This window comes from Carassius auratus, chromosome 8 (assembly GCF_003368295.1).
Source record: "Carassius auratus strain Wakin chromosome 8, ASM336829v1, whole genome shotgun sequence".
Taxonomy (NCBI): domain Eukaryota; kingdom Metazoa; phylum Chordata; class Actinopteri; order Cypriniformes; family Cyprinidae; genus Carassius; species Carassius auratus.
This window is the reverse complement of record NC_039250.1, coordinates 18,244,437-18,388,615: the sequence shown is the minus strand read 5'-3', so window position 1 is coordinate 18,388,615 and position 144,179 is coordinate 18,244,437. Positions and strand designations below refer to the sequence as shown.

Here is a 144,179-nt window from a genome sequence, read left to right as displayed (position 1 = left end):
TTAAGTTGTCCTTGTTACACATTACACAATAAATGATACATATTTACATGCAAGTAATCCTAAGCCAAACCCAAATCTAACCCTAACCATATACAGTAGTAAGTACATTTAGTTAATTAATATTACATAGTACTTAAATGTATAATTTAAGTATTTAAATTATATTATATTAAATTTATCACTGTAACAAAGACACCTTAAAATAAAGTGTACCCTTGTATTACATAACAACAATTACATTTAAATAAATTACATTAGAAATTAAGTAGGCGTATTTAGAAACATTTATCCAATTTATGTTTTAAAAGAAGTAACAGTACAACAATAAAATAATAATGTTTTACATTGTAATTATTATTATTTTTGTTGTCACATTTATAATTGACAAATGAATGGACAGTATTGTTGTATATTATTATAGTTGCAGTTTTTGTTAATAAATAGATGAATAAAATAATAGATGAATAACTCATTATCAAGTCTAAAGATTTAATTACATTTATTTAACAAAGAATTTATTTTACTTATTTTTTATTTTATTTTTATTGTGAGTGCCACATGTAATCATTTATCAAGTATCAGTGATCAGTTAATTAATAAAAAAGAATTAAAAAAAAGTAAAAGTGCATTAAAATAAATTCTCAATTAACATTTTTTTTAATAAAAAATAGGCATATTTTTATAGTGTTTATTAAGGTTTGTTAAGGTTTAGGTAGTATTTTTATTATTATGATTATTATTATTATTATTATTATTATCATCATCATCACATTTTAAATGTCCATTTATTTGTTTGTTTAATCATCATCACCATCATCATTACTATTATTATTATTAGTATTATTACTATTGTTATCATAATCATCATCATCATCATCATCATCACATTTTAAATTGAGATTTGTTTGATTTTAAAGCATTGGCCAAATAGTTTTCTTTATGCCTTTAAAACACTGCTGCATTTAGGTAATTAAAGAAAAAGGTAAAACAGACCTTGAGAAAATTTTGAACGACACTGCAGATCGGTCAACAGAAGTGTCAGCTTCACCTTTGCTACTGTATCTGCAGAACTGCTCCAGTATTTGAAAGCAGGGAAGAGGGAAGCTTTGCTACAGCAGCATAAGAAGGCTGACCGTATAACACCCCCTAATTTGGATTGATATGAATGATTGTATATTTTCCCTCTATATATTCCCTCTAAACAACAGAATAACAACCTTTTGTGAATCTGCATTAAGACTGCAGTCGTATTGCTGATGTTTCTGACAAAACTAACCTGCCCCCGTTATATTCTTGAACCTAATTCTCTGTTGCCTTGTCACCAGGCTCACACTTCACTACCTCGGCTGACCGCGCTGACTGCTGCAGCCTAATAATATCTCAAAATACAGATGGCATTCATTTGATAAACACAGTAAGGCCAAATGAAGTCTGTATGTCAGCAGCCTTTGACTCACTGTCTCCTTTGAACCAAAATCTCTCTGTCTTTCATCTGTTAGATACCGCACACTCGCACTGAATTACAGCTGAACCTACTTTGGTAAATGCCAGGCATGCCAGGGCTGAAATGTCAGAGTAATAGGTAGGTTCGCAAGCACAATGTGTTCAGAGCGTGAGTGAGCATATGTGAGGGAGGGTTCAAATGTAGAGTACTCAAGGTGTGAAAATGCCTTAAAGGTTATGCTACTCAAAGGTTAGGCCACAAAACTGCATCTGTGATGTGAAAAATTGAGAAATGTAAATTTTAGCCAGCAGGGAAATAATTTTGTGAAAAAAAAACGTCATTATGGGGAGAGTATCACACCACATGCCCTTGCTTTCGCATCATATAAATGATGCATGTGCGTGTTACATAATCAGCTGCACTATAGACGGTTTCATCGGCCGCACGCGCCTGGACCTAAGTTAACTTCCGGTCTGTGTTGTGTATATTGGTCTGGCTGCGGTGCCATCTACAAACGCAGTTAAAGTCAAGGTGATGAGTAGACTGAAGTTGGGCTCAGGTGGTTGTGCTGCGGGATGTGTTTCCCATACATTTATTTATTTTTGGAGACTCGCCACATTTTTAAAACTGATCGATTTTCAAAAAGGCTTCGTTGAATAAACATGAGTAACGTAACGTTACGTACTGCACGTTTATTAATAATAATTCCTTACATTTATATGTTTAAATATCAAAGCCAGGCACAGGTGTTTTTATATCGCTGTATTTCTGAAGGAGGACTTATGTTATATGCCTGATAAAGCAGCGTGTGAGCGTACCAGCTCTGCTTTGTTTACAGCTGTTACTGGGGAAACCTCTATTTCTCGCGCTTTATGTCTATGCTTTAAAACATCTCCTGTTGGCAAATAATGAATTTGCATTTTCATTAAGTCCGCCTGATCCACGCAGCAAACATATTTTGTTTGTTATCAAAAAAAATCTACTCTAGAGGGACTTGGCTGTTGTAATTGATTCTATTTGGAGTCTACCGGAAGTTAAGTTAGGTCCACAAAAGCGCGCATGCGCAGTAACGTTTGTTTATGTTGATGCCGTTGCAACTGTCTATATGTAGCAATATATATATATATATATATATATATATATATATATATATATATATATATATATATATATATATATATATATATATATATATGTATACACACATATATATATACATATATACTGTATATATATACACAAATATATATACACATATATATATATATATAGCAAATCTAAAAAGCTTGAATTGCTTGTATCATTGCAAAATCATTATTTTTACAGTTTATTGTATTTCAGTTTATTGTAAAATCATATTTCATTGATGTAATTGTCAATATTTTGTTGAATCTTATTAAAAATAATAATAAATTAATGTACTTTAATATACTTTATTTAGGCTGTTTAGTGTAGATTTTTAAATCTGAAAGGTTTTTAAGTTTAATTCATCATTCATTCAATATAGAAAATATAGCTATGACCCTTTTTCCTAGTAAGTAAAATAATAATCAATCTGGCAGGTCAGGAGAGTAATGCGTGCATCAGCTGACTTTCAGCTGATCCACGTTTACCTATAGGAATAAGACACCTTTCATAGCATTCAAGCAGTATATAAGGTCCTTCAGTATTATAAGTAGCTTTCGCTTTGCTCAATAGCTAATTACCCTCCTCCATCCCCAGCTCCTCCTCTTATCCAATCAGGATTTGGCCTTCTTATTCTCTTTTGAATCAGACTAATTTCTCAAATGTATACATTAAATGATTGAACATTAATGATATCTGCAAAACATTTATGTTGCTTCTGTTCTGTTTACCATAAAGGGGTTATCAATGCTCTCCCTGCTCTTATCCATGCAAGGCGGCATGGATTCGCAGGGAGTTCTTGCTCAGAACAGAACCATACTTCCAATCCAAACTGTATGCTAATTGTTAATCATCTTTGACAATAGTGGTCATGACAGGAACAGTCTTTATGCTGATAAAATAGACATTAACTGAGAAGTGCAAAAAACATGGGTGTAAAAAATATTGATTATTAATGAAGTAACTGAAGTAAAATGTATTCTGTGCTATTTTAGCTCAAATATCTCACTTTATATTTACACTGTATAATTGGTTGCTATGTGTATGAAGCTCTGCAGTTTTGCACTTGGTTTCTTTGAAGAGCTTATCATTTAAATCTTCATTTCAGACTGCAAGAATGAGTCATTACTGTGCTTTTTGTTTTGTTTTGTTATAAATTCACTGCTACATATGTAGGAAGAATACAGTCAGATTATACACATTTTAGGGAAACCAATTTTTTTTGCTTAAATGAAGGGAAATGCTTAGGCAACCTAGTGCCAGCATGATGCATGAAAGTCTTCAACTCTATTGTGTGGATATGTGATAAAGCAGTGAATATTCAGGAGAAGAAGAAGAAAAAAATCACAACAAAGCTCCAGTTCCTTCGTTGGATTAAAACACTGCAATCCCCACACAGTCAAATCCACCAGTTTACCACTCTTCATTATTTCATCACAACTTTACATAAGAAAGCCTTAGAAGCCACCCTAAGGGTTTGCAGTACTTGGGAATCAAAGAAGACCCTTCGAGCAGTGTAATTAGACATTTCTCAAAGGTACACCTCTGAGGAAGTCTTCCCTTGGTCTGTGTGGGAGTCATAGCAGACAGTGCACACACCTTCAAATGTGCATCTTTAAATAAATATGGCAGGGTAATGGGGGGTAACTCCAGGTAATGTGCTGCTTTAATACCAAACAACTCAGCAGAGATGGGTTTAGATGAAAGCTGTTAAACACTTGATTAACCTTTCTTAAAAAATAAAAATGTCTATGCCAATTTGATCTTTGCTTGATACTGTAAGTAACATTAAAGACTTTCATTAATATACTGTACTGTATGAATTCAGGTTGAATGATTTCAGTGAATTGGCATATCTATCTATCTGTCTGTCTGTCTGTCTGTCTGTCTGTTTGTCTATATGTTTTCATTTACAGTAGTTTAACTTGATACTAAAATGGTTTTAACTAAAACTAAAATTAAACTTAAAAACTATGTAGATTGAAAACAGAAAATATACAATAAATAACTAATACAAATCTGAATATTAATGAAAAAAAAACTACAATAGTATCTCAGTCAAATGGAAATAACGTGTAATTTAATAAATGTACCTTTCAGAGGAATCTATTTTACTGCAATTCAACAAAACTTGATTAAGTATTTTACATTAATGACACTCGTGAAAATATAAACATTAATATAAATTGTATAAGCGTTTGTTTCATAGTTTTTAAAGTGCAGCTGTATATCGGTTTCTTTGTGTTCTTAGCAACTTCTTTAACTCCCTCCCTTGACTACAAAGCGCTTGCAAACAACTGTCAGCTAACGCAGCCTTCCCTACCCACATTTGCATGTCAGATTATTCATTCTCAAGACTAAGTTGCTTGTTGTCTTAGACAGGGCAGGGTCTCTTGTGGGGTAATGCAACGTGGCTGGGAGCAGTTGTTTCACCATACAAATTGCAAACAAAACAGAGGATGACTAAGAAGGATGAGGTCTGGTCTATCATGGGATGAATTATTCTGTTTGTGTTGACTCTTTAAGCAGATGAGCAGAAACTATGACTGATGCTAATATGTACCTGCATGTGTTGCTGCAGAAGATGAACAGCATCATAGCATAGAGGAATCATAACAATGCTTTTGGGTTTTTGCTTATTTATTTAGAAATATTTTATAGCAAAGCATTTTAGCAGTTATTATAACCATGTTAACGGAATTTACATTGATGATATCCACACAGTAACATGTAAAATATTACAGAAAATGATAAAATTATGTGAATTATTTTTTTTTGTGTGTGAATATAACAATGGTAGTCAGTACTAATGATCATACAGTACACATCATAATCTTAATTCCATTGGTGACATCAGACTATATGTTAACACAGCAAGCCCCCCCACCCCCCCCCCCCCAAAAAAAAAAAAAAAAAAAAAGGCATATTTACACAGTTTAAACTTCTGTAAACTGCAAAGATACATTTGCACTTAAATGGCTAAATGTTTTTACTGATTATACAGAATTATTGCAATTATCTCTGTTCTATGGAAGCCTATTTCTGCCGAGGAATGGTATTTTTTTTTTTTTTTTTTTTTTTTAATGCAATTCTGAATTTAGATCTCTGAATTTGCCACAACTTAAAGAATATTAGCAATTTTTTTTCTTCTCATAAACATGTCTTTTTGCATTTCTGATAAAAATAAATAATAAAGGTCTATAATTTTTTAGGTGTACACCTTTATTATTTATTTTTATCAGAAATGCAAAAAGACATGTTTATGTTGTGGCATAAAGAATTCAGATGAAAAAATGTGAGATCTAAATTCAGAATTGCATAAAAAAAAAAAAATACAAAATGCTTTTATAATGCACTGTATACTGTATAAAGGCTTTAAGTATTCAGGCTTCAAGTGTTACTTAAGTAAAGTGTTATAAAGTTTATTTGCTGTTAATTAAAGTGTGCAGCACTGGATTCGATGAATGGAAATGTAACTCTATTTCACCCAGTGTGGATTTAAAAACATTCAGCAGAGAAGCATTTGAAATCATTTGAAATTCATTCTAGTATGTCATTCTCATGTGAGCTTTCAAGGACATTCATTCCTGCTTTTTGGAATCAATATTTTATGTCTTTTCTTCTTTCACTTTTTGAAACTGTAAATTATGGCATACATTTTTCACAATGCTAATTGATATGTTGTCCAAATTACATAAATTTTGGCAAAGCCAGGCAGTTACAGTTTTTATCAGTCACTTTGGTGCATTTTTCAAATCAGAAATGAAATTCTCAAAACTACTCGTACAACCTCCAAATCATCTAGTCATTTATACTGTACACATCACAAAACCAGTTTCTCATTATTTTGAACAAGTTGCGATTGCTTTTGTACATTCATGCAATTGATTACACACATTTATCTGCGGTTTCCTACATTATCAGTTGCTAATGTCATGTTACTCAAAATGTATTATATAGATTTCTGTGCAATAGTCTTACCCCTCAAAACATCTAGTCTTTAGTTCATCATATAAGTCATTAAATGCAAAATGGTTAATCCACTTGTCATAAACTGCCAAGCACACTTTTTATTTTTATTTTTACAAATTATTATTAGACTTTTTGTAAATTTGGCATGAATTGTGTAAGTGAATCTTGACTAATGAAGAGAATGTAGATGGTAAACCAATGATAAACCATTTCTCTGAAATAGCTCAAAGGTTCATCTCATGAATCTTCAGTTGGAAAGCTTATACTGTATAGACAGAGGACAACACATCCTTTTCTATATCACAATGGCATTGTAAAGGTTTTTTTTTTTTTTTTTTTTTTGTCAAACCACTAGAAAACGTGTAGCTTGGAATTCTATCCAGTCTATTTCAATCAATAAAGTAATGTGTAAATTTGTACTTTTGAAAACGATTTATGGCATACATAAGCATATGGCATATTGTTCAATACAGTAATTGTCATCCAAAATGTTGCCATGGTTTACATCAGAACATCCCTCCAGATTACACTGTTAGTGAAGTGAAAGTGACATTCAGCCAAGTATGGTGACCCATATTCAGAATTCGTGCTCTGCATTTAACCCATCCGAAGTGCACACACACAGAGCAGTGAACACACACACACATACACACACTGTGAACACACACCCGGAGCAGTGGGCAGCCATTTATGCTGCGGCACCTGAGGAGCAGTTGGGGGTTCAATGCCTTGCTCAAGGGCACCTAAGTCGTGGTATTAAAGGTGGAGAGAGAACTGTGCATGCACTCCTCCCACCCACAATTCCTGCTGGCCCGGGACTCGAACTCACAACCCTTTGATTGGGAGTCCGACTCTCTAACCATTAGGCCGCAACTTCCGTAAACTATGACACAAGGACTAGTCATTCTGATGGCACTGACATGTTCATTGACACAGATATTTATTTTTGAGAGATAAACTAAAGAGTTTGAGCAAGAGACTGGCTTTTGCAGGTAATGCATTGTGTTTTGCTATTTGTATGAGCTGTTTTGAGAAATGCACTTACTGTTTTGCAAATCTCAAGGATGATTCAAGAAATGTACCAAAGCAACTGAGAAAAACTGTAAAAGTGCCACAGAGAAAAGTAATTATAAGTAATTAAGTAAAAGGTTCTTTATTGGCTCCATGAATAACATTTAACATCCATAAAATCTTTTAAATCCATGAAATCTTCTATAAAGTGGGGGGAAAAGTTAGATTACTCATATATTCTTCACACCAAGAAAAAAAAAAAAGTTATTTTAACAACGGTTCAGTTAAAATTATTCGGGAACTGAAAAGTGACTTTTGGATGCTTTATTTTTAAGAGTGTAGACTGAAAAATCCAGATTTATAATCGTAGGATGCTGTGCACTTCTCTTTCATGCAGATTAAAAGAAAATATTTACCATTTAGACCGTGTGGCTAAACTACATCTTGGCTTGTTCCAGTTTTGTTTGATTTCCCCTGAACACATTCGTTTTAATCCACTCATTTGAATCCAGTCCATGGATCTGGCATTTTCAATCAGTAATATTCAAATGAGCCATTCAAAATACATTTCCCTTTCTGTTAGAGTGAAATCACCATAGTTCACTCATGCTGTTTCTAATAGATTTACATATGTTTCCTCATTAGCAAAAATGGATGTTTTTATACTGTATGCTCTGATGGCTCGCAATGAAGGGAAAAAACCTACTCGGATATTACTGATGCAAGTATTAAGACCTCTCTGAGATGGAAGATGACGAAAATAAAATTTTAAGGTTTAGCTGGATTTTAAGGTTTAGCTGTATGAACACATTTCTTCAAAACATGTACTGTGCATATGAATAGCTGTGCTTAACATCCATAATGGCTGGGCTTTGATAAAAATGTTGATGCCTTGCTGGAAGATGTTTAAAGTCTCATACATTGCTGGCTTTTCTTTGCATTATATAATTACTGCTAAAATGTAAGTTTAGAAAGGTGTTAAGTTCCTAATGAACTTTGAAGCGTTAATTTTAAATAAATTCATCTTGAAAATGTACTTTTACTTGAACACATAATGTGTGGATAATAGATCTTTATTATTACGTATTCTGGTTGTCCCTGCCAGCATATTGTTGACCTGACTTTTTTTTTTCCTAACTAAAAAGCCATTAAGGTGCTTTTGAATTACATATATTACCAAGTTATGGAGACCCAGAGAGCTGTACTCTATGCAGAGTTGTTTTAGTACAATTGAAATGCTATTATATTTTTTCTTAATACTTTGATTTAGTTTTTATTTTTGTTTTTTGTTTTCACGTTAACTTGTGTTTCAAAGATGTTCATTCTTTTATTTTAGTTAAAGAAATTGTTCCCCAATAAATGAACTTTTATGTACTCACCTTTTGGCCATCCAAGATGTGGATGTGTTTGTTTCTTCATTCGAACAGATTTGGAGAAATTTAGCATTAGATCACTTGCTCATCAATTAATTATTTGCGGCGAATGGGTGCTGTCAGACTGAGAGTCTAAACAGCTGATAAAAGCATTATTATGAACCAGATTGTCCAGAAGCGACAGTTTAAAGTAAAAATTCCTTGATGGATTTGATTGTTATGAACATACAGCTTTTCTCTTCAAAATACATTTATTAATTAATACATATATTGGACTAGATTCATGTGGATTACTTGTGGATTATTATGATGTTCTTATCAGCTGTTTGGACTCTCATTCTGACAGCACCCATTCACTGCAGAGGAACCCCTGATGAGCAAGTGATGTAATGCTACATTTCTCCAAATCTGTTCAATTGATTAAACAAACTCATCTACATAGATGACCTGTACATTTATTTTTGCACATTTTAATTAATGGGTGAACCATTCCTTAAATGTAAAAGTAACAAAAAGTTTTATGTTATATGCTTACATCATGGTCAGCTACATTCAGTTCTAGGATTGTTCACAGTTGTTTTCAGCTTTGTGTAAGATCAGGCACCAGAATAATGAGTCTTTTTTTTTTTCTTTCTACAATTTCATGACATATGAATGGATTGTTATGAAAGAAATCTGACATTATTTTGCTCTTATTTTCGACCAAACTGTTCTTTATAATGCTTCATCCTTTCATTTGCCACTTTGGTTTGTGTTGAGGATAGAGATGGACAGCTGAAAGGGGGCAGTATTGTTTGCTGGGATCAAATAAATGATATAAAACAAGCAGCATCAGTGATTTGCATGGCATAGCTGTCAGTACTCGGGCACAAATTGCCTGTGGCCGTCCCTACTTTCAGCTGGGTTCACGATTTCACAGCTGCTGTTAAAGCTCTTTGCCATTTATTGAAGTGTCAGAATGTGCCATTGTGGCGGGTATTTATCACTGTTAAAATGCCAGAGATGGTAAGGACACGTCTCATTTTACCTGTCACTTCCACAGAGGAGAGCCAACATAGTCCATATATAACCATTGTACTTTTTCTCCTTCTTGCTTGTTGTTTATTCACTCTTTCTCTCCATTTGAAAGGCCTAACCAAACAACCTGATGTTCTGGATGCTCTATTTCCCTTTAGTATGTTGGGCCAGCCTGAGAAATATTGCAGTGGAATAAATCCCTTTCCATGTGACATTTGCATCAGGAGGGAAGAATCAGAGACAGTGGAGAGAATATGGTGCTTTCTGCAAACCTGAACATCTCAAAATCAACATGAAAAATGATTGTATTTACATTCTTAATGTTTTTGGCTGTTATGCCAAAAAGATTTTAAAAATATATCTTTAATGTGTATTTTTGTATTAGTCAGTCTCTCCGGAAAAACGATCGCCTGATTTAATGCATAATCAGCCAAAGGCCGCATATTTATGCGGGGTCGCATTTTTTTCAAATACGCCGCTCCTTTGCCGCATAAATTGCCGATTTCAGAAAGCAAAATATGCGGGGCTAGCATGATTTCATAATCCCTGTATTTTCGTTGCAAAAAATTCACAAATATATTAGCAGAATGTTGAAAAATTTTGTGTTTACTTCACATGTGTAAAGCGCCATTTTCCCCCTTTTGCCATGGGAACCTTATGAAGTGACGTAATTACGTGACGTGAACATCATCTGCAAACCCAGCGGTGAAACCAGGGTGAAACTTGAAGCGCGCAAATCATTCTTATTTGCCAACAAAAATAAGCCCAAAAAAACTTGCGAAACAGTTTCCCGATTTGTTACATGACAATGGAGCCAAATTATACTGCGAGAACTTGCCAAAACTGCGGTTTGATGAAATAGAGAAAAAAGGGTGATTCTCCCAACACCCCCTTCTCACTAGGCTACTAACACTTATAGTTTCATTCAGAAGTTGATGCAACTTTACAGTTGTAAGATTGCATTTTTTTGTTACAGAACAGTACCAAAAACTTACAGTTGTAATTATATTAGTAGTATGTAAAATACTTCATGTTGCAGTAAGAGATTGCAACTTAAATATTCTGTGATTTTGTATGCTCATTTATCATAGGAAGTAACAAGAAATTACTCTTTACATTTAAGGTAGTAGCCTAGTGAGAAAACGGTGTTGGGGGAATCACCTTTTTTTCTCTTTTTCATCAAACTGCAGTTTTTGCATGTTCACGCAATTTAATCGCATAAAATTGCAAAAATATCCTGCATATTCCATCGCATTTTTTAAGGAAACTTGCCGCAAAATCAAGGATTTTTGCCCGCAACAATCACAAAAAAAAATCTGCGTTTTTCTGGAGGGACTGGTGTACATACTATGTACTTATTATATTAATTACAATAACTATGTAATAACTAGGTACTAACCCTGAACCTACCCCTAAACCTAACCCTAACCCATGTAGTTACCTTGTATTACCAGAACTTTCTTAGATAAATACACTGTAAGTACACTATAAGTACATGTTAGTACACATACTTGTAAAATAAAGTGCAACCGTATTTTAAATATGTATTTTGAAACATGCTGCAAACATTATAACAAAAAATATCAATCTCTTCATGTTCTTTCATACGGAGCCCCTAAAAAGACATGGTGGTGAAAAAATAAAAATAAAATTGTTTTGGGACGAAAAAATATCTAGAATTTTTTTTTCGTTCTCTTGCAAAACGTTTGTGTTCCTTCGAGAAACTTTGCTTTGCCTCGCAAAACTTTTGCATTCCCTTACAAAACTTTCGCGGTCTCTCACAAAACCAGCTGAGTCCGGACAAACACTTCCTGTTTACTTCATAGCTCTCTCTTTTCACAATGGAGCGATTCATTGAGTTTTACTTTGAACTTGGAATCCAGGAAAATGAAAAACATTCAGAGCTTAGTTCAAGATATGGTTTTGGGACATTCTAAAATGCTTAATGTGGCTTTTTGTTTTAAAACAGTGACATTGAAAGACCAAATTCGATAATAAAAACTAATAACATTATAAGGGAATAATTAATAACTTTATTAATAATATTACTATTAATAAAGCAGAATAGCCCAGAATATGAACTCAACGTATTGCATGGTAAGCATTTTCTCCCCAATAGAACACGCTTAAGGTAGGCTAATGAACAAAGACGGTGATTGAAAAATACCAAATCTGTTTACAGTTTATTTTATGCACATAAAAGCATATGAGCCCAGAATGGAATGTGCAGTTATTAGCACGTTGCTTTTCTGTACATAGTTTATATTTTTTTATTAAATACTAAATTTGGGCTGTTTATCACTGTTTTTCATATTAAGCCACGTTAAATGCACTTTCTTATGGGGGAGGAAACACTTATTGTGCAATTTAGCTCATTTTTGGGCTTATCTGCTTGCATGTACATAGTACACATTTTTAATATATAACATAGCATATCTGGTCTTTTTTATCATCTTTATTAAGCCACATTGAGCATTTTATGAACCACTGCAAGCTATATAATAAACAGGAAGTGTTTGTCCAAACTCAACTGATTTTTGGGAGAGAGCACAAAGGTTTTGCAAGTTAACGCAAAATATTTGTTAGAGAATACTAAATACAACATATTTGTATATATGTATAACATATAAATGTCCCTTTAGGGGCTCCATGCTTTCTATCTATACTTACCCCAAACTTTTCAATGTTAGTGTATTGCGGTTTTCATAAATGAAGCAGCAAAACTTGTTTTCAACATTGATAATAAGAACATTTTCTTGAGCAGCAAATCATCGGGATAATAGATAAAGTGACTGAAGTTCTTTCTTTTTTCCTATTCTTTCCACTCTCATGTCATATGATGTGGGCCAAATCAGAGATCATAACAGGCCAACTTTTGTCCGTGCTCTCTTCTTTGGGAATGCATGTTTAAATAAATTCCAGATGGCTAAAATGCGGTCCTACCCTAGACCCTAGACCCCCACCCCCCACCCGCCCTTCAGTGTTCTCAGTCATTCGGTTATTCTCAAAAATTTCTCATATTGAGAAATTTTTACATTTTATAAATAAAATATACATTTTAACAATGTGTTTCAGTACATGCTGTATGTGGTATTATTTAGATGAACAGTTTGCATAAACTTATATGATGATTAATTTGTCTATTTGAGTGGTAACATCCTGTAGTCCTTCTCCAGTAGATAAACAGACACAAAATGGAAATATCTATTTGAATGTAACTAATGAAGCCTTCATTCTTTGATAATTAGAGACAACTGGTGTCAATTTATTTTTCCTTAGAGTGTAATTAACTGGCCATCCACTTTTTTTTTTTTTTTTCAGAGAATAAAAAGATTCTGCCAGAGTGTTGCTATGAACATGACTGAAAAACTGAAGTTGAGCTAACTTTGTGTTCATCTCTATGAAACTTTTGCTCCTGTTCTGTATAACAGAAATGGTGGTGAAGGAAGCGGAAGCCCTGGGTCAGTCTAAGTTTTATTCTGATGCAACAAAAGTAAGATGAAAAAGGCATTTAAATCTCCCGGGAATCCCATGCTCACCAACACACACTTCTGAAAGCCTTTATGTCTAACATGTCAACATAGGAGTGGTGAAATTTTAATCCAGGATGACATTCCAGATAACGTTTGTTCCTAATCTCACCCTTATCTGCTAGCAACAGTATGTTCTCCCAGGTTTAGCCCATCTGAACTGTATAGTTAAAATATTTATAGCTCTGAAAAAAAAAAAAAAGAAAAAAAAAATCATTCAACTGAGGGAAGAACAGTATAAATCTCACACCACACAGTTTCTGGTCCATATTGCCTGGCCCATATTTTTTTATGTGCTTTCACACAATAAAGGTGATCTGGATTGCATTGAGACACTCAGTTTGTAGTTTGTAAACCTGAAAGAATTTTTTTCATTTTTTTTAGGATTCTTGAGTAGAAGGACTACAACAACAATAATCTATTGAATTTACATGCTTGACAAACCAGTTATGGTCCTTACATAGTGACTCTCCAGAAAATTTAAGCAGTATTGTTTGAGGTTTAACTGTGAGTAATTTATGTCTGGGAGAATCTCTCAAATGTTTAAAGCAGACATTATTTAACTCAAAATCTCTTTTAAAAACTCCTTAAGGGAACCCCTGGCACAACCTGATCTCATTAGTATTTGAGTGTAGCACATTCAGTTTGTTACGTTTAGATACACTGTACAGTATACTTTTATGTGCTTTGATTTGAAAGAATTTACATATGTACAGCTTCAGAAAGTTACTTTGAAAATCTTTATGAATGTTACGTTACATTTATAAAAAACAAAACAAACCAAAAAACAACAACATTTGTATAAGTTACTTTAACTAGGCATTTTTCAGCCCCTAAGCAAACCATGGGAACTCTTAACAGTAAAGTAGGTTTAATTTATTGACTACATTAGCTAAGGGGTTAGTTCATCGAAAAATTATAATTATGTTATTAATAACTCACCCTCATGTTGTCCCAAACCTGTGAGACCTCCTTTTATCTTTGGAACACAGTTTAAGATATTTTAGATTTAGTCCGAGAGCTCTCAGTCCCTCCACTGAAACTGTGTGTACGGTATACTGTCCAGAAAGGTAAGAAAAACATCATCAAAGTAGTCCATGTGACATCAGAGGGTCAGCTAGAATTTTTTGAAGCATCGAAAATACATTTTGGTCCAAAAATAGCAAAAACTATGACTTTATTCAGCATTGTCTTCTCTTCCGTGTCTGTGTGAGAGAGAGTTCAAAACAAAGCAGTTTGTGATATCCGGTTCGCGAACGAATCATTCAATGTAACCGGATCTTTTTGAACCAGTCCACCAAATGTATTTTCGATGCTTCAAAAAATTCTAGCTGACCCTCTGATGTCACATGGACTACTTTGATGAAGTTTTTCTTACCTTTCTGGACAGTATACCGTATACACAGTTTCAGTGGAGGGACTGAGAGCTCTCGGACTAAATCTAAAATATCTTAAACTGTGTTCCAAAGATAAAAGGAGGTCTCACAGGTTTGGGACAACATGAGGGTGAGTTATTAATAACATAATTATGATTTTCGATGAAAAAACCCTTTTTTGTTCTTTACGATGAATTCTAAAGCATTAATTCATCTCAGTTAATGTTAATTTCACCATTTACTAATATATTGATAAAATCATTATTATTATTTAATGTACAGTACCTGAGCTAACAATGAATACTGTTATTTGTTAGTTAATGGGATAGCTAATGTTAACTAATGGGACCTTATTCTAAAGTTTTACCCCCCCACCCAAAAAAAAATAAAGATAAAATATTAATAAATAAATAAATAAATAGATATACATTACAGTATAGTTATAATAGACAGAACAGTACATAACATGATAGACAGAACAGTATAATAATTTAAATTACAATATACTGCGTACATGTAAAGTACATGGCACAAAACAAGTTGATTATGGCACCAAAAATATATGCAATAGGATTAAATATAGTTCATTAATCTTAATGATTAAATACAATTAAATCAACTAATTAATTTAATTAAATGTTTTGAACTTTAAAGAGTAATTGCACATCTCTAAATACTTATATTTCAGCTATTGTCAGTTCTTAAATAATGAATGTTTTCAGGGTTTAGGAGAGAAAACTGTTGGTGACGGCTAGAGCCACACAAATTGCACACTTCTCTTAAAATCAGCAGCTGATATGACTGAATGTCAATCCAAATTAATAAGAGTTCAGTTGTTCCAGCGCAAGCTTCTTCCCTTCTGATTTCTCTTTGTATTATGTACTCATTAGCAACACAACAAAAAGGTCAAAGCAAGTGAAAGGAAAATTACCCGAGAGGTTAGGGGTAGATAGAGCAAAGGAAATTACAATTGTAAATTAGCTTTGATATCCCCCGTCAAAAACAACCTTTTTTATCTGCTATTTGGCAGTGATGTTTCAACAAATAAGAGGATTCTTAGTCACCCAGAGGACGTGGGCAGATTGCATTTTTCATTTATTTGTTTAAATCCCATCACCATAAAGGTTTGTCCCTCAGAAACCCCTCGTTTTATCTCTAGTTCTTCATGGTTTTTATCTCAGTATGCTGTATTACCATGCGTGATGGTGCAAACCAGTGACTGTTACTGTTCTGCCCTCCTTGCATTCGGCAAAGATGCATGAAAACTCAAGAGGAGGCTTGACTCACACCTGAGGCCTAGTGCTCCTCATCACCAATACCATAAATTTCTATCAAGGCATCAGAAAAGGGCTTCTTGTGTCATCACAAGCCCACATTCCCACATCAGAAAACCTCTCATGCATACACTTTCCTCATTCACATAGCGCGCCTTCCTCTTGACTCCATCAATCCTTATTTTTATGATTAAATAATTCCTCTCTAGGGCTCTTCAAAACCACTCTGTCATTGTACACCACATAATGTTGTAACGTTGATTGCAGCTTACTTTTAACCCCAGCTCACGGCATCTAATGAACAATACCGACAGGAATGTTCACGGTTTACAGAGATGTTTAAGGTCCACTATTCACTCATTTAACTTTTTGTTGCTGTAATGGATTTTCACAATACCATGAAGTTGATTTATACTTAAATCTTTGGCAACTGCTTTTTTTTACAGGTGGGTGCTGAAAACTCATGACTAAGGCTGGACACAAGTGTCATTTTTCATTTTTAACTGTGCTAACATTAAAGGATGGCCTGGGATTTATTATCTCATTTTGCTTTCCGTTTTCTAACACTTCTTTCCACTTGTGCGTCTCATTTTCTCATGCTCCATTATTCATAAAGATATTAGTGCCATGTAAAAGATGATTTTTATAAGCTGTCAGGAATCCAGTCGAGGAAGTGCAAGCGCTGAGGAGCGACGCTGTTGCATCTGTCAAAACGTAAGCCAGACGAACATCGAGAAAAGATTCATTGCACCCCCCCCCCTCACTTCACTATCGTTCAGAAGACTTGCAATCTGATTATTTGAAACAACATCACTGTTGTCAAAAAACACAAAAGCATAACTGTCTCAGCGACCCGTCTCTGTAATAGGAATGAATTTGGAAATGCATCGCTCAGGCCCAGTGGAAATAAGAGGCCATTTAGCCTCAGCTTTCCCTCACACTGCCCGAATTCATCCCCATTTAGAGAAGCCTTTAACAGGAGTCCAACAGCATATTAATGCAGTATTTATGACTGGCCCATTTAGGCTTCACAGAGTCCAAAGTGCCCTCATTAGACTCTCATTAACACAGGACAAAGAGCAGAGATGTTAATAAATCTTTAATTGAATTACATTCCTCCCTATGGAGAAAAATGATGAGAGAAAAATGGGAAGGTTTGGTGCCAAAATGATTAACATAATTTTAATGACCATAATTCAGAGGCATTTTCTGACAATTTTTCATATAGTAAGAAAATTTGCCTTTGGATATAAATAATACATAATTAGTGTAATTATAATGAAAAAAAAATGCATTGGGGAAATTTAATTGGGCAAACAAAGTAAAGGCAAGTTTTTTTTTTTTTTTTTTTTACGTATTAGAGGCTAATGCTGTCACATGCATCTAATATCTTAAAAATGGTCTCTGATATTCACCAACGTTGCATTCATTTGATCAAAAGTACAGTATTATTACAAAACTCTTATGCATTGCAGTGCAATTTAAAATGTAATGTATTCCTTTGATGACAATATGTTAATATGCTGATAGATAAAATGCCTTTTTAACATTGTAATTATCTTTACTGTCACTTAATGTGACCTTGCTGAATAAAAGGATTTTTGTTTTGTTTTTGTTTCCGTTTTTTTTTTTTTTATTATTAAACTTTTTAAATGATAGCTGCAAATCAGCATATTATAATAATTTCTGAAGAATCATGTGACACTGAAGACTGGATTAATGAAAAAAAAAAAAAAAATCTTTCTGGTTATTATATTTAAATGTTGCCCAGTCGACTGATATTATTCAGCTCATGTGGGCTACCAAATAGTGTTAACCAATTGTGAAATAGCTATTTACACATTATTTTAGGTCTTCCATTTAGTGTAGAACGTATCACACTCTTGTCACAATCCATTGGATTTCTGAATCAAGCACCGCTCTATATGTCTCCTAGTTGTTTTACTCAGACATATCCCAAGTAAAATGGAGCTGCAAACTCCATTATGCGGTCATGACCTTATTTTGAGAATTTCCTCAGTTGAAAAAGTGGTAAAATTGCTTTTGACACATGAGTCTGTAATAAAGTGAATTGCTTTGGGTTTTCAGAGGGTAAGGTTGTGTTATGGCCAAAATAAAATTTGATATTGCAACAGTAAGTAATATTAAAACATGTACCAGACTTTCTGCTGTTCTTTGGGTCAATGTGGAGGTTCTTTTGATCTCGTTGGTAATTGGTAATAAAAAATCTAAATCTTCCTAGACCATCTTTCATCTTACTAAGTTCAACCCATTTCAATAAAGGTTTGTCTAAATTAAAATTACATTACAATAGTTAGTATGGTAGTTTTTATCTTTAGGTACTGGGTAGGATTAGGGATGTAGAATATGCTCATGCAGAATTATTATGTGCTTTAATAAACAACCAATATGTTAATCATAAGCATGCTAATAAGCAAGGTACATGCTAATAAGCATTGGTCCCTGCTGAAGTGTTAGTGATTTCTTTTGTTGGATTATACTGCCTCTTTACCTTTTAACATTTTTTTTTTTTTTTTGGTCACTAAATCTGCATGTTATAGATTTAAAAATCCAGATATGATTTCTCGAATAGCATCTTGTGCAAAGGTGACTGCACCTCATTTGTGTTTGCCACCTTGCTGGTCGCCTACAGCTGGATTTTAATGAAAGTGTCCACTGACGCTTTCAGAAAGACAGATGTGGGACTCTGTAGCCTACCTAATCTTTTTTTCTGCTGTAATCACACTAGTCTGGCATATTTATTGAGGAAATACAGTCTTCTCCTCTCGACTGAGTGCTATATCATTATGGGACAGATGTAAACGTAGAATGCAGCTTGGCTCTCGCTGGATGCCTTCAGTTTCAAGTTGCTAGAAAAGGAGTTTTGTAATGAGGCAGGAGAACATGCATGTCTCTTGATCTAATGGAGGAAGTCAGGTACTGTATGAGCCAGTATAAACAGTTTAGTGGGATGGAGCAGAGAATGGAGGTAAGGAGTGGGTGGGGGGTTACAACACGAAATGGCAGGTTGGCGTTTACACTAGATTAATGAGCTAGAGGAATGATGTTCCTTATCACTGCACTGCACATGTTTCTAAATTAATGCAAAAGAAGCAGCTCCTTCTCTTTTTTTCTTGTTCACTTCATTTCTTCTGGTACTGTATGCATCAAGCGGTGCATTTGCATCTCCCCCAACTTAGTTCTCACCATAACAAGGCCTGAAAAATGGACCAATGGGAATCCGCTTGAAGAGGGCTTGTTTGCTTAGTGCTTGCGAGGCAGATTTGTTGATACGCCTCTAGCATTCTGGACTGGGGTTTGTTCTAATCCTCTAAAGTGATTTCTGCAGTGTTTTAACATTAAATCATCCTTTAAACATCATTTAGACTCTGATTTGTAGATAATTATGCAATTTCTTAAATCTTTTTTTGTAGTCTATATATTTTTTTCATGAATTTGATATAAAAGGTTGGAATTATCCCTTTGAATTACTCTATGAAATGTGCAGCTTTCAAAACAAACAACAGTACAGTTCTTGCAATGTCTACACACACACACACACACACACACTTTTTAAAAATGTTCTTACTTCAAAATACTGTTGTGCAAAAGTCTCTTGTGCTTACAAAGGCTTTTATTTAATAAAATAAATCAATTACTAAAGAAAGAAAGAATGAAAAAAGACACTACAGACTGCAATACTGTCTTAATATATTTTAAAATATAATTTATTCCTGTGATTTCAAAGTTAAATTTTTCTTTTCATGCCATTACAGCAGTCTTCAGTGTCAGAAAAAAGAGAAAGAATGAAAAAAGACACTACAGACTGCAATACTGTCTTAATATATTTTAAAATATAATTTATTCCTGTGATTTCAAAGTTCCATTTTTCTTTTCATGCCATTACAGCAGTCTTCAGTGTCACATGATCCTTCAGAAATCATTCTAACATGCTGATATTCTGCTCAAGAAACGTTTTAATTATTGTTATTATTATTATTATTATTATTATTTTTTTTTTCATGGTTAAAACATTGGTGCTGCTTAGTATTTCTGTGTGTGTGTCTGAGAGAGCGAGAGAAAGAGAGAGAAACAATTGTTTTGATTAAAAGAAAGAAAAAAAGAACAAAAAAAAAAAAAAAAAAAAAAAAGAAGACGAGCTTTTATTTTGAAAAGAAACCATTAAGAACAGTATGCTTTGCTCTTTGGAGTTTTATTAAATGCTAAAAGTATTCATTTATTTTCAAAATGTACTGACCCTAAACTATAAATATAAAATCTGTTGTGCAGAATGCCTATTAAAGATTTTGGTTTACTGAAATAGTGAAAAGCATGAACAGGTCAAGCAGCACTGGACTCTGTTTCTGTCACGGTGGCACTGAGGCCTTCAGCCAAAAGAAAGTGAAATGTGGCTGGTGCTCTGCATTGTGTAATTCTCTGCTCCACTGAAGACAGACTGGACATTGGATTTGAAGAATGAAAGCTCACTGCACTGAAACAATAATACAGATGGCTTCTCTTTTTTTCATCCTTCAGCAGTGGATATATGTCCACTCCTGTGTCTTACTTTGTTGGCTTCCCTGCTCAAATGATTATTGATAAAGCAATTGCTTTCAGAGGACTAAAAACGGGAGTCAGAACCAATCTCTTTTATTCACCACTGTGATTGGATTTGTAGGGCCTACGCGGCTGTTGAGGATTTATCGAGCAGAGCACATGGCAGATATAAGAGATTCTCTTTCAAGAACCCCTGATTGTAGCATCGTTCAAGTCTGTTCAAGACTTACTATAAAGAATTGTAAACAAAATATGAGGGAAAGAGTTCCCAGTACTGCATTTAAATGGAAAAGGGTTCAAACGGTCAGCTAGCTGTTCAGGTCCAGTTGTCAGTCGCAGGCTGAATGAATGAGAGTTTAACATCTGGTATTCTCACAACATCTAACTTAGTCAATCCACAATGGTGAATCAATTATGGCTGTTTCAGATAGAGAAGAGAAGGCTTTTAAGAGCTTGATTAAATGTCAACTCTGATTAGTTCACAGCTGACGTATCTATTCCTGTCAAGAGTGGACATCTGATGCTGTTCTGCAGAACAATGGTCTGGTGCCTCACTGCTCTTTATTTTTAACTGGAGGGATATTGTGTTTGGTTGGGTAACAGCTGTCGCTCAATGATGTTCCTCTTGACATGTTCAGCAACAGCATTTAGTCTTCAGATCATCTTGAAAATGGAAAAGGTGCATTTGAGTTTGTTCTGCATTTGTATGGTTTTGACTATAGTAATAAGTTTGGGGGGTATATAATTGCATAATTGTCAGTTTAATGGAATATACTGGGTTCAATACATACAAAAAAAAAAAAAATGCTGGGCTATTTTTTATCTTTTTTTTTTTTTTTTACCCAATTGCTGGGTTCAGATCGTTGGAACATAATATTGGTTTGGTTTAAAAAAAAAAAAAAAAAAAAGTTACCCAGGTGAAGATTTTTTTTTTTTTTTTTTTTTGTTAAGTAATTTATTGGATTATATATATATATATATATATATAATGTTGATTGTCATTAAATAAATAAAGTACAGAAAGAAAGAAAGAAAGAAATAATGAATGAACAAATAAATAAAATATTACTAACAAGAAATTCTTAAAAGAAAAAAACAAAAAAGGATATAATAAGGCACCTCCAATAAAATAAGAAAGGTCCAAATGTAAAACACAAAACAATAAATAAACTGTGTTTGACTTTATATTTAATGTGATATGAAATGGGTCAAAAACCACTCTTAAGTACATCTTTATAAGTAATTTCATAATTACTTATGTTGTTTTTGAAATATGGTTGGACTGCTGAATGTGCCGACAAGCATTTATGATACTATAAAATATAATTTAATGTAATTTCTGTTGAAATTGGTCTGCCAACTATTTAAATATTTACATTAGATATAATTAATGAAGTTAATATAATGTTAACGAAGTTGCAGTTAACATTATACATCAAATTTGGACGATTTAAAAGCTGAAATGTTGTTTATAATTTCATAACCACACTTTTGTTAAAATGTGTTTGATTGGAAGTGTAAAGCTGTTTAATTTATCTTTACTGTCGTTTTAGGTTTGTCATTGCAATGCAGTTCTACAATTAGGTGTTTTTTCTCTCACTAAAATCATGTTAACAAGCATGCTGTTTATTACGGCTATACTACTGAATTTTAATAGTACAATAGTATTGGAGTACAGTCACAATTATTGATACATTGAGATTTATTTATTTATTTTTTATTTTTTTTTTTTAAAGGAGGCACTAGCCAAAATACAGGTTTGTGATAGTTTGCACTAAGCAAAAAATAATGGGTGACGAAAAAAAGGTGTGATTTGTAAAAGGTGTGAACTGTTACTGTGCAACTTGACCACTTAACTATCCCCTGAAGCATTCAAAAACGACTCAAAATCTGAGGGGGCGTGATACTTTTGACATAATATAATTCTCATTAAAATAAGCATCAGCATCGCCATAACTGTCATTTTCCATCAAACACATTAAAGTGTAACTGAATGCTTAAAATCTCATTTTGCAATGCAGTGCACACACCAGCCACACACACAAACAAAATTGCACCGGTTGAACATGCATCATTTTGATCAAGGTTACATTTCATTCCTCCCTCTCTCAGCTGCTCATCTGAAGTGTTTGTGGGAGATGAAAAGAGGCTGAGCTCTTTGAAGCTGATTTTCTACTCCTGCAGCTCCCGTTATCTCTGCAGCTCAGCATTCTCTGGAGTTAAGAAAAAGAAGGAGACAGAGAGAGAGAGAGAGAGACAGTGTGCCTGAGAGAGGATCTGATCTGTAATTGTAATCTACTCACTGAACTTTTCCCCTCACTTTCTTGAACCATCATCTGACCATTAAAGGTGTGATCTTAAATGAATAGTTCACCTAAAAATCAATAGCAATTATTAAACAAATATTCTGGAAATATTTACTCAACCTCACTCTTGTCCAAAACCACATATTATTATTGTTTCAGTGGAACAGAAAAGGTTTCTTGATGAATTTTGATGAATTTCGACACAGTTCTTTATAAAAAAAAAAAAAAAAAAAAAAAAAAACTTAGCATACTTTTTAAGTTAAAAATAGTGCTTATTACAAAAATAATACAATTGCATGTAGAATAATTTTTTACTCTTAATTGCATTTCAGTTGCATTTGTATTACAGTAAATGCATTTGGCTAAACAGTTAGAGTGCATTGATCCATGTATGTAGAACTTAAAGTCATATTAAAATCTGTTGTCTTTGACATACAGTTAAAGTACTGTAATTTCTATTGAAAATTTGATGTTATGCATTTAAATATATCTTTAAATATATGTCTGTCATTATTCTGTAATATATTTTAACTTTAATATGAAGTTAAATCATGTAAAATTCAGCAATATCAAACTGTTTGTGTATTTGTCCCCCAACAAAACTATTCATGACTAGAAAAGATTCCTTTTTTTTTTTTTTTTTTAAGCTTGACAGACTTTTATGGAAAATGTCTGTGTGAAGATTAAAGAAATATCTGCAAAATCTGCAGTAAAAACATTGCAATAAACGTTTTATTTAAAGGAGAAATTATTAATTCCACTGTACAATAACAAAGTAACCCAGTGGTTGTTTGTTTCCCTTTAATCTGTCTGTTTTAATTCTGTGGTAATGCTTGGATATCTCTGCAGAATGGATGGATTGATAGATGAATTAGAGCACTGGGATATAATATTGATTGCAGTTTGTCCAAGGTTAAAATGTTTTGAACTATGCGTCTACTTCCTTTGTGGAAAGGTCTCATGTTTCATGAGCTATTCTCCATTAGGACCCCATTAGGTGAGTAGGTGTTGGTCATACTGTAACTGACCTTCATATGTGATTGATTCGGGCACTGAGTGTTTGTGTGCGTGATGAGAAGTGAGAGACTGAGTGATGAACTCATGTACAGATGTGTCGTTTAGCCTTGGATGTATTTTAAAGAGTTGGCAACTTTTAAATGACTCTTAAAGGGATAGTTCAACCAATCGATGGGGTTTATAGCTTTCATTCCATTTGCACATGTGTGTGTTTTTTCATAGAAGAAAGAAAGACAGTAACTATCATTTTTGGGTGAACTATCCCATTTAAGATTGACCTCTAAAACACTGCCCACCATGAGTAAAGCTTATAAAGTTGATTACAATTTCACTCAAGAAAGCACTAAACATTGGATTGGAGGACGTCACATGTCTGTCTAAGAAAAATGATCTCAATTCATAATGACATCAGCTTCTCACACTCATTCCTCCTGTGAGTGCGAGGCTCAAATTGAAGAGCAGCTATATAAAGACATTCACTCACCTTCAATCTGAGTCCTTCATGCAGTCAGCTCTCCACTTTCCACCGCTGGTATCCATCACCTCTGACAGACTCAAACTGGCTTTCTCCTTTGAAAGACACGCCATGCTCTGCTATCCAGCAATGCTGGATCAAAAAAGGTCACTGCAAGGTCGAGCGCAATAAGATAGTTTTGAATAAACATAAAAGGAATATTCTCTTTTTGTAAACATAGGAATATTCATTAAAAGTAGAAATTAAAAGAAGCTTCAATGTTACAGGAAAAATTTGTTTTACTATTCAGCAGTCCATGATTATTGATCTAAATATCATAAATTAGCTACAGTTATGTACAATAGTTGGTAAATAATTTACTCTGTTGAACATTTAAAATTTCTATTATAAATTCAGGGTCGCAAAATGCCAAAGCAGGGTTTGTGGTCCAGTAGCAATGGCCTAGTTTACCCATCATAAGCCTTAATTCACTTAATTCAAAAAATAAATAAATAAATGAAAAAACTGTTTGTGTAACTTTCATGAGTTGTTGTCTTCTAATTCTGCAAAGTTCCTTGGTTTGAAACATTGCAATACTTTTAGAACATTTTCACAAAGTATTATTCTGAGAGCAAAGGTTAACAAAAACCTAACTAAACCATTCAAAAGTTTAACGTCAGCGTTATATTAAGCAATAAATTAAGTAAGAAGTGTCAATATAAACAGTTGTATTTTTGTAACTGTCAAACTTTTGAACCAACATGCGGCAGCACTGTGAATAATGTCAATAGTCCAGGTGTAATATTTTGCTTCCGATCCAGCTCATAAGTACATAAAACCAGCTGTGTGACCATGAGAAACAACAAGACATAGATTGTCATGCAGATGGCGAGGACTTTGGCATTTCTAATACAAACAACTAACTTAACTTATACTAATTTCTCTTGTTCTTATCTCACAAATGCATAAGGTTCCCAGTGATCCCCTGATTAACACAATTAATGTGGAAATAAAATAGTGCAGCTTGGAGATGAATCCAAACTGAAGGATACGATATTTTAAGATTGTCTTAGTCAACTGACCAGTTCTTAAAGGCCTTGAAAGCCATCATTGTTTTGAATCAGCTTGATATGATTGACCTTACTGTGGTGTAAAACTCTTATAATCACCAATATGCTGCTTGGTTATATTAACTATTAATATCAATGTAACTAATTGGGTCATTGCTGATGTTGTGAAACACATTACATTTTTGTGGAATGTGGGTAGGCTGACCATAAAAAACATACGTTCAGCTGGGATTTCTGAATGCCAGAATGTCCAGGATTCATCTTTCGGTTTCTACAAATGCCATTCTTCGTCTGCATTTTTGTATTAGCCTGGAAGTGAATGTTTCTTTAATCCCACTCCCACTGAATTTCTGACAATTTTCGCCCGCTCCAGCGACATGTATGTAATGCTCCCCCTCGATTTTTTTTTTGTGTCCAGTCCCGCCCACTCCCTCAAACATTCTAATATTGCATATTATGATTTCCATGCATCAGGCAGCTGCCATCAATATTCAAGTATTTATTTCTCTCTTGAATGATCACTCGCTGTTCACTTTCCCTTTTCAATCATGTGTGCTCTGTGTAAAGGAAAGATCAGATACTGTATTTGTCAATGAGCTCAGGATCTGCTGAGCAGCAAATCCTCCAGTATGGTCTGTCAGCCCTCATCTCTCCTCTCAACCTGTGATCATTTCAATCTGACTCCTGCAGATTGTCAAGTCTCCGCATTTATATTTATTTATTTTTATGGAATTAGGATACTTTTAAACTGTTGTCATATATTGATTCCCCCCCCGGGTTAAAACAGGGGTGGGGAACGTTGATCCTGGAGGGCCTGTGTCCCTGCAGAGTTTAGCTCCAACCCTAATCAAACACACCCGAACAAGCTAATCAAGTTCTTCAGGATACAGGTAGTTTTTTTTTTTCAGTGTTGGAGCTAAACTTTGCAGGGACACAGGCCCTCCAGGATCATCGTTCCCCACCCCTGGGTTAAAGGTTTGTTGTTGTATGAGTCACAATTGACTGAAAAGCTTGTTTTAAAACATTTTGCATTCTATCTATGATAAAACTGTGCTAGATGTTATGTTTTGTTAAGGAGGGCCACTGGTAGAAATCTTTTTAGCTTTGTTTATGATCAATATGCACAAAAGTGATTTTAATATCCATGTTGATAATGAAAAAGATGCATTGGGATCAGCATTTATAGACATTGTGAACTCTATTGGGGTTAGACAACACGTTTCAGGACCTACTCATTGTTGAAATCATACTCTACATTTAATACTGTCACATGGAATTGATGTTGATAGTGTTAACATTATGCAGCCAAGTGATGATATCTCAGATCATTATTTAGTTTTGTGCAAACTTCATATAGCCAAAATTGTAAATTCTACTTCTTGTTACAAGTATGGTAGAACCATCACTTCTAACACAAAAGACTGCTTTTTAAGTTAACTTCCTGATTTATCCAAATTCCTTAGCATATCCAAAACCTCAGAACAACTTGATGATGTAACAGAAACTATGGACTCTCTCTTTTCTAGCACTTTAAATACAGTTGCTCCTATACGCCTAACGAAGGTTAAGGTAAACAGTTTGACACCATGGTATAATGAGCGTACTCGCACCCTAAAGAGAGCAGCCCGAAAAATGGAGCGCAGCTGGAGGAAAACAAAACTAGAGGTATTTCGTATTGCTTGGCGGGAAAGTAACCTATCCTACAGAAAAGCATTAAAAACTGCTAGATTCGATTACTTTCCTTCTCTTTTAGAAGAAAACAAACATAACCCCAGGTATTTATTCAATACAGTAGCTAAATTAACAAAAAATAAAGCCTCAACAAGTGTTGACATTTCCCAACACCACAGCAGTAATGACTTTATGAACTACTTTACTTCTAAAATCGATACTATTAGAGATAAAATTGCAACCATTCAGCCGTCAGCTACAGTATCGCATCAGACAGTGCACTATAGACCCCCTGAGGAACAGTTCCATTAATTCTCTACTATAGGAGAGGAAGAACCGTGTAAACTTGTTAAATCATCTAAACCAACAACATGTATGTTAGACCCTATACCGTCTAATCTCCTGAAAGAGGTGCTTCCAGAAGTCATAGATCCTCTTCTGACTATTATTAATTCATCATTGTCATTAGGATATGTACCCAAAACCTTCAAATTGTCTGTTATTAAGCCTGTCATCAAAAAACCACAACTTGACCCCAAAGAACTAGTTAATTATAGACCAATCTCGAATCTCCCTTTTCTGTCCAAGATACTAGAAAAGGTGGTGTCCTCACAATTATGTTCCTTCTTAGAGAAAAATGGTATATGTGAGGATTTCATAGTTTCTATACAGAGGTGTTAATTATAGGACCTAAAAAGTCTGCTTGTAATAACCTATGACACTATCTTAGACTTGGCTGCTCTGTCGATTCTTCGTCATCAGTTAGAAACCTAAGTGTGCTATTTGATCACAATCTTTCCTTAGAAAGCCACGTTTCTAGCATTTGTAAAACTGCATTTTTTTATCTCAAAAATATATCTAAATTACGGCCTATGCTCTCAATGTCAAATGCAGAAAAGCTAATCCATGCATTTATGACCTCAAGGTTAGATTATTGTAATGCTTTATTGGGTGGTTGTTCTGCACGCTTAGTAAACAAACTACAGCTAGTCCAAAATGCAGCAGCAAGAGTTCTTACTAGAACCAGGAAATATGACCATATTAGCCCGGTCCTGTCAACACAGCACTGGCTCCCTATCAAACATCGTATAGATTTTAAAATATTGCTTATTACTTATAAAGCCCTGAATGGTTTAACACCTCAGTATTTGAATGAGCTCCTTTTACATTATAATCCTCTATGTCCGCTACGTTCTCAAAACTCAATTTGATAATACCTAGAATATAAAAATCAACTGCGGGCGGCAGATCCTTTTCCTATTTGGCGCCTAAACTCTGGAATAACCTACCTAACATTGTTTGTGAGGCAGACACACTCTTGCAGTTTAAATCTAGATTAAAGACCCATCTCTTTAACCTGGCTTACACATAACATACTAATATGCTTTTAATATCCAAATCCGTTGAAGGATTTTTAGGCTGCATTAATTAGGTAAACCGGAACCGGAAACACTTCCCATAACACCCTTTGTACTTGCTACATCGTTAGAAGAATGGCATCTACACTAATATTTGTCTGCTTCTCTCTTATTCCAAGGTCACCGTAGCCACCAGATCCAGTCTGTATCCAGATCAGAGGGTCACTGCAGTCACCCGGATCCAGTACGTATCCAGACATGATGTTGGATCAGCACCTAGAAAGGATCTCTACAGCCCTGAAAGACAGTGGAGTCCAGGACAAGACCACAGGAAACAGTCGATTCTTCTGCACAATCTGACTTTGCTGCAGCCTGGAATTGAACTACTGGTTTCGTCTGGTCAGAGGAGAACTGGCCCCCCAACTGAGCCTGGTTTCTCCCAAGGTTTTTTTCTCCATTCTGTCACCGATGGAGTTTCGGTTCCTTGCCGCTGTCGCCTCTGGCTTGCTTAGTTGGGGTCACTTCATCTACAGCCATCATTGACTTGATTGCAAATAACTGCACAGACACTGTTTAACTGAACAGAGATGACATCACTGAATTCAACAATGAACTGCCTTTAACTATTATTTTGCATTATTGACACACTGTTTTCCTAATGAATGTTGTTCAGTTGCTTTGATGCAATGTATTTTGTTTAAAGCGCTATATAAATAAAGGTGACTTGACTTGACTTGAAAAGTGATTGTAAAATATGTATTTTAAGAATGGAAATGACCTATTACGAATCTTATGAGGGGCCGTACAAGCCATGATTCATTCTGGCACTCTCACACACATACATTCTCCATTCACATACATATATTCTTGCTTTCACACACATACATTATCTATTCACATACATATATTCTTGGTTTCACACACTTACATTCTCTATTCACAAACATATATTCTTGCTTTCACACACTTACATTCTTCTTACACATGCATACATTTCTACTCTCTCTCACGCACATACATTCTCCTTTCACATACATATATTTCTACTCTCACACACATACATTTTCCTTACACATACATACATTTCTACTCTCTCTCACGCACATACATTCTCCTTTCACATACATATAGTTCTACTCCCACACACATACATTTTCCTTTCACATACATACATTTCTACTCTTTCTCACACACATACATTCTCCTTACACATACATTTACTTCTATCTTTTTTGGTATCCATTACTTCCTGTTTAAGCAGGAAGTCATTTTTAGACCAGGAAATACATGTGCAAGACCTGATCAGCTCTTCCTCACAATTTTACAGTTATGCTATTCAAAGTCATCCTTTTTTCTTTTCAAGTTCTTTTAAGTTTTTAACTTGAGCATATCATTATGCAACCTATGTGTTTTACAGATCTGTGTACAAGTGTTAAGACACTGATTTTGATTGTATTAACAGGGCTTAATGCTAAATAAGTTTTCTACTGGTCCGGTTTGGCCAGTGGTTAATTTTTTTTTTTACTTGCCCTGGAAAAATTTTCACAGGACTTGCCACAATCAATCAATCAATCGATAAGACTTATTATGCTATTCAAAGTCATCCTTTTTTCTTTTCAAGTTCTTTTAAGTTTTTAACTTGAGCATATCATTATGCAACCTATGTGTTTTACAGATCTGTGTACAAGTGTTAAGACACTGATTTTGATTGTATTAACAGGGCTTAATGCTAAATAAGTTTTCTACTGGTCCGGTTTGGCCAGTGGTTAATTTTTTTTTTTACTTGCCCTGGAAAAATTTTCACAGGACTTGCCACAATCAATCAATCAATCGATAAGACTTATTATGCTATTCAAAGTCATCCTTTTTTCTTTTCAAGTTCTTTTAAGTTTTTAACTTGAGCATATCATTATGCAACCTATGTGTTTTACAGATCTGTGTACAAGTGTTAAGACACTGATTTTGATTGTATTAACAGGGCTTAATGCTAAATAAGTTTTCTACTGGTCCGGTTTGGCCAGTGGTTATTTTTTTTTTTACTTGCCCTGGAAAAATTTTCACAGGACTTGCCACAATCAATCAATCAAATGAGCCGATTCCCATTCTCATTGCCAATTTATTTAGTTCTTATTCTTTTTCTCTTTTTTTTGTTTTTTTGTTTTTACATTTATTAAATGTTTATTTTGCTCTGTTACTGGCCAAACTAACCTTGAGCAAACAAACAAACACTATATGCAACATGAAGCAAGTGCACAAAACAAAAACATCAGATGGGCTGAATCAATATTTTATTATTACTATTTATTATTATTAGTTTTATTTCCTTAATTATATGTGTGTGTGTGTGTGTGTGTGTCAGTACTATGTTTGTACTTTCTGTACTGGAAGCTCCTGATGAAATTTCTTCTGTGTAAATACTTGGCAATAAAGCGCTTTCTGATTCCGATGAAAATGCTAATTCAATCTCTGACAGCAGGTGGCGCTTATAGAACACTAGTCTAGCACTGAGTTATTGCTGCACGCAGAGCTGTGAAATTGAATAAATAAGTAAATCAAAATCTAAAAATAAATAAACCGCAATGAGTCTTGGATTATTTAAATAATATAAAGATATCGCTGTCCCTAACTTGCTGCCTCCCACTTAATTCACTTCCTAAATTAAATGAAAAAATAAAAATAAAAATAAAATAAAAAATCCTTGGACGCTTATAATACGTCTGTCTGGCAACATGACTGAGGCTAAGCTCACGTCCTTAATCACAACTCGCTCAAATGACGAGGCCATGCAACCTTTTCACGATGATAATATTTATTTATGTATTTTTTAAAACCCAGATAGCTTGCTGAAATACTTCTGCGGCTGCCTCATCTACCTCAGCCATCCTGATCAAGACCTGTCACTGTGAGTCTGATCGCACCTAACCTGCCTTCCGTTTCCACTACACGCCTTCCATTTCAACTAAACGCCTTCCGTTTCCACTATATTCTCTCTCTCACATACATACATACTGTCTCTCGCACATACATACATTCCTCTCTTACATACATACATTCTATATATGTATGTGTGTATATGTATGTGAAAGGAGAATGTATGTGTGTGAGAGTAGAAATATATGTATTTGTAAGGAGAATGTATGTGTGTGTGAAAGCAAAAATATATGCATATGAAAGGAGAATGTAAGTGTGTGTAAGAGTAGAAATGTATGCATGTGTAAGAAGAATGTAAGTGTGTGAAAGCAAGAATATATGTATGTGAAAGGAGAATGTATGTGTGTGAGAGTTTAAATATATGTATTTGTAAGGAGAATGTATGTGTGTGTGAAAGCAAAAATATATGCATATGAAAGGAGAATGTAAGTGTGTGTAAGAGTAGAAATGTATGCATGTGTAAGAAGAATGTAAGTGTGTGAAAGCAAGAATATATGTATGTGAATGGAGAATATATGTGTGTGAAAGCAAGAATATATGTATGTGAATGGAGAATATATGTGTGTGAAAGCAAGAATATATGTATGTGAATGGAGAATGTATGTGTGTGAGAGTGCCAGAATGAATTATGGCTTGTACGGCCCCTCATAGAGTCTTGATATTTGGGATACTTTAACCACCAACCAACAACATATGCATATGTCCAAAACAGTCACACATTTTTTTTTTTCAGTCTGTGTTGTAAAAAATATGATACACCTCTGTTTATGGCTTAAATGTCTTTGTGTATCAACAATAATAAATAGTTGGCATAAAATTATTCAGCACAGCTGATGTATGTTAACTGAATGCAGAGAAAGTTGCATAAAGTTGCAGACCCAGATGTGTTTGGTTAAAGTAATGACGCAACTTCGTGACACCTGCTGTGTGAAGAAGATAAAGCTGCTGACTTAATCCAGGAGAACATGTTTGATCAGGGAAAGCCAAGCCCACAGAATAATAAAGCCCTGGCATATTGTGATCTTTTTAGCTTGTCGTTGCACCTTACCGAATCTATAGTGTATGTCTGTTTAGGCACATGGTTATAAAGAAGTCATAAAGAAGCAATAGGAATAATTCTTTTTTTTCCCCCACAGTGAATGTCATCTGCATTTGCATTGCATATTTTCCAGGCAATTTGTGTGTCAGCACAAATGTACACAGTCCAGTCAACTGAAATTCCATCCAGACGGACTCATTTTCACTCGTTTTCATTTCTGCTTGCATGTACATGCACACGCACACACACACACACACACACACACACGCACACACACACATATAAAAAGATTCCCCTATAGAAAGCTTTCCTAAAGCTTGTGTTTTTTGCAGGAGAGATTGTAGCCTGCACATAAATCATCAACTCAATGCACAGCTATAAAGTGTCTCAGTGGAACCGGTCATCTCTGCACACACACAAACACACAAACTCGGGTGGGCTGGGGGTCAGAGGTTAGGAGAGTTCTAGATGTACTGAACTCTGAATAAAAGTGAAGAACATACAAACTCTTGCTGGTACATGGTGTGCCAGAATAAATCTAATGTTATATAGTGTGTCCCATTCAATTTTAAAATACAAGTTCTTCAGAAAAATTCTAGAAAGGTCACTGGAGCTGCACCGATTAGGAATACTTAAAAAATACAGACCATACAGGTGCATCTCAATATATTGGAATGTCGAGAATGTCGAGTAAAAGTTAATTTATTTCAGTAATTCAACTCAAATTGTGAAACTTGTGTATTATATAAATTCAATGCACACAGACTGAAGTAGTTTAAGTCTTTGGTTCTTTTAATTCTGATGATTTTGGGTCACATTTAACAAAAACCACCAATTCACCACCAATCTCAACAAATTAGAATACTTCATACTACTACTGCTACTAGTACTAATAATAATAAGTAAAATAAAATAATAAAAAATAAAATAATAATCATATTTTTTGGTGAATTGTTGGCCTTCTGGAAAGTATTTTAATTTACAGTACATGTACTCAATACTTGGTAGGGGCTCCTTTTGTTTTAATTACTGCCTCAATTCAGCGTGGCACCGAGGTGATCAGTTTGTGGCACTGCTGAGGTGGTATGGAAGCCCAGGTTTCTTTGACAGTGGCCTTCAGCTCATCTGAATTTTTTGTTATGGTTTCTTGTTTCTCAATTTCCTCTTCACAATACCCCATAGATTCTCTATGGGGTTTGGGTCTGGTGAGTTTGTTTGCTGGCCAGTCAAGCACACCAACACCATCTTTACCAACTTTTCGTGCTTTTACAGGCCAGTGTGGGCAGGTGCCAAATCCTGCTGGATAATGAATTCAGCATCTTCAAAAAGCTGGTCAGCAGAAGGAAGCATGAAGTTCTACAACATTTCTTGGCAAACTGGTGCAGTGACTTTGGTTTTCAAAAAAACACAATGGACCAACACCAGCAGATGACAAATGATGCAAATCATCACAGACTGTGGAAACTTAGCACTGGACTTTAACCAACTCAGGCTATGTCAAATTTGCTATGGCATTTGCAGATGTTTGCTAAAACTTTAGATTTGGGAAACAAATGCCAAATCCCAAATCCAAATCCTTGAACTTTGTCATTAATGATGGAAGTTGTGAGCCGGATAATTATGCAGAAAAAAACTTTTTCTCAGAAACACAAAACCATGAACTTACCCGATTCAGTGTTACTCTTTCACCTCGAATTACAACAAACAAACAAACTAAAATGTATTTGATGTACTGATTTTGATACTGACCTCTTGATCAGATGGGACCTCAGGAAAACTGAAGAGCGAGACATCGCTCCACATAGAGAAAACCTTGGCCATGCCTCTCCTTGTGTCACTGACATTCAAAAGATTCTTTGGAAATGACAGCAGTCTGCATTAATACACAAAGCACCCATTGAAACGTGAGGATAAATGATTCTGCCAGCATCTACTCATGTTGTTCCACACTTGTATGACTTCCTGCCGTGAAATACACTGAAATAATTTCTAAAAGAAGTTTTATACCAGATGCACGCTTCAGCTGGAATAAAGACACCTTTAGGTCTCATGAAACTGACAAAATGACAGATATATCTTGTTGTATTAAATAATTTCATACATTTTTATCCCTCTTCAGGCCATGTTTTTATTAATTAAGAAAGTTTCTTTTTGCAGAATATGTAATTATTTGCCTTTCCAAAGATGAATACAAGATATTCATGTAGCCTTATTAAAAGAGCAACAAATTAGTTGTTATTTGCTAATGTTAAGCACTTAAGTGTATAATCCACCACTGTTCTGTGCCTTCACTAGATCTGATGTTTCTGCAGTATCTCTGCAGGAATCCCCACAACCTATAAATATAATAAACAGATCCCACCAGCCAAGATAAAATATGTCCTTAATCTGAGATCACGATAATGTGTTTTTACGTACGGTATTCTCTGTGGTTTGGTAACTACTCACTTACTGACACGCACATTTTATTGATGGCTGTCTGGTGAAGAGCAATAGGTCAGAACAGTCATGCATTTAAACTGAAGTCATCAATCTACTTGTTTGATGGAGAGGAAAGCCGGACAGTTTGTCATCAGAGGCCTCTGATGAATGCTAAAGCGAGTCTATACAGAAGACAGACGCAAGCGCATATCAATGAGTTTAGCATTCATGAACCTTCGTAAAGCACCTGTTATTCTTCATTTTAGCGTCAGGTTTAAACAACTGCCTTCTTATTACATAATGCATTAGTGTGTTGATATCCGCAGGCAATCACACCAGCAACCAATACACTACATGATTTGTTATTGCACATTGCTATTTCAGATTACTTACCAGACAGCAGTGGAAATGAAGCTCGCTGGAATGAAGACTAGATGAATATTTAATATAACAGGTCAGTATCCGGCACACTTTGGCCCCACTGTGTATCAGCTGAAACCTCAAAGACCCTTTTGGATTTAAACGAGAATATCCGTGCCAGTTTCTCTGTCGGTCTTATACATCTGCTGACACGGAATAGCTGTCTGCTGTTTGGCACTTAGGTAGTGTGCTGGCCACAAACAAATTCAGTCCTTTTAGGTACACACAATCAGAGACTATTCTTTTTTCCTTCTTTTTGCACTTTGAAAGCATTTGGTTATAGAAGTTGAGAGTTTTGCTTTTCCACTATTTCTGTGACAAATTGCAAAATGCTGCCAGTACTCCAAGCCATGTGCATCCGTATGATAATAGACACTTTTAAAAACACTCCATTTCATCCCCAGACTGAGGTTTTGAAGTTCCTGCACATCTCCTACACCTTTCTTTCCATTATTTTAATTGAATTTCATTGCATGGACAAAAGAGCACCTTGTCAGCACTCCTAATTATGTGGATTTTCAAAAAGAAGAATTTATGCTCCAATGATTGCACATATTATTTGTCATCGTATGCAGTTTATTCATGCGTGCTGTACGATACATTTTTTTAGCTAATTTTCTTCTTTTATCCCCTTTCCAGTTTGAATATTTAGTGTCAAAAGTGTCAAGTGAAAATCAGTACTGCACATTTGATAGCTGATGTTCTACAGCACCGCTATGCACATATGTGATTAATTAAAAGAGTAATTAAAGTGTGAATTGAACCCTCGGGGAACCATTTTTCCAGGCTCTATTGTCACCGTGTTTAAATCACCAGGAAGGGCATCCCACCATTTAATCTTTCTGATCCCATTTGGGAAATGGTCTAGGATCCTTTGGTCCCAGCTTAGGTAGAACATGTCTAATTACATGCTTATGAGAACAGAGATTTCGGCCTTTTAATAATTGTAGAGTTAAATAAAAAATAATCGTATGGTGCAGCATATGTACTCTAATTGTCTAACTGGAATCTGCTATTCATGTGTCCTTTGTAATATACTAAGAAAGGCATATCCATAATAAACAAATACAATATATTTTAGTTTAAATATTAAAGGAATACTGTAGTTAAACCAAAAATAAAAAAGTAGGAAACTCACCTTCTGGCCATCCAAGATATAGCTTACCAATGGATCCTCTGCAGTGAATGGGTGCCGTCAGAATGAGAGTCCAAACAGTTGATAAAAACATCACAATAATCAACAAATATTCCACACGACTCCAGTCCATCAATTCATGTCTTGTGAAACAAAACGTTGTGCGTTTGTGAGGGACACATCCTCTATTATGGTGTATTAACATTCAATATCCATAATAACTCTTCTTTCAGTGTAAAATCCATGACCAGTTGTTTTCTCTCATCAGTCTGGCATAACTGCTTATAATGGTTTTATTAGAACTTTTCACAAACTTTTCATTTGACAAGATGTTAACTGATGGACTGGAGTCATTGGGGTTATTTGTGGATTATGTTTTAATCAGCTGTTTGGACTCTCATTCTGTCGGCACCCATTCACTGCAGAGAATCCATTGATGAGCAAGTGATGTAATGGAAAGTTAATTAAAATCTGTTCAATGAAGAAACAAAGTTATATACATATTGGATGGCCTAAGGGTGAGTGACTTGTTTTCAACAAATGCACCTTCAGCTAAGTTTATTTATGTGTTTATTTTTCTTGCTTAACTGTAAGCATAAATCAAGCCTTATTAAGAAAGGTTTATGTTTATTCAAGATACATTTTCTAAAATAAGTCTCAAATGAATGTACTGTATCTAGTTTTAATGATTTAACTATCTAAAAAATAAAATGCTTATTACATTTTTTTTTTTTTTGCACTGAATGTTGATGACTAATATTTTAATCATCTGTATCATCTCCTGGAATCACTCAGTTCTCTCATTTAGGCTCTTAAACAGTGTCTCTCTAGATTTTGATCAGTGACAGAGAAATTTCCATTAGCATGATCCTTTATCCTGTCATCTTTTTCATGCTTATTTGATGCTGACCTTTCCAGGCATATTACAGGAAATGATCTGCAAAATCATTAATGCAAGTGCTTTATGTAACATTTCTGGTACTCCTCAGCTGAAATATGCAGAAAAAGAAAGTAACAAGTAATAGAAAAAAGGTTTGTTCTTTTTAATGGGTTGTCTTTCCAGGCTTTTCTTTGAAAAGAGAAGCTGTCTTAAAACATTCTCCTCAGAGCAAATTAACTTGCTTTAGGGTGATGGACTTTACCTTTATTCAGTGGCATTTGAGGAGAACTTTGAGCTACATTTATTTAGATAAGATTTTTCTTTTTAACTAGAGGCAATCTTCATGTTCCTTTTCTTTTTCATCTTCCTTTATACTCTGCTGTTTGAAAATGCCTACAGAGTGAAATGGCAAAGTTAAAAAGTAATGCAAACTAAAATGAATGTTCAATTTAAAAATGAAGCCAGTTGACTTAAGCATTATATTGTTAATAACATTTATGACTCCTTAGACCGAGTAGCATATCGTCAAGAATGTGCTTGGTTTCCATAGGTTTATAGTAATTCATGCAGGTTTGTGATTGTGTCATTGTTAAGAAAGTAAAAATAAATAAATAAAACTATGATTGCCTTTTGCCATCAGTAAAATCAATAAGAAGCGGTGAGAGAGAATTACCACTTTAACATGCATGAAAGAAGGCTGTGAGTGGGAAGACCACAGCAATTTATCAGCAATTAATGACTGGGATGAAAAAGACTCTCCTCTCTGGACTACAGCAGAAAACATTCAGCCTGCAGCTATCCATTCTCATTAGTGCAAGCAGACATTTCTGCACCACCACCTTCGTTTCAAACATGTTTACGACTTTAGCGTGTTGTACAAGAGTTTAAAAGAATAGTAAACCCAATAATTAACATTTACTGAAAATGTACTCACCCTCAGGCCATTCAAGATGCAGATGAGTTTGATTCTTTATCAGAAAAGATTTGTAGAAATGTAGCATTACATCACTTGCTCACCAATGGATGCTCTGCAGTGAATGGGTGCCGTCAGAATGAGAGTCCGAATGGCTGATAAAAACATCACAATAGTCCACAAATGATCCACACGACTCCAGTCCATCAGTTAACATCTTGTGAAGTGAAAAGCTGCAGAAAAGTCTGTAGGTTTCAAGCTCATTCAGAATGATCAGAGCATCCTTAGATTTTTTAGCCAAACTGATTTTGATTGCAACACACAATAAATAAATAAATAAATAAATAATAAATAAGGAAGCAACCTAAAATAATGCATAAAATATTGCTGCTAATTTTCAAAAAATTTTAAATTGTTAATCAACATTAAGAATGTTGAAATCATAAATAAAACATAATTCAATGAGGTTTGCACTTATATATTCATTGAAAGCAAGACTTATTATTTTATATACTTTGTGAGTGAGTGTATTTTTAAGACATTGTTTGCATTGAAATCATTTTAATACTAATTTCTCATCACTAATGTTTTAATTATTATGGTTTTATTTAGTAGTGCTGCCTCTAAAAAGCGATGTTGAATACTGAAGGATTAGTAGTTTGATATTTTTGAGAGTTTACTAAGTATATTTTTTGGAAGGGAGTTCAAAGCTGCACTGCTGCATCAACAGTTCAGTCTGTGTATTTCCCACATGTACTTTAAATGTGCGAGCAGAGTTGTCAGTGGGTTATCCTAAGGATGAATATTCAACAAAATAACTTCATAAGGAAAATATTAAACTTCCAGTGATTCTCTATAGGACAAATAACCTGCAGGCAGACAGATAAATACCACCTCTGTATTGGTCTGTATTAGCACAATGTTTAGTAATTACCAATCTCAAGTGTTCTGTAACAAAACAACTTCTCTAATATTTTGTGAATCCATTGCATTAAATAATATAATTTCTATATGATGGATAGCCAAACTCATACAAGTTTTGAAGCAATGCAATATTCCATTATAAATAAATAAAATAAATATATATATTTCCTTTTTTTTTATGATCTGGCAGTAGTCATCATGGTGAACAGCAACATTCACTGTATGCATGCTTCTTCCAGTGTTGTATCCTACAGTATGAATTTTTTTTTTATCAACAAAGAGGATCATTAGCATATATAATTGTTTGTAATTTGAGTACGTGTCAGAATTATGAAACAGCTGCCTTCAAAAATGCATTTAACTTAAGTAATTAGGAAGTGAGACAGAGTCTAGCCCCTTTCTTTAGCTCAAGAAGAGAGATACAGTACTCAGAACGCAGTGCATACTTCTGTTTCGTTCACCAGGAAAGGCCAACTTCTTCCTGGGAAAGAGGCCAGAATATGGAAACACTGGGCAGCAGTCACAAGGTTAGGCCAGATGAGCTTGTAATTTGTGAATTCATTCTTAAAGGGCAAGTGGAAGGTCAGGCAGGAGAGTGAACTAAGACCTGGAGAAATGTTAACTATTCAAAGCACATGTTGCTATTCTTGCCTCTAAATAAGCTTTTTTTTTTGACAGCACTGTACATTGCCCCCAAAATGTATTTGGACACCTAAGCTGTACTTAAAAATGTATGAATGTCATTATATATAACAATAGCAAGTTAACACCCTACAAAAAAAATGTAATAAAAAAAAAAATTACAGAGGGGCAGGGGCGATTGGGAAGCGTGCATTTTGCGTGTGCAGTCACTTTCATAATATTATGCGTGCTGTTTTTCCGCTTTCAAAATCGATCAGGGGAGGGAAGAGGAGGAGAAGTGAGGCCAAATAACTCATTTGGGGCAAAGCCCACAAATAGCCCCCTCAGGGTCTTCCCTGGATATTATTGACCTAATGCATCATTAATTATGAGGGCTATTTAAAGGTATCAAAAGAGTTAAATCATTTGTTTACCGCACAAATATATACTTTTTATTGGTGCAGTTGATATTAATTTTTGTCTCTCTGATAAAGTTTGCTCATGGGTTATCACTCATAATAATAATAATAATAATAATAATAATAATAATAATAATAATAATAATAATAATAATAATAATAATAATAATAATAATAACATCATGATTGTGAGTTTGTGACAATGATTTTGTATAAATTAACAAAAAAGGAAGATAAAAGACACAACATTTTCCTCTGTCTGTTCATCAAATCAGCTGAATGAATGATTCAATAAATCACTTACAAAGTCAGCATTTCTTGAATTAATCATTTGAATTAATCTTTCAATAACTCACAGTCAGTCAGTTGTTTAATTCCTGAATAAATCAGTATTTTATTAAGGAATCATTTGAATAAACGTTTCAATAACTCCCTCGTAATCAGTCAATTATTGAGTTGCTTAATAAATCAGTATTTTTTTCAATGAATCATAGTCTGAAGCTTTCTGTGTAATCTGTAAACTCAAATCTGCAGACAGTAAATAAACTAATGTTAAATTTTCCAGAGTGTAGACTGTGGCTAAAAGGTGACTTTGTATCTTCAGTAGAGCACAAATTAAGATTTTAAACTGAAACCGTCGCAGTCTGTCAGTTTTACTGAATAAGGGAGATGAATGGGAACCACGGCTAAAACACAAAAAAAAAAAAACCTTGCGGCTCGTGGCGATACATTGATGTGTAAATGCACAAAATGATCGGTCTGTGCAAGAAACTGAACAATATATATATATATATATATATATATATATATATATATATATATATATATATATATATAATGATATATATATATATATAATGATATATATTATATATATATAACTTTTTTTTTTTTACCTCTGATACACTGCAATGCCTGAACTGTATGAGCGCCTCCCCAAAACACAGTCTGTGCATGAGGTGTCTTCTTCTTCTTGCTTTACGGCGGATTGCAGACTTTTAAGTGCATTACCTCGACCAATTTCTCAAATTGACCATTGACAATCTATCTACAATCTCAATTAGGAGTTGTTTTGTGTCTTTACACATCAATGTATTGTGACGGGGTGAAGAAGTGGCGTAATCCAGGATGACCAGGATGTGTTCGTACCCCCGGGTGGATTTTGGCAGCGGCCCTACCAGATCCATCTTGATCCGCTAGAAGGGCACCTCAATGATGGGCAGCGGTATCAGCGGGCTGGAGGTAGGTGAGAGCGGCAACATCCACTGGCAGGTTGGGCAGGCCTGGCAGAAGCGCTTGACCTCTGCCTCCAGGCCTGGCCAGTGAAAACAGTCGCGGATGCGATGGATAGTGTTCTGGGCCCCCAGGTGGCCCTCCATGGGATGTGCATGGGCCAGCTCCATCACCGCTTCTGACTTGGTCCGAGGAACGACCAGCAGGGTCTTTTCCTCCCCCCTACGCTGCGCGACACAGTAAAGCAGGCCATCTTGCACCACAAAGTGAGGGGCTGGATGGGGTGATGACTGGAGCTCTTTTCCTTCAGCGATCCTCACCTGGGACTTGCAGTGTTTCAAGCGGTTGTCCTCGTGTTGCTCTCTTGCGAATGATAGTTTCTGTGGTTTCTGCTCGCGGGGGAAGGAGGTTGGCTTCATAAGGCTGACTGCGCTGAGAGTTCGGGACACGTGTCACAGCATCATTACCAGCCGCAAGGTTTAATTTGGTTTTGTTTGTGTATTTTTTTTTTTTTTTTAATTGTATGTTTTAGCCGTGATTCCCATTCACCTCCATTATAAGACTGGCAGATTGCAATGATTTGAGTTCAAAATCTTTGTTTGAGTTCTACTGAAGAAATAAAGTCACCTACATCTTGGATGCCCTGGGGGTAAGCAGATAAACATCACATTTTCATTTTTGGGTGAACTATCCTTTTAACAGTCTACTCTAGTGTGACAAAGGAAAGTAAAACATTTGTACATGATGTTCAAATATTTACCATATAATAAGTATAAAGCACAAGTAAGTGAAATTTCTAAGTACAGCTGCATGCACCAGGAATAGGAGGCCTATGCAGCTGCAGTGGGAAACTGCACTGTGTGCACTGATATGTGTTTAGTAAGTGCAACGTTGTGTAACACAAAGTCATTTAAAGTGCACTCCAGTCAAACAGCAGGGGGGCAAATGAACTGGGATCATAGCTAGAGTCTTAACGTTTATTATTAAGCCACAGGAAGTAATTATGGTCAAACAGACCATCAGTGATTTGCCTGACAGCAGGATTCCATAAAATCTCCAGTGCTTATACTGTACTTTGGAGCCAGGGCACAGACAAGGGGTGGTGTCATGTGCACTATAACCAGAGAAGGAATTTGAATCCATTAATGTGGCTATACCAAAATAAACCATGTCTGAAAATCTAGACAACTTAATCATGCAGCTTTCTAAGATGCCACTTTTGGCCAAACTCTTTATGGTAAAGGAAATTACAGAAAGCATTGCAAACAAGCAGTAAAAGCAACATACTAATGTCATCTTCACTGAAAACAGATGCATTTGAGTCTCCAGTGCAGAGTGCTATTAGTGATGTGGGCAGAAATACTTCCCAAGAAGAGACTTAATTTATACAGTAGGACTCAAGGACAGTCAGGATACTTAATTTGAAGACTGCTACTGTACATAGGCTATAGACAGCTTTAAACCAGAACTATACAATTATTATAGAAGATTTTGATGAAGATGCTATAAGACTTTCAGTCAACAATGGTGCTAGGAATGTATTAAACTGGATACGTATTTACGTTGAATTTGAAGACCCAACTTGTTTTTTTGTTTTTTTTTTATCTATTTATGCATTTTATTAAAGTAGAAAAAAATAAAAATGTGAGTGATGGCAAAGCTTGACTTTCAGCATCATTACTCCAGTCTTCAGTGTCTCGTGATCTTTTAGATATCATTCTAATATGTTGAGGGGAAGTCGTGGCCTAATGGGTAGAGAGTCGGACTTGCAGTTGGAGGGTTGTGAGTTTGAGTCTCGGTCCGGCAGGAATTGTAGGTGGGGGGGTTGGTGCATGTACAGTGCTCTCTCCACCCTCAATACCACGACTGGGGTGTCCTTTAGCGAGATACAGAACCCCCCACTACTCCCCGGGCGCCGCAGCATAAATGATGCCCACAGCTCTGAATGTGTGTTCACTTTGGATGGGTTAAAAGCAGAGCACAAATTTCGAGTATGGGTCACCATACTTGGCTGTATGTAACGTCACTTTCACTTTCACTGATTTGGTGCTCAAGAAATATTTATTTATATTATCAATGCTGAAAAGTTGTGCTGCTTAATATTTCTGTGTAAACCTGATACATGCATATATATTTAGGATTTTTAAATGAAACAGAAAGGGATATATATATATATATATATATATATATATATATATATATATATATATATATATATATATATATATATATATATATATATATATATATATAATATCCCTTTCTATTTCATTTAAAAATATATTTGTGTGTGTGTGTGTGTGTGTGTGTGTGTGTGTTTGTGTGTGTGAGAGAGAAAGAGAGAACATTTTCATTTGTCTTAGACACCGTTTTTTTAATACACGAGAGAAGTAACAATGTCTGATTTTCTGCAAATTATTAAAACAAAACTTTTTTTAAAAATCTGTCTGGGGTGGGTTTCCAAAAAGCATCTATGGTAGCAAGTTTCATCATTACCAATAGAGTTCAGTGGAACTAATGACTATAATTAGTTAACGATGGTTTTGGGAATTGCACCTCTGAGATTGATTCACATGTGACCTGATACAGCTCTCCTGTTCAGCTCAATTGCTTAACTCTTTTCAGAGCTAGATTATCAGTGAAAATATATTTACTTTCATGTAAAGAACAGAGCTTAAAGTTATGGCTTCTAAAGATTACAAAGTCTTCAATATATTATACACAGTGTTCCCCAGAAGACAGCAAGTCCAACGGGTTTGGAATGACATGAGGGTGAGTAAATGATGGCAGAAGTTTCATTTTGTGGAGAGCTATTGCTTTAAACACACTTCCCTTTTCCTTTAAGACATACAAATGACCCGATTCTCTAGTAATTTTCTGATGTTATCTCTTCATTTTTTTTCCCCTTGGGTGTGATTGTGACACTTTGATTGGTTGGGTGTTTGAGATTTTCTGACAGTCTCCTACATCAGGTGTACCATTTTTATTACAGAGCCCTCGAACCGCAAGCATCAAGTGCTTAAATGCTTAAACATGGCAGTATTTTTAAAGCCAGGCTCTCTCAAACACATTTCTAAGGTCATGTTTCATTTGTCATTCATTGGGAATGTATCCTTTAAACAGAAAATCATTAGCAGAATGCTGTCGAATCTGAATAGAAACATTGATGCCTTAATTACTAGATACTGAACTCGTCTGTGATAATCACACACAATTGTGCTTCCACACTTCAGCAACACTAAAACATGCTTAGGATCCCCTTCCCTACAACAATCACAGACACTACACTATAATTTCTGAAGAATGCTTGCCCCAATTAATCAGATTTGGTCTATTATGACTCGGATTCATTTTAACTTCCAAGAGGTTTACAATTTATTAGGCCTCTCAAGTATTTTTTCATCACCACCAAGGTTTTTTTCTTTTTTTTTTTTTTTTTTTGTATAGCACCGTGTCTGATAAGGTTCTAGCAGTTTTTTCCTATCTACTGCACAAATATAGAACAGGTAATGGGTTCCACCCACTTGTTCTGTAAGAGTAAAAATACAGAGCCTTTGCCATGGGGTGGTGAATGTTTTGTCACATTTGGGTAGTTATTAGTGTGTAATTTGCTTTGACCTGTAAATGGGTTGACAGGAACGTTTTATGCTACTCTCTTTCCCCTCCCCTCTGTCATTCATTTCCCAGAGCCATTGATGATTGTGGCTTTTTATATCCCCACAGGAAATAAACGTTTATCAGACTTCCCGAGGCTCTGTGAATTTAATTAGTAAATTAATTTAATTAAGATTACAGTATATATATATATTTTTATTGTCCATTTATCAGCATTGTTTTATTGTCTCTCATGCATTACTGCATCTATTCCAATACACATTTAGAAAAAGTACTATGGTGTTACCATGGGATCAGATTGTATCTTTACCATTTCCATGGTACTTTTTATAGATGGCCATGCCTTTTTCCAGTTGATGCAAACGCATTGCATGCATTAAAGGCAGCTATATATAATACATTTGAGGACTTTAAAACCGATGGGACTGAGTCCACCAAAACATTGTCACAATGTCAACTAGCTGATAATGAAAGCTCTAGGCACTGCAGACTTCACAGCAGAAATCATTTACCTTAAATGTACCCATGAAAAGCTGAATCATCTTACATTTCCCAGCAGAACTTTTATAAAGAAAATTAAAGCTTGTCATGAAGTAGTTTGCTCTTTTCTGGCCTCAATAATAAAAACCTGAAAATTTTGAAAATTAAGTGTAGACAGTGAAAATTAGAGAGAGAGAGAAGAGAGAGAGAGAAGTCTCATTAATTCTTCCATTTATCCTTGTGATCTATCTTTTTGCGTCTTTTATTTATTTATTTTTCTATTGAATATATTCACATGCATGTGAGGATAGTTATACTGAGATATATTAAGGGTGTTGACCTGTTGGCAAATCATTGCAAAAAAAAAAAAAATGTGCGTGTGTGTGTGTGTGTGTGTGTTCTGTACTAGACTAACTGAGACTTGTCATGGCACTTGTATACTGTTGTTATTCTCTTGTTGGTCTGATTGCTTCTATTGTTCTCATTTGTAAGTCACTTTGGATAAAAGCATCTGCTAAATGATTAAATGTTAATGTTAAATATTTTTGATTGAAATGTGAAATGTGTCACTGATTTCTGTCAGAGGAATCATCACCTTCACAGCCACCTCCATCATCACTGTCACCTGGTCCCAATCACACCCAATCGCCGGAGGACTGATCACCTGCCCTTAATATCCTACTCAGTATAAAGTCACCATCATTTCAGTAGGCCTACTTCAGCATTTGGTCTACTTTTCACTACTCTGAACAGTATCCAGACTATTGTATTCTAATCTGTGTTTTTCTTTTTTTTTTTTTTTTTTGCCAGTACCCCAGATGATCCTCCTGATCTCCCCCTCTAATTCCAGACTCCCGTGCCATTGTCAATGCCTGTCTAACTTCCTGGACCAATATATTTTAGCCTGATCATCGCCAGCCTTCCTATGCATTTCCAATTCCTGCAAATAAGTCTGCATTCCTTAACTCAGCCTGATTTGTGACCATCCAGGTCCATCCAGACATGTCATGTACATTATATTTATGCCGTTCTTGATTGTTTAAAAAATTTAAACCAACAAAAAATAAAACTTTCATAGGTTCCCTTTTCATCTTAAACTATTGCATTTGGACCAATACTTTTATATCATAAAAATATAAATATTACTATGGAAGCTTGCTTCTGCTACTGAATGACTAAATAAGGTAAATGTGACTTTTTTTTTTCTCAGTCTCACACAATACTCAATTCACAATTGCAAACATAAAGTCGCCATTACTTTTTTTTTTTTTTTCTTCCATTAAATTTAATTTAGAATTTTTCTGAATTGCAAAAAAAAAAAAAAAAAAAATCTTCTGTATTGTGGCATGTAGACAGCTTTATTGTGAGATAAGAAGTTACAATTACCTTTTTTTTTTTTTTACTATTATTATGTTTTATCTTGTGGTGGAGACAAACTTCCAAAGAGCACTACTCTCATCAAATAAACAAATCAATAAAAAATAGTCTATTTAAGAGAGGTAGAATGATCATTTAAAAACAGTTGAAAACAATTCACCATCACAACATACACCAGTGTGCTATATGATGCTAACCTAATGACTTGCATTACAATGACATTTAATGAGGCATATACCAATGTTATAAATCTACACATCCTTATCCTAGAGGTTTCAAAGTAGGCAAATTGCTGTGATTTTCAGCCCGTGAACAGATCATATCTTTCCTCCTTGGAAGCCCAGTGTCTCAGCAGTATCTTACAATCGTTAACACTTTTAATTTACACCATTATCAGCCCTGCCTGTGAGCTTAGATTACCTACAAAGGCACAAAGTAACATCCGTTTGAATTTGTCCTTTAGTGCTGGCCTGCCCCAGAGCTATTCCTTGCATGCTGAGCGTGTAGAAAAAGCCTTGTGGGTCTTGACACTAAGTGTGGGGGAGTGGATTTGGGTGTAGCGCACCTCTAACCCAGAGTTAATGAGGACCCTCTGGGCTTTTCCTTTCATTGGTGTGAAGGGAAGTTTCAGCTCCATGCTACCTATAGGGAGGAAGTGCTGGAGTGTAAAGTAGGTTTTGTATTCTTGCGTGGTTCATGAGGTCATTACTGTGCAGGGCATGTTGATGCAGTTGGTGAGAATATAAACAGATGCTTCTTAATATTAGAATAATAGAAAATATGTGACTGTAATACAAAATAAGGAACCCCAAAAAAGGGCAGAATGGCCATGATTTTTTTTTTTTTTTTTAACTGAATAAAACTTAAAATATAAGAAATGTTTTCTATTGTGTTTGAAAGTGAATTATGCATGTGGGAATGTAAAGCAAATATTGACACTCAATGCCTTCCCAGTGTTTCATTTGTCACAGATGTAGAGGCAGTGGATTAGTCCAGGCAATTACTCCTGGTAGGCTGCGCCCCAGCTTTGCTCGTTAATTTAGCCTAATTACCTAAACATATTTAATGGAGGGATGGGAAAGTGATAGATGGAGTAAGTGGCTTCAGATCAAATGGGTCTCATTAATTGGTCCTTCCTTAGCCTCCTGTTGCATTGAGGGGTCTGCCGAGTCAAAAGCAGACATCTTTCTGAAAGACTTCATTACACAGAGAACAGCAATGGGAATTATTTGTGTACATTGTGTAAAATAATTAGATTTTTCTTCTTCCCAAGTGAGCACAGGACTGAGTGGTTTTATTTCTGCACTTCCAAATAAATAATTCATTTTATGTCCAATTCTTCAGAAAGGCCCATAAGACACTGTTTGATTTGATTTTAAAGCATACTTTCCCTTCCGAGCAAAGCAGAGTTCCCAAACAGCACTAAAACCACCTATAATATTCCTCAGAAGCACACACACACACACACATATATATATATTAAGAAAATGCATAGAGGGATTTTATTTTTATTTTTTTTACCAAAATAATATACATTGTATAATAATATAACAATATCATCATTAGTAATATCTTATTCTATATGGTAATCCTTCAAAATAATTTAATATATACAAAAAATGTTGAAAAAGTTTAAAATATTTTTTTACAGTTTTTGCCCGTTGCTTAAACACATTTTGCTAAACTTCGCTCATTGTGCCAAAACTCTACACACAAGTAAACATGACACAACACTGGGAAAAATACCATTCACATCTGTGTCAAATTGAAGCTCTACTATCAAAACCTAAACTCTGCTATCAAAACCTAACATTCCTTTGTCAAAATGTAACTGATGACAAAAGGACACATACTTGCATCTCATGCATACACTATTAGATCAGGGGGAACACACTAGTCTACTTTATATAAAACACTGCAGTCTTTACTGTAATCTTCACTGTTTATTCAGAAGGCATATTTTCAGGAGGCACATTTTCAAACAACCCAAAAAGCAAATAGGCCTGCTCAATATTGTACATTGCAGCACTATACATTGCAGTAACATGAACTAAGATAAAGCAAAAAAAAAAAAAAAAATTATATATATATATATAAACACTATACTGTAAACACAGAAAATCATGGCAATTGTGCATTTGTGGGCTCATGGATCTCGCCGTCTGTTGACCTCATCGACATCACAAGCAATGTCTTCTCCCTCTAGGCACCAGGGAAAGTATCCCCTTGCATGTCGAAACCATCCATGGATTGCTGTCACCTGTCACCAGTTCCATGCATTGCCTGCAGAAGAGACATGCGGTGTGTGGGTGGACTCTCTGCCCAGCTTCCCTCACAGTCAGGCCATGGTTGATGACATGGTCCACCAAAGTTGCTCTTATATCATCAGAAATAGGGGTCTGTGCATGGCCTCTTTGACCTCCTTTTCCTACTCTTCCTCCTCCTCCTCCTCCTCCTCCTCCTCCTACTCTTCCTCCTCCTCCTGTGTATTTGAGTGGTAGCAATTACCCGATGTGTTTTGTATTTTGGATACATGTGTTTTCCAAACGGCACTCTGAGATTTCACTTTTGAACAAAGTGTCAATATAGATATGTATGTATGAAATAGAGTGTAGTATGCAGGACCAAGTGTGTTGCATAAAGGAGTAAGTGTGTTTCAGAATTGCAACTAGAGTGCAAAGCAGCGCTTTTGTTTAAGGTATGGGTACATGTGTTTGAGGTATGGTAACAAAAGCTTCAAGTTGTGTTACTTTAGTCTAAGCATGGGTCTATAGTGTTCAAGCAAGGGGCAAAAACTGTAAATGTTTTCAAAGTATCTTATGCTTACTACAGCTGAATTTATTCAATAAAAATACAGTAATATTGTAAAATATTATTACAATTTAAAAATAAAAAAATGTTTCTGTTTTAATATATACTTTTTTTTACATGTATTTTATTCCTTTGATGGCAAAGCAGAGTTTTCAGCATCATTACTCCAGTCTTCAGTGTCACATGATCCTTTAGAAATCATTCTAATATTCTGATTTACTGTTCAAGAAATATTTATAATTATTAACAGTTTTGGAAACAGTTGCTGTTAATATTTTTTTTTTTTTTTTTTTTTTTGGAAACTGCAGGCTAAATCGGGATTCTGCCTGTCTATCAATCTATCTAATCTATCTATCATCTAGTATGCAGTTTGTATTTATTCCACACACCTTCCTCATTAGTTTAAGCCGTATGCCTTACTAATAGAATGTTATTGTTGTTATTGTTTCAAATGACAGAGTTTGATATGCATCCATTTTGCAGGAACAAGAATGTCATCTGTGATTATGTAAATCTATGCAATATCCAATTTAACGTCATAGGTTTGATTTAAACATATTTTTTCATCCTGCAAATCGGGCAAAGCTGTACAAAAAACTCCTCACAGCAAGATGAGGAACAGTGTTGCGTGAGGAAGTGCAATATTGTGACTATAATCAGTGTTTATGGAAATGTGCTGACAAGTGTGATTAATGTAGTGGTATTGTGGATAGTGAATGCTGCGGACTAGGCATGTTTTATACAGCATATATCTGAAATGAACACTAAGCACTTCACCTGCCCTCTGAGACCGCAGTGAGTGACACTCTTACACTAACACACACATACACACACAACACACATGAATATGGGTTTTGATTTTGAAGCAGTTTAATGGTGCTGTCAAAACTGATAAAACAGTTCAGGGCAACTTCAGCCCCCCTGCTGTTCAGGCTGTGTTTGATGACTGCATTTTCACTCTGGCTTTCACTCAACTTTGCATGCAAGCATTTATTATTATATATATATATATATATATATATATATATATATATATATATATATATATATATATATATATATATATATATATATATATTTTTTTTTACATTGCTACACTCTTCTTAAAAGAATAGTTCACCCCAAAATAAAAACTAGCAAAAAAAATAAATAAATAAATAAATAAAATAAAATGTCCAAACAAACCACTGATAAAAGCATCACAATAACCCACAATTAATGCCCTGTGAAGTGAAAAACTGCATGTTTTTTAATGAACAAATTAATCATTAAGATGTTTTATCTTTAAGCCGCGCCAAAATACCAGTCTAAAATCTGTAATAATGCTTCCTCCATTGAAAAAGTCCATTCCTTGTTCTCTTCTCAAAAATCCACTGACAGAACTGTTTACAGCTGTTTTCCCATGTAAACGGTGCTTTGATATGTGCATATTTCTCCCCTGGATCAGAGAAGATTACTTTTTACTGGATTAAGCAATATTACAGATTATGGACTGTTGATGTAATTAATTATCAAAAAAGTGCAGTTTTTCTCTGCAAAAAAATTTAAATGATGCATTGGAGTCATGTCGAATCCTTATGGATTATTGTTTTTAGCAGCAATTTGGACTCTCATTCTGACGGTACCTATTCACTACAGAGGACCCATCGAGAGCAAGTAGTAATGCTAAATGTCTCCAAATCCGTTTTGATGAAGAAGCAAACTCATTTACATTTTGGAATGCCTGCGGGTGAATAAATGTTCTTTTTTGTGGGGGGGGGGGGGGGGGGGGACTATTGCATGTAACAATGATAACAGTGCATATAGGTCTTAATCCCAGTGCCAGTATCTTTCTATAAAACAGAAAAATAAGTGCAAAAAAATACATTTCTCCTCTTTGTACTGTATTTTTTGTACTTATTTTTCTCTTATTGTTTTATAGATCTCGCCTTTCATATAGGCTAAGGTCAGGGATCTTGGGCTTTAAAAGGTTATCGAACACTGCAGGAAAGGTTTGTCTAACTTGTTTAGCAGACTGAAAAGGTTATATGAGTTCTATATATTAAGTGAAATTGAAGAAACTTTAAACCACACTAATCGCTCTAACAGTGACTTTAAACATTAACATTAAATTTTGTGTGTAATGCCAACTTTTTCCACACAGTTAAAGCTTTTCAGGATGTGGGATGCACTTAGTATAAACGCTTACTATAAACTAATGATTTAAGGTTCAAAACAAGGTTCTGTTTGTTTGTTTATTTGTGAAATTATTTATAGCTATATAACAACCTTTCTGTGTATATGTTTCATAAATCTAAGTAAATATTTTAAACAGTGGCATAAAATTGAAATATTTTTAAAATGCAAAACTATAATAACCTTGCCGGTCAAGTGAGTGGCTTTGTCTTTGCAAGTTGTTAATTCGTGTTGCAGAGGTGTATTATTGACTAGTGCTGTGCTGTCACCTGCGTCTCTCTGATACTGACAAGCAGTGGGTGGCTGTTCTTACGAATCTGACTTCACTGAGATGTATTACCATCCCAGTCAGGCTCTGCCTTTCTGTGCTCCTGCTCAGTGCCAGCTTACAGGCTTTACAAGCCCTTCCTGTGCCTCTGCTCGATAATTTGCACGTCTTCCACGTTCAGCTCAGTGCTGACACACACACACACCAAGCACAGCTCCTTGTGCAGTTAAAGCTAAACACCCTGGCATGACGCCCACACCAAAATGCCATTAATGCCCGTATCCAGTTCACATAATGGACAGCTGTAGACACAAAATGGCCAAAGTAAGTCACAGGTTGAAACCAAGTGGGAAAATGTCCAACAGCGGTTATGGTGCATGTTTTATAAAACCCTACAAAAACGTGTTTGCTCACAAAAGTTAATTGGATACAATAAAAATGTGCCAAAAACTGTAATATTATGAAATACTATTACGATTTGAAAGAACTGCTTTCTGTTTTGATTTAACTGATATATTCCTAAAGCTGATTTTTCAGGGCCGTTTCACACGATCCTTCAGAAATCATTGTAATATGCTCATTTGCTGCTCAAGAAATATGTATAATTATTAACAATTTTGAAAACAGTTGCTGTTAATATTGCTTAATGCTTTTTGTGGAAACCGTGATTCAGGATTCTTTGATTTAATAGAAAGATACAAAGATTTATTTGAAATAGAAAACTTTCGTATCAGTGTCTTTACAGTCACTTTTGATTTTGTTACTTAGTTAATTAGTTAGTTATGCATGCTACATGAAGGGAATGTTATTTTAGGCTGATGCTGATTTCTCTTTTTGGGATACTTGTGTGAAATAGAGTATCACAGTCATTTTCCAAAGATGTCAGATTTCAAATGGCAAATTCTGTTTTTTGGTGTTTAACTGTGGGTATCTGCTATAATTATCTGCTAATATTTAGGTGTATTTGTGCAGATGGCTTCAAAGCTAACACGCATGTGCTAAAAGACATACAACTCAGATTTGTATTTCAGTTTTCTTTGAAATCTTTGTTTACACCAGATTTTTCAACCTTAAAGCACCACATTGAACCATATTTTCAGGGGACAGGTTCGATGTGCATGAGCCTCAGCCTGGCATTTGAATTGATTTTTTTATTAACATTTTTTAAAGGTGCAGACCCCACCCCTTTAAAAATAAATAAATATAACATACACACACAGTCACACCACTTTATGAGATGCAAGAGAGCATCACTGATGCGGTATGTTGCGGATCTGAGGTATGGGGCTACAAAGGAGACAAGGATAAAGTAAATAAGAGAAAATGTGTTTAGTAAGCGGGACATGATAGGGCTTATCTCCTTGTTTCTGCACTAGATGGCTGACTCTAGTTACACGCTGATGCATTGTACATTCTTCTGACTCACAGAGCTAAAAGAACTCATGACACACACTCCTCCCATGAGGGTTAAACGCAAATCAATTATTCACAACGGAGACCGGAACGCCCTCAGTAAGAGGACTATTGTTTTGCAGATGTCATCAGACATTTATGTGACATTACAGGTGGAGAACCAAGAGGATCTTTTCCTTCCTTCCTCTGGTTGTTACGGACACAAATGGGTGATACCAAGAGACATGTCAGCTGATATCAGCAGTGTAGGTCAGGAGATGAAGCTGTGCAGGATTTTACAGGATACATGCATAAATGAACTCCGGCCATTTTGACCTGAAGAGGATTTGCATTTTCCGGTAAATCATAGTTAATGTTATTGCATTGGACAAAAATTTATAAAAAGTATACTAATAATGTTTGGACATTTTTACGATTGTTTCCCCCTCCTTGTGGAACTTGTAGTGCTTTGGGTTAAAAATGACCTACAGCCTATAAAAAGCGCCTATAAATGTATTATTATGTTATATTATTAACAAATTTTGGATGCAATCTTTTTATCAGCTTGTTTTCTTTCACTTAGCACATTTTGTATTTCTTTTAAATCTAATATTGTGAAATAAGCTCACTCAGTTTGCTTATGAATGTGAAAGGACTACCTGAAAACAGTACTGAGAGGAGCAGCTTTCATTTCTGCTCTGCTGGCCGCAAATCTGTCCAGAACGCTGTGGGTTTGTATTAGAATCAGGACCGGTAAGAGAACACTGTGATTTTTATATCCCATCTGGGTAGTGTTCTTGAAAAACCGTAATGTTAAGGAATGAGGTCAGTAGGCGGAAAGGAGGTGGTATTATGTGGCTGTTAGAATGCATTCGACCACATGAGCATTTTCACTAAATAGCAGTTTGGTCAAATGTGTTTTCAACTACCTCGAAAGAGGCTAAATAAGGAAAAGATTTAAACCTTTCAGACATCTGAATTTAGCAGTTTCCACTAATGATTGGATTGACAAAAGCATCTTGTAAACAGGGCCTTAGATGAGTGAGGCCTACCAATAAGCTGCAAATTTAAATACAAAACCTGTGCTAATTGAATGAAAACAAGTTGACAAAAAAGACAGAATTCAAAATTTGGTGAAGATTTAAAAGTCCTTTGTTTTAGCACAGAAGGGTTAAAAGCATGTACTGAATTACAGGGATAGTTCCCCCACAGAAGTCTGTCATTATTTAATCACCCTCTTCACACTATTTCATGTGATTTGTAATGCAATTAAAATGGGCTTTGGCACTTTTGGTCTGTCTGTATTTTAGATAGTGGATTGGTCTGATAGAGAACTGCTGATTTTTGCATATGTGTGTCAATGTAGCTTAGTGATTGTGTGTGTGTGCGTGTGTGTGTGTGTGTTTGTGTTTGTGAATTGCCACATTATCCTGTATCTTGACTGTGTGTATCTGTCTGACTCAGCTCGGTGGTTTCAGAGGGCAGATGAAGTGCTAATTAGTTCAGATAGATACTGGATAAAACATGCCTAGTCCGCACCATTCACTACCCAGAATACCACTCCATTAATCACGTGTGTCAGCACATATTCATAAACACTCATTAAAGCCACAACATTGCACTTCCTCACACAACACTGCTCTCTGTCAACTCTAGACAGTCTTTCAGGTTGTTTTCTGAAAAGAAAGTGCAGTCATCCGAGAAACAAAATTCTGTAGACATTCTGATGAGTTCAGAATAGGAAGCTACGTATTCAAAGTCATGATAATTAGTTCTTAAGAATTTGTTTTAATTATCATAATCATACATCATTATATATAAAAATCAGCTTTGATTTACATAAAACCATTTTTATTTGAGTTTTTATAAATACTGTATATATGCTGTATATGTTTTACACTGTAATAATAATAATAATAATAATAATAATAATAATAATAATTATTATTATTATTATTATTGATTATCTGGAAAAAAAAATATTAGCATTTTTATAAAAGCTTTTAAATCATCACCATCATCATCATCATGTTATGATGTTGTGAAAAACAAGAAAATAAAATAATCTGAATTATTTCGCAGACAATATATATAAATAAATCATATAAAAATCTGAATAAAAAATACCTCTATTATGAAGATGTGTTTTCAGGAGCATGTTGAAGGTTGGTATGTGACTTTGCCAGTGGAACAAATTACCTCAAAGATTGAAGCGCAGGCTTTTCATGAGATTGTAAAAAAAAAAAAAAAAGGCTATTTGGAGGACATAAATTGACTAGCAACATTCTAAACACTCAAAGAGAGTCGGACCATCAAATTATTCTAGGAGGAACAAAACATGGATTTTAAAAGAAATGTTTAACACTTTCCAAGCAATTACACTTGAACAGAGACATGATTTCTCTTCAGCTCAGCCAATCAGCACCATAATCTTCACCTGTGATTCCACATCACAACAACAAAGATATCTGTATCTGCTTCAATCACATAAAGAAGTGCAAATCTAATAAATATTAGTTAACATAGAAAGCCATATCCAAGTAAATAACCCGTGCAAATTTACACAGTCGTTTCAAAATGAATTGCTCTCACTCCAGAGCATCATTCTGGCAGGTCTGAGAAAAGATGAAACAGACATGAAAATTACAGAGTTTGCAAAGTCTATAAGCTGGCAAAGAGCTAAGGCAGAGACATGCAGAGCTTGGCTTAGATGGTAAGACATCTTAGGAAAGTCTTAAAGCTTGTCGCCAACTCTTGCCAATATCAGAGTCATGACTGGAAAGGTTAAAAACGGTTAAAGCCTTTAACCATTCACTCCTTCACTAAGAATTAGTAACTGGCAGCATTGGAATGTTTTCAGATTCTTGAAACGTCTCTGAACGTATATTCTCTGTGCTTTAAGATCAGATTTGGTGAATGCACAGACATGTTGGATGGAAATGCAAAGTGAAAAATGCAACTGCCACACGTTAAACCAAACACAGCCTGAACAGCAGGGGGTCTGGATTGCTTTGTCTCTTGTTTAATCACTTTTGACAAAGCCATCAAACTCAAGCATAGGCAAAATCTCCACTTGTATTCAGATTGGAAGTTTAACATCACGTGCCCCTTGTCTCCTCTCTTCAAGACATATTTAAATGTGACTGATAAAATAAATAAAAGTCTAGATAAGAGCGTTATCTCTTCCTCAATATTGCTGTCTAAAGTATCAACAGGCTGCTTTATAAGGGTGTCACGTACAGTGGGAGAACAGAGTGAATGAATACACTTTGTAAGCTGTAGAAACTAATTAGCCTCTCATTTATGAAAAGGCCTTGAATTTTGCTGGAAATCAAAAAGAGCTTTGTTGATATTCGAGAAGTGTATGAGCCTGAGTCTGGGTGTTTTGCTTGCAGATGTATTTCATTTTGGGGATAAAATAGTGAAATGAAATGACAAAGGATATATAATCATAATGCACTGCACAAGCTATCCATTTTTAGACTTAATTACTGAAAGGTATAGACCCTTCTCGGACCGAGTTTTGTATAATGAGGCTGGATCCCAAATGGATCCTCAACACTATGTCAAATCTGATTTTAACAGTGCCTGTGCAAAGAAAATAAATAAAAAATTGCCAGTGAAGAAATTGCTCACAAATGAAAATGTCTCTTGAGATGAAGTTTGGACAAAATGACCTGATAACATCTTAATATTGTGCGATAAAGCTTATTGAGCTGGTGGATATAAAGGAAAATGGGATGCAATCTGTTCATTGTTTAACTAGATGGAACTGTCTCAGAGGCATATTACTCTATATCAGTATGATATAAAAAGCTGAGACCAGCAGTCATAAAACATAATTCAGAACTGGTGGTAGACATTTGCGAAGCTAGTAATATATGCCATCATGAACAATTCTACACATCCTGTCAGGCAATTCAAATGATTTGATTGAAAACAGGAACATTGATGATGACAAATTTAATCATAACGTTTATCTAAAAGGGTTATTTTTCTGTATTTTAACTCACACACTAAGCTGAAAAAATACTTTCTCGCAGCTTAATATGCAGAGAAAATAAAGTGTCTCTATATTGTGATTCTGTGATTTTTTCAAAACATTCATCTGTTTGTTTGAAACTGACCTGCCTGACAACAGCAGCAGCTCAACCAATAGACTGAATTTGGGGCGGGGTTATTTGTTGAGTGACCAATGGAATAAAGGAAATGTTTAGAAAGCCTGTTTGAAAAAACAAACAAGAAAACGTATCATTAGAAAATATGCCTCTACCTAGGGTTGGCGGTTAGTACCTATACATTAACTTTACTACAGTCCAAATAAACACCAATCCCAGTAAAACATAAATTACTTTTTCACAAAAATTAACAATTCAATAATTATGGTAATATGGTTCCTTACATATTACTGTCTTATGCATAGTACATGATTGTATACTAATACAGTTTGACGTTCGCATCACATAACCAGCTCCATATATGTGGCTTTTCTGATCCCATTAACTTGCTCGGTAGCGCACCTAGTACAACATTGCACTTGTAATGTGTTCAAGGTAGTACGGGTCATAATTAAATAAATCAAAGACTTGAAGAAGCAAACTAAAATTACATGGTTGCTTCAGCAAATGTCTTTTTATTTCGTTTGCTTTTGTTAACATTAGGGTTTAGTATATTTGGTATGGTATTTTCAAACAAAAAAGAGCATTAACCTTTTAGTCCCACTCACCAGACATTTCATTTCCAACCAAAACAATATGTACCAAAACCAATAATAAACCATTGCCAGATTCACGTTCATCTGTTTTGGATACAACTGAATGTGCGTCTAGAGCCACTCACTGGATTTTAAACTGCAAAATGTACCATGGTGGATGTCTTCAACACACTGAGAAACAAATGTGGAAAGCAGTAAAAATTGAAGTGGCTTTATTGATCAGGAAACAAGCACAGCATTAGCATATCTGGACCTCACAGCAGTCTACAAAGGGAGGTGACCCTTACATCGAAGCGGTGATGAGATGACGTAGAGCTCTGCTAATTCCAGAGGTGATCAAATCACAATGGTTTATCAAAGTCATGTGACACAGCAAAAGCATCATTGAATGTCTCTGTGAGGTGCTACTCTTTTTTATAGTTCATTTATTTGCATCTGAAGCTTACATTTGTCATTCAAATGGTCTCTCCCTGATACCAAATCCCCTCCCCGTCCTAACCATAGCTAAAAAAATCAAACAAAAATGTATTGTACATGTAGGCTACACACTCACACACACTTAACAATCACACTCCTGTCACAATATTATCCAAACCCCAGTAAGCCTTTTTGAAATACAGTATCAGCGCTATTTTTGGGGAGTATAAGGTGGATGTTTTCTGCTCAGGTATATTGAGATTCAAATGCACTTTTTTTTTCACTGAATCTGACAACACATTTTTGAAAATCACTTTAAAGCAAGAATCGCATTGTCAGTGTCTGGTGTCAGGATCATTTTTCTTACCATTTGAATTTGCTCTTGTTCTCACTCAACAATGACAAACCTGCCTTTTGACTTAATAGCCCCCTTAAAATATATATATGTATAATTTTCTCCCTCAAAAAGGCAGCATACTTCAAAAATATACTGTTTATATATCTATATTTTCCAGATGTTTCAACAAAAGTACAATTCTAGGAACATTCACACCAAATAAGAAGAGATTACTTTTTGAGCATATGGCAAAATAGAGCTGATTATTACATCACTGGATTCTTAATCTCATAAATCTTGTAGTACTATAAAGTATTGAATCATCTTTTAATGAAAAAAAAGTTTGCCTGTTGACGTTTCAATGTTTTCACAGACAGATCCTCACGACATAACTTAATGAGTTTCCTTTTCCCATCAGTGACATATTTACACAAAGAATGTTTGTATTTATCATTTGCTTTGCAATGGTATGCATGTAACAAGCATAGGACACAATATATAAATCTTTTTAGTTTTGAACTTTACATTTATATATATATTTCGATGTCTGTTTTGTTCGTAACTTCAGTATTTGGAATGTTGATAAAAGAGTCATATGTATCTAGTGCATTTACTGAACCTGTGAATCGGGGTGAGTACATTTTTAGAAACATTCCGAACATCAAAACTCGGCATTGACCTTCTCCACACAGCGGCTAGACGGTAATGAGAAGGAAAACAAAGAGTAAGGCCACATCATAAATTGCACACAATGATACACATGACGATGAACGTCCCAAAATGCTAGCCGTCCTCGGCAGGGTTTTTCTGGTGTAGAACTCCATTTAACTGGAGACAGATTGTGGCGTGACTAATAATGGTTAGTGGTATGAGCACCTCCAGGTCTTCCTCAGTCATGCAGTTCTTGTCACTCCCACTGCTTTCTCTAGAGTCTCATCATCGTTCACTTAAAGACAACACATAATAATTAACAGCTGTACTTTTGGAAAGAAAAACATTCATATTCACAGACAAAATTATACATGTGTGGGCAGCCCATTGACATTGTGAACCCACACGGAAGCCGTTTGAAAAGATCTACTTCTCCACTGGTACATTTTCATCAACTTCATCTCAACGTTCTTTTCTTTTTCAAATCTGTCAAACTAAGTGCAGAATGTGACTAAGAGAGCTGTTGCCTGTGACATCCACCTTGCGCCGTGTCGACAGGGTACAGATTTAAACTTCAAACACTTCACGTTTAAAAAGAACCATGGGAAAGTAATTACTCCTGTTCAACTGGTGGACAAAAGAAGGAAAAATACCGAACCGAAAAGGAATAATCACAATGAGAAAGCTAAAGCAGCTGTCAAAGAAGAGCATGGCAAATCCAATAAATGGGCAGTGGGCCGGGATGGAGAATGCCTCTCAGAGATGGTGTAATCCAGTACCAGACAATGGCTAATTCAGGTCTGATGGGTGCTGTGAGACACCCATTTTATTGGTGGTGTGGGTGGCAGGAAGTAGTACAGTAGACTGGAAAGCTCTGTGCCTGGGTCTTTAGCTGCATGTCCACCAATCAGGCATCAGACTTTGGACTCAAGCGGCTAAGTATGCATTATCTGTTTCTTGGCCGTTTGCTCATTCGGTATGCAATGTTCTGTTTCGGCCATGGGGAGGATGCAGCAGTCTTTTCGATATGTGTCTCTGTGTTTTTTTCTGTTTGGTGTTTGAAAGAAAGAAAGAAAGAAAGAAAGAAAGAAAGAAAGAAAGAAAGAAAGAAAGAAAGAAAGAAAGAGAAATCTGCAGTAGAGGCATGAGTTTGGTCTGAAGATGATCATGAGGGGGTTTCCATCAGCCTTGTCTCCCTGTGCTGGCTTATGAAGCTCAGGTAGGTCTACATAGCAAGGTTTCCAAGAGCAAACAACAGAGCGAGCATCAAAACATCAGACAGAGCTGGACTTGAACTTCCGGGGACCTCTACTCTTGTGTTAGGTGGACTGTCAGGAACCTGTGAGGAAACAACAACAACAACAACAAACTAATATGATATGGAACACCAGACATTAAACAAACTGGTGAATATCATGAAAATAAGTCCAGGTCATGGTTTAAAAAACATACACAGGGATAACACAAATTTGCAATGTAATTTTAATGTAATACATTATTGTATTAAATTAATTGAATGGGTTTTTGGGATAATAATAATAATAATAATACATATTTTATAATATTAACAGAATATTAAATGTAATTTTAATAATTTCCATGATAATATGTATAATAGTTGACAAACGGTACCATAATGGGTTCTGAATTTATTGCATTACAGTAATATTTTTATTATTATTATTATTATTATTATTATTATTATTATTATTGGACATGAAAATAATGTCACAATGCAAAAATATTTAATATGTTATTATTTTGTAACTGACATTTTTTTAATGAAACTACATATAGTAGTATACAGTTGACAGATATGACCATATTTCTTTTCAAATGTCTTACAATATTTCTCAGTTTTGGTGTAAAATACAACCTGGAAATATTCTGGACTGGGTTTGTGAGGTTCACCTAAACCCTCTGAAGCTTTTGCAGTACAAGTTGAGCAAGTACGGTAACCATACACAGGATATGGGTGACCACAACACATTTACAATAAAGCCGTGCAGTGGTGCTTGGTCTCTGGACACAATATTCATCAAGACTTTTCCTCTCATGCACAAGCAAGAGATGCTTACACATAATGTTTGAACTCACTGGCTTGGAAAGTTTCATCTTTGCACTTCTTACCTCACTTTCGCAGATGTAGTCTTTTGATGGATAGCAATCAAGTTCCTGCAAGGAAATAAGGTTATCCTTGAGATATGGAAATAAGTATAATACGATGGAGTCTTGTTTGAAAGATCTACTCTGTAATGCATATCTATCTTATCTATCATCAGACAACGAGTCTTATGTGAAGTGCTATCAGATATGTCTCTTTCTTTTATCGATTTTTTAGGGGGTCAGAACCACCAGAACATAGCAGCCCAGTTCAATAATGTAACCAGTCTGAGAGAAGAGTTTCTAGACAGAGATTCAAATTACACAAATTACAATTCCAAAACATTTGATTTATCGTCAGAAATGTGCATATTAAAACATGCAATGCATTGAAATCCTCTAAATGTGTGAGAGTGTTAGTTGCTGTTCTGATGGGGCTCTTCCACAGATATGTGAAGGATAATAAAGGGACAGATGAGGCTCTTGCAGCAGCATGATTTATCTGAACTACAGGAATATCAATCAAAATATGTCACTATGTCACTCAGTTTTTAAGCTTGCACTCAAAGAGATGTCATTTTGTGCAGAGATGAAAAAAAAATAGAGGGAAATTTGTTTAAACTAGCTGGAACTTGGATATTCTAATTTGAGAACTACATAGTTATTGACTTTTTGTTTTGTTTTGTTAAAAATCTTGTTTTAACTTAACTCCATTATATGTTATACTGGTATATTGCATATTGAATTTTTTATAAATTACAGAACGGGCACACAAGTAGTGTCTAAGATGAATGGTAATTAAATAATGCATTTATTAATTTTTACTTCACCCATAATGCACTGGGTTCTATCCAACTCTTTGTGAGCGGGGAAACGATAATGCGAAAATACTGTTTGTACGTTTCAGTGTTCTACTTCCAGGCATTATTTAGAATATATTTATTTTATTATTTTCATCATAACTTCCCTTTTGTCTGTTTTTGTTGTTATTGCAAACATTGAAAAACATGGAAAACATTGAAAAATCCCTTGAGCTGCCAAAATATTGTATTTCTGCAGTTGTATTTATTATTCATTAATACACATTGTTCACGTACATATACTATGAAATTGTGACAATACAGAGCTGGTTGGAAAACTGAGCTTTTAAACTTTGCCCTTCACCCTTTAAAAAACAGGGGGGGGGGGGTGACGGCATCAGCTTTTCAATAGGACACTAACATTTTTCCATTTATATGTCCTGCAATTGTAGTAAAACTGTGGTAGATAAACTGCCAATGGTATAATTCAGACAGACTTCCATATAGCTTGTCTGTACATTTTGTCCAATTCTACATATTCTTGTTTTATTTTAAGCCAGCGCTTTTGGCCATCTTCTTTTAATTGGCTCATACTTCCTCATACTTCTGAAGGTCTTTACAAGGAGGTGCAAATCATTCCATTCATATTGACTCATAACCATACATTTGTTCCTGCATCGTGCGCTGTAAAATTCTGTTCCCCCAAACAAGGTCATCAAAGCTTGTTTGTCAAGACGTGGCTGCGGTATTGTTTATGACAAAGAAGGGTGTGATTGAACTAGTGCACTCGCACAGACGCAGACTCACCCTAATCCAATAAATCTGTTTTCAATTATGTTAGAATAAAGACTGAGACCTTTCAGACAGGCCTGGAGTACATCCGCTGGCCAGGTTGGCATTTGCAATAAGACCACTGAGGCTTAGAGGAGATGTAATCATCTCCAGACACCTTCAAGATAGGACAGAAGTATAGTGCGTGGCCAATGCCAATGCCTGGTTTCTGTGTTGAATTGTTTCTAAAGATATCAAGAACACCTCTCAGCATTTTATAATTACAATCACATTCTTGCGGCAACATCCTGCATCTGTTTGCCTCTCAAAAAGCAGTTGGTTTAATCAGGTGCTGTAGTCCAGAAAACCCAAAGGCCACATGGCACACACAATGGCTGGGAGGCAGAGACTGTATCCCCTGGGGATTTAGGGCCTCAATTTGTGTGCTGCTCCCTTAGTCAGCTTTCTTTCCACACAATGCTATTTACCTGAGACTCAATCGATCTTAATCTATCCTCCTCCGATTAAAAGGTAAAGCATGAAGGACTATTAGAATGAGTGTTTTCAAGATGTTTTGAAGTAAGTGCATTAAATGAGCTGTTAAAGTGTGTGTGGGATTTCACTGCAAACCCCTGTGTCTTATGAACAAACTAGTTTAATCAAGCACAAAATGTTGCGTGGTCATTGTAATTAAGTATTTTATTAAATGTATTTTCCATGCAGATATGCATGGCTCCTTCAATGTAAATTAGCCACATTGTGCCATAATTCTTAAAAATTCAGTGTTATTCATCTATTTCACTGGTGTATTCATCAAATGAGGGTCATATGATGGAGTTACAACCACACGTATTTACAGACGTTTGGTATAGTTGAGTGCACACTTTAATTTTAAAAAGCTGATTTGAGTGGAGATCTAATGAAATTACTCAAAACACTGATTTCTATGTGTCACCAATGAAAATGTTCACTGAAAACATGTATTGAAATGTCTTAATACAAATATATGTTGATTAAAAACCATGTTGATTATTTTTATTTAATTTTATTATTATTTTAATTTCTTATTTTACAAATAACAATGTAGAAAATGTTTAGTCTAGTTTAGTTTAGTTTAGTTTAGTTTAGTTTAGTTTAGTTTAGAGCAGTCAGAACTGGCTTACTTTGCTAATTGAGTTCAGCATAGATGTGTTTTTGTACCATTGCCTGATTTGCATAATTCTTTTAGTGAATCGGTGCTAAAACTACTTGTGCAAAAAAAAAACTACACTATCAGTAGGTGCAATTCAATTTTAGTAAATTTACTCCATTAGGTTTATATCTTCCTGTTCATGCCCGTAACCGCAAGTTCAAGTGAGGGAAATACTACTAAAGTTACCAATATCTAATTATTTATCAGTGTTTGTGTATAGCACGTCTCTTTATTTTGTTTTATGTGTCATTTTACCTGATCTATGAATGTAGTGATTGTGTTGAATTAGCGTTAGCCCATGCAGTGAACTTTCAGCGTCTCCTGTGTAAACATGCATAATTAGATGCAGGCTTAGGCAAAAGCCAGAACTGCAGCTGGCAAAGAGAGCGAGCAAAAGAGAGAGCGACAGAGCGAGAGACGGAGGAAGGGCCCAAAATTATGTGTTGACAGGCGGGGATGTGGTGGGGTGGGGGGGTGAGAGAAACAGAGGACAGTGACTAAAAGCCAATTAATTAGCGAGAGCGGTGATGTGTGTCAGCTGCCTGTTGACATCAGCCCAGATCTCTGTTCACGGCTCTACTAATGCCCTCCTCTCTCCTCTTCACTTCTCAACATCTCCCTATATTTCTATTCCACTCATTCACATCTTGGCTCTTTGCTTTAGAACTCTCACACATGCCCTGCTTGTTTACACAGAAACGCCGAGAAAGACACTGATGTGTAGCGTAACATACAACCTTGCTCAACCAAAATCATTCCTCCTGGTTCACAGCTCTTTCACAGGCCTTTGTGAGAGCAAACCATGCTTCATATCAACCTTATTTTTAAAAATCTGGGCATGGCCATTTCCATATTAAATGCGTGAATTATAATGAATGCTTTGGCAAAATAAGATGTAAATGTTATTTGGATTTATTGTCCACAATAGAATTCTTGTTTTTGTTTGCTTTGTTTAGGCAACCTGCACATTATGTTTCTAACCTGAATGTGTGACACGTCGTAATAAAGATAAGAATTTCCCAGGGGCTTTTGAAGGCAGAATCGTTTTGTGATTGTTTCTTTCAATTGGACAACATTAAAACAAATGCTATGAGAATACTTTTTGACGGAAAGATGCGTTACGCAGCTGACACAGAATAACTTACGCTGTTTACGCTCAGTGGATACTCTCCAAAATGGCACTGGGCGACGCGATGGAGATGAATTGTTGAATAAAGTCATTATTTTTGTCTTCTTTGCATACAAAAAGTACTCTCGCAGTTTCCTAAAATTGTGGTTGAACCCCTGATGTCACATGGATTATTTTACTGATCTCCTTGCTAGGTTTCTGGACCTCGATCGTGGTAACTACATTGCTGTCTATGGGAGGGTCAGAGTGCTCTTAGAATTCTCAGAAATATCTTAACTTGTGTTCAAAAGATGAACGGAGGTCTTACGGGATTAGAACCACATGAGGTGAGTAATTAATGACAGAATTTTCATTTTTGGGAACTAACACTTTTAAGTTAGCAGAACGTCTTAAGTGAACTATTGAAATAAAGTGTTATCACTATTATTTTGAAGGAAATCCATAGTTAGAGTTCCATATCAATTAGCCCAATTATCTCAGTTATTTCAAATGTTCTACAAAGACATTAATCAAGCAAATAACAATTTATTTTTCCATGTGCTTCCAATTAAATTACATTTTATTGTCTATTATTAATATGATATAATTTTATTTTATTTTATAATTTAATTATTATTATTTTTTTGCAGCAGGAACAGTATAAATAACTAGTTGAATATCTGATAATTCATACCAGTGGAGCACTGGAAAGGATTTATAGCTTTTGTGCCCATGAGCAAGTCTTGTCACATCTACATGTAGATTCTGTGAAGGTACATTCATCCTGCCTCAGGCACACTTTAACTGCTATTGGACCTGCTAGATCGAGCAAAGCGCCCCCTTTGAATTTCACCTCCAAAAATCACTGTGATGCCAATCCCTGCCTGGAATTAAAACACGGTAAACAGAGCGAGACGTTGCCCATTTTCTCTCTACCTGTCAGAATGAGAAAAATGGCCCATGGCAAACTATTCATCTTTCATTTGAGATGGACCAGAAGAAATATTTGAGTTTCAGCAATGGGGTGAATCTGTGATGCACATCTGACACGTTTCTGAATTGTTAGAGAATGGTGAAGTTTGACAATGTTTCCCCTCAGGCAGTCTCTAATTATAAACTTCCTGCTTGGGTAATGCACTAATTATCATTTTTACAATAAATTAAGCATTGCTCTACTGGCTCATCACATACAGATACGCACACACACACACATACAAACGCATGCAGTGCAAATAGTGACATGCAGTTTTGTGGCTCCTGTGGGAAATTGTGAGGACACATTTTTCTTTCTGGTCCATTTGTGCTGTTTTCAGGGGTACATTCAATCATTTTACATTTTCAACTTTAATATGTTAATTATGAGCCTGTCAACATCTCAGGAGAGTATTCTGCACTCAGGTGAAAAACTCTGCAAAGCAGTGTGTGTGTGTGTGCGTGCAATTAGCCAAACAAAGGTACAAATGTCAACTAATTTATTTCTTGTTGTTTGTTTATTCTACAGCTGTTCATAGCCTTCCTTTTGTCAACTAGTCCAATCAAATGTTAATTAAATGCAAAGTGGCAGTTAGCATACAATATCCCTATGTGTAAATATGTTGCCATGTTTCACTACAATATGTATGACTAAAATAAATGAGTAAAGTGTGTAATTGATGCCCTGTAAATGCAGCTTTGTAGAGATCTAAATATTTACAAAGCAACATGTTCAGTATTTTAATTCATTCACACAGCTGCTTCTTTTATTTTCTGCTTCTACGACTTGCTAAGACACCTCCATTTCTTTCTAAGCTTATCCTTGTGAAAAAAAATAAATACACTTTTTATATATAGAATTAAAAATAGAACATATTGTAATGTTTTCAACACTCACTAGCACGTTAATATCAATTAAATGTAAATGTATCATCATTTTCATCTATTTTAAATGCAGTAGCTGAACTTTAGAGTTTTTAAGAAGAACTTAGGTAGATATACATAATTCCATTATTAATTCTATAAAATGCACCTACAATTAAGGGCAGGTCTTTTTCACCATGGTATTACTGACTTTACAATGTAATATAAAACACTTAAACTACTCGATTGCATAAAATCTGACTTACGTTCAAATTTGCACAAGACGATATGATGCAGGGCTCCTCTCCAGGTTCCATAGTTGTTTTAGGGATGTTGGCAGTGGGCTCAAGGTCAGGTTTCACTGAGCTTGTATTAGGCTGAGGTTCAGGCTTGGGTAGCGACCCATAGCCGAAGGCCTGGATAGCATTTCCTGTGGGAAAAGAGAAGGAAAAACACATTGATTCAAAACACATTTTCATAAGAGAATGTTTCCGCAGGAAGTCAGAAAGTCAGAGAGACTTTAACTCGGCAGATCCCTTGAGGAGAAAAGTAATGTATGTCGTCTTCTCCAAGTTTGTTAGGAATGCGGCATAGTTGACTGTATTTGCGGGGTCAGCAGTTCAGCTAAATGCTAATTCTGCAACGCTTGCCGATTTTGAATCAGTTAATTGTTAGAAAAACAAAACAACACACACACACACAAATCCACAGGCTGTCTTAAAATTGTGTGAGCCGGCTTGCTGTCTACTGCTTCCATGAGCTTGTATCTACTATATAAAACACAAGTTCACTAAGAGCCATTTACCAACACCATAAGAATAATTCTGCTAATGTGAAGTAGACTACTGATTTCGAGTTTCATATTAGTATGTTGCTAACATCAAATCCCGCGACATTCATTGTGTCTGCCAGTTTATTATGGGATTATCATGTTCTCAGTAAGGATAGGTTGTATTTGATGCTACCTTCAAATTCACCTAAACTGAGGTGTTGTTGATTTTTGCAACAATTGTCACATCAAAAGCATACTTACAAATCCTTAAAAGGCAGTCTGCGAAAGCAGCTCGCTAGGTTTGGATTAGAGAGCCATGATCTACATGAAACCCATGCAAATTATACTGTATCCATGCTTGTTTTGACTCAAGAAATCTCTCTCAGCCTATCTCACAGTTGGATATTGAATGCACTGTCTCCTGAACTAATGCCTGAAGCTCTGTGGCTTATTATCTTTGTGTTTTCAATTTTCCACTTTGTTATTTATTTCACTCTCTGTAAGATATTCCTACCAAGTAATAAAACATTTTGGGGGAATTTATTTATCTTAGATTCTCTTTTATTTGCATCCTGTTAATAATAATTCTATCTGCCTATTCCTAATAATGCAAAAAAAAAAAAAAAAAAAAAAAAAAAAAAAAAAAAATTAAAAACCATTGATACAGTTGGCTAAGTCTGTTGTCTAACATTATTGGCCAAAAGATGTCCTTTTTTGGTCAATTTATCAGGAAACCACTTCACTGTAATCTACTGATATTTTCTTCGAGCATAACGAATAATCATGTTCATGTACTATGAACTGTGCTTTGAACATCCTGCTAGTTGCTAAGCATTAGCTAGAGAGCATTTGATTGGACAAAATAATTTTGGGCCATTTTTAAAGTACATAAATACTGTAAAATTTAAATGTTTAGGACAACACTAGCATACATATTATCTCAAAGCTAAAGGTGCCCCTAATCAAAAAATAAACATAATAAAATGTATTTGAAATACATCTATTTCATATGATACTCTGAATAAAGTTTAATTGTTTTCAGATAAGTAAATCTTGAGCGATATATCAATAAATATGTTAATTAACTTACCCTACGTATTTAACCTAGTATGAAATAACTAAATATAAGCTTTACATTTTTTCTAAGGGCAGTCACGTTAGACAATTTTGTGGACAAAAAAAGGGTCCAAAGTCCATATTTTCAATAGATCATACAAAAGTCTCTTTCAAACCAGCAACAAACATTCATTGCCAAAGAAGTTGGCTAGTCACAGATAGCTGTATCCAAGCATGTTAACAGAAAGTTGAGTGGAAGGAATAAGTGTGGAAGAAAAAGATGCTCAACCAACTGAGCCTTATGGGGATTGTTGTTTCAAGAATTTGAGTGAACTTCACAAGGAATGGACTGAGGCTGTGGTCAAGGCATCAAGAGCCACCACACAACTGGGTGCAGTTGTCGTATTCCTTGTGTTAAGCCACTCCTGAACCACAGACAACGTCAGAGGCATCTTACCTGGGCTAAGGAGAAGAAGAACTGCACTGCTGCCCAGTGGTCCAAAGTCCTTTTTCAGATGAGAGCAAGTTTTGTATTTCACTTGGAAAACAAGGTCCTAGAGTCTGGAGCAAGGGTGGAGAAGCTCATAGTCCAAGGTGTTTGAAGTCCAGTGTTAAGTTTCCACAGTCTGTGATGATTTGGGGTGCAATTTCATCTGCTGGTGTTGGTCAATGTTTTTTTTTTTTTTTTTTTGAAAACCAAAGCCACTGCACCAGTTTACCAAGAAATTTTGGAGCACTTCATGCTTCCTTCTCCTGACCAGCTTTTTGAAGATCCTGCTTTCATTTTGCAGCAGGATTTTGCACCTGCTCACACTGCCAAAAGCACCTAAAGTTGGTTAAATGACCATGGTGTTGGTGTGCTTAACTGGCAAGCAAACTCACCAGAACTGAACCCCACAAAGAATATTGTCAAGAGGAAAATGAGAAACAAGAGACCAAACTATGCAGATGATGAGCTGAAGGCCACTGTCAAAGAAACCTGGGAAGCCCACCTCAGCAGTGCAAGACATTGATCACCTCCATGACATGCGAATTGAGACAGTAATTAAAGCAATAGGAACCCCTACCAAGTATTGAGTACACGTACAGTAAATAAACATCATTTCCAGTTGACCAACAATTTACAAAAAAAGATTTTTATGAATTTTATGAAGTATTCTAATTTGTTGAGATAGGGAATTGGTGGGTTTTTGTTAAATGTGAGCCAAAATCATCACAATTAAAAGAACCAAAGGCTTAAACTACTTCAGTCTGTGTGCACTGAATTTATTTAATACACAAGTTTCACAATTTGAGTTGAATTACTGAAATAAATGAACTTTTCCACGACATTCTAATTTATTGATGTGCACCTGTATGTAACATGACAGACAAAATGACTAAACTAAAAAATGAACGAATTAATTAATTAGATTATAATTTCAAAATAAACCATAAAATTACTGAACATTATCACAATGAAACGCCAAAAAAGGAATCCAGTAGGGGCACATCATAACAAGTCAGGCTGGAAGCCTTATTTAGCCTCAGCCTACATGTTTACTTTCTGCTAACAAGCATGACATTAGTCAAAACAATCAGACATTTAGGATTCTAGAGGTGGGTAGAGCTTCCACACATGGAATTAATTGTGTTATGGAAAGTAAACACAAAGCATGGCAGGTTCCAAACACCTTCACCATATCTGCAGCATTCAGGTTTAAGAAGTAGCAAAGAAACGTATTTCTAAAAATTACTTATCAAATAGCTGGGTATAAATTCTGAATTGAATGAGAACGCTGATAGCTAAGTGCCAACTGAAGCTGCAGAGACAGACTCTACAGAAGAAAAGCTTTAATAACAAAAGAAGAAAGACTTACGGAGACAGGTGTTTTCTCTGAAGTCCTGTAGGAATTTCTCACACTCTTCCTCCTGATTGCCGCTGCCTCTGCAGGTACACCAGGGGGAGATGGTGAAGTTTGAGTGACCTGAGTCCATGTAGTTAGGAGTCATGTCTGTACCTATAGGGAGAACAAATCAAACAAAAGAAGTCATTCTAGATTACTGAATAATGTGTATCACAGTAAATTATTAAATGAATAGGAACATCAGCATTACTTTTGAGGGGTACATTTTTTTAATATTTTTGTCATTGACTATTTTGCTATTGATGAATGGATGAGTAAAAAAAAACTAATATTTGTTCAATTTAATTATATTTGATGTGCTCTTAATGTTTACTAAAGATGGTGCACAAAAGTTTGATAACATAATAATATTACTTTTCTCATGTTCTATTGACATTGATTTACATTTTCTATTGTTATGCAATACATTATCGTTCAAAAGGCATTAAAATTATTTTAATGTTTTTTTTCAAGCCTCTTATGCTCACCAAGCTGTATTTGTTTGACCAAAAGTATTTTAATATTGTGAAGACAATATTTCCTTACAATGTAAAATAACTGTTTTCTTTTTTTATATATATATATTTTAAAATGTAATTTATTCCAGTGATGCAAAGTTATTCACAGTTGTTCTATTAAGGTTGAAAACTGTTGTGCTGCTTAATATATATATATATATATATATATATATATATATATATATATATATATATATATATATATATATATATATATATAGGGTGGGTAGTAACGAGTTACATTTACTTCGTTACATTTACTTGAGTAATTTTTCGGGGTAACTAATACTTTTCGGAGTATATTTAAAGATGGGTACTTTATACTCTTACTTGAGTAAATTTTTTGGGAAAAATCTGTACTTTTACTTCGTTACTGTGGCCGACGCCCCTCTCGTTACTTTATCTTAAAGCAATAAATGTTATAAATGCTTCAGTTTATTCCAAACACGCCGTCTACTTTTCTCTTGGCAATGAGCGATGCCCATTCGCGAATGATTCATTCTTTTGAGTCAATTCTGTTCAAAGGCTTGATCAAACCAATTGGCAAACGAGTGAATTGGTTCATGAATCAGTTTGAATGAGTCGTTCAGTTCCCTGCTTCACGAGCTGAGCGTCTGAAGCAGTTCAAGAGTTGTAACGTTTAAGAATATCAGCAGCGCTGAAAACGGGGCTATGGAACTGCACTGAATTGAAAGCAAATCTACAAAGGCTATTATTTGCTTGCGATGGAGATCCTTATTAGATGAACACCACGTGTGCTGTCTACTGTTTAACAGGTAATAACTTGGGCTACATTCGATTACAGTACACGATACCACTGTGACATTAGTTTGTTGTACGTGTGTGGCTTATAACAGAGGGGAGTCAAGTTGAATGCATCTTCCAAAAGACAAAAAAATAGCCGATTAAGATTTTATTAATTTTAATACAATCACACCGGTGCGAGTACGTTCAACAAGTCATATCAGCTGCTAAATTCAGATCTGTGATAGCTTGCTGGCGCTGAGCCAGAGACAGACGCGTTTTTACAGCGCTGCGCATTATAACCAATCACACAAGATTCTGTTGAGCTTTTGAATGCAATGGCCAATCAGAGGTGTTCAGATGAGTCATCGCTAAAATGCCGGTGCTTCCTTCACTCGCTCACTGAATGGAGACCTCTTTCTGGCGAATTCTCTCGTCAGAAACAACAAAGTGCAGATGTGTGTACGAATCTATAATTAAGATATTGATTTCATAGTGTTAACAGTTTCAGTGATTTTAATGGTAGTTTCTGAGAGTGATTGAAATCTAGACATTCAGTGAAAATGATCTTTAATCATGTAGATGTTATTTGCTCTCTTTCTGAACAATGAAAGATTAGTAACAATATTTATATCACATTAACTTTCAATGTTAAATTCACATTAAATATAAAGTCAGTCGTATTAAAAATATGTTATGGCATGACACCTATATTTGTTACTTAAGTAAACAGACAGGGTTTTATAATAAATTACATACATTGGAGTAAAGGCTGATGAAATATATACATTTATACACACACACATACATTACATACATTTTATCTATTTATCTAAATAAAAATAGGCTCCGTATATATGACCCAAAGTAACTAGTAACTAACTACTTGAGTAGATTTTTTATCCGATACTCTTTTACTCTTACTCAAGTAACTATTCAAGACTAGCACTTTTACTTTTACTTGAGTAAATATTTCTAGAATTACTTTTACTTTTACTTGAGTAAAGTTTTTGGGTACTCTACCCATATATATATATATATTTTTTTTTTTTTCTTTTTACTTTATTTTTTTTTTAATTATTATTATTTTTTTTTTTATCATGATACATTTCTTTCAGAATTATTTGGTGAATCTTTGATGAATTCTTAGATGAATTGAACTTTTAAAAGAACAGCATTATTTGAACATTTTTAGAAATTAATGGAAACAAGTCTTTACTTTCACTTTTGATCAGTTTAATGTATCCTTGATGAATAAAAGTATTAATTTCTTTCCCCCAAAAAAAAAGAAAAAAAAAGAAAAAAAAAATAATAATCTCATAGACACTAGCATTTTCAACAGTAGTTTATGTGTAGTAGTATAGTAGTAATAACAATAATAATAATTGAAAAATTATCTAGATAGATGTATTTTTGTTGCATTTATTTTTGTTGTATATCTATATCCCAAACAAAACAATAAAACCATTCTTCAGCTCACCAATGAGTCTGGTGTAAGATGCGAGGCAGGCCTGATAGTCATCGTTGAGGCAGCCGCTGATGGAGTGAGGGGTCATCTGACAGTTTGTGTGGAAATCAGCCAATCGTGACCTTGGCACAAAAACAAAACAGCAGCATGCCAACATGAAACTACTTTCCATGTAAAACAAAATGCAGTCAGTCTATAGTTTTGCCAAGGGATGAAATTGGGGAAAGTTTTTGCGTATGTGTTTATGCCTGAAGAGGCCAGTTGCATTCCACAAAGGACAGAGTTTGAGTCTGTGCATGTTCAGGGGCATCTTCAGCTTCACACATCACTGCCTTTTCTTCAAGATAAGGCGAAATCATGACCATTTCTCTCTCTTTTGCTGTCTTTCATTCTTTCTTTCTTTTTTTCTCTGTCCATTAGTTAGTCATCGTTGCTGACTGTGACCGCAGCATGTTTGTGGTTCAGAGGCATCCTGAGGGTCAGGCAGACGACAGGACATCCGCTCTATAGCACGAGAGAGCACAAGAGCTTCCACAAATACTTCCACTGTCTTCTAGAGCTTATCTTTCCAATCTCTGAATGTTTAAGGCAATAAATAAACCACTGGCAATTTGTTGTTGCAGAGAACTTTAAACATTGTAAGACAAGTTTACAGATGCAGTTGATGTGTAGTATTTATGTCCGCCTCCTACAGGAGATTTGGGAGCATTGCTGTGTGGCTCAACATTGAACAGACACAGCGGATGTTTCTCAACACCTACGGACACCACCGGGCCAACCACACACACACAACACAAAGTTTTCTGTCATTTACATTTACAGTCATGTCTTTGCTGTTTGGTTGCTTATCTGAACAGTTTATAACAGAACTGTGCATGATCTCATTAGTAGTCATACTGTAGGTATTGTTTGTTCCAGTCCACAAACATTTCCATACGTTTGCCTAGGGACTAACGTACACTGTATATTATAACATATACACAGCTTCTAAAACAGCATTTTATGTATGAGTGACTTTAGAGATGTCCAGATTTTTATAAAACATTTTAGGTTAATAGAATATTGAATTCATGGAATTAATAGGTTGATTTTATGGTGTTTCATTAATGCGATTAATGAATAATGATTGATGAAATTGCATAAATGATTTATCAGCCTTGCAATTGCGTCATACATATTAAGGTAGCGCTACAGAAGAATGGTATCTCAAAAACCATGCAATTAAAATCTGATTACAAAAGTTAGCTTGAATCAAAGTATCATAATTATATTTTATCTCCAGTCTTAAAAAAAGCTCTTTCAGAGACCACTTGGCAAACGTTGTTGTTCAAGTGCCCTTTGTTGCACTTTAAAGTTTGAGTCAGACATAAGTGGGTCTCTGTGGAGTGTAATACTAAACACAGATGCAGTACCAGTGGCATCCGGTGTGTATTTAACTATTTACTATTATACACTCTCCCTCCTCTGTAAATGCACCTTTAAATTAGCATACAGCTAAAGACCCTGCTGTGATTGAAATATCTAATTACATCTGTTCGTGCTGCTGGAATAAAAAGGAGAAGTGCAAAAAATATTGATGTACCAGTTGGGTTCCCAACATGACATAAATACTTAAAAGACTGGGGGCTGGAAGTCATGAAACTTCACAAACTGTCCAAACTCATTGTTCTAACTTTTTTAACTATTGCGCAATCTAATAAACAGGCGAGATGTTTTAGATTTTGTAATACATTTGCTAAACCATGTCTAATGAATTATATACTTGACACAATTTTCACACAAAGTTCATTCCAATGCATTCACTTATAAATAATGCAAAAACCCATATCCTACCTAAATTATTGCAATATGGTACGCAATTTAGAATACACTCTCAGAAAAAAAAGAAAAAACTAATTGTAACTGTCACTTTGGTGGTATCCGTAAGGTATAAAAGCTAGGAGATACATTTCTGTACCTTATTTAGCCTACTCCCAAATGCTACCTATTAGTCCCTTAATGTTAGTACCACAATAGTTGTATATATTAGTACTAGTATTTTTTTATTTTTTATTAGTATTTTGAAAGCTTACCACCCTAGTGACAATTGTCATTTTTCTTTTCAGAGTGTGCTAAAATGAGCAATTAATATTAGAATATTATTACATATTTATATATATTTATATAAGACCTGCAAAAATAGGACGAAATGTACTGTATTCATATATAGCTGTAAGAATATTCCCTTTTTTGTATGTTGCTGTTGCATTTTACTTCTGTTGTATTTCAGACATGATGGAAATATCCATAAAAAATAATGGATTCTTCTGCCTCAAAATCAATGTCCTCAACGGAGGCAAAATAGAAGCATTCTCCGCCTGAAATTTTAGAGAAAAAAGTGGTTTATAGATTATTTGATGTTTTATTTTATAATATTTATTTTATTTTTTGCATTGTTGATTATTATATCCTTCTGGGAAACAACAATCCTGTTCTTCTTCCACATCTGATGCTCAGAGGCATAATGACAAGTGACAGACACTGTTTTCCCCACTGTTTGTGATCAGGAATTGAAAATTGCTGCCCGTCTTAGACTCAATCAATAGTAATATCTCTTATTCCCTCACCTACAGCTACAACACTCTCAAACTGGACCTCCTTTAGTTTCTACTGCATTAACCAGCTAATGAAGCAAATAATGCTTGTCTTATTTGTTCTACTTCTTATTTGTTCTCTCTCTCGTACGGTATTAGTTGTAATCTCAGAGCACATTGCGCTTTTTCCTTTTTGTTTCAGTGTAATGAGATTTTTTCCTTCTAATTTTAGACAGACTTTTCTCCATCTTCCTGATTGGTCAAGTGAAGTACGCATCCTGCTAATGTGTTTAAGCCAAAGGGGCTGTTTTGTTTTTTATTTCGTTCGGGAGCTGTTGGTAACTGGAATGAATCTTATTAGTAGAGGAGATGCAAGTACCTACCAAACAGTTTCTTATGGCAAAAGCGAGACAAGATAGACCAAGATAGAAAGGTCGTAGTGGCAAGTCTTGCCTTTGAGGTGAGGACAATATAACTGCTATAATTTACTGCTCACTTGAAGTTTAGAAAAGGCCGTCTAAGATTGTTTGGGCAGAAAGTGCTCTGGCATCAAGATAAAGCACATTTGAGTTCTCACTAGGACTCCTCTATTATACCTGAGCGGACCACTCACTGCTTAAATTACAGCCTTTCTACCTTCGAAGGGTTAGAAAGGTCCTTTTAGATTCTCTATTCTCTTAGAAAACCCCACTATGAGCACTGCTAACAGTTTTTTTTTTTTTTCATAAAACAGTTCTTGCTTAAAATACTGTAATTTGGTCAGTATTTGTGATAATGAATTTCAATCCAGTGCTCTTTAGGCAAATGGGTAATTAATATCTTTTTAACAATCATTTTGGTTGCCATGAACAGCAATAAAATAGAGGCTAGAGGATTTATCTGAGAAATTCAATGTGTACAGGAATTAAATGGAGCAGTAGTTTGTAATATATATATATATATATATATATATATATATATATATATATATATATATCATTTCTAGAGCATGTATGTCTATTCACTTTACTCTTGTGTGCTTGATGGACCGTTGTTGGACAGCATATTTTACACAAATGTAAATGAGGTTATGAAGGACAGACATAAATTCACACACTGTCCAGTGTTTTGGACCCCACTGACCTCTGTTGTATAGACCAAAACAGTTGAAACTCACCTCAAAATATCTAGCAGCAGTACATCCTATTGAACAGACTGCACATACTGCATGTTATAGGGTCAAACGGTTCTTATTTATCTAACAGTGAGAATAAAGATTAAAATCTGGTTTCAATGCACATGGAGCGCCTGAAGCTATACCTCTCAGCTGGCAAGTGATGGAGTCACCCTGTACTTGAGAATGAAAGAGCTCTACTGACGCTGGCTTGAAGGACAAAGAGCTGAGCCACTTTGAGACTAATGATTGACACTGACAAACAAAAGAGCCCTGCACCTTTCGCCAAGAAAGCATTTGAAATGGTCCAATCTCTACTGAATTTTAGACATATCGATGTCGAGGGCCATTACTGGGCCTTATTACGTTAGATTCATCTTCCAGCAGAGAGGGGGGCATGTTCAGATTTATTGATTCACCTCAGAGAGAAACATTTCTCCTCATATATTGAATATAGTAAACTTGAAATATTTAACTTAAAATGAGACAGTGCTGCTTTTGCAGGCTAGATTATTGTGGGCTTAAGAAACTTTAGAGTAGACAGCATGTTTAATTTAACAAAAATGAAATGAGGCTATGGAGGATAGGAGTACATTAACTCGGTGTCGATTATTTCTTTCTCCTTCACAAAAGAAGATATTATGAGTGTTGGGGAAAGTTACTTTTAAAATAATGCATTGCAATACTGCATTACTCCTTCAAAAAAGTAACTAATTACATTACTTAGTTACTTGTTTATGGAAAGTAATGTGATAAGTTACTTTTTTTTTTTTTTTTTTTTTTTTTTAATCTGGTCAGGGCTTGTTTGTTTTTTTCATATATAAGTTATTTTATTTATTTTATTTTTTTGTACAAGTGTAAAAGCTCTTTAACAATAAAAGTGAACTCAATACACTGCAGGCTTAAGAAAATGTAAATTCACGTCTGTACAGTAGGGGGCGTTGCTCAAACAAATTGCATGAAGAATATGATGCAGAAGAAGGTTCAATACTACTTAGCAATAACACAAATTAAATACAAATGTGTGATTTTTGCTTAATATGGCTGAACTGGATCATCGAAGGTCAGTAGCAAAGATATTGGTAAATAAAATGGAGTTAGATGCATACATGAACTTTGTCCTATTTAACATGTAATTGTTGTAGGTTTGTATACTATACTGAGTTTGCATTTAACTGAGGTAGTGATATCTTTTGTAGTGATATCCATTGGCTCACCTTCATGGTTTAAAACATAAATATTTCCCACATTGCAACGAAAGCAATTGCCTAGCCACCAACCGTCACACCCAACCACCTCCCTTCCCCACATTCAGAACATTCAGAACCATGAATTTTGTTAGTAAATATATATTCATGTTTAGTCTAAAACTGGTCTTCAACTGTTTCTGTCCATGACACAGTTACAAGTGAAATAGTTTGAAAATGACAAAAAAACTAACCACTGCACATCTCTGAGCAACACAGAGTTTCTGAATGAAGTAACTTGAGTAAATAATTCAGTTGCAAACTCATAAAGTCAGTGGCTGCATCTGAAATTACATGCTCTTCATTCTATTCTATGCTATTCTATTCTATTCTATTCTATTCTACTAAAAGCCACAAAACTTTGCAACTAAACATCTTCAAAATTCAGGTTTTTACTCTACCAAATATATCTGTGCAACCAACACATTTTACTTAATCCTTTCTCTTTCCATATGAAGTCCTGACTCTTACAAATATCTTGCTCATCCTAGTCAGGGTTAGGTTAGAGCAGAGAATTGGGTCAAGGTAGCTGTGTTAAAATCGATTTGTTCTTTGCTTTCTCCCTGTGAGAGCCTATCCAAATCTCTCTGACAAATCAGATGCAGTGGAGGAAAAACAACAGTGGAGACTTCAAACATTTTTATATGTCGCATTGATCCAGCTTCACATCTATGCATGAAGGAGCTTCTGAGCTGAACAAGCCAAATGATTTGATGCTCAAGTGCCTCCTTTGTCTTTTGTGTTTTTAATGGATCTTTTTACTTATCTGTTGTGATACTCTGACAACCTTAATGCACAAGCAGAGGTTTTAGTTAACCACTTAAGCATTTCAGTTACAAGATATGAACATGCCAAACAAACTAAACTTCGACAAGGAAACTTCTCTTTCTACCAAGGGCTTACATTCTCACTGTCTCTCCATCTTTGTAAAGGTATGCAGTAGTAGCCCCCAGGTGTGTAAAATCCCTGTATTATCACAGGTGACCTGGTTCTGTGGAGCAAATAATGACAACAGCTGAATCATGTTGCTTAAACAACAGAAATACCAACAGATCCTTCAATGACAGTATTTTAATTCAGCTCATTGTCCAGACTTTATTATTCTGTGAGTAGTTTAATGCAACTCACTCCTCGCCAACAAAACTGTATTCACTACACAATCCATCAAGTGCATCTAAAACCCTTGACTTTTTTTGACTTAATAACCTCCATTTATTTTCACATTACATCTTTACTCAAGTTTCTGCGCTGGCAGCTGCTGCCAGAATCATATTTAAGACACCGTTTTCAGCCAATGCAGTCACTGGCTTGGTGCCCTTCTACCTGCAATCCATTACTTAACTGTACACCAAACTCAAACTGATGTGACTGGCACATCCAGTTTGGTCGTCTAGGTTTCCTATTACTCCACATAAAAGCTATTTTCACTTGGCCAGGTCAAGGAATCTTTCCATACTTCAGTAGAATGCACTGTGATGTGCTTAGTACATATATAAATCAATCTATTAAGACCGTGTCTGTTCCCCGAATAGTGAGGTCAAAATCTAAATATAATGTAGGATCTAGAAAAAAAATCTTATCGTAATTAAACCAGAAAAATGTAAAGTAAATGAACAAAAACAATTTTTAAAGTTTGGGCTCATAAATATTAGAACCAAAAAGCAGTTATTGTAAATGAAATGATCACAGATAATAGTTTTGATTTACACTGCTTGACTGAAACCTGGCTAAAACCAAATGATTATTTTGGTCTAAATGAGTCTACTCCACCAAACTACTGTTATAAGCATGAGCCCCGTCAGACTGGTTGTGGCGGGGGTGTTGCAACAATATATAGTGATATTCTCGATGTTATCCAGAAAACAGGATACAGGTTTAACTCTTTTGAAATACTTCTGCTAAATGTTACTCTGTCAGACATGCAAAAGAAATATAATGTATCTCTTGCTCTGGCTACTGTGTATAGACCACCAGGGCCGTTTACAGAATTCCTAAAAGAATTTGCAGATTTCCTCTCAGACCTTCTAGTTACAGTTGATAAGGCGCTAATCATGGGAGAATTTAATATTCACGTTGATAATGCAAATGATACATCAGGACTTGCGTTTACTGACCTAATAAACTCCTTTGGAGTCAAGCAAAATGTCACCGGGCCCACTCATCGTTTTAATCATACACTAGATTTAATTATATCGCATGGAATCGATCTTACTGCTATAGATATTGTACCTCAAAGTGATGATATTACAGACCATTTCCTTGTATCGTGCATGCTGCGTATAACTGATATTAACTATATGTCGCAGCGATACCATCTGGGCAGAACTATTGTTCCAGCCACAAAAGACAGATTCGCAAATAACCAGCCTGATCTATCTCAACTGCTATTTGTACCCAAAAATACACATGAATTAAACGAAATTACTGACAACATGGGCACTATTTTCTCTAATACATTAGAAGCTGTTGCCCCGATCAAATTGAAAAAAGTTAGAGAAAAACGTACTGTACCATGGTATAACAGTAATACTCACTCTCTCAAGAAAGTAACTCGGAGTCTTGAACGCAAATGGAGAAATCTAACTTAGAAGTTTTTAGAATTGCATGGAAAAACAGTATGTCCAGCTATAGACAGGCTCTAAAAACTGCTAGGGCAGAGCATATACACAAACTCATTGAAAATAACCAAAACAATCCAAGGTTTTTATTTAGCACAGTGGCTAAGTTAACAAATTACCAGACGCCACCTGATTCAAATATTCCACCAACGTTAAATAGTAATGACTTTATGAATTTCTTCACTGATAAAATAGATAACATTATAAATACAATAGCGAATGTAGATTCTACAGCATCTAACACTTCAGTTTCATCCATCGCACCCAAAGATAAACTGCAGTGCTTTACAACCATAGGACAGGAAGAGCTAAATAAACGTATCACTGTATCTAAACCAACAACATGTTTATTAGATCCTGTACCCACTAAATTACTGAAAGAGCTGTTACCTGTAGCCGAAGAACCGCTTCTCAATATCATTAACTCGTCGTTATCTTTAGGTCACGTCCCAAAACCATTCAAGCTGGCGGTTATCAAGCCTCTTATTAAGAAACCAAAACTAGATCCTAGTGTACTGGCAAATTATAGGCCTATTTCAAATCTTCCATTTATGTCTAAAATTTTAGAAAAAGTTGTGTCTGCTCAATTGAGCACCTTCCTGCATAAAAATGATCTGTATGAAGAATTTCAGTCAGGTTTTAGGCCCCACCATAGCACAGAAACTGCACTTGTTAAAATTACAAATGACCTGCTCCTTGCATCAGACCAAGGCTGCATCTCATTTCTAGTCTTACTTGATCTTAGTGCTGCGCTCGACACCATAGATCATGACATACTCATAGATCGATTACAAAACTATACAGGTATTCAAGGGCAGGCTCTAAGATGGATTAGATCCTACCTGTCCGATCGCTACCATTTTGTTTACTTAAATGGGGAGTCATCTCATTTATCATCAGTAAAATATGGAGTGCCACAAGGATCCGTCCTAGGTCCCCTTCTATTTTCAATATACATGTTGCCCCTTGGTAATATTATTAGAAAATACGGAATTAGCTTCCACTGTTATGCTGATGATACTCAGCTATGTATCTCAACGAGAACAGATGAAACTTCCCAATTATCTAAGCTATCAGAGTGTGTTAAAAATGTAAAAGATTGGATGACAAATAATTTTCTCCAATTAAATTCGGATAAGACAGAGATACTAATTATTGGACCAAAAAACACTACACAGAATCTTGTATATTACAATCTGCAACTAGACGGATGTACTGTTACTTCCTCTACAGTCAGAAATCTGGGTGTTATATTATACAGCAATTTGTCTTTTGAAAATCATATTTCCAATGTTACAAAAACTGCATTCTTCCATCTTAGAAACATTGCCAAGCTACGAAACATGTTATCTGTTTCTGATGCAGAAAAGCTAGTTCATGCATTCATGACCTCTAGACTGGACTATTGTAATGCACTTCTAGGTGGTTGTCCTGCTTCGTCAATAAACAAGCTACAGGTAGTCCAAAATGCAGCAGCTAGAGTCCTTTCCAGGTCAAGAAAATATGATCATATTTCCCCAATTTTACAGTCTCTGCACTGGCTACCTATTAAGTTCCGTATCAGTTACAAATTATCATTACTTACCTATAAGGCCCTAAATGGTTTAGCTCCTGCGTACCTAACTAGCCTTCTACCACGTTACAACCCATCACGCACCCTAAGGTCACAAAACGCTGGACTTTTGGTCGTTCCTAGGATAGCAAAGTCCACTAAAGGAGGTAGAGCTTTCTCACATTTGGCTCCCAAACTCTGGAATAGCCTTCCTGATAATGTTCGGGGTTCAGACACACTCTCTCTGTTTAAATCTAGATTAAAAACACATCTCTTTCGCCAAGCATTCGAATAATGTATATTTTTAATTGTGAGTGTAGTTGCATCTGATCAAAGGTGCATTTTTATTCATTATCTTGGGTTAAACTAATTTTACTTTGTTGGATCAGCAGCTATGCTAATGATGTCTGTATTTTGTTTCTATGTTTCGCAACTAGGATTTACACAAGCTCCAGTCTGGATCCAGAACACCTGAGAAGAGATGATGCTGACCCTCAGAGGACCCCAGATGATGCTAACCCTGAATCAACAAACAGAACTAACAATTATTGCTAAATGTGTGACTGAATCATATAATAACTTAATTAATAATATTGATAGTTCATCGTCTAGCTGACTACGTCTTGTATTATTATTATTATTTTAATTTTTTCTAAAATCCTGTCAAATGTGCACAAACTACTAGCTACTACTAAATATTGTAGAAACATAATTTTCTGTAAAGCTGCTTTGTAACGATTTGTTTTGTAAAAAGCGCTATACAAATAAACTTGAATTGAATTGAATTGAAGTAGAAAAAGCCAGAGAAATGTTGATTATGCATCTTGGTGCTCACGTGAAGGGCAGCGGACTGACCCAGAAGAGAAGAAATTGTTGAAATCGTTTCAGAAAAAAAGTATTCTCATGGCTTCATAAAATGAAGGTTGAACCACTAATATAACATGGACTATTTCAACAATGTCTTTAAAATCTTTCTGGGACTTGATCTTAGCAGTTCCCTTGGTCAGAAAGCTCTTGGATTTCATCAAAATATCTTAATTTGTGTTCCAAAGATAAACAAAGACCTTATGAGTTTGGAACAACATAAGGGTGAGCAATTAATGTACTACTATTAACTGTACTGTGATACCTCATGTTAATATCTTTATATTGTACCAAAATGCATCATAACCATTGCAAATGTACAATTACAAATATTTTAAATACATTGCATGGAAGTGTAAATAGAAATATTTTAAAGCAGTATTTGGCAGTACCATATTTCAAAGACAAAGTAAGTTGCTAAAGTTTAGGTCATTTAATTTAATGCAATTTTAAATAATATTAGCTACATTAATATAATTGCAATTAACATGCATTTAGGTTTCTGAAAAAATACAGTTAGCAAATATAAGCATGACTATTTTTTTAATATATTACTTAAACAGTAATGTTTTGTGAATTATACTAAGGTATGCTTCTTTTTCACAAGGGCTGCGAGAGCATCACAATTTTTGTTAAACGGACTAAAATGTCTCAAGAACTTATGTTCCTTTCACATTTATAAACACAAGAAAACATTCTCTCTGAACAGACGCTTATGTAGACAATTTGGCGAACAGCTCAGTTATGCCCTTTTTTCTGAGTCATTGTGGCATTTCAGAGTATCAAGGTACAACACAGAAAATTGACTTTGAAAATGTGTTGATACCTCTGTTATTCACTTATCCCTTGCTGCAACATGCATATTTAAGTCTTTCTCTCACATCTGGCATTACTGCACAAAGATAAATAAACTCAGCAGTGGGACAGACTGCTCATTTGGCATGGTACCCATATTTGGAAAACACACCACATCCTACTGCACGAAAGCTTGTCAGTTCCATATACTTCTCCAGCAGAACCCTGACCCGGCTCCTATTGTGGAGGGATCGATAGCTAACCCTGTCAGTCGGTGCTTTATTTGCCTGAGCTGTATGATCCAAACCAGTCTTGACTGCTCCTATATTTGGCCCCCCACCAGTCCCCATTAAACCAGATAAACAACATTCCTATACTATAAATCAGAGCTAAACATTTTTGTGTATATTTGTGGGAGTGAAGTTGGGGTTGACTCAAGCAAGTGCTTCAGTACAAATGTTGCTAGACGGATATACTTAAACTACATTTATCATTCAAAAAAGAAACAAAAAAACAACACAATTGGTGTCTGATTTGGCTTGTCACGACCATCAGCATGGTAGCGCCACAATAGAAACAAATTTCAAACATGAAATGACAATGGCAGGCTTGAAATGCTCCCAATCACAACAGCGAAGAGCACAGGCTGCAGCAACAATCATCCTGAAAACAGACCTCTGAATCCATCAGAAGTGGAGACTCTGAAACATTTGATCTGACAGAATGACAAAACAAAGAAAAGCTGGTCAGATTGGTCTAGCTAATCTGCTAACACAGTAACAAAATTTGGTCTAAGAACTTTTTTTCTTTTTTTTTACATTCCCATTAATTTCTAAATATTCTATGAATGTTTAAACCATGTTTTAAATGTTCTAAAAACATGTTTTGAATGTTAAAGAAACATTCCATTTGATCATTTTTCAGACATCATGGGAACGTTAAATTTGAATGTTTTCTGGAGGTTTTGTAACAAGAAGTATAATTTAAAAAAATGTTAGATGTACATGGGGTGGGGGGACGATGAACGATATATAAGTACTGTTTTTTTGTTAATATTTTGAGAAAATTTTAAGACCTAATAACTTTGATCAAATGTTTTGTTAACATCATTGGAGAAATGTATGTGCATACAGTAACTATCAGAGAACCTTGCCAAAATATTAGCCAAAGTTCTGAGGCTGTTTAGACCAGTTCAAACCAAGACCATTAGTCTTATTTTTTTTTCTCTCTTAAGCGGGACTGTATGACTACTTTACAGATAATTTGGTCTAAAATGATTAATCATTTTGCAACTTAAAAATCTATTAAGACAGTATTCATCTAAAAATTATACCCGAGGATAATAACGGAAACATTAATCACCAATATGACATTGCAAACAGTAAGATAAATATGATCTCAGTGAATCTACCTCATGCAAATTAATTTATACCTTGTTCATTCAGCCTCACATTAAAATCAAAAGGCCTGTTCACACTAAGGACAAATGTCTATATTAGTGTCCACACCAACGGATGGTAAATGGTCAATGGACTGCATTTATATAGCGCTTTCAACAGACCACATGGCCATCCAAAGCGCTTTACAATTTGCCTCACATTCACCCATTCACACACACATTCACACACCGACGGCGGTGTCTGCCATACAAGGCGCCATCCAGCTCGTCGGGAGCACCTGGGGTTAGGTGTCTTGCTCAAGGACACCTCGGCACTTGGTCAGGTGGAGCCGGGGATCGAACCACCAACCTTTCGGTTTGTAGACAACCTACATGAACCACTGAGCCACTGCCGCCCCGGATGACATCATGTAAGTTGCAGTTGTGTTTCCTGCCACTTTAAATGCTCAATTTTTTCTAAAATCGGGTGGTTTTCCCTTTAATAAAACCATGAAAACTTGCATTGAATATTGAAGAGACTAACACTAAATAACACAGCATTAAGAATAAGTGGAACTGAGGGAGTATGTAAACATTAGAATTTAGTAAACAAATCATATCAGTAGTCATGCTGTTTATTCAATCTCTGGAAATTAAATATGCCATGAACTTTCACTCGGCTGAACTGCTCAGAATGAAACTCCAAATAAAGAATGGGTTTTGCTAAAAAGCTCAGTTATTCTGCTGCGGAAACTATTACATAAGATGGATAATACCAGGACTAGGATTTGGGTTTAAAAAACAAATGCATTAATTTGTTGTGTCATATTGACATAAATAGGGCATGGTTAGGGGCAGTCAACTCAAGCTCAACATGCTTTATGAAAGCAAGAAAACAGACTCTCATAAAGAGAGGAAAGACATGTAATGCCATTTAACTTGCTTGGTTGATTCTTATTCTTTTATTTCATTACTTCTTTTGTCACTTTGTTAAATATACTGTATACACACCATAAAATGGTTATTATAATAACTGCTGTATAAAAAAAAAAAAAAAAAAAAAAAAACTTTTTTGGCGTGTATATTGAAAGTTCTTGACAAAAATTATGATAAACATACAGTGTACATCATTTTTCATTGAACAATATGAGTAATTATAAGTTAAGTTTCCTTCAGATGTACATGAGGAAGGGAATAAACAAAAATCCAGATCTAGCTTGTTCCGACACAAATTAATCTCTGAGAGAAGACAGAGAATGGAAAAATGAAACCAGATACCAAATTCAAATTCATGTCACCCTAACATAATGTACATACATTCCTGATGCCCCTTGCAAAGGCCTAAAGCCACTGACCTCTAGTGACATTTGAACGGGATGAGATACTGACAGTGAATAAGGCTATTGAGACTGACTCAAACAGTGTTGAATAGTGAGGTTGTGGATCCTCCTGTGGCTTTAAACAGTCAAGCCCTATTTGAGGCCGCAATGTCATTCATTACCCAGTTCATCATGTATTCCTCTGCTCAGACAATGCCATCCCTCACAGCTCCGACCGCAGCCACAGCCAATGAGAGATGATGTGAGGCCAATTTCCACTGCAATAGATTCAAGCCATGAGGCGAGGACGGATGGGGATTGAGGAGATGGATGGGAAGGCAGGCTTATTGTTCCTCAGACCGGTACAGTTGAAGCACTGTATTAAGCTGACTGTGACATTCATGTTTAATAATGCCAGTTCAAACAGTGATCTGTAATACAAGATGGGCGAATTTATAAAAATGGAAAAATGTTCAATTTGATTTTACAGAATAATCCTGGCTGCTAGTTGCTTTATTTGCACAGTATAGTTTTACAGACCAGGGAATGTGAGCATTTTTGTCCCAGACAGTAAGTTAATTTGATTTCCAGGGAATGCATGAAGTTCTAAAACATATTTATATCATGACAACACTCCAAGAGTTTAGCATACTACTATACATGGCAAAGTTAGTGTGGGTCTTGGTGGAACATATTGGCAATGTTGCAGCAGCAGAGCAAGTACCAAGGCTCGCTACTGCCAATACATCCACAGACATGCTGCTGTTATCATGCAGGAAATTCTGCTGTACATGTAACATAAAAAAAAAAACATACCATATTTTCCGCACTATAAGGCGCACTTAAAAGCCTTTAATTTTCTCAAAAAATGACAGTGTGCTTTATAATCGGTGGGCCTTAAAATAAAATAAGTGTTTTCTATTCGAATATATTTTAAAATGTAATTCATCCCTGTGATGGCAAATCTGAATTTTCAGGAGTATTTATTCCATTCTCCAGTGTCACGCGTTTGGCTACTCTTTTTCTTCTTCTTCTTCTTTTTTGTTGTGAAGACCATGCTACATTTTATTTTGGGATTCTTTGATGAATAGAAGGTTCAGCAGGGCAGCATTTATTTAAAATAGAAATTGCTTGTAAATTAATGAAAGTCGCACATATATGTTGTCACATTGTAAAAAAAAAGGCTCCAAACATTTAAACAGTAGTATATATTCCCAGTCAAAGGGAACAGTAATTACCACAATGATGACTTCCAACAAGACCCAGCCATTTACACTCTTACGTGAAAGTGATGTGACATACAGCCAAGTATGGTGACCCACTCTCAGAATTCGTGCTATCCAAATTGCACACAGTAGTGAACACACACACACACACACACACACAGCGAACACACACCCAGAGCAGTGGGCAGCCATTTATGCTGCAGCGCCCGGGTAGCAGTTGGTGGTTCAGTGCCTTGCTCAAGGGCACCTAAGTCGTGAGAGATGCCTTTTCGCCTACATTATCTGTCTTTTTATTTCTCATAAATGCACACCCACATCAATACCTCCACAGACGTGCCTCCACACACAGCAAAGAAGAGATTTATGTCCATCCTTTGCAATCACACAAACATGGAGATTTCATGACTGCTTACATTGGGTGCAGCACAGCTTCATTAACAAAGAGCCTAATGCTAAACATAGCACATTTATGCCACGCAAGAACCAATCAGTCCTTTTAAAATTCATCATTAATGCTGCTTCATATCTCCAGTTAACTTATATATCTGATCTCTTCTTCAAAGTACATTCATACACTTCAAAGTCAAAAATCAGCAGGGAAACATGCAGTACAGATGATTCCCAGATTGAGCACTTGAACTATGCATCCACTTATTTAAAAGAAACAACAGGAACAGTGTGTTCTGTCCTATAAGAAATGTGTGTATGTGTGTTCTTGCATGCTTATTTATTTATTTATTTATTTATTTTCAATCATTCGAGGGAGTCTGCATTAATGCTCCAGTGATCATTTGGCTATGCATATGTGTTCAATGAATCAGTCAACGCTAAATGCACATTAATACCAAAGGCCATGTTAACAAGACCAAATTGTCTCAGAATTTGAAAGACATTAATGTGTATCAAATCGAATGAATAGTTTTCTTTGAAATGCAATATTCTGACATATCAGCTGTTCACACTATGTGGTTATTTCTGCTATATAGTCGAAAATTACAGATAACTACTCATCTACCCACATCTCCCAGCATAGCCACAGATTTAGCACCGGGATGCTTCACGGTATCTGTAGACTAAAAGCAAATCCGTGTTTGATGCCGCTTCTGTAATTTGCATATAATATGCATGACCCTTTCAGGTTTGTGAATTATCAAGCTTCTTTTCCTTTGGTGTTTCAGCACCAACGGTTGAACAAAAAGTATTTTAAATAAAATAAATTATTATGACTCTGAAACTAACTAAAATACATAGAAAAAAAAAAAACATATTATCATGGCACAACAAATATATAAACTTTTCAGGAAAAAATTATGGGAAAAAAAGGTTGAATTGCATAATACATGAATTCAGAATTACAATGTCAAATTAGAATAGTATAATCAGAAAATAAATTCTGATTTTATATCTTGTAAAATATAAAAGATTATAAAAACAAAAACAACAACAACAAAAAACCCTGAACTGTGAAACCTTTTACAATTGTGAAGCATTTAATGGTTTTCAAACAATGGCCATCCTAATACTAAAACTAAAATACATTTTAAATTGAAATACTGAAATGAGAAAATACACACGACTATAATCATTTGTGTGTGGGCTGATTTCTTGACAGGTATTGATAGAGTAATCCAGCAATGGTCCAGTGGTAAGTGGCAGTGGATAAGCTTGTGTTAATAAAATGGTTGGCTGTTAAATCACAGGGAAACACAGTAAAAGTGATGTACTAATGTTCGGTTCTGCCTAATTGAACACTGTCTTGTCAATTAAGCAGAAAGTCTCTTCTGTTTAATAGAAGGTTCTTAAAATGTCCGCAATTACTTTCCTGGCAAAGGCTCAAGGCACTAATAGAATACGGTAGAGGGAAAGAGCAGGCCTTTTTTAAAGCAACATTAAATGCATCGTGTTCAACATTAAAATTAAATGGAAAATGAGTGTAAGGTATGCTTAAGCAAACATCAAATATAAACTTAACATTCAATTTAACAGGTATTCAAATGTAGTGTCTGCTTTCTGGGGTGTTGTAATGGTTAAGGTCCAGAGCAGTTAACTGGAAGGTTGCTGGTTCAGCAAAGAGTGAGTCATGAGCCACAGCAACCCTTGAGCACAATGCACATTACTACTAAAGCCCCTGAGCGAAGCACTTAAAGAACCAGTTCATCCACAAGACCTTCCACACCCAAATGGCTTTCTTTCTTCCTTCAAACCTAAGAGGGCAGTTTTTTTTTTTTTTTTTTTTTTTTTTGCACAACATACTGGACAATCTTTTTAATATCATGAAAGTGAATAAGGAATAGGGATGTCTCTAAAGTGTCTTCACTCCAAATCTTCTAAAGTCAATACAGCTGTTGTGTGTAAAGAATAGATGTTGATATTTTATAATAATTGTATTGTGCTTTTGTGTCCTTTTGAAGCTTGAAAGAACTAGAGCCTTCGAGCTTCAAGAAGAAAACAAAAGCAAATTGTAAGCCATTTTATGAAGCAATGTTAATATATATATATATATATATATATATATATATATATATATATAAAATTTTAAGTGAATAATGACTTCTGGTAACACTTATACTAAGATACTTAATACTTATAATGCATAATATCAAATATGGCACGCGAGTTATGCTAGACTGTTAAATATATTTACAGCATAAATACAAAAAAAAAATATATATATATATTATTGAAGTACAAAAAATACTATTTCAGGTTTCCTGCTTCAAAATGTGTTGCTTAGCATTTTGTAATTGTTTGTGAAATTTACTAGCAATTACTGAGAGAGAATTGTAAATCATTTTCAGTATACTTTTAAAATACATTTAAAAAGTAAATTATATGTTGCTTACATGTTTTTTTCAAGCTTAAAAGCATCTGTACTCATTCATTGCAAGTAAAAGAGCTCTTCTCTTTTTATGTTCTACAGAAGAAAGAAAGTCATTTGGATTTAGAATGACATTAAGATAAGTCATTTTTGGATGAACTATCCATATAACCCCAGATCCAAGGGAATTTTCTCTGTAATGAGTTTGTGGTTGCTTTTCCATGGCGACTTTGTGGGGAAGCCATGGTTATAAATAAAGATTCAAGAGTTACAGATTTATGGAAACTGTAACTTACTATGTTATGGCCTTCTTAAGATGAATCACTTGTTTTGTAGCTATGGTAATTGGTTTTAGATAAAAGCATCTAGTAAATTAATTAATGTCAATTTAATTCAGAACTACCATGAAATGGCTTTCTTACCTGCAGTGCACGTCAAGACGGCAAGTGCTGCGCAGCTGAAGACAGTTGGGTTTGGTCTTGTCCTGATAGGAACAGGAGGGTACAATGGTCTGTCTCCTTCTTTCAGCACAGGCCTGGTCCTTACAGGAGCAGAAGAGCAGCCCGTAGCTGTATTGCGAGTCAACACGCTCAAAGAACTGGCGCAAGGCCTTGTGGCAGCGCTTTCTGTTGCAGCTTTCCTGCGACTGAGGTTGTGAGGGCTGCTGGCCCTGGGTCTGTGCACGGGTGCAGGTGGAGATGTAGTTGGATCGCTGACGCTTGCAGTTTTCATTCAGGTTGCAGGCTTTGGTGGCGTCCAGACAGGGGTTGCATGGGCGGCTGGGATCTGAGCAGTGTGGCTGGCCTTTACTTGTGCCAGAATGTATGCCTACGAGAGGAGAGCAGGAAAAGATAAGTGAGATCGAACGCAAGGGTGTTTGTGAGAATGATATAAAGAGAGCAAGAGGGGAATTGAGAGTGGGTGTGCAAAGGGAAAAAAGAGACCATGAGTTGCAATGTCCCACATACTCTCCTTGACAGATGAATAGGACAACTCCAGCACAACAATGAACTCTTTAGATCTGTTTCCAAGTCAGTGGGACGCTTTTGGAATACGCACACACAGATGTTGGTACATGTATAATTATGAGGATTTTCCATAAGTGTAATGTTTTTTTTTTTAATATACTGAGCAAATTATATTTTATATCCTCTAACCATAACTCCACCCTTAACATTTATACATTTTTAATAATAAAAAAAATGTTTATTTAGTGGTTTGAATGATGGGAGAGCTGGATGTCCTCATAATCTAGGGCAGCTAACTCGAAACCTGAATACATGCTACATTGTATTCACTGGCCCCTTATAATGTAGGTCACACACACATACTGTACACACACACACATTGGGACTCTCCATAGACATTATGGTTTTAATACTGTAAAAACCGTATTTTATATAGCCTACACCTAAACCTACCTCTTACAGGAAACTTTGTGCATTTAGAGATAAAAATAAAAATAAATAAATAAAAACACAATTCTGTATGATTTATAAGCCTTTTGATTTATGGGGAAACCGAAAGTGTCTCCATAAATCACCTTCATGTTGTAATACCTATGTTATACCCATGTCATTATACAAATTTGTGTCCTCAAAAACCACATTAACATGCACACATACACACAGACAAATTGCATTTTTTATCTTAAATGCCCAACAAGGCTGCATTTATTTGATAAAAAATATAGTAAAACACTAAAACGCTATGAAATTTTAGAGTTAAGCTGCAGTGTTTCTGCACATTTTTTCTTGAATAACTCGTACACAAAAGCAGTATGCATTCAGAGCCCCGCAAATATGTTCATGTGCATTCGGACCCTTTTTGTAAATAGCCTATAATTCTTAATATTAACATTATGATGTATAAATAATGAAGCGTATTCTATATGAAATTATGAGTTGAATCCCATTGATTAAAAACTTGATATCAAATGCATCACTCTACTGGTCATCTTCAGCGGGTGCAGCTCAAAACAGAAATGCAGAACATTAACTGCTAAAGTTTTAGGCTAACGTTATAATGAGAACACTATTGTAAAAACAAATAAATAAATAAATAAATGTTACAAGTTATAATTTCATCGACGTTAAGTGTTAGCTATCTGTTCATCAAAACATAAAACATTATTTACCCCGTTTATATCTGCAAGGTGCCCGTTGCACATTTTCTCTGTGAGTTAACATCAGTAATTATGTTAGTTAAATGTCTGACTTGACTCTTGTTACAGTTTTTCTCAGTCACTTTGGTACATTTCTCAAATCAGAATTGAAGTTGTCAAAACTACCTGTTCAATTCTCACATCATTGTGTCACTTGTGCACATCAAAAAAGCAGTTTCTCATTTCTTTGAACAAGTTGCAAATGCTTTGGTACATCCATGCAAATGATTATGTGCAATTCTCTGATGTTTCCTATATTATCAGTTGCTAATGTCATGTTGCTCGAAATTTATTTTATATTTTTCTGTGCAACAGTCTTACCCCCCAAAACATCGGGTCTTTAGTTCATTGTATAAGTCATTAAATGCAAAATGGTTAATCTAGTTGTCATAAACTGCCAAGCACATTTGATTGTCGTATCCATAAACTATGACACAAGGACTTGTCATTCTGATGGCACTGACATGCTCATTGACAAAGATATTTATTTTTGAGCGATTAACTAAGGACTTTGAGCAGGAGACTGGCTTTGCAGGTAATCCATGGTGTTTTGCTATTTGTACGAGTTGTTTTGAGAAATGCACTTACTGTTTTGCAAATTGTGAGTTTTATTCGAGAAATGTACCAAAGCGACTGAGAAAAACTGTAATGTATTTTGCCCCGCCCCCAAACATATGATTCGACTATCAGTCGAATAATGGCAAGATTCGAAAATTCTGATTCGACTATGAAAATCCTTAGTCAGGGACACCCCTACTCTAGTCTTCAGTGTCACGCAAAATTACTAATGGTTCTTATTATTATCAATGCTGAAACGTGTTCACAGCTTAAAAGCCATGATACTGTTTTTATAGGACAGAATGTTGAACTTTTGAACAGAAGGTTCAAAAGAACATTGTTTATTTGAAATATAATTGTTTTGTAACATTATGAATATCTGTACTGCCTTTATTTTTGTTTTGTTTTTATTCAATTAAATGCATCCTTGTTGAATGATTATTTTATTATAATTTTATCCCAGATTTTATGCATGCATATCACGATTTCCACATCAACATTAGCAGCAAAAACTCTTTTTTTTTTTTAAATAAATGAATCCAATTAGTTTTAAAATATATTAAAAAGCAGTTTTTTAAACATAATACTATTTCACAGTGTTACTGTTTTTATGGCGTTCTCATTCAGAAATCTTCCTAATGTGCTCATCTGTCAACCTCGGTGTGTCTGTATACATAAAAAAATAATAATAATTGCCAAAATTCCTCTGGCTCAGAAATGTGCAAATTCATCCTGAGTTTGCATGGGCACAACACTTTTGCTGTGGATAATCTCGCGTAATCCTGACCTTTCACAGAACAAGGTCGTGACAAAAGAATGGATATGAATCATTGGCTGTACCCTTGCTAAAACTTAAAGATGTTTAAATGTATTATCTAAAACCCAACTAAACTGATTACTGATCCCTCAAGTGGTGTGTATACTGTATATACTGTAATAGTGTACAGTGCAAACGACTGATAACCACATTCAAGATAAAGAAAAGTGAGAAATGGGAAACAAGGGCATGTATCCAGCTGTGCGACGTCTATAAGTGTTGCATTATAGGCAGCTGAATGAAGTGTTCAGAGGATTGGGGAACTATCAGCTGGAGACTGTGGGGAAGTTCTGGACCTCTAAAAGTGTATGAAGGTCGGCATTGATATTTTGCCCTAATAGTGTCTCCAGACTCAGCTCTGGTGATTGGAGAGAGAGGAAGCGAGAGAAACTAATAAAACCCAGTGGGTGCTGGTATAACTTTGAGAACAGATGGTTTATCAGACCCCTTGTGGAGACTAAAAGATTAATTTCATTCCAAACATGGTTTTGTTACTTATGAATAAAGTGCTAATTATCTAAATGTCGAAACTGTTTACTCTAAATGAGTGGAAATATAATATTTATGTAAATAAAATCGGAGCAGGCATATAAATTACCTTGTGTTATGGCATCTAAGGACTAAGAGAAACATTAGGGATTTTTATGATGTCCTTTGAAGATATTTTGAGACTGATTGATATTAATAAATATCTTGATGTTTGAAGGGGTTATCTTGGTTTCAAAGACATCATCGCTCAGAGGTAGTGTATTTACAAAGTAATGATTAATAACGCATGTTCAGATTCTTATCATTAATAAGACATGGAAATTTACATTTATATCAAACACATCCTTCCTCATTAAAGACAGGCCTCATCTGTGTTACAGATTTATACACTTTATGGAGATCTGGACTCGTGATTTCACCTTCGGCATCCCAGCTTGATACTAATAAAAGGATCTGTCAGATATTTTATCATGAAATAACACAGATTGCCTCCAAGCTTAAGTATCACTACAGTTAAATACAGGAGGGACTCCTCCATGCAATCAATACAATTCAGAACAAGTGAAGCATCTCTTCCTGGTAACCTCGCTCCCTAAGCTTTTTTAGGCTTAAAAAGTTTAGCTCCCTGAGGACCAAAAACTTCAGAAGTAGATCTACTGATTTACTCTGAATTTGAATTTGAAATGTGAAAATACAGCCACCACCAAATACCTCACAAGTAACAGCAATATATATATATATATATATATATATATATATATATATATATATATGTATATACACTTTTTTTTAAGGGCACCTTTTATTCCCCTACAATATATAATAAGTCTCAGGTGTCCCCAGAATGTGTCTGTGAAGTTTCAGCTCAAAATACCCCAAAGCTCATCTATTATATCATTTTGAAAATGCCTATTATGAGTTGAAGCAGAAACATGTCTCTTTAAATGCAAATGAGTGCTACTCCCGGCCCCCTTTTCCAGAATAGAGCTGTGCCTTTACAGCTTGTACCACAGATACTCTGCTATAAAAATAAAATAAGAATAAAAACATCTGTTTGGTTTAGATGATCATGTCTATTGCACTGAAATCATGCGTATCATGCTGGTCAATGTCCGTCAACAGTCGCAGGATTGTAAAATGTGACATTAAATGTTATTGATTATGTGATTGCCTGAGACACTACTTATTATTTATGAGGATTAAAAAAAAAAAAAAAAAGGTGTATTTTTATCATCATAGGGTGGTTGTGTGCACACAGTGCCAAAACAAATTTATGTTCAAATGTAAAAGTGAATTTTGCATAATAGGTGCTCTTTTTATATATTTTTCCCAGAAGACAATACAATAAAAATTTCAACTAAGAACATTATTTTGCAATGCAATCTGTGGCTATTTAGAGTGAGATGACAATGTTGTAAAAGCATCCTGTAATTGGTGCAATCTTATGTTTCCATAATAATAAATTTAAAAGTTCTTGCTCTCAGTCGACAAAAGCCATTTGCAACGATCTGAATGCATGGCAAGCAAAGGTTACCCGGATCTAAAAATACTGTGTGGTTTTAGAGTGTTTCTAAATTTGATTCAGTAGTCCTCATGCTCTTTTGTCCTGTATGTGTGAGTCTGTGTGTGTGTGTTGTAAGAGAGCAATTTTAGGTGTGTATCACAGTGGAGGAAGAAGCCGTAAATGAGGTATGAAATTGGTTGGTGAGAATGTACATAAAAAAAAATAAAAAAAAATCCGTCCAGCGTCTGGAGGTCAGAGGATGCTGCAGCACAGACTGCACTCTGCATGCACAAACATTTGCTTGGCTAAAGAAGGAATAGGAACTAAACAGAAGCAAACAGAACAAGATACTGGGAGATGTTCAGATATTTTGCAATATTATAGACAGGGATTTGCAGTGGCCCAGAGTCCAAAACAATAGTGGTGCAAGTGTGAATTCAACCAAAAGGTTTTAGAAATTCAAATCAAATAAGACACTGAATTTGAAAGAAATAGAGAACCATAAACCTGTTCTTGACATCTGCAGAGGACCATTTGAGTCACAAAAACTCCACAGTCAGATAAACAAAAAGTGAAAGTGACAAAGGAATAAAAAGGATTTACAGTTTTTTTCTTTCTTTTCTTCCTTTTCAGCAAGAATACTGGATGAAGCACAGCCTGTAAAACAAATTGTTACCAGTATACCCTGCTGGTAGCTCACAGTACACAATTTCTGTCTAATATAACCAGTACAATAGCGATAGTCTGAGTTTTTAAGGTATCATATGGGTGTATTTAATGTGCCAAGCAAATAGTATCTAATAGACATGTGCCGGTATTCGATAATGCGATATTTCACGGTAATGAATATGCATGGTATTGTAATCGTGGGCACTTCTAAATACTTTAAATAATTATACATTACAAATTATTCAGAATTTGAAATGCATTTTAAAAATATTAAAAAAATATATTTTTCTTTGCCATCAACTGGTAAAATGCACAACAATGTTGTATGCTGCTTAAAAGACGTGTTTGTGCTCTGATGCAAACAAGCACGCATGAGACGCATAAGGGGGAACATGTGAGAGACGCGCTTAATGAAAGCTCATTTACTCTCTGACAGCAGATGACGCTAAATTGCAGAAAAAGCAGCCATTACTCTGGAAACCCAATAAATAAAGCAGCTGCCTTACTTTCTAAAACGTATTTAAATAGCCATTTTTTTTTTTTACATTTTAATCTGGATTACAACATACCCTAGATATTGTTTATTATATTGTTGATATTGTGAAAGTGTTTTGATCATTTATTGTTCGTTCACACTTTACATTAGGGCTTCATTAGTTAACAATAGTTAATTCATTAGTTAACATAAACTGCCAATGAAAAATTCTTCTGAACATTTATTAATCTTAAGTATTCCAATATATAACACTTTGTTAAAATCAAAAATTGCAACTGTTATTTAATGAGCTAACATGAACTAAGAGTTGTATTTTTTAACAAAGTTTAATAACTTCTGTAGCAAATGTAACTATTTCTCATAGTGAATGCATTATTAACTAAAGTTAACTAATGAGATCTTATTGTAAAGTGATACCGATTGGTCTTTATAGTTCTTTGGCACTTTAATCTGTGTAACTTTAACAATATATATTTTTCTGTATTGTTTTATCGTATAGTTATTTTTGTTATAAGAAAAAAAGTTATTAAACCTGTTATACTGTATTATGACTACTTTTATAAACTAAATTTCAATATTGCAATAATACCGTATACCTTTATAAATACATTAGAAATTAATCTCAACATGAAAATTTGATATCGGCCTATCCCTAGTATCTACTACTGTAGGTGCTTCATGATGCCATAGAAGAACCTTTTTGTCGAAATGGTTCCATAAAGAACCTTTAACATCTGAAGAACCTTTAGATTCTTATGTTCTTTAGATTATAAAAAATAATGTGAATAATATAGTGTTTTGTGTAATGGACGGCTGAAGGGACAGCAGGTTCAGTCTGGGTTATTCACTGCTCTTGGCACTGCCTGTGTTGATTGCAATTAGGACAAGTGCCACAGTTTAGATGTAATCTACTCTGAGGTGCGTGAGCTCGTTAGAAAGTCTTTAGCTTCTACTGTTGCTGCGAGGAGAATGGGAGACCTTTCTTTACTTCTCATTAATCATTATCTCCTTCTGTTATAATACTTATTGGGAGAGAGAGGAAGAGAGAGATGAAGCGATAGAAAGAGAGATCCAAACTTTTTCAGTCTGCTGTACAGAATGAGTCCCCGAGGTTCACTTATAATATTAGTAAAACAACTCTGCAACAAAAGACTCATAATATGCTTTTTATGACCATTTTATTCCATCTTTTTGACCTGAGGAATTTAATAGCTTTTATTATTTTTTATCCAATTCGAAAAATGCATGATCACCACTTTATAATAAGGTCCAATTGTTTAACTTTAGGCAATGCTTTAAGGGAACAGTTCACCCCAAAAAATAAATTTTTAGGCCATCAAAGAGTTTGTTTATTTATTTGGGAACGGTGCGAGGCCGGTGGAGTGATTGGGAAATGAGCGACACCTGCTCGACCCACCGGTCTCGAGTCCCACAGAGGAGATTGGAAGGATACAAAAGAGGAGTGACGACAGTGAAGGACAAGAGAGAACCAGGCCTGAACTTTATTTTGTGTTTTGGTTTTGTTTTTGCGTGACAGTCGTCCATGAGGGGCTGTCGCGCTGTTTTGTGTTTATTTTGGTATTAAAAGTTTGATTTGAATGTTCACCGGTTCCCGCCTCCTTCTTTGCGTGATTAGGAGGTTTGTACTCCGTTACAGTAACAAATATATGTCAATATGTGCTACACTAAAAAAGTTTAAGGTCTTAAGTGGTTTTGCATTTAAATGGATTCATCTGTTGCAGAAGTACAGAATGAGTTGCTTTTGCTGTGAATTTTATTTTTATTTTTTTATTTTTTTACTGGAGAGGAGTTTCTGACTGCTGAAAGTTACAGTAATGATCTCTTTTATCCCTAAACATCTAGGAAAATTTCATTTCTCATTATGTGGCTCATCTGATTCTGTGTGGACACTTCTGAAGTCTAAAACTGTTTAGTTTCTAACTTTAGCCATCAACACGGATCGCAAAGGCACTGTCTTGTTGTGGGTTTAATAATCAGTGGCTATGACCGCTTGTTTGTTTAACGCCGACCATATCTCATTCCCTACTGACAGGGATGTCACATGGTAAACAAAGTCTCATTACATTTCTCCCTTGAAGGGGCACAAAGGCAACAGTGAAGTATGAATTTCAAATGTGCTTGTACAGTTAATATAGCCAGCAGTAAAGGGAAAAGAAACAATATATGCGTAAGGTAATAGGAAGAAGGAAGATAACAATGTCTTGAACTAAGGTTGCATTGGGTGTGTTTCCTTTGAACGGAATGAAGGGGGCGAGAAAGAAGGAATTGGTCTCAGTGGCTGAAGGTTATGTTTTACACTCTAACTTGTAAAAATCTTTACAGTTTTGCACAAGTTTGTCAGAACGCTTTTGCTCTCATAAAATGCAATGTTCTGTAGCAATATATGCATGAAGTGTAATACACATTTCTTCAGTTTTTTGAAGAGGTCATCAAAATATTGACTTTTCAGTCATGAAATATTAATTATTTAAATGTACATTTAATATGGTAGTCAAGAACTCCATGTAAAATACATCATTTTTGAGAGTAGAACCCCCTTAATGTATACTATACTATTTAAAATATTTATTAAATTATTAAATTTCAATATTATTGTTTTTACTGTATTTTTGATCAAATGCATGTAGCTTATGTGAGCATGGTGAGAAAATTGTCTTTTTTTTTTTAAATAGGATAATAATATTAAAATTAAAAAGGGATTTTTTTAATTGTAATAATATTATTGTAATAATTGTAATAATGGTTCTAAAAAAAATGCATGGCAATTTTCTAACCATGTCGAAAAAGTTTTTAATTTACTTAAATATATTTGGTGTTTATATGATTATAGTCTGATCAGATCAGATGCATATATATATATATATACAAAAATCTTCATTGCTCATATTGTCACTGATATTACTGATGTTTTTAATGGTTTCTTAATTATACATTTAAATATATGTATATACTGAATTTCAAATCAACCTTTTGTAAGCTGGATAGTCAGCATTGTTTGAGCTGCAGGAACTGAACATATAGTCTTTTCTAATTTCAGCCAGAAATCTCTAGAAAGCTTTCACTGCCAGGTGTGAGGAACTCAGTGCTATCATTGGCTCTGCATGCTGTCTCAGAGCATCGCTGCATGTAGCTATCGCTTCATCTCCCCTAAGGACTTAGCCTGGCAAATACACCCAATCATTTCCAGTGTTGAACTCAGAATAGAAAAATGCTTGGGGCGATATGGACAAAGTGTATCCCAAAAATGATAAGGTGCATTTAACATGTAAATTGTATCAAATATCCAATTGCAACACAAACTTAACAACAAACAGTAATATCTAAATTTCTGTACATTTTTCATATCATGAAATCAACAATCTCACTCATGCATTGCTCCAATTCCCTTTACACACATACAGTATGTGTGTGTGTGTGTATTTGTGTGCACTTAGTAACTGCATGTTCTGAATATGAGCAGAAAGCTCATAAAGTCTCGCTTTTATTACTCGTACTATTATTGCCTACTTCTTCGGCCTGTTGTGACAGTAATGGTTGGCAGTGACTATAAGAGTGGACCTCCATTATAACACAGAGCAGCAAATAAACACTACACTGAGCCACTAAATGCAAGGAATGGTTATGAAAGAGACTGCCATCATTCAATCTGTCAGTCCAAACACTGTTTTATTGACACAGAAGATCTGATCCGGAGCTAGTGTAAATCTAGAAGCCACTATCAGTATAAAAAACTCAACCTGCAGAGATTATACTCTCATGCCACCATAATCTCTTTTCCGCTATTTTGCAAATACCCTTTCAGACTCAGTCACTGAAATTCTTTCAAACATTCAATGTTATGGGGTTGAATGGGTAGCAAGCTTTCAAACTAAAATCCATGATGTAGGATTTAATTATGCAGGCATTTTTGAAGTGGTTTCTTAGTCTAAAACACTACATTTGCTATATTTTGTGCACTGACTGAAATATCTTTCAAATGTGTGTTAAATATAAATCAGACATGTTTGACTATGCTAATGTTGATCAAACACAGAATACGTACCAACATTTTGCATTATGATTTGGTTTTTCTTTTATATCCACAGTGGTTGTTATCCAAAACCACCTATTTTCTCAAAAAAAAACAAAACAAAACAAAAAAAAAATTCTGATCGATTCTGATTGTTCAACAAGTTTTCATTAATAACACATAGATAAATAGTTTATTTATTTATTTATTTTTCAGAAGCTCAAAGAGGCTGTGTGTGCCCAACTTAAAAGAAACTAAATGTCACAAAATATAAAGTTTCCTACTTTAAACTCTAAAGATAAAAAATAACAAGCAATTTCTCACAGACCACTGTGCCTGAAAGGGTTCAGTTAATTTATATTCTGCTTTTTTTCTATTCTTCTGTTTATCTGCTTTTCTTTTTCTAGTGGCTGATTCTGTCTGAAAGTGTTTCTGCTTGCCAAGCTTGAGGGATTTGTCAAAAGAAATGAAAAAGAAAGTGAACAAGCTGGAGAGAAGATTCTCCTGTTAATAGAGTCCTCATCGCCACCTGAAATGACCCATGAAGAGAGTCTTATGTCATGTCATAAAAAGCTGTGTCATATTTCAGGCAGACAAATATTTTACACCCTCGCCAGATATCTATCACATTGAACACAGAATGTGAACCACAACGTGAAGAGGCGCTCTGAGATCCTGAACTGTTGGCCTTTGCGGAAGGAATGTTTACAGGTGTATTCCACACAGCAAATCTGTATAATTCAAAGTATTATGGGACATTCAACTGAAAATTTGTCTTTTGATATGATTTGTTTAGTAGTATTTCACTGTACAGAAGTCCGATTCTGCTACCTGACAAATAAATAAATACGTAACTAAATTAATAAGGTAATGGCAATATTAGATCTATGTATCGTTTCTTTATATTTCAATGTGCATTCCCAAAATTCACAATTATTTTTTCTTCCTTGTAATTTCTCAATATTAATTGACTTTTATTTATATTTAACAATTTAGAATTTAATTAGGGTAATTTGACTTAATATATCAAAATGTGATTAACAAACCAGTGTGTAAAATCACAATGTGTCTTTTAAATTATTATTATTATTTTATTTTTCATGTAATTGTGACTATAAATCCCAATGTAACCTTATTGGCTCTATCAGTGTCTTTTGCTAGATTCAGCCTAATGCAGTTATCATTTTCATGTCCAGTGCCACAGTGTTTAAATGGCAAACGCACTTGTGCCCATCTGTTCACCCATGGGCATGCTGGTTTGAAAATGAGGTTTGTTCAGGTGCATTGTTGGCAAGTTGCTATTTTGAGGCAATTGAAAACAACTGCACCATTGACCAACTAAAACCTGGTCTAAAGTCAAAGATAGTGTTTTTTTTTATTTATTTAAAGGGTGCATTAGTAATATGCACTAGGTGGGTGCACAACCTGCGTACACTCCTAATTCTCCTAATTGTGAAATCGTAGTATAACTACATCTTGCAATTGTCTCTTGTAATTTGACTTTGTATCTCAGAATGTTAACTTTAACAAAATTCTTATTGAAATCCCCATGTGTGTTTAAGGTTTTTTCTTTGCCAATACTATCAACTTTCTAACTACAGAGAAACATCAGTAGCTCTCCCCATGTTATGAATCCAAGAATTTGTATCGCAGCAGCCGGACCACAGAGGGATGGTAATTAATGTTGCCTGATCCTAAATATGGCACACAGGGCTGTTCCACTTCTTGGGAGAGATCGGGAGAGATTCCCGCCAGGGAACGGATACGGGCTGAGAGGGTCCGTCAGCTTCACCCTCAATTTGTCAGTGTTAGTGCTGCGGTCCACTTGTTCCTCTCACCCTCTGCAGTAAATGAACAGACACAGCCGGTCTGGAATAATGACTTGGGCTGTCACATCAAATCAAATGGTGCCATCTCAATCTGAGAGGGCTGTCAGTGAAACGTAATGAGACGTATCTCTGACCTCCTTTAAAAAAAAGGATTTTAAAGGTTTAATTACAAAGAAGCCACAGCATTTGGACACTGTCTTGATTTGATATGAAGAAATAGTTAATCCAAAAATGTTTTGGAAAAGTGTAACGGTGAGTAAATGATAATAGATTGTTCAGTTTTGGGTGAACTATCTACTAACTACTAGTCTCCATTTAATCCAAAACTCATTTTCCCCCTTTATGTTGTCATATTTAATCAAGTGAAGATTGAACAACCCTAACAATGCATACAAATATGCAACAGACATAAAATGCTACTTAACTCACCTCTTAGTGGAATTACACGGTCACCTAATGTTTACACCAGCAGCTAACGGAGGTTGTTTGTGTGTCCACATTTCCCAGCTGCGATGTTTTTATTTTGTATACAGAAAGGAGGAAAATATGCAAACTCTAAACCTCAGCTGCAACTCAGAGCAGGCCTTTCAAGACACAAAAGTGGCATTATGTAACAAATTGGCAAAAAGATTGATCTGACAACCCTGTTGAATCCACTGCTTTCTGTTGTGCACATGAGATTTATCATTCTGAATAAAAATGAGTTATTTTGGTTGTCCCAGGCTCTGTGAGGCTCTGATAATGGATTGGAGGCAATATTTCTGTCCTCTACTGTCTGTAATGACTGCTGTCGGTGAATTAAACATTAAACTCATGGCAAGGTGACAAATGCCGAAAGTGGTTTTTATTTTACTGGAATAATCACTTGCTCCTGTTTCTTTTTCCTAGAAAGGAAAAAGACTAATTTATCTTCATTTCACCTTGTACTAGGGGTGTAACGATACGCGTATTCGTATTGAACCGTTCGGTACGAGGCTTTCGGTTCGGTACGCGGTACGCATTATGTACCGAACGGTTCGTTGGACTAATTAATTAAATTTGGAAAATAAAAAAGGTGTGTGAAATATAATGTTATGCGTTCAACAAGGTAGCCCAATAACCCAAACGACGTAACAGGCAATGCCCCTGACACCCCCGAAGAAAAAAAAACACCAACTTATATGTTTATGTTAGGCTACTCAGTCAGGCGCTCGCTCACTCAGTACGCGCTGAAGGCTCGGTACGGAGCCCCGCACGTCACCTGTAGGAGAGAAAAAACATCAATCCGTGGCGACGGTTTTGCAATCCGTCCCCTCAGTTTATAAACCGTGCTCATGAATTAATAAACTGTTCACTCGGTTTAACCAATAGTACCCAGGATTAACAAACCGTGCCCACGAATTCCCAGTCCGTGCGTTTAGATTGTGTAAACCGTACCCTCGGTTTTTGAATCCGTACCCACGAATTCATAATCCGTGCGCACGCTTTCGCAATCCGTTCCCTCGGATTTGAAAACTGACACGCATTTTACACTTAACAGTGAAACATGCATCTAACTCCGGCAGGTGGGGTGAGGTGGGTGGAGCTTAGTATAATAAAATCACAAAAATAAGTCTTCATGTTAAGAAAGAATTGTACACAAGCATTTCCAAAACTGTCCAAAGGTTAATTAAAAATAAAGCAATTCACAAATTATTTTATGACAAATATTTTTACTGTCTTGTACTCATTTATTTAGCCTACAAATTAAAATTATAAAAAATAACTTTATTTTTATTTGTATCATTATTATATATTATTAAACAGGTTATGCATAAGAATCTTTTATCCAAAATAACTTACAAAAGAGGAAAAAATTACTCCAGAGTCAGTCACAATGCCAGGTTTATTGCACAATAATAATCAAGTGCTATTATAGATTATCAGCAATTGAACAAGATTTTAATGCGCATCTTTCTTATTAAATCTTTGTATTCCACCTCGTACTACACTTGATAGAGAATCACTTAAGACACTTTGCTGTAAACCTATTCCACATAATAATATTCAATAAAACTGTATGTTAACACGTAGGAGTTTGCTGCATGAATCCGTGAGTACGGTTTACAAATCCGAGGGAACGGATTGCGAAAGCGTGCGCACGGATTATGAATTCGTGGGTACGGATTCAAAAACCGAGGGTACTGTTTACAAAATCTAAGTGCACGGATTGGAAATTCGTGGGCACGGTTTGTTAATCCGTGGGCACGATTTGTTAAATCGAGTGAACAGTTTATGAATTCGTGAGTACGGTTTATAAACTGAGGGGACGGATTGCAAAACCGTCGCCACGGATTGCTTTTTTTTCTCCTACAGGTGACGTCCCGGCTCCGTATACGGACATCACCGCAGCGAATGGTGCATTTACGTTATAGCCGCGGATATGAGACCTTACTCTGTAGTGGAAAACGCAGGTTTTAAGAACATGCTTAATGTAATTGAGCCCCATTACAATATTCCTTCACGAGCCCATTTCAGACAGACCGTAATTCCTGCTTTGTTCCAAAAAACATAAGCCCACTAAACACACTAAATATAAAGAGTTATAGAGTTCCATATAAAAAGAGTTACATCTTTGTATTTGTTCATAACCACTACAACAATATTACATTTAATTTTTAAAAAAAAAAATTATAAGGAGCTATTTTTGTTTTATACAGTATGCTGCTAAGAAAACACCATAGAAGATGGGTAAAGAATAGCTCCATCATTGTTCAATGTAAAAAAAACACATACTTTGTTAGTTTTAATAAATAAAACATTTTTTAAAAAATCAAGGAAATTTATCTGCCAATTTTTTCTTTTTGCTGTATCTAAAACGTACCGAACCGTACCGAACCGAACCGTGACATCAGTGTATTGAACCGAACCGAACCGTGAATTTTGTGAACCGTTACACCCCTACCTTGTACATAGTTTGGATTGAGCTAAAAGAACTTATGAGAGTAAAAAAAAACTTATTTTAGTGGTCTTAGAACATAATTCATTTAGGGCTGGATTTTCATAGAAGAGAGGACAATGTAAAAAAAAAAGCCAATATCAATTACAAACAGTGGAGTGTATTGCAAGAATGTACAGGGCTGTTCCACATAATACAAAAAAAGATTGTAATGAAAATGTTGGTGTTTACCTGAGATGATCGACGCCAGGCGAAATGCATCTGAATGTCGGTGAGGCGTCATGGGTTCGTAAGGAGATGGCTCATAAAAATCCTCACCTAAAAACAAAACAAAAACAATCAGGCTATTAAAATCATGTTTAGCATTATACATACTGTATGACCTCTGACCTTTAACCTCTTTACACATTAATTTGCAATGAAAATAAATGCTACATGGCATTTGCATGCTACATTGTTGTCACATGACCTCATTATGCTGTATGTTTAGTGCAGTGATTGGCATCCTATTATCAGCGGGGGGAGTTTTGCATTTTAATTCAATTTAACAATGCTGTCCGATAAAATAATGAGCAAAAAAAACAATAATCTCAACTAGTATCGCTCACAATTTATTCATCACATTGAAAATGGAAGGTCAAGTAGAGTGCATTGTATTGTGGGTTACATAATTAGACTTTATACATTTTAGAGGATAGTGTCATACCAAATTGAGAACTTAATTTTTTACTTCACAAAAGCAGTTGCCTTTTTCCATCTGCAAGAAAAGATGTTTCAAATGCACCTCATGTTTTTCTGGTAGCTTTAGCCAGTTAGCTGAACTACTATTGGGTGCTCGACATTTCACATTTTGTTTTAAAAAGTTATAAAATGTCCCTTGTGAAAAAGAAGTACATTTTATACTTAAAAGGAGTACTTTAAATATTCTTCCAAAAGTATATACTTAAGTGTGAAACAGATGTAATGTTTTCAGATACTTCACTGTTAAATGTTACTTAAATAAAATTAAATAAAAGCATAGTAGTTTCAATTTATTAAATGCAATTAATTGAACTGTTTATCCCAATTAATTAAGGCTTAAAGGGATAGTTCACCCAAAATTTTAAATTAAGTCATTAATGACTCACCCTCATGTCGTTCCAACTCCGTAAGACCTCTGTTCATCTTCAGAACACAGTTTAAGATATTTTAGATTTAGTCCAAGAGCTTTCTGTCCCTCCATTGAAAGTGTGTGTACGGTATACTGTCCATGTCAAGAAAGGTAATAAAAACATCTTCAAAGTAGTCCATGTGACATCATGGCGTCAGTTAGAATTTCTTGAAGCATCGAAAATAGACTTTATTCAACATTGTCTCCTCTTCCGGGTCTATTGTGAGTGCGTTCACTGCAGTGTAGTGATATCCGGTTTGCAAACAAATAATTCGATTTAACCAGTTCTTCTTAGTGAACCAGTTGAACCAGTTCACCAAACCGAACTTAATGGTTTGAAACGGTCCGCGTCTCCAATAGGCGTCAATCCACAAATGACTTAAGCCGTTAACTTTTTTTAACGTGGCTGACACTCCCTCTGAGTCAAAATAAACTAATATCCCAGAGCAATTCATTTACTCAAACAGTACACTGACAGAACTGCTGTGAAGAGAGAACTGAAGATGAACACCGAGCCGAGCCAAATAACGGACGAAAGATTGACTCATTTTCAAGTCATGAACCATTTCTGTCGGACGCGTCCGATTCAAGAACTGAGGAGCTGTTCTCATACTGCGCATGTGTGATTCAGCATGAAGCAGACTGACACACAGCGGTTCTGAAACGAACTGGTTCTTTCGGTGATTGATTCTGAACTGATTCTGTGCTAATGTTTTGAGCCCAGGTAAACCAAAGGCTTGAATCAAGGGCAATCATCGCAAATGATGCCATACGTTCAGCACAAAAGAACCGGTGAACAGTTGTTTTTTTTTCAACCGGTTTATTGAATCGAACTGTCCAAAAGAACTGGTTCACCGAAAAGAACCGAACTTCCCATCACTACTGGTGATACCAAAACTGATGCAACCGGTTCTTGACTTGTTATTTGGCTCGGCTCTGTGTTCATCTTCAGTTCTCTCTTCACAGCAGTCAGTGTACTGTTTGAGTAAATGAATTATTCCGGGAAATTGGTTTATTTTCACTCCGAGGGAGTGTCAGGCACATTCTTTTTTTTTAAAGTAAATTGTGGATTAATGCTTATTGGAGACGCAAACCGTTTCAAACGATTCAGTTCGTTTTGGTGAACTGGTTCAACCGGTTCACTAAGAAGAACCGGTTAAATCGAATAATTTTTTCGCATACCAGATATCACTACACTGCAGTGAACACGCTTACAACAGACCCCGGAAGAGAAGACAATGCTGAATAAAGTAGTAGTTTTTGTTATTTTTGAATCAAAATGTATTTTCGATGCTTCAAGAAATTCTAACTGACGCTATGAAATCACATGGACTACTTTGAAGATGTTTTTATTACCTTTCTGGACATGGACAGTAGACCGTACACACACTTTCAATGGAGGGACAGAAAGCTCTTGGACTAAATCTACAATATCTAAAACTGTGTTCCGAAGATGAACAGAGGTCTTACGGGTTTGGAACAACATGAGGGTAAGTCATTAATGACATAATTTTCATTTTTGAGTGAACTATACCTTTAAATGCATCTTTTCATGCAATTTCATAATGACTTCGCTAGTCTTTGAAATTTAGCCCAACGTGTTCTACTGACTGTGCTGACAAAAATCTAGCTAAACTAAAATATACTTTAATTTAATTTGTTTTCAAACATATTTCATGTATTTAAATTAGAGCGGTCAATAAATTTAAACAAAAATCTGTAATTAATCACGATTATTATTTTTTTTTTTACTAAATTTGAGATATTAACAGCAATTCAAAATAAATGAATAATTGAAAGCCATTATTTTTAACATTTAATGAGCTTTGAAATATAACTTTTCATTTGTGAACTTCTTCACAAGCTGTAAATTGAATATAGATTCATTTTTATTCAAGCTAAAAAAATAATCAGCAAAGAGCAGAGATTGATTTCTCTTTTTCTTTTGTTCTTTGATGACAGAGTATGCAGCAGGTTTCAATTTAAAAGCATTTATTATGCAATTATGTAAAAGTCATTTCATGGTTACTGTTTGCTTCCAAATGTAGCCATTCATCTCAAAAGAACCATATCTCAAAAACCGCATAAACTGCAGATTAAACTGAACCCAGTGCAATCAAACTTTTTCTGTTTTACTGGAAGTTTTGTGAATACTAGCTGTCAAAGCAATCTTGAACTGAATTAGAGACAGAAAAAAAAAAAACCTCAGCAATGAGTGCATGAAACTTTCTCTTGTCAAAATTGAAAATTAGCCAGCCTCTCCCTGTGGTTCTCCCTTCAAACTGTCTCTGTCGGGAGCTTTAATCCAGAATTAAAAATTCTCAATCATTCCATGTGATTCACACACCTGCATACTAGCGGGGGGCACCAAGTCCTCTTTTCTGTTGGGGAATGTGGATCATTGGAGTATTTAAGCTGTGTCAGTCTGATTTTTATCATACCATGAGCTCCACTGTCACACAGTGGTTTCTGAGGCGGATGGGTTATGTGTGGACATGTGCACATGTGGAGATGTGATGCAAGATGGCATATGTCTTCAGACAGTCCCTAAATCACATTAGATCACTAACATGGAACAGTGCATGTTAAACATCACTCCACCTGCTGACCAAGTGTCAAGGACTCTCTCTACGGTTAGACGGACATATAGCATGGCGTGAATTATCCTAACTAAAATGAACAGACCACAGTAAAAAAAAAAAAAAAAAAAAAAATGTCAAAGAGCAAATGAAGTTGGTTATACATTTAAAGACATTTGCAAAGGACTGGAAACCTAATCAGATTTATCATTCCAGTTAATCATTTAAAGTCACAAGAAAGTACTGCAGACAGACTGAAAATGTGAAATATTAAAGGGCCAATGACATAAAACATGTTGATTTTTTCAATTTAATGACTCAAAAAATGTCACGTTATGTTGCCACATATTACTCATTATTTTGTGAAAATACATATCAGTCATATATATATATATATATATATACATATATATATATATATATATATATATATATATATATATATATATATATATATAATTAATTAATTAATTAACATATCCAGACAAATAGGCGTCAAATTATTGACCCTACAACTTAATATACAATTGGCGTACCAACACCTTTCAAAATATTTTGGATAACTGTAATTAAACGTGATCTGCAGGGTCTCTGTCATGGCATTATTTAAAAATGGTGTCTAAAGATGGAAAATCAGTTACTTTTAGCCAAATTATAATAGACATGAAAGGTCATAAAAAGTCATAAAAATCAGCAGAGCATGGATGACTGATGACCTTTTATAATTTGTGTCTGTGATGCCAATAATGATTTTAACACTCCAGAAACCACAAGAGTAAGCGGCATCCCACGGGGAAGAAAAATCACAAATATCATCTCCTTAATATCCCAATTGTTTCTCAAATGGAGACATCTGCTCTCTCTGATGTTTCTCCTAAATAAATAAAAAATAAAATAAATTTAAAAAATGAAATTTTACAAGTGTCTAGAGTTTCTGAAGAAAACTTCAACGTTTTAACCAAACAACAGACTTAACATATACTAAAAAAAAGAATGCTATTATACTTTCCGCATTCATTTTGTATCTGTTTACTCTTACTGCATGTCAACTATGGTCTCATTTGTGTCTATTTCGATTTCTCCCCATAATTTTACGAGACGCATTGGAGAAGCTGATACTCCAGTGTTACATGATAACTCCATTATATATCCAGAGCTGTGAAAAAGCAAACTCCACGCGATCAGCTTTTCCTCTGGGACTCTTTTTTTTTTCTTTGTTGTGACTGCATAGTTATGTTTGAACTTGACAACACAAAGCACAGTGTGAAGCTGTTTTAAATAGCACTTACTAAATGCACAAAACATCTGAATTAGCATATGTCCTTTCCCGAGTGACATTTCAATCTGAATAAGAGCTCCATCTTTCCCTCGCTCTCTCTTTGCCGATCCTTCACCTGCAATCATCACAATGTGAAGTGAACTCTGATGGTCATTTGGAGAGACAGCCTATTACCTGAGTCCACAGGGAGTCTGTCTCTGTTTTTCCCCTCGTGTCTTTCTCCCTCTTGTGCTTTCTTGTGTTCTGTCTCTTTGTCTCTGTTATGTGTCTGTCTCTTTTTGTCAGTAAGCCCAGCTCAGGAATGCCGAGGTGACAGCTGAGCAGCCAAACGTTGTCTGACAGTTTTCTACTCTCTGCATCTCACTGTAGCATCAGGTGAGAGATGCCAAACTGCTCTCGGTTTCCACAGCTGCACGCGGCCAATCTTGGCAGGAGTTTTAACATGCATTCCACTACAGATTTGGATTTCTTCTTCAACACTGCTAGTGGACATAAAAGAGTGATTGGGGCAAATATAGCAGTTGTTTCTCAAGGTTTCTTGCTCAACATTAGCTAATCATTCTCACATAATTCTACACTTATTCATCTTCGCCCTAGTATCAATTTTATTTGTATTTTCCCCTTTTAAGAAGACATTGTTTTTTAAAAAGAACTGATCATAAAGTATAAATCACTTGGTTGCACAGATAGTATTTTAGCTTTGCATAATACGTAAGAACATAATTTTGAAAACTGATATGTACTTGCACAATAACCAATTGTTTATCAATTTTCAACCAAAACAAGTATTTTTATTAACACTTGCATGCTGTGCATTTAAATGTATTTGTATTTACACATTTTTAATGATGGCATTTCAATTTAAAACATTTAATATACATAAAATATAATATTGAACAACACACTGTTTATAATAAAACCACTGCAGTAACAGTATTTTCTGCAAGTACATTTAATAGCAAGGACAGTTTATATATATACTTTTAAGATTTGAAGTACACTACAAATGCACTTTCAATACAATTGAGCGCATCTATTTTTTCACAAGGCCAGAAAGGCAAGAAAACGTGAAACAGAAACCCAATTTTTCTCTAGAGAGGATGTGTAGTCTTCAACATATTGAACAGCTGTTTACTGTACTTCATTTATATATATATATATATATATATATATATATATATATATATATGTATATATATATATATATATATATATATATATTAGGGGTGTAACGGTATGCAAAAATCACGGTTTGGTACGTACCTCGGTTTTAAAGTCACGGTTCGGTTCATTTTCGGTACAGTAAGGGAAAGAAATGGAAACATTAAACTGCAGGTTGTTCATTACTATAAAAATTTTTTAACAATTTGTTTGCTTTTTAATAAAATATATATAAAATAAAAAAGAATAAGAAATAAAATACTGCTGCAAAGTTCTCCCCTAAATAAAATGCTGTCAGTCTCAAACCAATATCATATAATAAAATATAATGAAAAATATAAATAAATAACTATGATAACAGTGCAGCATTACCAATCCCAGCTTGTAGGCCTGCTCATATTTAATATATATATATATATATATATATATATATATATATATATATATATATATATATATATATATATAAAACATTTCCAAAGTGTAAAGTGCAGCATCGACAATTTCAGTTTTTAGACCTGCTCAGATTTCGTCAGATTGCCTTGGACCGATCGGAATTAAGAGCAAAGGTCTGTTTAAATGCCGTAAAGCCGTAAATGCGTTTGAATTACGATCGTTTTTTCCTAGTTGTAGTGATGTTCACACTCGTGTGATGCCTTTTGAAAACCTTAGGCCGGTGACATATTGGCTGGCATATTGCACCAGTCAAACATAGTCTATTTTGCCGTCAATACTGTTGACGGTGTTTTTTATCAGTAGGCTTGTGTCGCCGGCCTTAGAATCAGCTCCAGGGCGGGATTTTCGCTAAATAAGGAGACTTCCGCCACTTAATATGTTAGTTTGGAAACACGAAATGTACCTATGTTCTGCACACAAAACGTGCACTGTACCGAAAGCCCTGTACCGAAATGGTCCATACCGTTAAACCCGTTTCGGTACAGGGCTTTTGGTACGGTGCACGTGTGTACCGAATGACGGAATGCAATATTTTGTGCGCGGAACATAAGTAAATTTTCGTGTTTTCGTGCCTGCTTGAGACAAGAACCTCAGGCGCACGGAAAACGTGTTCATGCTAGAAATAGAACCGACGCCTATTTTTCACGCAACAAGCGCACGTGTTAGAAGCGTTTCCAGACAAAATAGAATAGGAAAATATGTTTTTATGTCATTTTGTACACAAATACATATTAATTCATGACACTTTGATGTTTGAAAGTCTATAGGTTGACATACATTTCTGATATAAATGTAATTTAAAAAATAAATTAATAATTATCAATTTTCAAATATTGCACCTGTCAAACATAGTCTATTTTGCCGTCAATACTGTTGACGCTGTCCTTTATCAGTAGGCTTTATATTTATGCTTGACATGAAGTATAGATATTGTTGTCGTGAAGACAAGAGCCTGGTCTGTCGGCAGCTTCCCTCTATGTCACCTACAGTAGCAGCAACGCGCCAACACCGCGTCAGGCACGATTCTGGTGAGGCAGGCCTACAAGCTGAGATTGGTAATGCTGCACTGTAATCATAGTTATTTATTATATTTTTTATTATATTTTATTATATGATATTGGTTTGAGACTGAGAGTATTTTATTTAGTGGAGAACTTTGCAGAATTATTTTATTTCCTATTCTTTTATTATATATATATATATATATATATATATAATTTATTTTAATTTTTTTAAGTGTATAGTAATAAACAACCTGCAGTTTAATGTTTGCATTTATTTCCCTTACTGTACCGAAAATGAACCGAACCGTGACTTTAAAACTGAGGTACGTACCGAACCGTGATTTTTGCATACCGTTACACCCCTAATATACTCATATTCATCGTATATATGTATGATTTAACAGGTGAGGTTCATCCTGTGCTTTGGTTTCCCAGTACTGTTTTGCTTAAACTGTAAACCATTCAAAAATTGCTAACGTCCTGAGGTGATGAAGATGAATATTATAAAATCTCTCCAGTACAGGGAGTAACCACTTTGATGGATGTTTGTTGGAAGACCATAACCATAAAGAATCATTCCTCCAAAGTATGTCCTATCCCAGTCTGTTCGCTGTGAAAAATAAACACATAATCGATAAGCACAGTATAATGAAGGAAGTACGCTCAAGAATCGGCTGCTCTGTTGAAAGAGGACAAAATGAATATTTGAAGTCAGGCTTCAACTACAGGGTGATTTACCTGTGTAGTTAGTCGTAAAAAATACGGAGAGCAAAATTTTTTGAACGGAAAAAAAATGATGATAGCAGCAGAGCTCCCAATCTGCAGCTAAATCACAGTGTGATACGCTTCGCTGATGAATGCTGGATAATTGCCTTTGTATAACTGTTTGTGAAGGAACAGAGAATGAGGATTTCGCACCATTATCCTTAGACATTCAAAACATGTGTGACCTCTATGACATCTCCTGACAACATTTTTAAATAATGTCTCACCATTAGACTCTGCTGACCTTTTTCATACAAACACTGTAATGAGTTTATACTTAAACAACAGATTTGCTTGGTTCCTTGCATGTTTAGCTGTAATCTATTTCTTTTTTCTACTTCACTGGCATAAATATGTAGTTAACACTCCCACCGCCGTCCTTAAGCAACACATTTCTCTTCAGTGCTGTCACCACCGGCTTTCTCCACAACACTGATGTTTGGAGCACAAACTGTGTCTAATAAGCCTTGGCTATCCTGTTAATACTCCATTAGGTCAGCAGGAAACAAGTAATTCAAGCAAAGCAAGCACTAATGTCTCTAAAACATCAGCCAAGACATTCAATATCAACCTGACTGAATAAGGCCTTTGATCCAGTTCCAGTACAGACACAAGATACAGAAACAGACTGAGATTTAAGCCACAATGTCCAATGGTTTATTTTAGAGACATCCTGTTAGGATACTTACAAAGTTCCTGAATTTACATAACCTGTGTGTGTGTGTGTGTGTGTGTGTGTGTGTGTGTGTGTGTGTGTGTGTGTGTGTGACATATCATGACACAACTCTGTATAATGACATAGGTATGACACAGGTATTACATGGAGAGGGTGACTTATGAGGACATAACCCATGTTCCCATTTTTCAAAACGCTTATAAACCATACAGAATGAGTTTTTCTGAGAAAGTAAAAATGCACAAAGTTTCCTGTGAGGGTTAGGGTTAGGTGTAGGGTTGGTGAAGGGCGATAGAATATGCAGTTTGTTCAGTATAAAAAACTTTACGCCTATGGGATGTCCCCACTTTTCACAAAAACAAACATGTGTGTGTGTGTGTTTGCTCCCCTAAAATAAGCTGTAACTGGCAAAACAGTCCCTTTAGTGTCATTTTTGATGTTCAGGGTCCTCCATTGCTTCAAATAAGAAATCTTTGGCATCAATATGCAGACACAAAAGGCACTGGAAAGTCATGATTAAATTATATATTGGGTATTAATATTTCCATTATTGCATATTTTGGGGTGTGATTTTCAATGTAAACAGCCACAACATTTTTATTTACATTACACTACTTACACATTCATGAGCACATAACCCAACTCCTACTTCTAAACCTAAACATTTGTCAATTTAAATCACAGTACATAACAGGCAGATACAACTACAGTGTCAATTAATTCAAAAATATTCCATATACTGTATGGCTTCAGAGGACTTGGAATGCAACAAGACTTGTTTGAATTGCTTTTATACTACTTTTTATATGGTCAGTTTTTTCAATAAATAAATGTGATTGTATTTTATTTGCCTGTTACTTGCTTTATATTGTTCAGAAGTAGGTAAGGGGTGCGGTTAGATGCTCCAAAAATATCAAGTATAAAATGTCTATTTTTGTGTCTCGGTCTGACGCATAAGGCAAACAACTGAAAGCAATGGAGTTCCCTGCAAGTCGAAAAGTGAAGCTAAAAGGGTACCCTTGTGCACATAAAAAGTGACGCTAAAGGAGTACACTAAGCATCAAAAAGTAATGCCAAGGGGTCATGACCAAGAGTCAGTATGTGAGAGTGTGTTGTGCAGGGACTTACAAAGACGTCATCAACTGGAATATGCTATAAAATTTATCAATTATTCTCAAATACAATAATAATAATAATAATTATTATTATTATTATTTTTATTATTATTGGAAGGCAAAAAGTATTAATTACACTTACGATAATTAAAGTAAAAAATATGTAGCTTTGTATATAGCAATTGAAGTCTATATTATGTCTTCATTTTTTTAAACCAATTTTAAATGCAAATAATAACATTCACCAGTACACAGTATATATACACTTATACAATATACACTTTTGAAATTAATGTTTTTTTTTTTATCAAATTTTAGAATATTATGGTGCAAATGCATCTAAATTAATAAAAAAGTATCCAACTTCCAAGATGTACAGATTGCATGACATCCTCTCAATCAATCATGAGCAAAATTCTGGAAAAAACATAAAAATAAAATCCCAGACTGCACTGTATAGATTAAAGGTAAAATCTGAAGCAACTGAAATGATTTTACATTTATACAATACAAAGCTTCCCTCTAATTTGCTCTTGTAAGATACTTGTAAGCTTATATTAATACAGACATCAGAAACATCCAGTGAGATGATCGGAAGAAACACTGTTACAGGTGCATTCATGCCTATTGTGTGCTCTAAAAATCTGCACATTAATTAAAAAAGCAAACCTCTGTTTATCAAAAGCATTTAGGCACTTCAGCCGAGGCTCCTCTAGGGAAATCAAGATGGTAATTAAGAGGTAAAGATCAGAGAGTTCTTGAGGAATAGTGCATCTGCAACATTTCCACTGCAACACACAGTACAGAGCGACACTAAAGACCTCCATCGATAAACACAGCTGAAAGTACTTTCATATTATCTGTGTGATTGATTCATACTCAATAGTTCTTAACCATATTATGCACTGCCTCTTGAGACAAGTATTCATGAATCAGAGTTATACTTCACCATGAGTAAGGCATTGCAGTGTCTTTTCAAAGAACTGCATAGTATTGTCAGGTTATCAGAGTTTTGTGAATATGAGTAAACAAATATATATATATATATATATATATATATATATATATATATATATATATATATATATATATATATATATATATATATATATATATATATATATATAATTTATTAGTTATTGTGTATAAGTACTTAAAAAGTGTATTCATCAAACTACTTTCAAAATTATGCCATTGTGTCGGTTTGTATCGGAAATTTATATGCATTTCCTTTGATAAGCTAAACCTCATTAAAGGTGCAGCTGCATTATTTTCAGTAAAAAAAAAAAAAAAAAAAAAAAAAAAAAGATAGTTTTGTGATTTATCCACAACAATATTAGTGCCTTTATATTATTCCAAAGAGATGAGGATTAAAATGGAATGTAATAACTACACATAATGTAAAAACTGCATGTAATGTAATAAGTATTACATTATTATTGTAATAAAATGTTCATAATGTAATAATTATTAAATTAAATAAAAAATGCTTGCATAATATAATACGTTATTGTATGAGTAATGTATTACATACATACATACATACATATATATATATATATATATATATATATATATATATATATATATATATATAAAGCTTACTAATTTTGTGATTGTGACATGCTCATTTTAGATATAGGCATGATTTCACAGACAGGGCTTAGACTAAGCCAGGATTAGGCCATAGTTCAATTAGGACATTTAAGTAATTTTTATAAACGTGCCTTAGAAAAAACATAACTGGTGTGCTTTTAGAGACAAAATAAGGTTTCCAATATACAGGTGAATCTCAAAAAATGTTCATGTTGTGGGAAAGTTTATTTATTTCAGTTGCTTGTAGTCCAGTGTTAAGTTTCCACAGTCTGTCCATTGTGTTTTTTGTCACTGCACCTGTTTACCAAAAAAATTTGGAGCACTTCATGCTTCCTTCTGCTGACCAGCTTTTTGAAGATCCTGATTTCATTTTCCAGCAGGATTTGGCCCCTGCCCACACTGCCAAAAGCACCAAAAGTTGTTTAAATGACCATGTGTCATGATTCTGCCCTCGTGTCCTTGATTTTTCCCTAGTCTTGAGGCAGGATCATGACAGACCCATGTTTTGTGTACAAGCACATGGCCTTGTCTTTGGGCCATGTGCTTGTGTTGTCTCGTTCCCTTGCCCCGCCCCCCTTGTTAACCTAGTCGTGTCTTGATTGTCCCATCTGTGCCACCTGTCGTGTCTTGATTGTTTCCCCTATTTAGGTCTCCAAGTGTGCTCTGTCTTGCGTCGGTTCATTGTGATTTGTGTACCTCATATGTGTTCATCATTCGTGATTGTACCTTGTCCTTGAAACTCCTCGAAGTCTTTTGTCCTGCAGTGAGTGTTTGTTAGTAGTTAGTGTTCAGTCTTTGTTTACCTTGTTTATTGTGTTTTGTAGAATTATTTAGTGTTTACCCTAGCCCTTGTTTTCCCCCTCGTGGGTTTTTGTTTTCCTTTTTGTATAATAAATCCTGTGTTGAGTTACTTCCTGTCTGCACCTGAGTTCCTCCCTTGCCAAAACCCTGACAGAATGAACCGACCAAAAAGGAACTCAGCAGACAGGAGGCAATTCTGGTTATCATCAGCCAGCAAGCGGGATGGTTATGAGGGCTCTCGCCTAGTGGTGTTCCGGGGGACCAGGGGAGGTCGCTCCGGAGCAAGTGGTCGAGAGGAGGAGCCACAGAGGTCCCCCCCACCTACCCAGCTGCCAGCAATCCCAGAGGGTCGTGTCCTGGCCGTGGCAACCCTGGGGGATCAGGCAAGCCCCTCCCAGAGTCCTGAGGTGCCCTCCACAGCCAGCAGTCTCCCCATGAAACGAGGGAGACGGTTTTCATGGGAGTCAACTTCTGAGTCTTCGGCGTCCGAGACTGCCCTGCCCGAGACCAAACTCCCCCAACCCGCCTCTGACCCAGCTGTGGCCTCTGCACCGCGCCCAAGGAGGAAGAGGAGGAAGAGGGGGCCTGCCGGTCCTGTGACCCTGTCTCCTCCCGTGCCAGCAGCGGGCCCGAGCCAGCAGCGGTGAGCGTGCCCGAGCCAGCAGCGGAGAGCGCTGGCGTGCCCGAGCCAGCAGCGGAGAGCGCTGGCGTGCCCGAGCCGGCAAAGAAGAGGGCAGTATGCAAGTCGGCAGTCGTGAGAGCGCAGGAGAGTGCCGCGGCCGACTCTGCAGCAAAGACTTTAGTTCAGTGTGTCTCATCTCGTAAGGAGATGCCAATTGTCTTAGCGGCTAAAGCCTTTTCAGATTATTTGTCTAGTCTTGTCCGTATCCTAGAAGTCCCCGTCAGTCCTGTCTTGTCCTCAGACCCTGTCCCCAGAAATCCCGAGTGTCCTGATGTCGTCTCCCCGTGTCCCGTAGATGTCGCCTCCCCGTGTCCCGTGAGTGTTGCCCCGTGTCCTGCTGATGTAGTCATGTGTCCTGTTGATGTGGCCCCGTGTCTCGTAGATGTCCCGTGTCCTGTTGTCCCCCCGTGTCCAGTAGATGTTGCCCCGTGTCCAGTAGATGTTGCCCCGTGTCCCGTAGATGTCCCGTGTCCTGTTGTCCCCCCGTGTCCAGTAGATGTTGCCCCGTGTCCCGTAGATGTCCCGTGTCCAGTAGATGTTGTCGTCCCGTGTCCAGTAGATGTTGTTCCCCCGTGTCCAGCTGTCGTCTCCCCGCGTCCCGTAGGTCTTGCCCCGCGTCCCTTGTCTGCTCCTATCATGCCCCCTGTCAGTTGTCCCGAGACCCCTCATCGCCCCTCACCACCCAGACCTGCCCGTACCCCCCGTCGTCAGCCTTCGTCCTGTCCTCCTAAAACTCCTGCCCCACCCACTCACCCTGGTCTGTCCCCCATGAACTTTGTGGTCCCGCCTCCTCCCCTTCCCTGTTTGTTTTTTTTTGATTTGTCACCCTAACCCTGCCGTCGTGTATTCATGTCTGCCTTTGTTATTATTTGTCATGTCTTGTTGGTTTGTGTCGGTGTCCCAGTCCGTCATGTCAGTCATGTCCCGTGTTTGATGTTCCCTTGAGGAGCGTCTGGAAGCCGCTCCTTAAGGGAGGGGTTCTGTCATGATTCTGCCCTCGTGTCCTTGATTTTTCCCTAGTCTTGAGGCAGGATCATGACAGACCCATGTTTTGTGTACAAGCACATGGCCTTGTCTTTGGGCCATGTGCTTGTGTTGTCTCGTTCCCTTGCCCCGCCCCCCTTGTTAACCTATTCGTGTCTTGATTGTCCCATCTGTGCCACCTGTCGTGTCTTGATTGTTTCCCCTATTTAGGTCTCCAAGTGTGCTCTGTCTTGCGTCGGTTCATTGTGATTTGTGTACCTCATATGTGTTCATCATTCGTGATTGTACCTTGTCCTTGAAACTCCTCGAAGTCTTTTGTCCTGCAGTGAGTGTTTGTTAGTAGTTAGTGTTCAGTCTTTGTTTACCTTGTTTATTGTGTTTTGTAGAATTATTTAGTGTTTACCCTAGCCCTTGTTTTCCCCCTCGTGGGTTTTTGTTTTCCTTTTTGTATAATAAATCCTGTGTTGAGTTACTTCCTGTCTGCACCTGAGTTCCTCCCTTGCCAAAACCCTGACACCATGGTGCTGATGTGCTTGATTGGCCAGCAAACTCACCTGAGCTGAACCCCAGAAAGAATCTATGGGGTATAGTCAAGAGGAAAATGGGAAACAAGAGACTAACAAATGCAGATAAAAACTTGTTTATATTCTACACAAATGTATAGGCCTTATGTGTTTATAATTTTGACAATATGACAAGACGGTTTTATCCTCCTGAGGTAGATGTCACATAACTGACACATTCTTCACAGGCTGTTATTCTGATGATTTCCCTGGTTGAAACCGCTTATAGGCACAGAAATTATGCGTGATTGTAAGTTGTGCTTTATTTTTCTACATATCCTCTGATGTACATTCACGTTATAATTTGTGTTAAAGTGAAGAATTGTTCATTTAACTTGTGTTCTGTGCTGCCGTTGCCTGAGGCAGACAACGCATTTTATCCCATTATACTTTGGAAACTTTTATTTGTTTTTTTCCAAATTTGTTCATAAAAAATGCCTTCAATTCAAGGACGTAGAATTTAGAAGGGGCACAACTGAATTGTTCCTAGCAACAATTTTGATCAATTAAAATATATTTATATGTAACCACTGTCATTGTCATCATACCACGGACATTACCCAAGATGTTAAAATCCACATGAAATTAAAATTTACAATATTTATTTTGTTAGTGCACATTGTTTGTCTTAAGGTCAACAAATAATCTTTGCAAGTTAATCCTCAGAAGAAAAAAATAATAATAAATTGTTTGTTTTGGTAATCTTTAATCAAAACCTGATCATTTGCTTTGCTTTGGAATTGGATGCATTTCTGATGACGTCAGTTTGACGGCTTGGGCAGAATATGCTTAGCCCCACCATTAGTCTGCTGTGAGTGAGAGATGAGAGGAAGCACAAAAAAGAAACCCCGCCATCTACTCAATATTCCATTTCAGTTGGAAATACGCCACCACCCTGAAATCCAGTCAGCAGCAACTTCTGGTTCACGCAGACTTCTAAATAAATATGTCACCAAACTGCGCTCTTTAAAGGATGTGCATTTAATGCATGGGCAAAGTAAAATCATAATCTAAGTGTTTAAAACATGCAAAGTATGATTGCCAACTGTTTTCATATTTAATCAACATTCCATATTAAATCCATCCAGAAAGCAGTTTATCATGTCATGCCCAGTTTAGGGCGCCTATCACTCTCACAAAAAAAAAAAAAAAGGTAAAAAGAAAAAACCAAGACCCTTAAATGAAACTGTAATAATAACATATTTGGAAAACTCTTCTGTGTATATTTGCATTTGAGCTCTGGAGGGCATCAGATGTTTCTATCTACAATGTTTGCAGCATTGAGCAGTTTAGTTAATCACAGACACGTCCATTGAAACGATGAACTGATATGACTGACAAGCTCAGTGCATTTGAAATTATAAAGGGAGCACTCTTTGCACACATACTAGACTAATGCATTCAGAATTTTAATAAAAGGGGTCATATAATGCAACATGCACTTTTACAAGTTGTTCGAACTGAATGCTGTGTTGGCAGTTTGTGTACACATCCACCTTATAATGATACAAATCCACCAAGTGTTTTTTTTTTTTTTTTTTATCTCGTCAAATGTTTCCCCCTTTCTCAAATCGAGCCGTCTGACCATGTGATGTCATACGGTTGGAGGCCCCTCCCACGATTGTTTGATTGACAGCAGCGCTTCAGCACAGACTCGACTTGTGTCTTACCTCAGCCCCGCCCTGAGTGAGCCGTCATCAGTCCGGGGTCAGGGTCAGCAAAGCTCATTAGCATTAAAGGAGAATTCCACAAACCAGCGTGTTTTGAAAAGAGCTGTTTTTGACTGGGTAAAAAAAAAAAATGTTACACTACAATTGAGAAATTTTAAACAAACTGATACAGACTTTTCATTAAGACCCTAAAGAATCATATCAACTTGTGGAAAATGGGCATTATATGACCCCTTTAAAGAGTTCTGTTTGTTTGTTTTTCATGATGCTAACACAATGTCCCTCGCTAAAGTTCAGCTGTAGTTTAGTTATTCTATATAAATGCTAAAATGAATCTCAGACGTGAACATATTTGCTTTGCTTAATCCATTCATGTACAAATTAATTCTAAAAAGAAAAAGCAAAGCAAATAATATGTTCACGTCTGAGCCATTTATCTCTATATATCTATCTCATATATATATATATATATATATATATATATATATATATATATATATATATATATATATGTATGTATGTATAATACATAGGCTAAATAACAGCACAGATATTTTGACTGTCCCTTATACCACGCTGCTTACACTTTATTAAAAGTATAATTATATGATTATGACAATATAACAATATTTTTGGTCAGTTTATTATGTAATACATTTCTTATAATGTCATAATTGTTATTACTTTATGAGCTCAAGATTTTATTACATATTGAGAAAATTATTACATTATGAACATTTTATTAGAATATTACAATATGTGTAGTTTTTACATTGCATGCAGTTATTACATTATGAGTTGCTACACACCCATTGTCCCTTTTTCTGTTTGCAGCAAACAGAGGCAAATGAGAGATTTGTGAGCTGGGTGAGGACAATAATCAGTCTCTGTGTGGGTGACATGTGTGAGTTAATTTAATTTCACCGGACCGACCCAGAGATCATTTTTTCTCCACCCTGATTCATTCACAGCTGGGGTATTAATCAGGCTCAAGTCAGGATTTACCGAAGATATGTCTTAGCTCACTGTAGAGACCAGGAATACAACAAAACGAAGAAGCTATTTGATCACGGGAACAAAACAAAAAAGTCTCTAATTGAGATGCTCACTGTTTATGTGGCTTTCCCTTCCTGTCTTCTTTTCATGCTGTTAAAGTCTTTCAAAATGACACGCTGCAGTTGGCAAATATGCATTCTCTTAATTAGGTGTCCATTTTAGTTTAGTGTTTTAGTTTCTCTCTTTGGTTACACTTTAGGAACCAATTCTTACTATTAACTAGTTGTTTATTATTTGCATGTTAATTACTAGCATATTGGCTGTTTATTAGTACTTGACCACACTGAGGTTTAGGAACATCATGACTATCTTGATTAACATGCTTTATTCATTTTCATTTCATAATAGTATGCAACTCTTGGACATATTTAATCATGCTCTATTTGCAATACTGTGAATAATATTGTGAAAGCACACAAACAATTATTAGAAGAATAAAATAATAATAATAATAATAATAATAATAATAAATAATTATATATCATAAATAATGTTTTACTTCAACAGTGCTGTAGATAGTGTTTACATGTGTTGCTCTTGTATTAACTGCATTGCAGGTATTTCCTTTGGATGGTTACTTTAAAACTGAAATCTAAAACAAGACACACAATGTGCAATTGATTTTACATGGTTCTTTTGGAAAGAGTAAATAATGGATTTGGCTGCATTAGCTGTTGTTTTTAAAGACTCAAAACAGTTGTTACACCGTGAGACCAAGAATTTTCAGACCTTTATAATTGACAGCCAGTGTTCAACATTGTTACCTGCCAAAATATAAACACTACAACTGCATAACCTCATGATTGAGACTTTTATAATGGGGCCATATAAATAAAAGAAAAAAGAAAAAAACACAAACATTTCAGCTATCATAATTTGGCCACCTACTAGCATTTACATTTGGCCAGCAGGTATAATTCAGTTGGGTTTCAATGCTCCTTTCAGAGCAGCATGTTCGTGCACTGATTTCTCATTTGTTTACTGAACATTTCCGGCTTTTTTCCACATTCTTTTTGGAGAAAAAAAAAAAAACTTGCTCAAATGGGAGTTGCATAGTGAGGTGAAGAATAACCCTCAAAATATTGCAGAATAATTGCCTTTTTCTTTCATTACAATTTCTAAGAGCACATCCATTTCCAGTTTAATGGAGCTAAAACAATCCTCTACCTGTGAGCCTATATTCCTCCCAGCAAGATTGCTTGTCCTTTTTGCCTGGCAACCATGTTCACTCGTGTTGTTGTAGCATTTGTTCCTCAAACTACATCATTCCAGATGAGTGGGACTATTGAACAGCAGGAGGGTGACTCTCTGAAATGGAAAGTGCCAAAAGGCATAACTGAAACAGGAAATCTTAACTGGCAAACAAGAAGAGTTCCCATCTCATCTCTATGTTGAGGTCACGGGTGGGTATATATTATTGTCGTTGGTTGTTTTGTTCACTCAGTCGTGTCCAACTCTTGGGGATTTGATGGATAAAGTTCTTCCAGTTGTCATTAAATACACCACTAGTGTACATTTGTTTTGCAACTGCCTTTAAGGTAGTTCCTTAAACTGCTTTACACCAAACGGCATAAAGGTTCATGAATGGTGTGTGAGATTTGACTCTGTCCAACCTTCTGAAAAGACCAGGGGCTTGTTCTTTTTATGTAACACATCAATGATAATATGACGTAGCCTGCTGCAGATTGTATAACTGTGCTAATCAATCTCTAGATAAGTTAGATTTTGATTATAGTATCTGGATTGAGTAACACACATGTTTAGGCTGAGTGTGAGATAAAGACATGTTCCTGTGTTTATTGTAACAAGTACTCGAAACCATGATCACAAATGCAGCAATTGCACCACATCAATATGACAATAAAATTCAGATTGCATCTCTTGAATAAATTGTATTACTGTTGCATGACTGTTACCTACTATGTATATACGTACATGTATTACACACATAAATGATCAGTTTTAATATTGAACAAGTAGTCTGTATAATGATGTTGGTCTAAGCTGGCCTTTTCAGCAGGGAATACAATGTGTTGTTCTACCTTTGTCTGTAGTTTTGCAACAGTTGCTGGATTTGGATGCACAGTGCTGCACAGTCACAAGGTATTTCCCCTGTCTAAAGCCTGGCATTTTCACTCCAGCTGCTCTGAGTCCCAGCCCAGCGCCCAGACTGTTTTAACATTACACCTAGAGCCTCATCAATCTTACAGTACTGTCCCGCTGCATCTCTACTTACAGTAATGGAAATCATTAAAAAGGGATTCGCAAGAAGATACAAGTGCTGTCCCTGTCATCGTATTTTTTCTATGTTGTAGACACACAAACACACACACTGAAATGTTTGTAGGGAAAATGTGGCAGTGTGTGTGTGTGTGTGGATATGGGTCCACCTGGCTGGTTGGCAGTTTTAGAAACCGTCTGTGATCCAGTGTAGAGCTATTGAGCTGCCTTAGGGCCAGAGCTGATGATTTAGTGGCTGTGGATGAGGGAGAGAGGGAGCGGGGGGGGGGGGCAGAGGACAAATAGAGCAGGTGGGGGTGAGGCGTCCTATCGCCTCCCTGTGGCCAGCCTCTCCTTATGAAAGTGGATGACTGAGGTAATAGACTTTGACTGCTACTATCGGTCATAGAGTTAATAGCTAGATTCTGGGGAAAGATACTTTGTGCTTGGCGTAGGTATCATAGCTCTAGAGAGACTGCATGCAGAGAGAGAAAAAATGCCAGAAAGCTATACAGTGTACATTTTTTTTTTTTTTACTATGGTACGATTGGGAAAACCACATACCCTCCAGGGTTTGAACTCACAAGTCTATAGAAGTCAGGGTTTCCATACATTTTAATCAATAATTTTCCATTATTTATTTATTTATTTATTTATTTTGTGGATCATGATGGATAAGGATATTTAATAATAATTTTTTAGAGACTGGACTCATACAGAGCAATTTCTAGCCTGTTAAATATTTTAGAGCTCAGCAAAACTAGAAAAAAGTATGTTAATTACAGTAATTATAGAGATCTTGTTTTAATTGTTATTATTCTTATTTAAAGGGGGTCATATGATGCGACTTAAAACACTCCTTTCTCTTTGGAGTGTTACAAGCTCTTGCTGCATAAAGAAGATCTGTAAAGTTGCAAAGACTCTGAAAGTCATAAAGACTGTAAAGCCTCAAATCCAAAGAGATATTTTTTTATAAAAGTTAAGAGTCTTCCACACCCTCCTAAAACGGCTCATTCGGCTAAACCAGCTGTGTCTACGTCACAATGTGGGAAGATTAGCATAACACCGCCCAAATGTTCAAGCAAAGAAAAGAAGGATTAACTTTTATTCTTGCTGTTGCCACTAACGCCATGTTGTTCAGATGTGTGCAACGGATGTTAAGTACTGTAGGATGAGGAGCACTGAGACTTCCACTGAGAGTAGCCTACAATGCCGGTGTCTGTTTCTATAGAGTGGTCAGTCTGGAACTTCTGACTCACAGCCTGTGAGTACGTTTACTTACATATGTAAAGGATTTGTCACTGGTGACTTAAAAGCGAGTTTTGAGCAGAGTAGAGTAGCGCTTGTAGTTTGTCATTTCTCCGATCACAAATGCAGACATGGTTTTATGTTTACGTAGCATATAACCAGTAATTTTGTCACCACTGGATGCAACAAATGCCTCGTTTATAATGGGTTTATTTTTATTTTATTTATTTTTTTATGTTTATTTAAGATCTATTTTCTATAAAAGCGCCCATTTCCACCACAAATGAAAAAAAGTAAAATGACTTTTTACCTATTACTTTTTGCAATTATGAATTTATATCTCACAATTTTCAGAATTGCGAGTTTAAACACAGTGTTAAAAAAAAAAAATACTTTTAATTTTCTGTCAGGACAAAAGTCTTTAATATATGAAGAGTTCAGATGCAATAGCCTCTAAGTGCCATCTGAAATTTTCATCTAAAATTTGGATTTTTATCAAGCTCCTATGCTTAGGTTGAGTCATTTTACTTTAATGGCAATGTGCAGGTCCTTTTCCAGGTCATTAAAGTGAAATAACTGAACATAAATATAGGAGCCTGATATAAATCCTAATATTAGATGAACATTTCAGATGGCACTTAGAGGCTTTTGCATCTGAACTCTTCACGTGTATTTATTACATTTTATTTAATTTATTTCTTATTATTATTTGTTATTATTATAATGTATTATTATTATTATTATTATTATTATTAGTATTATTATTACATTTGCATACTTTATTACATTTTCTTTTACTCTGTGGCAGAAACAGCCTTCCATAATGTTCTATAAACAGTTCTTAATATCTTAATACATATTGATTTTGTTTAAATGATTTTTAAATACTTATACTCAAAACAAGACCAAGACTGCTGATAAAATAAATAAATAAATAAATGCAGTGTGATTGTGGGAACCCTATGCCATTACATTTCCAATGCAATCCAGTATCCTTGACCTTGAATGTGCGCTCAATACTTGTGGCTGAACCTTGCTGCTAAACTCACATTCACCTGCTCAGGTACCTGTCAAACTCTCAATACAGTGACCTTGAAGCAAAAGTCATTCATCTTTCACTTTCAAATTGAAATTTAAAATGAACTAGAACGTAGCTAAGTCTCATAAACAATATTTAGGAAGACATGAGATGTCATTCCATCTAGTCCTGTATGTCCCCTGTGGTGACGGATCCATTACTCTGGGCCAGCGGGTTATAGGAAATTAAAGACATTGCATTTACAAGATGTGATGCCGCCTTCTCGAGTTTTTATTACGTACAGAGAGAATCCAGAGTGTCCATGGGAACCAGGATAAAATAAAGTCTAAGGCTGACATTTAAACTGAACAGAAGTCAACATTCATAACATAAAAACAAAAGATCTAAGGAATGTAATTGTTGAACATGGTCATGTAATTCTTCCAGAACTGTACAGTATATGTCATTTGAATTATGCATATTATGTTCATGTCATAGATTTTAGCCTTTGAGGCTCTCTGGAATTGCAAAATCCAAAAATATATTTTTAGCTTTTCTTATAAATCTAGTTCCCTAAAACTGAAATGCATTTTGTTTTATCTTAATAAAGGCAAGGTGTTTTTTTTATCTATTTGGCCAAACAATGGAAGACTGTTAGACTGAAAATCCAGTTATACATGATCAAATATTATCCTTACATTGAAATCATAAGCACAAACTGTTACACTCTTGTTGTGTTTGCTTAATTGACATGACATTAACTTAACACATATTATCTTACAGTATATTATTGCTAAATTACACTCATCTAAAGCTAATGACACAATATATTTTTAGATTGTAACATTGAAACAAGCATTTTCAACACTATCTCACAGCTAATTCGTACTTTTTTTACGATTTGGCTAAATCGTACAAATTTGTACGACCTCACTCATACTATTTTGTAACATTTATCTACATACATAAATTTAGGAGCAGGGTTAGGAATTTGCCACCTCATAAAATAGATATGTTTTTTTTTTTTTTTTTTTTTTTTCACATATTGTATGAATTCATAAGAGTGAGGACTTACATATTAGTACAAATTAGCCACCTTGACAAAAAATGTTAACAGGTTGACATTTTCTGTAAATCTGCAAAAAAAAAAAAAAAAAAATGTACTTGATTTTAATCTAACTTTAAATCTTCACTGTTTCTTCAGCTCTCTATAGCTTCCTAGCATCTGTAAGATTGTCACCATATATAATGATATATAATGTAACATTTAGCAGAGTCTTTCTTAAGTTCTCAAATTTAAAGAACAGTACTACTATCTTAGTAACTCCCTCAACCCCATTCATCTGTATCTCATGACTGAATCTCCTTTAGGTATAAACTCAGATCACAAGGCTTTTCTTCCGCTAACTGGCTTTCTTTATTTTTCCCTATAGTAAAATTACTTACAAAGTGTTTGTCCTTGGTAAGACAACCGAGGGAACTTGTGTCATAATCAATTAGCATTCAAGCTGGCGGATTTTAAGCCTTTTATTAAGAAACCACAACTAGATCCTAGTAAACTGGCAAGTTACAGGCCCATTTCAAATATTCCATTTGCGTCTACAATTTTAGAAAAAATTGTGTCTGCTCAACTGTGCTCTTTATTGCAAAATCTCTATGAAGAATTTCAGTCAGGTTTCAGGCCCCACCATAGCACAGAAACTGCACTTGGTGACACACATGATACCTCATGCGATTGGCCCTACAGCGCCATCTTTAAAAGCACATATGCTGCTGACCGGGTCGGTTGTGATTTCTATCGCTCTTAAAATGAGAGTTCTGGTAAGGAAAATGATAAGTGTAAATGATGTCATCAATTAATTACATGAGATAAATAATGTTTAAGGATAATGTAAGACTGTGATGTCATGAAATGTAATGCAATGAATTACATTTTGAACATTTTACCGAGATTGGTTTTGCTTACTAGCTTTCTCCATGCTGTACGAGCAGACTGAAGGGGAGAGAGGTGTATCCCAAAAAAAGTTTAATTGTGTTATGTGTGTCTCTGCAGACCTTTCATTTGCAGAATAAAACATCCTGAGACCTCCTCCAGCCACATTTTCTTCATTGAGAAGAACAAAACACAGGCTCCACTAATGAACTGATGAGTTGAATCAGGTGTGATAGATGAGGGAGACATACAAAATGTCAAAATTATCACTAGTAAAGTATGGAGTGCCACAAGGATCTATTCTAGGTCCTCTGCTATTTTCAATATACTGTACATGTTGCCACTTGATAATTTTATTAGAAAATATGGGATTATGCTGATGATACTCAACTACATATCTCAACAAGACCAGATTAAACTTTTAAATTATCTAATCTAACAGAGTGTGTAAAAATGTAAAAGACTGAATGGCCAATAGTTTTCTCCTATTAAATTAGGATTAGGCAGATGGTCCAAAAATTAGTACACAGAATATCTTGAATTAAAATTTAAAACTAGACTATGCGCTGTTACTTCCTCTACAGTAAAAAATCTGGGTGTTATTTTAGACTGCTAATTATCTTTTGAAATTCATGTTTCCCGTGTTACAAAAACAGCTACGAAACATGTTACCTGTTTCTGATTGAGAAAACCTAGTTCATGCATTCATGAACTCTAGACTGGACTATTGTAATGCTCTGCTAGGTGGTTGTCCTGCATCCTCAATAAACAAGCTACATGTAGTCCAAAATGAAGTGGATAGAGTTCTTACCAGGTAAAGAAAATATGATCATATTGCCTTGATTTTACAATCTCTTCACTGGCTATCTATTAAGTTCTGTATCAGTTTACAAAATATTATTACTTGCCTATAAGGCCCTTAATTGGTTAGCTCCTGCATACCTAACTATTGTAGTCTTCTTCCATGCTACAATCCTTGATACTATCTAATTTCACAAAACTCTGGACTTCTAGTAGTATATAACGTTACCAGATCTCTCTTTTTTTCCTTTTCTTGAGTAAAGAAAATGTTGTACTTTATTATTATTAGGCAAATTAAAGGGCAAAGAAAATTGTTTTAAAAAAATAATGTTATTAACCGGTATTTATTCCACCCGAACCAGTTTCGGAACGGTAATAATATCAGAGGAATGACGCAGGAACAGAAACGCTAAAAAAGAAATTCTGCTCGGATTGAACCGATTGAATTTATTTATGTTTTTCGTTTTCAAACCCTGGTATGCATGTGACGCTGTTGTCAGCTGGAGTGACTACTGAGTAGCAAAAATACTGAATGACAGCAATGGTTTTCGGCATGTATGCAGTGACAGTGCATGCTTTGCAATTGACTGTACAAATAGATTTGACAAGAAATCTGAATATATATTTTTTACAGATTGCGGAAAGCAACAGAAAAGAAAAACAAATGGATCCCTTCAATTCAAAGAAACAAATGGACTCCAATCAGTGAAACACAGATTTGTGGTTATAATTTTAAAGTAATATGTTGAATTTTGTGCTAAAATCATGCCCTATACGTATACCGTATTGTTATATATTGTTTCAACAACTCATCCATTAAATATTTACCATTGTATATTCTGCATAACTGGATGATTTTAAATAAACACTGACAAAAAGGTTTAACATTATTGACAACATCTGAAGTGTCATTTATTTACTTGATAGGAATGCATCTTACAAGACAAGTAGAAGCTTTAAAAAAATCACAAGGGAGTATTACTGATGTATTTTATGTCATAGAACAAAGCATGAGCATATTGTATGCTTGTATTAACCATTCAGCCATTTAACCTGCTAAAAGTACTAAAATGCTAACTCATTTTTGTGTTTTGGCTTACAAAAATACATCACCCAATCAGCACTCTAATAAGATAATGAACATAAATATTAATATGCTTTAAATTGATCTTTGTGACTGCTTCTCAAAAATCCTTCACTATACACTTGAACATGCTATAACTACATTCTGGGGCAAAAAAATATATATAGAATTTTAATTGTGGTCCCATCAATTAATCAACATTGTCATTACGCCATTTTCCTGGTTCAGAGTAATTAGCCTCATAAAGTTTCATGCCTATGAGCGAAAAATTTTCAAATTCATGTGTACTACCATCGCTGAGATTAATGGGAATGCTGGCAGACAACTTTCACTTGACTGAGTAGTTATGTGATGCCATTTAGAGACAGTTAGACCAGCTTGTTCTGTATGCAAACACCACACTCCCTTGTGTTGAAATGCAAGGTATTCATAAACCGCAGACAGGCAGAAAACAGAGCTTGCATAACCTTACATAGCAACAGGGAGCTTTTTGCCAGTACCATTGAACTGCTCACACATGTTCATCCTACAATGGATAGGCAGCCTTGAAACACTGGAGCCTTTAAATTAAATCTTATACCATTCCTATATCAGGTCATGCCTCTGTACTGCTTTTCCTCCTCACAGTTGCACACATACCGCAGAAAGCAATTACTCTTTGTCAACTATCTAATCTATTGTTATGATGTTGGTGGAGAATCAAATTAATTTGGCTCTTCAGGACCCAAAGGTAAACAGTACACTTCCTTTTTATGCCAGCACAAAGTCTTTTCATGCTTATTTAGGCTTAGCCGATACAATGATGGATGGATGAATGGATGGATGGCTGTAAAGACTACATGGAGAGTGAGAAAAACAAATAATGAGTGAAACGTGACAAATGTGCACATATTCTTTCCAGCACTATATTCTATGCAGGTAACTTATTTGACTTCAGCAATCAAATCTGATCAATCATGCAAAGTGTCAATATCTCTCTGATTATTTTTTTTTTCTACAAGTGGTCCATTTCCTCCCTTTATAATGACTCTTGTTTAGACTACATTTATTCACCCCTGTGCATAATGCTGCACCTGACTGCATTTTCAGCATGTTTCACTTGCTTTGCCCTATTGGGAAATGTGCCTGCGAAGTCATGGCAAAAAAAAAATAAGATTTATAAAATACATTCAGCAGAAAATCAGCTGCTGTAATGATAACTCTCAGCGACTGAAGTTCTTAAGTGGAACAACAAAACTGTTTATCTAAATAATTCCAAACTATCATGGGAAATCTACAGATAAAAGTTAAAATACATTTTATTTTTACATTTCAAATAAATGTGGTTCTTTAGATCTTGCTTTTTATAAAACTATCCTAAATCTAAAAAAAGAAAAAAAAAAAAGAAGGAAGAAATCTGTTTTCAACCCTAATAATAAGAATTTAAGAAAATGATTTCTGAATATCATGTTACATTGAAGACTGGTGTGATGGCTGCTGAAATTTTTTTCAGTAAAAAGAAAATGTATAACACACTTGTTTGAAATTTTAATAATACTTCACAATCAAATTAATTAAATAAATGCAGTCTTGGTGAGCATACGAGACTTCATTCAAAAATAAAATATATTTTTATAATATTTTATCATTTTATAATTTTTAAATACTTGTATTTATTGTAGGAATAAAAACAACATTTAATTTTGAAGTGATTCCAGATGACAAAACATTTAGGTAATTTTACAAATATTTTTTATTGTACTAATGTAATATGTTCGTATCCCCATCAAAAAGATGGATAGATTTGTATTGTAAACTTGCATTGGGATATGATCTCTGATGTAATAGAATAGGACAAGAACAGGGCACAACAAAGCAATAAGGGATGCATCTTCATCTCATAAACAGTCTATAACAACATCTTGTTAAAAGTATTGACAAAGTAAAGCCAATAAGCTTGGAACGATCTGCTCACATTGGGGTTGGTACTGTATGCACGACTGCTCAAAAGGAGGTCAGTCAATCGGTTTGACTCGGCACAGTTCAGTTTGCATCTGCTTGATCAGTGCAGACATAAAGAATATTCCAGAACCACAGAGCACATGAGCTATACTACCAGAACAGAATGCCTTTTTTTTCTGTAAAAGTGCCGGTAACTGCATATCTACTCAGAGTGGCTGCAGTGTTTCTTGAAATGCAGCTTTAGATCAAATGCAGTAGATCTATTGGTGTTTCTGCATTTCACGTAACCAGAGGGAACAGCACATTGTGGATTCATCACAGCGAATGTGTGCTCAGTCTACTGTGAGTTGAGTCAAGACTGCTACACCCTTGCATTGAATGACTCCTCTGTTTAGGCCCAAAACGATTTCCAAGCAGTCTTACTCCAGTGCTGTCTAATGTTAGTTTGACAGTGAACAAAAAAAGAAAAGAAAATGAATTTGTGAAATCAGAATCTATTCATGACAAAATGCATTAGTGAGAATATTGGAAACACTCTCATGCATCAAAATCTAGCTTTTGACTACAAGTCATAAATTACATTCCAGCATAAAAAAAAAAAAAAATGATGTGACGAAGACAAGACGCTGATGAGCTAAAACTAATTTATGATGATAAAAACTATGAAAATTTAAATTTATGCTTCATCTTTGTTAACAAGACGAGACGGGACTAATGTTTTTTTTTTTTAGGAGTAACGAACATTTAAAATACATATTATAGGCTACTGTATTGTCCTTTAAAATGTGTATCTCTGTTATTGGATTGCAATCGGATAAGGCACGTTCGCATATCTAGTCTCAGTATGGCAGCCGCAGTGGTTGGTTAGACTACCAAAATGCGAACAAGCGATCTGAAACAATGACATAAGCAACCGAGCGACCTCCTCAATTAGTAACAATTAGCTGTCGATGAACTAAAATGAGTGAAGGAAGAATCGCGCTGATAGAAGTGCTCTATCTCGCGCACACTTCACTTCTTCAGTTCTCATATACAGCGTGGTCAGTTCTCAGTGATCAAATATACACATAGCAATCCAAATTTCTATAGTGTAGAGCAGGGTTCGAAATAGTAAGTTTGGCATCGGGCGAAAAATAATTTTTGCCACTAGATGGTGGGCCAGTACATAGTCAAATGATCATTTAATTTGCTTGTTACACAATGTAGCCTAACTAATTGTAATAATTATTTGACCTAGCCTACTTTATTCCTTGGCATCCTCACATACTAAACTGATTTTTTTTTTTTTTTTGATATGTTTGCGTGCTGGAGGTATGCTATTATGTTGTGTGCTTAGTGATGTTAACAAATAGTGATGTTAGTGATGTTAACATAAGATGAAAGTTGACAGCGAAATATGCCATACAAAGAAGAACAGAAAGACAACTATGAAGTTGTCACTACTTGCAAAGAATATAATATAAGACGCTGTTTCATTGAGAAAGCTAAACTACTTTGTTTGGCCTTCTGAAAGAGGATACGACGAGAATTCATGTTTATTTCATGTTTATAATGTCTCGTCAATCCGGCCGGACAGGGCATCACAACATTTTAAGTGGCATAACATTTTCGTCACACGCTTGAGGTATTCAGCCAATCACAACGCACTGGATAGATGGCCAATCACAGCATACCTCACTTTTCAAACCAATGAGCCTTGTAAAAATCAATGCGTTTCAGAAGGCAGGGTATAAAGGGGAAAAAATAATGTAAAGTATATAAAAAAAAACCTTAAACTGCATAAACACATTATGTTAATTTCACCAAATACACCAAATAATTTTATTTTTAGAAGCATAAAATAATTAAACCCCTTTAATTTGTCTTTTTTTCATATTTGTCTTCATATTGTCTTATTCTGCTTCTCTTTAAAAAATTATTAACTATATATATATATATATATATATATATATATATATATATATATATATATATATATATATATATATATATATAATATTATATATGAACAACTAAAATTTGTATAAGTTGCTTCCTTTTTACTACTGTTAAAGGGTAAGTTCAACCAAAAATGAAAATTGTCATCATTTATTCAAGTTTTTCCCAATTCAATCCTTGATTCAAATTTCTCATGAACTGAATTGTTTTGGTCTAAAGGAGAGAAGAATTAATGACTATTTTTGTTTGAAGACTACATTTAAAATAGCTACAAAAACAAATGTTGGTAACAGCAGCTTGTCTAAAAGTGATGACTGAGTGCAAAGTTGACAAAAGTGCAATGACTTTCTATTGACAAAAAAATAGACTAAAACTATTATGCATTTTCCTTTTAAGATAAAGACTAAGACTAAATCAAAAATGTCTGTCAAAATGAACACTGGTTGAGTGAATATCAAAACTAAAAAAATATGGTATCAGATGGTATCGCAAAATGGATTGTGTTTCCTTTGTTACTGAATAATGAGTATCATGGCGGCATCACACTGAGGAGTTAAGCCAAAGCTGATCAAGTCATATATATTCAGCTCATGCCAACATGACATCACAATACTGCGTCCTCACGCTCCTTCCGTGTCTGCCCGCTTGCGCTGCATTACTTCTGGCTGTTACCCCAGCGAGGAGTAATGTCAGTCCACAAGGACAGTTTTTTCTCCTTCATGGGCCTGACAGCACTACCAGCTAATGCACATCCCATTGACTGCCGCTGGATTCTGTTTTCTCAAATTGCACTGTATATATGAATAGTGATGTGCATTCTGTGACAGAGGGGAGACTGGGGTTGGTTGTCATATGGGTAACTTCTTAGTAACTTCACAAATGTGCTTTCTCTAGCAATGCATTCAGAAAGCTAGCTTAAAATCTTGAGAATGGGAACAATTTTACAATTCCAAATACAATACAATAAATGTCATTGTATTTCAAAATGTATTTTATTTTCATGATAGCATGAACATATTAAGATGTATTTCTTGTTATTATCAATGTTCGTTCATTCGTCTGTTAATTCATTCATTCACAAATCTATTCATTCATTAATTTCCTCCACATTATATTTTCAGGGTTGCAGTTGTCAGGATTGCAAAAATTATATGAATGAAAATGATTGATTGATTGTATTAATGAAAAAATAAATAAAAAAATAAAAGAATATAGGAATGAATGAACAAGTCAGCATTTATTTATGGATTTAATTATGTATTTAACGATTTATTTAAAACCCTGTAACAGTCTACTAACTGACAACATGCCCTGTCTGTTAAAGTTGGATGAATAATAAAATTGGAAATTGGAAGTTGGAAAACCATTCTTTGGAGACTTTGGTGTCTATACAGAAAATAACCATAAAATAAACCTATTCTGAGAAATCTTAATGTGTGACTACTAGCTTCAATGTCCCCCACTGTCTTTCCGGGATCAGTGCTGTGTATCTTCCAGACTATTTATCCATGGCGAGTGCTTACCTTCAGTCAGGCCTATGTTGATGCTCCAGTAACTCTGCAGACACTGCATTTCCTTCTTCATTCCCCTCTTGCAGCGGCAGTCGAACAGAGCCATCTCCTGCAACACTTCCAGGGCTACCTGGCAATCCCTACTGGCCAACATGGTGTTCCTGTCCTTGCCTGCCAGACACTGCCTCATGATCCTGAAGCGATGGCTGCACTTTTGGTCCTGGTTACACTTCTCAGTGGCTCTTAAACAGTCCATTGACTCTTGGTGCCCAGACTCAGATAGAGCGGAAGAGCCCGACATGGAGAACACAAGCTCATCTACGAAGGAGGGTGGAGAGGAATGGAGGTTCAGGTATTAATTCATTTATTTATTTATGTTACATACTGTATTGACTGATGTCTTCAACAGAATAACAGGATGAAAGTTTAACAAATCTTTATCTCTGACAAATGAATCAAACAAATGAAAGTCATCAGTGACTGCATCCGCTCATTTTCTCATTATAAAATATTATTTTAGTTGATGACTAACACAGCCAAAGAGTGCAATTTAAAGACCATTAAGCCAGTGGCAATGACCAGATGATTGTGAAACCATTTTAATGACTCACGAGGATCACTTGACAGCTCAGAATGGTGTCAAAGTATGAAAAAAAAAACATGCCTTGAAAAGTAAAATATCATATACATCACACAAAAGACTTTTAATTAGCATGCATGAGTCACCAGTATATAACAGTTTTTTAGTAGCTATTTGTTAAAAATTGATTTAATTAGCAACTGACAAATGCTCTTTATTATTTCCTCACACTAATGCTTTATTATTGCCTTCACAATATTAATATTGTACACTTATTTATATGTGCTTTGATAGCAACAGAGAATGTTTTGTGCATGTTTGCAAAATTATTATTATTTTTTTTTTCTTTTTTCTTGTTTTTTTTTTTTTTTTTGGTCATGGGATCATTATAACGGAGGTGCAACCCACCAGTGACACCTACAGGTGTAAATGCATCAGCATACTTACCCATCTCTTCTTTTTTTTTTTTTTTTTTTTTTTTTAAACTGTTCAGAGCACACCAGAACCAAACTGAAAGACTCAGACACACCCTTGGACAACGAATCACTGACGAATGTTTTGCATATTTTTAAGAAATAAAACCACTGACAAAAACTGCAAGATGCTCTAAGAATGCAAATGTGAAAAGAACAAAAATCTGGAAAGTAGTTAGATAGATAACACTTTACATATTTTATATATATATATATATATATATATAAGACCTACTGTAGTAAGGAAATTTCACATCCTCATATAATTACACTGCAACATTAAAATGTATTTAAAGCATAACTGGTGGTTGAATATCTATATCCTATCAGAATGTCTGAATGGTCAATATGTTCTGCAGACTCTTTAAATATTCAGCTTAAGTTTCATCATATGGTGCGCAGAAAGCATCAAGTCTTTTCAGCGTGCAATGGTCAGTGATAAATCTACAAAGTGACCTTGATATAGCTCACCTTTTCTATACGGTGATTGATTTTATATGCACTGACTCTTAATGAATGGGATTTAAACTAGGCCTATAGGATAATTAGATAACAATTAGCCGTCATGCAAAACTATAACATTACGTGATCAGTTACCTTCAGAAGAAATGAAACGCAGTTCATGTTACTTGCATTAATTACCATACATTTAAATATGCTTGTTTCATAAAGTGATAAGTTCATATGCCTTTAATTCCCATCTCCATAAATGAAAACGTGAAATGTAATGAATGAATATCGTTGTTTTTTTTTGTTCGATATCGAACTTGCCCTCGCCATGATTTCACACTTATCATGGTATCAGATATAAAGTAATTCCCTAATTTCATGATCGTATTCGATGGAGGAAAGTACATTAACTTAACCTAAAGATTAAATTAAATTAAATTAAATAGCATGAGGAGATTTTGCTTTTAGTTCGTCAAAAAAAAGGCTTAATATCAGAAAAAGGCTGTTAATGTAAACACAAACTTACCTAAAAAGAGCAGAAAGCCGTAGATGTAGATATACATGTTTCTGTTTCTGTTAGAGAGTCCGCGTGCGTTAAAAGGTGCCGTTCGTGCTGTCATATGTTCCCTCCAAACGACTGTATCTTGCTTACTCCTCTAAAAATACCGATGTTGCTCTAAACGCTCTATGACCTTAAAAATCCCAAATTGTATCCAGCGTTTGTCGGACCATGATTCTTTTTTCCCGTCTAAATAATCCAAAGCCTCATTTAACGAGGGAAAAGTTCTCTATTCCGCTCAGGAGGGGAACTAAACCCCAGGTTTCCGTGGGAACCGTTTATTCGTGGTGGTTTCGTGTGGACAGACGCATATTTCCCAATGCTGATGTTCTACTATCGCAAAGGACGCGAAATTGAAACGTCTGGCTCTCTAAACCAACGCTCCTCTATAAGATATTTCAGCTCCCGTTTATCTCCGAGATTGAATTCCCAAGCAACGGCAGTGAGAAACTTCAGACGGCGGAGCTCTGCGGATAGACTTCTGGCTCTGGCGGAGGCAGTGCGCTCCTGAGAAGAGAGGCATAAGCGAGCGCACGTGCCCCCCGTTACGCGCTCCAGCCCACATGTTAAATGATCCGGCGACGGATGAGTTAATCAAAGCGCGCATAAACAAGCAGTCGAGCTGACTCAACACACTATGGCTAATTAATAAGTTTTAGGGCAAAGGATAAGTGCAACTTTTGACAAGAGGCCAGTAACTGCTCTTGCAATTTTGTAACTACTATACAAATGGAAAGATACCCAGCTGTGAGCATTCAAGAAGGGCTTGTGGTCTCTTCGCCTGGCTAGGCTGATCTGTGGCTGATTTTAAATGGGTTTGGGGCAATTTTCAGCTCATCAGGCTGGATTAAAATGTACTGTTAAGATAAGTTATTTAGGAAAAGATCCTTATGTCATAAGTTTGAAGATTCACAGGTTAAGAGATGTCATATCATCATCATCATCATCATCATCATCACCACCACCACAAGTTAATGCATGTAATCATCGGATATAATTAGTCACACAGCGTGGGAAAACATTATAATTAGGCTTTCTGCAAGTCTGATGTAAATATTGCAGAGGGGCGAGAACCTGATATCAACATACCTGAATTTCTAGAAACAGGTTTATTGGATCTGGTTACACTAATATGGATTTCTCACGCCGGTGAACCCTGGCCAAAGACAAGAGTATAGTTTGTTATTCCTTGGATGACTTTGCAGTGTTTGATTACAAGGAGTCAAGGTTTCGCCGCTTAACATGGCCCAGTTAAATGGCTGATAATTAATCATCTTTAATAATGTGAAATGGACATTGATTTAATTTATTTTTGGAAATAATTTATTTATAACATTCTTGGTGCCATCAACCAATCACAGTAGTCATGCTGGCATTATCCTGTATCTCTTTTGATTAGATTCATTTGTCAGGGAGCATTTTCTGTATGGTTCAGATGACGGGACAGATTTTTTGGCTCAAAAAAATAAAAAAATAAATATAAAACAACCTGGCAAAAATTAGTGCCTAGGAGAAAATATGCCATATTTCAAGCCGCATACTGTACGTCTGGAGGGCCATAGACCAGTTGAGCTGGTGCCATTGAGATAAATGTGAGTATTAATGGATGGCTTTCAACAGGTCTTACTGACCTCCTTGAGTTCTAAGTCACTTACAGGGTTATAAGAGCTTTTCAAATTTCGATTGATTCTTTCTATGACATTTAAGGCTGGTAAACAAAGATGAAAGAGAGTAGAGGAGAAAAGTCAGTTTTAGTCTAAGAGTCCATGTAAGTGACCCCATTACCCAATTATATTGGACCAAACTGGCAAAAATTCAGTGCAAAACTTTATATCTTTGTTGTCTTGCATAAAAAAAATACTAAAGTATAAAGTATAAGAAAAAAAAACTTTGTAAAGTAGTATTATAATTATTTTTATATGCGTTTAGATAAAATACTAAGAAATCTGTATTTATTATAAGTGTAAATCCCATTTTTGTCTCTCAGATCCAGGTTAGCTCCTAAGGCAAGTGTCACTCTCGCAACTTTTATCCTGTGCTACCGAAATGTCAATGTTGTGACATTTTCCCCTTCAGAGGATTCCACTTAAACTCTCACAAATCTTCAGATACTTTTACAAGTCTGAAAGAGACAAAACACTAAAGTGAGTTTAGCTTCATCAAAGGTTTTATTTTTATTATTATTATTTTATATATCAAATACATTGCACATATAGCAGTTATAGGATATTTTTATGCATTTTTGTACATTTTAGAGCCTTAGTTTGGGCATTCAACTCCTTTCAGGGGCCACAAACACCAAAATGTGATTCATTAATGAGCAATAATAGAACTGTCATTAATTTCATTCGAACATTTTAAAGTTTATGTTGGATAAAGTGATTAGACAAGTTGGAAATGATAACTAGAGCAATGTTTTAGTGGTGCAGAGTAAAAACCAGTAGTGAGCTGTTTCTTTAGAGAGAGTGTGCTCAGATTAACATCTCCAGCAGCAGGCAGCATATGCAGTGTACTGTTAAAGTTATAGTTCATTGCCTGTTCAATTACTCCCATCACAGAAAAGAGAAGTTCACAAGAACAAACATTGGCTGAAGGATTAGATAATAATGCTTAAATGCCCTCTTAATGTCCTAAAATGTTATAAAATAAGATGGAATTTCCCAGTGTTGTGGGAGGAAAGGCTGCTCATCAAAGACCGTATAGATTACTTGGCATAATAGTCTGACTGTATGTCACTGGCTGAACACATTCCAGACCGCTCATTAATCACAGAGCAGCTCTATTGAAAGACAAGACAACGGACTGGTGAAAAATGACCCTACTATAAGTTGATGATGAAGACATGTACATGTTGCTGTCAAGCCCCTTTTTCTAATACTTGAGTTGTCTTCCGAGTTCACTTGTAAAAGTGCCACGGGTTCAGCCTGACTGATGGGCCGGCTGTCACTCTGGGATTTTGCTCTTTTCACAGATTCTTGCAATGAGAAGCTAAAGCTGGCATGGCCGGTTCTGGGTTTGGACATGCTGCATCATCTTTCGTCTGGTTTTTGATGTTAATTAGTGTCTCTTTTCAATCCCTCTGGTGTCTAATCTGTCAATCTGTCTAATCTGCCAATGTCCTTCATTTCAGCATGGTAAGAATCCCACCAATTTGGTGCCATTAAGCCTCTGTTGGGTCTAGAGAGCCACCGAGCCAAATTTAGACCACGCCAGCAGACTCACAAGGAGATTACACACAGCCAAGAGGGAAAGTAGATGTTCTTTGATGTTGCAGAAAACACCTTCTGGCTGTATTGCAGAATTTGTGGCGAATAAGTTTTATTATATTTCTATGGTGTGTTTTTGGGTGCAAGTGGACTTTCAGCTTAATGGCAAAGCTTGTTTACAGGCAGGCACGCTCAGTGAGAATTTCCCAAAATGTAGTCGGTGGACTGGGAATAATCTGTTGTATATTAATGTTGGAACAGCTGCTAGCAGGCTAGAAACGTTAGCGATGCTAGCGGCATCCCAGTCAGTGGGTTAGTTTAATCTGCAGATAAGTAGGAATGTTTTCAAAATGCCTTTGGTTTGATATCAAATCTGTGTTACACAAGCTTCTGAAAGCAGATAAAAATAGACAGCGTGTAAACAGACACCCATATTCCTATGTGTATCATATTTCTTTGAAATATAATCATGTCTAAGCTGTAGACCTGCCATCATCCCAAAGTAATTTATAGAGGCCTTGTCAGCTATCCATTTATGGGTTAATGAAGTCCCCAAAAAATAATCTAGTTTAAAACTAGTTCCAAGTTATTAGAAGTGTACAATTTATTGTCGTGTTGGATTCATGTGGTTTTCAAACACCTTTATACCATTTTCAAGAAAAAAATGAACTTAATGATTTAA

General features: G+C 35.4%; 1 protein-coding gene and 1 long non-coding RNA gene across 3 annotated transcripts; one reads left to right on the top strand and one right to left on the bottom strand.

The window, feature by feature from the left end:
• Positions 1–44,064: 44,064 nt before the first annotated feature.
• Positions 44,065–46,663, top strand: LOC113106761 (uncharacterized). Its single transcript, XR_003292570.1, has 3 exons — positions 44,065–44,263; positions 46,170–46,293; positions 46,397–46,663. It is a non-coding gene; the product is annotated as an uncharacterized LOC113106761 (long non-coding RNA).
• An 11,857-nt stretch (positions 46,664–58,520) lies between these two features.
• On the bottom strand, positions 58,521–140,845 carry LOC113107469 (GDNF family receptor alpha-2-like). Of its 2 annotated transcripts, XM_026270007.1 has the most exons (9): positions 140,259–140,844; positions 138,242–138,547; positions 107,230–107,316; positions 91,948–92,353; positions 73,995–74,104; positions 71,226–71,366; positions 67,805–67,968; positions 61,859–61,903; positions 58,521–61,067 (listed from the first exon to the last, which is right to left on the bottom strand). In XM_026270007.1, the coding sequence occupies exons 1-9, from the start codon at positions 140,350–140,352 to the stop codon at positions 60,954–60,956; spliced, it is 1,467 nt and encodes a 488-aa protein (XP_026125792.1). In that variant the 5' UTR covers positions 140,353–140,844; the 3' UTR covers positions 58,521–60,953. The 2 variants fall into 2 exon arrangements, with proteins under 2 accessions (XP_026125792.1, XP_026125793.1); XM_026270008.1 differs by lacking the exon at positions 61,859–61,903 and having other exon boundaries at positions 140,259–140,845.
• Positions 140,846–144,179: the final 3,334 nt, after the last annotated feature.

Bases quoted from the DNA above. Each gene is read 5' to 3' on its own strand.
- LOC113107469 (XM_026270007.1), bottom strand. From the start codon at position 140,352: ATGACAGCACGAACGGCACCTTTTAACGCACGCGGACTCTCTAACAGA. The intron at 92,354-107,229 runs GTAAACACCAAC...CTCCTCTCGTAG, and splicing joins CCTGGCGTCGATCATCTCAG to GCATACATTCTGGCACAAGT. The intron at 71,367-73,994 runs GTGAGCTGAAGA...TTCTCCCTATAG, and splicing joins ATCTTACACCAGACTCATTG to GTACAGACATGACTCCTAAC.